This window comes from Schistocerca gregaria, chromosome 4, assembly GCF_023897955.1.
Source record: "Schistocerca gregaria isolate iqSchGreg1 chromosome 4, iqSchGreg1.2, whole genome shotgun sequence".
Lineage (NCBI taxonomy): Eukaryota > Metazoa > Arthropoda > Insecta > Orthoptera > Acrididae > Schistocerca > Schistocerca gregaria.
The window spans coordinates 266418725-266562903 of NC_064923.1; the positions used below are offsets into that span (position 1 = coordinate 266418725).

Below are 144179 nucleotides of genomic sequence, written 5' to 3' on the forward strand. Positions count from 1 at the left end.
TGACTAGCAGTCCCTCTCCAAATATACCAAGGGTATCACTGAGCCTTCACAGACTGAATTTATCTACTCAACTTTGTACAAAAACAGATCTTCCATGCCTTGTCCCTCCAGTCACCTACCACCTCCCAAGTACCCATTGTTCTGCCACAATGTGACTCAGTATCACCTAGGACTGGAGCAATTGAATAACATTCTCCACCAGGGTTTCCACCCCTCCCGCAGTGGTATTTTCACCCACTGAACCTGTGCAATATTCTTGTCCATCCCCACTCCACTCCTGCTTCCAACCTCTTGCTTCATGGCACATATTCCTGCAATAGACATAGATGCAAGACCTGTCTCACATGAGAGTTTTACAGCCTGCACTATCTGGATCCTTCCTACCAACACCAGCTTTTCTGAAATACACAGGTGGGAACTTTCCTTACAATATTTCATATGCTCCCATAATCCTCCTGGACTCATCTTTCATGAGTCTCTGCCCTTCTTTTACCTATCCCCTTCCCTGTTCCCACTGTAGCCACCTTCTATTGCCACATTGTGCCCGAGATTTCTTCCCATGCTCCACTTCTGTCCATTTATGCCCCCCCCCCCCCCCCCCTCCTCCCTCAATTGACCCGGCTGCACCCAGCCATGTTCCCACATGCAGCACTACACCTTCCCCCACTCTTACTCTACTATTCTTCACCCTTGCCACTCTACCCTCTTTCCTATCCCCCCCCCCCCCCCCTCCACAAATCATGTGCAGTTGCTATACGCAGCCAGGCCTCAGCAATCGGAGACTGTTTTTTTATTTTGTGTGTGTGTGTGTGTGTGTCAATTTTGCTGGGGGGAATGTTCATGTGTTTACAACAGACAGTTTTTCTCATCTAGTGTTCCCTCCAGTTAAGTCCAGGCTGTTTTTGCTCCTGTCATCTGCTGCTCCCAACTGAACAGTTTTTCTTCTGGTATTGTTTTAATTAGACTTTCTTCTTCAATTAATCTACAGCCTATGTCTATTTCAAATCGTGTTTGTTCATTTACTTTTTGTAACAATATTGTGAAAAGGATAGTTGCTACTTGCCATATAGTGGAGATGCTGACATGCAGATAGATACAACAAAAAAGACTGTCACAAATACAGCTTTTGGCCAGTAAGACCTTCATCAAAATTGGAAGACATACACGCACACACACACACTCACACAAATGCAGCTGATACACACAACTGCACTCTCAGGCAACTGAGGTCACATTCTGAGCAGCAGCACTAGTGCATGATGGGAGTGGAGACTGGGTGGGGGTAAGGAGGAGGCTGGTGTGGGGAGGGGGAGGGACAGTAGGGTAGGGGTGACTGACAGTGACGTGCTGTTGGGGAGTGGGCAGGGATGAGGTGGAAAGAGGGTAGGGCAGCTGTGTGCAGTCAGGAGATTAGACGGAGGGCAGCGGAGGTGGGGGGTGGATGGCAGGAAAGGAGAGAAGTAAAAAGACTGGGTGTGATGGATGACTGAGGGCTGTGTAGTGCTCAAACGGGAACAGGGAAGTGGCAGGATGGGAGAAGACAATGGCTAACGAAGGTTGAGGCCAGGAGGGTTATGGGAATGTAGAATATATTACTCGTAAAGTTCCCACCTGCGCAGTTCAGAAAAGCTGGTGTTAGTAGAAAGTATTCATATGGTACAGGCTGTGAAGCAGTCATTGAAATGAAGGATGTCATGTTTGGCAGTGTGCTCAGCAGCAGAGTGGTCCATTCGTTTCTTCGCAACAGTTTGTCGGTGGCCATTCATGTGGACAGACAGCTTGCTGATTGTCATGCCCACATAGAATGCTGCACAGTGGCTGCTGCTTGGCTTGTAGATCACATGACTGGTAGCCCTACCTTTGATGAGATAGGTGATGTGTGTGACCGGACTGTAGTAGGTGGCAGTGGGAGGAGGATGTATAGGACAGGTCCTGCATCTAGGGTTATGAGCCATGAGGTAAGGGGTTGGGAGCAGGGGTTGTGTAGGGATGGATGAGTATGTTGTGTCAGTTCAGTGGACGGTGGAATACCACTGTGGGGAGGGGTGAGAAGGATAGTGGGCAGGACATTTCTCATTCCAGGGCATGATGAGAGGTAGTCGAAACCCTGGCGGAGAATGTAATTCAGTTGCTTCACCCTGGATGGTACTGAGTTATGATCAGAATGCTTCTATGTGGCCAGACGGTGGGACTTTGTGGGTTGGTGGGAGACTGGAAAGATAAGGCATGGAAGATTTGTTTTTGTACAAGATTGGAAGGCAGTGTTCACTTTGTGGCCTTAGTTGCCCGAGACTGCAGTTGTGTGTGTGTGTGTGTGTGTGTGTGTGTGTGTGTGTGTGTGTGAGAGAGAGAGAGAGAGAGAGAGAGAGAGAGAGAGAGAGAGAGAGAGAGAGAGAGAGATGTTTATGTGAGTATGTATGTGTGCATTTCTCATTTAATTTTGAAGAAGGCCTTACTGGCTGAAAGTTATATTTGTGACAGTATTTCTGTAGGGCCTATCTGTGACTCACCATCTCCACTATACGGTGAGTAGCAACTTCCTTTTTCACAATATTGTTACATTCCATCATGGATTTTCCATTGTTTCATTTTTTTTTTTAATAATGGCTTTGGAGCACCACATCCCAACATTCTTCCTGTTTCTCTCTTCCTGGCTTTAAAACAATTTGTATTTCATTTCTATACACAGTGCTGTGCTATAAGCATGCTTTTTTTTAAACTTCATCCTTAATTGTGCATTAAACAGGAGAAAGATTACTGACTGTGCTTAGCCATGTCCAAATATTCCACTGGGAAATTTAAGACTATATCCATCTGGTGTAGTCACAAGGGTGGAAAAGGAATTAAATAATAATAATAATAATAATAATAATAATAATAAAGAAGAGCAGGAAAGTTATGAGTTAGTTTATGAATTTGGGTGCTTTTCTCATAGCCCTCCATATTTAAAGTAAAATTCCAGTGCCTCTTTACTGTGATAGATAATGTAGGAGGCATTTCGGCTATCTGGCTGAAGACTTGAGTGGTCTCTTCCAAGTAAAAGCCTAGTGTCTGACCTTACCTTTAGAATGTTCTGTCGAAGAATTAATTATTTCACTACATAAAACAAAAGAAACAAAATATTTACAGTACAAAAAAAAGGACAAAAAAACTAATATGGCAGTACATCCAGTTTACACTACTTGTACACAAATAAAACAGAAAAATGAAGAACAATATAACCAATCATTTTAAGTGCATACATAATAAAGCAGAGATCATTTACTAATTGATTTATGTCTGCAGAAAATTTGAAATTCTACAGCAACATAAAGTACAAAAACATAATTCATATTTCTTTATGAACATATAAATGTAACCAAATTTTAGTCCAATAAATTACAAACTGATATCTTTGTATCACATAACACAAAAATTCCTGTCAGTAACACACTACTGATCTCTCCAACAAATCAGTGTTGCTTCCAGTCTTTTACAAACTTAATATGAAATTCTTTATTGCAGTTACAATACTGTTTCAACATATGTAACAAAGTAAAACACAAAATGCATTACAGACTTTGGGAAATGTGAACAGAACAGAGCATAAATTGACTGGTAATATTCACACTGAAATCACATCACATTTAAATTTCACTACATCACATCACATTTAAGTTTCACTTTACTGTTTAACAGCTCAATGTGGAACTGTTTTCAGTGACTTGAAATATTGGTCCTAAAACTTATCAGTCACTCTTCCATTATCAAAAATAATCCTTCAAGTTATAAATATGACTTAGAAATCATGCCAGATTCACCATCTACACAGGAAAGTATGAAGGAATGATGCAAGTTTTTCTGCAACCGTACTGAAACATCACATAGATATACTGTCTATACATGTTCATAAACTGTACATTTAAAACTGCACGGAAAGCATGGATGACATAACAAATACTCTTCACAGACATCAAGGGAAGTTTCAAAGGTTACCACAGCAAATATGCAGCAGACTTTTCTGGTGAAACAAAAGACTATAAGTCTTCTTATTTCACTATCTTCACTCTGTCATAAAACATAACACAGCACTGAACGAAATGCAAATTAATAAACTCTCTTCATAATCACTTTCTTTCAACATTTTAAATATCAATACGAGGCCTATATTGCAGCCTCAAGGGTGGGTCGCGAAACCTCCATCTTGTCACATAAACAAATTTTAGTGTATGGTCTTTTCCCAAGAGTTCATCATTGCACAATATATCAATCTGTAAAAAAAGTAAAAACAAAATTAGAAACATGATTTCCCCACAGGAAAAGTAGAAATGATAAAAGAAATACAGTCATTGAAAATTAAAATTTTCATTAATAAAATGGTTCAGGAATGGTTCTCTCAGACAAATTAGAGAACACAGGTAGGCTTTATACGTCTGAGGATACTTTTGTAATAAGAACTTTTTTGTTACAAATTCTTTGGTTGGAGCAATATATTCCGCCGCTCAAAGATATAACGAGTGACAATAAGAACAAGCAAATTCGGTTCGAATTATGATGTGCTTCAAGTACGAAAAACTGGTTTCCAAAAATGTTATTGAAATATCACCGGGCATGAAAAGAATGTGTAACATTACACATGCAACAAAAAGGTATTTAAGGATGAATGTAACGTGAAACTCAAGACTATCGTAATTTTTTCTAACAAGACAGACACTTATCATGCACATGGACAAAAGATTACAAGGGAAAGTTAACTACCAATGAGATACAAAACATGGAGAAAAGATGACATTACAGTCTATATCCCATTACATACCAATGTTTCTGAAAAGTACAACAATTTCCAAACTTGAATACACTAAAACAACAATATGTGATTTGCAGATAATTGAAATCAAGGAGTGTGTACTACAGTGATGGCACAGAAGTCGTGCAATACCTCTTCATATTGTGTCATATTTCCTTTTGCCCACCGTAGTGCAGCAACTCGACATGGCATGGACTCAACAAATTGTTGGAAGTGCCCTGCAGAAATAGTGAGCCATGCTGTGTCTATAGCCATCCAAAGTTGTGAAAGAGTTGCCAATGTAGGATTTTGTGCGCTAACTGATCCCTTGATTATGTCCTATAAATGTTCAATGAGATTCATGTCATGTGAACTGGGTGGTCAAATCATTCGTTCAAACTGTCCAGAATGATCTTCAAACCAATCACGAAAAATTGTGGCACAGTGACATGGAACATTGTCATCTATAAAAATTCCATCTTTGTTTGGGAATATGAAGTCCATTAATGGCTGAAAATATCTCCAAGTAGCTGAACATAACCATTTCCAGTCAATGATTATTTCAGTTGGACCACACACCATTATGGAGCCACCACCAGATTGCACAGTGCCTTGTTGACAACTTGGGTCCATGTCTTCATGAGGTCTATGCCACTCTCTAACCCTACCATCAGCTCTTACCAGCTGAAATCTGGACTCATCTGACCAGGCCACAGTTTTCCAGTCATCTAGAGTCCCATCAATAAGGTCACAAGCCCAGGAGATGCTCCAGGCAATGTTGTGCTGCCAGTAAAGGTACGCATGGTGGTTGCACATTAATGCCAAATTTTGCTGTACTGCCCTAATGAGTATGTTGTGTGTTAAACACGGCACATTGAATTCTGTGGTTATTTCACGGTTGTCTGTTAACACTGACAACCCTACACAGATGCTGCTGCTGCTTCTGGTTGTTAAGTAAAGGCCTTCGATCACTGTGTTGTCCACCGTGAGAGGTGATGGCAGAAATTTGGTGTACTCTCGGCATACTCTTGACAATGTGAGTATTTGAATATTGAATTCCCTAATGATTTCCAAAATGGAATTTCCCATGTTCCTAACTCCAGCTACCATTCGATTCAAAGTCTGAATTCCCTTTGTGCAACCATAGTCACATCATATACCTTTTCACATAAATCACCTGAGAACAGATGGCAGCTCTGCCAATGGACATCCCTTTCATACCATGAGTATGAGACACTACTCTCATCTGTGTAAGTGCATATCGCTATCCAATGACTTTTGTTGCCCCACTGTGTCTATTCAATGCCTGATTAATTATTTTTGTAAAACTAAGCTACAGTTCTTCTACATGTCCAACCAATAGCTAAATGTTTAAATTTTCTCTTTAATAGATCACACTAGTGTTTAACACGTAAATGTTTCAACATACTTTTAACTGTCTTTTGTTCCCTGCTACTCACTGTTGTTGCAACTAACTCTTCATCACTGATACCAGTTTCTATTTGGAAATGTTCCAAAAGGTCAGGTCTATTTGTTGCCATTAGATGTAACGTATTTCCATCATGAAACATGTTCTAAATAGTTTTCAGAGAAAGCATTTACTAGTGTTTCACACTTGCAAAACTGTTAAAGTTCCCATAGATTGTTGGAGGTTAAAGTCTCTTCCATGTGATGATAGTACAATTCAGCAAAAAATACATAATAGTGAAGAATAACCCTAGGTTTACTGTAAAGATTTTAGCAACAGCTCAGGCCCAGTCTGGTGTTCGATAGGACTCAAGGATTAATATCCACTTATGTTACTGGCAAGGAGAGGTCTCCAGCAGTGGGACTGACATTTTGAAACTACCTATATGATGATGTAGGTTAAGGTCCCAGATATCACAACCTGCAGCTATTCAGACTGGCGGGCCCTCATTTACACGTAATCAGGAAAAAAAGAAAAAAAAAAGACAGTTTTTCATGGGGTGCTCTACAGCTTTAGAAAAGGAATGTTGTACAAACTGATTGCTTAACCTAATGGTTAAGGTATAGTCCTCACATGCAGAAAGTTACGAGTTTGAATCTTGTCTGGTGCTGTGAATTTTTTTATTTTTAAAAATACCCCTGATCATTGTTTTTATTCAATTAACTGGTTTGATTGTAATTTGTTTTATTTCTATTCTGTTGTCACATCATTTTAATCACTATATTAACTTTTTCAATTGATATAATTTTTTCTTCCACTGATTCCTTTTCCAATTGTAATCTTTGTGCATGTGAATTTAATTATACTTATTTATCTACAATAATATTCAAACATTTGAAATGCTTATCTAGTGGTTATAATTTGAAAGATGAAATAATCTATTTATATCGACTGTGAAATGTAGTTTTCATTACAAGAAGTACATTTTCTTGGTGGTAATAGTCAAACAAACATTTAAAACATAAATCCTTATTGCACTATGGACAAAATAATGCTGACGAATATTTAAATGAAAGAAGGGATTACAAATAAAACAAAATACAAACAAATGAGTAAAAGAAATATTGACTGCAATAACTGGAACGAAAATATAAAATGAGATAACAGAAGAAATTAAATCGAAGTTAATACATAAAAGTAATTAAAATCACATGATTGATAGGAAGAAAAAGAGAGCAACTGAAGAGTTAATACAATGATTAAAGGATGTGACAATGGAATATAAATCAAAAGCTTACATTTAAACCAATTGATTGAATAAAAAATAATGATTAAAGTCATTTCAATAAAAGCTTAAAAAGAAAACAATGGAAAATCAAGGATGGAATGTAACAATATTATGAAAAGGGCAGTTGCTACCCACCATATAGCAGAGAGATGCTGAGTGCAGTTAAGCAAAACAAAAAGACTGTTGGAAAGTGAGCTTCAGCCAACATGACCTTCGCTGGAAACACACACACACACACACACACACACACACACACAAATGCATGTTGTCTATTTTTGACAGAGGCCTTGTTGGCCGAAAGCTCACTTTACGACAGCCTTTTCATTGTGCCTGTCTGCAAAGCAGCATCTGGCTTAAAAATAAAAGATTTCGAAGCACCAAAAGAGATTTGAATCCACATACTTTTGCAAGTGAGAGCTGGACCTTAACCTTTACTCTACAGAAACAGTCTGTGTAACATTTTTGTTTTAAAGCTGTAGAGCATCACGTGAAATTCCAACATTCTTTTTGTCCATTAGCTGCAAACAAGGTCCCAACAGGGTGAATGGCAGCAGGGTATAATACCTTGGACCTTAACTTACATTATTGTACAGATGGTTTCAAAAAGTCTATCCCACCACTGGGGACCACTCCTTGTGAGTTCATGCTCAAACAACCTCACATGGATCATTGGCAAGTCTGTATGAAGTAAATCACTTAGTTCTGACCAATGGGTACTGGGACCACATAATTTTTTACTGCACGGAATAAGCATATTTTGGATTTATAATCTTTACCGCTTCATCTGTAGCATTGGACAATACCAGTGGGTGTGTATCCTTCTGTATTTGCAGTTTGATGCTATCTACTGTGGACTAAACATGTGGTAAATAAGTCCAGAAAAACAATGTCGCTCTCATGTCAAGTGCCGAAACATGCTGTTTTCAGATAAGTTATATTTCAGCTTTTACTTCAGTGACAGCCACATGTGTGTGATGCTGTTGTGGTAACTGCAACCTAGCAGCCTGAATTGCTGAAATGTGTCAAATCCTGAGGTTTGGGACATCACTGTAGACAACATGGATTCTCATCTCTTCAGACTGAGGACAGTCTGAGCAGCAACTGAACAGAAGAGATTTTAAAACTCAGCATACAACCCCTTCTTCATGCAACTATACATACTATACTTTAGAGGGACAACGGTCTTACAATTGTTGACTGTATGTTAATTCCACCACAAAATATTTTGTGAAGGGCAGAACCAAACACTGTGAACTGGAACTACAAGTTACATTACCTGTAGTTATGAGACACATATGTTGGAAAGTACTACCTGTTAACTGCAACAGCTATGTGTCGAGAATACCAGCATCTTAATGAGCTGAAATACACTGATGTCCAAAATTAAAGAAACAAACCACTATTCCCTCGTCCTGTGTCTAATTCATGATATAATCACATGAATTGCCAACAGATGTGTGTATGATCGTGTCCTGCATGGAAGATGACATTCCAGTCAATGGAAAACCATGCCAATGATGATTTCAGGCACCTATCAAAAGGGATAATGTTTGCCAGGTAGTCCCACATCCATAGTCGCTGTGAACACAGACGGTGCAGTATGGCGCGGAGAAGATGCCTACCATGCTCTCTGCAGTGGAGGGACATGGGAAGAATGGAAGCAGGACAGTCGCAAACTGATGTGGCCCAGTGGCTTAATGTGAATCGTTCTGTAGTTTTTTCGATGGAGTGACTGTATCCCGAAGACCAGTGTGGAGATGACCATGTGTAAAATCAGAAAGAAAGGACTGTTATTTGGCTGTAAGGACACGACAGTATCAGCTTAGTACTGTATGGCAACTGGCATCTGACCTTGCAGCATCCACTGGACATGTTGCATAGAAGCAAACAGTGTACAGAAGGCTTTGGTAGAGTGGCCTTTATTGTCGGAGACCAGCTGTATGTATACCTCTGATGCATCTTCATAGAAGGGAACATCTAGAGTGGAGCTGTCAACATGCCACCTTTCTACAGTTGGGTCCCGATTTGGTCTGGACAATGATCCTTGATGGATTCGCATCTGGAGGGAATTTGAAGCACAATTTTGGAATGCAACTCTTGTCAAAAGAGACTGATATCGAGGAGGATTTCCAATGGTGCAGGCAGTGATTTTGTTGACCACTTGATTGTGCCTCTTCATGAAACTGTATAGTTAAATTGACAATGTTCAACAGCAGTTAAACAGCACGATGGGATTTTGGGCCCTCATGTGCAGTTGTTGTGAGGTACTGTAGGCCCAGACTTCGTACTGCTGTACGATAATGATCAACCTCATAGAGCACGGGTGGTTATGTTTTCCTGGAAACACAAGATATTGCACTCATGGTATGGCCTCGTCACTCTCTCGATTTGAATCCCGTAGAGCATGTCTGTGATGCACTAGACACACGTGAGCATCCACCAACCATTCTCCAAGACTTGTAAGCAGTGCTGTAGGAAGAATGGGCATTATTGTCTCAACATGAGATTGATGACATCTTTCACAACATGCCCAGTTGTCTGTCAACCAGTTGTCCGAATGTGTGTGCATATCAGTTAAGGTGAAAAAAACGAACACTTTTGTCTATTGTTATGCATGTTGCTAAATTCTTTATATTGTTTCTACTTTACTATCACTTTTTTCTACTGTTTTGTGGTAAAATAAATGCAATCTTGCAAAATTTCTGTTTGTTGCTTTAATTTGGACACCAGCATATTCAAGTAGTACTGCAGGGTAGTCTGCTACCTCTCTTGGATAGTGACAGGCAGGATATCCAGCACGCATTTAGAGATCGATGATAGTTGTGACAAAACTGTAATCTATAAGGAGTGTTCAAATGAAAAGGCACAAAACTTATGAACAAAGAAACCTTATGAAATTGGCATATGTTATTTTGGGATAATGTGAGACATCCAATAAAGCAAATGTAGTATCATCACCTCCCCCTGAAAAGAATTCAAAGCTGCACCCCTAGCAGGCAAGGTGATGTTCATTGTCTGTTTTGATGGCCAAAGTCTGATACTCATCAAATTCCTCATGCACAGAAAAACCATTAACAGTGATGTGTAATGTGAGACACTCCACAGCCTACACAAGTCCATCAAGAGCAAATGGCCTGTGCTACTGACTGAGGGAGTGATTCTGCTCTACGATAACTTGCGTCTACACATCTCCAACATCAGACTAAGTGTAATGGTGATGTTCAGGTGGGGGAAATTTGTATCTGCCACACAAGCTCGAACATGTTGCCCTGTGAGTTCCACGTATTTATTGTACTGAAAAATCATCTCAAAGGGAAGTGCTTTAACTCAAATAACAAGCTGAAGGAAATGTGGAGGACTGGTTCCTGATACAGCAACAGGAATTCTTGCAACAGGGAATCCTTCCACTCTTGAAACAGTGGGGTAGATGCACTCAGGCCTCTGGTTATTACTTTTAAACAAAGATTTCAATTATACCAACAGTGTTGTTTCTTACTTTTTGTTTCGAACACCCCTCATATTACTTATTATGCTACGGGCTTCACCAACAGAACATGAATGCACATACTGAGCCCTCTTGAGTCATGGAAGCACATAACACTGCTAGTCTCATTCACTTCAACCCAGAACATCTCCTTAGTAACTTCGTCTTCAAAACTATCTTGACGTGGCAGTATATCTAATCTCACCATGCCCAGAGTCACGACCAACAACCGCATAGAGCTTTACTCTAGCAGAGGTGCTGCACTTCCTGTCTGCTAATTTCTGTAAGTGTTAGTGCTTAATACTACATACCGATCTTTCCAGCATGGCATCTAAGAATGGGTTCAGTCTTACCATTTATGTGGTTTCTGCTGCCCAAGTATTGATCAGAAAAATGATATAACCTTCCTGCATGGACTACACTGACTGATAGTAGCTAGGAAATATATCACTTCTACTTTTCCTTGGTTGAGGACACTAAACCACATGCATCCAATGCATCATTGATAGTGAATCTTTGTTATATTGTGTGTTAAGGAATGCCTTCATGTTTCTGCTGGGCCCTTCCAGTACAGAGTTTGTAGTTCATTTTTAGTTTTAAGTTTGGGCAGAGCTCACTAAATTCAGTGACTTAAAATGTCACAGCAACTGCCATTAAAACAGAGCCCCTCATACCTCTGTGTATGACTAACATCGTATGGCACACAGAGGCTGTCCCATAGCAGCAAAGCTTTGCAGTATATGCTCTCTCAGCTGTGCATTCAAAATCTTTAAAGTACTTTTACACTTATGCGAAAACTGTTGTAATTTAATAATGTTTTCATAATAGGCACACAAATCACCAGAATGATATAATCGAACCACGCCAAAAGCTGAAAATCTGTGTCACCAACAAAACATAGATTTTTGTTTCTAGTGAACTATAAATGGCTTAGCAAGAGTAGATTATTATACAGTAGGCAATCTTAACTTCATTACCAAAACAAATATGTATTAAATTCATCTCATCATCAGCTAAAACTCCATCAAAACATAAAACAGGTTTTATTACAATGCCATATACTGAAAATATGTGTACCACAAGCACAACAAACAGGTAGATCTCGCCATAGTAGAATCATGGGTCAGAGAGCAATCCCTACTAGGAGATATGTCAGTGTCACTTTATTTTTAGTCATTCTTCATCCCACTGGGACACTATATTCTGGTTCACAAGGAAGGCTTGTGGGTTAACAGCACAATTTTTCATAGATTCTCTTATTGGAGACATGTTATTTTCTTGGTCTTAATCTACCTGAAGGGAGGGAATACATGAGCAGTTGCCAAGATCCATATGACACCATGACTTCAGAATAGGATTTTCATTTCCTAATATTCATCTCCAGGATTTCTGTCTAAAAACATTTGTACAGTATTGTTTTCAGTTGTGCATGTGTCCCCAAGCACTGAACATGTGGTTTCATCTTAAGGTGGTGGTTAACCACATCTCCCAGCTTTCACATTTCTTGTAGGCTTTTGTGGTGTGTCCACAGTGCTGGCATTTGAAAAAATTGATTGGTTCACCACCACCACCACCACCACAATCACCTTCCTTTCAATGATTCTCATCCTGCTTGTAGTTCAGGATCTTCAGGGGAATTCTGTGACCTGGCATTCTCATGATATTTCTGAAGTTTTTCATTCAGGTTGAAGATATTTAATTATGTTCTAATATCTTCATTTCTAATCTTGTCTCTCCACTTGTAACCCTTTGTCTTCCTTAGGAACCTCATCTCTGTGGCATGACTTTTATGACTCTTGAACACGGAAGCTTTCAGCCAGAAGGCCTTCTTCTGAAAGAGGCGACACAAACAAACAACCCAAAGCATATGCGCGCGCGTACACACACACACACACACACACACACACACACACACACACACACACACACACAACGACCATTGTGTCTGGTCTGACTTCAGCTGTCGGAGGCTGTGGTCGTGTGTGTGTGTGTGTGTGTGTGTGTGTGTGTGTGTGTGTGTGTGTGTGCGGTCTTTTTGATGAAGGCCTTGTTGGCTGAATGCTCACTTTCCAACGGTCTTTCTGTTGTGTCTGTATGCGACTCAGAATCTCTGCTATATGTGAGTAGCAACTAACCTTTCCACAATACTTTTGAATTTTAAAATTTGTGGTCTATTAGACTCAATAAAATTCGATTTCAATACTAGGTTAAAAATGCAGAATTCCCTGAGATTTCCAGATACAATGTAATTCCCTGAGAATTCCAGGTTTTCCAGAAGAATCACCACCCTGATATTAAATTCTGTGTTTTTCTATGATGTTTTTAGTTACAAATGCATTGGCTGTGCATTAATGACCTCATCTAAATCAATTTTGTTCTTCAGAAATAACAGCTTCTGTGATGTTCTTCATGCAGTTATTGATTATCTTCGAGCACGATTTGTAGCCAGTGTTTAGAGGACTGATACCAAAACAGCTGAAAAAACAGATTACTTCTGATGCACACCAAGGTCTGGGATCTTGCAATTTGTCTAACATTCATTTATTATCTGTAGTAGTTTTTTATTTAGTGATAGCCCTCTGCATTTATTTATTTCATCTATTCCAGTAGCTTTTCTGTTCTTCGTGTCTTTCAGAGCCTCTTTTAACTCCTGCATAGGAACTGGATCTACAGTTTCACTGTACTTACTTTCTCTAGGGTCCTCTTCAATCTTCTAAATGTACACTGTGAGGCAGTGGTTCTTTTTCCTTGTTCAGGGCTTTCATGATTTTGTATGCACAGTGCTGTGTACCAAGCATATAGTGTTCTGAGACACCTCTGAATGAGCCGCATGACTCTTGGTGTGCTTTGTGCACTATTGGTTTCACAGTGTTCTTTTTTATTTTGTATGTTTCCCTGCTCTCTGATGTTACAGTCTGTAGAAATTTCAAATAAGCTATTTGGTTTTTGTTATTGGCTTCTTTAATATCTGTGCTCTAAACTTAGAGTCATTTTGTCCCACCTGCTTTCTTCCCTTTACCAAGTGTTTCTGAGGCTGCTTCAGTAATACAGGTCTTAATATTATTCCACTCTATATTGACATCTTTATTGACTGATAGTGAAGCAATCTTTTCTTGGAGTCCATATTGGTAAAGTTTCCTAATACTATATTCTGACAGGAGAAGTACTTTGAATAAACATGTTGTGGCTTTTTTTGGAGTTTCTTTATTTCCTTCCATTTTGATAGTAGTCTTATCTTACTGCCTAAAAGGAAATGGTTGGTTCAGTTATGGAAGGCCTCATTAGGTACATATCTACATCTACACACAACCTCTGCAAGAATCCATATGGTGCATGATTTATTTGTTTTGTTTTAGGGTGTAAAAACAACTAAGGTCATATGCGCCCATGTCAGGACAGTAGAACACAAAGAGGAAAAAGGAGTTAAAAACGATTACATGTTAAGCCAGGTACTTTGAGAAAGGTCCATAAAATACACCATAGAGACAATGGAGGTCCTGAGCCAAACATTAAATGTCCTTTGCCATACTGCTAAGACAGATAAAAAGTAAAATGGGGTCGACAGCCTGCGTATTGTTCGCTAAAACTGCCAATAACTCAGATGGCAAATGTAAATGAGAACATAAGTGGTTAAAAAAAAGGGATGCGGTGCATGGTGGAGGGTACCTTGGACCATTATTATTAGTTTCCATTATTATTAGTTTCTTTTCCTGTTCCATTTGCAAATAGACTGAGAGAAAAATGTCAATGTGGCTCCATACAATCCCTAATTTCTCTTGTCCTGACAGCCCTTAATCAAAACGTATGCAGGTAGCACTAGAATCATTCAATGGTCAGCTTCAAATGCTGGTTCTCTAAGTTTTATCAATAGCATTTTGCAAAATGAATGAACCAACCATAAACAAATCTAGTGGCTGCCTCTGTAAGTCTTCAGTGTCTTCCCTAAAGCCAACCTGGTGGGGATTCCAAACATTCAAGCAGTATTCAAGAATGGGTTGCATTAGTGTTCTATACATGGCCTCTTTTTACGGATGAACGACACTTTCTTAAAATTCTTCCAATAAACCAAAGTTGATCATTTACCTCGTTCCATTTCAAATCACTTTGCGATGTTATGCCCAGATATTTCACTGATGTCACTGTGTCAAGCAGCACACTATCAGTGCTGTATTCAAACATTTTTGGGATTGTTTCTTTCTACTCATCTGCATTAACTTACATTTTTCTACTTTTAGGATAAGTTGCCATTCACCAGACCAGCTACAGACTTTGCCTTAGTCATCTTGTATCATTGGATAGTCACTAATCTCCAGGTAAAGAAGAAAATGGAACATTAATAAGCAAGGAACAGCCCCTTTTCGTGAATTGAGGTATTTTGCAGTTCTGCTATTGCCATAAATTGTCTAAGCTGTTTAGTGTTATAGATCTGCTTCACTTCACAGAAAGTGGCAGTTTCCATTAAGTGCACACTATTTCTCAATTGCTTCACTGATTTCTGGACGTCCAACAACACACTACGTATCTTTGTTTACATAAAATGGTCCCTTTCCAGGAATAATGAAAGAGACATTTCGAGAAATACTCCGACTCTTTACAGTGTTGGAGAGATGCTTCTAGATGAAATACAAAAATTTCCGGGTGAGTTTCACTGTTACCAGATGGTACACCCACTCCACTGAAGGTGGTATGGATTTGTGAACTAAGATTAATATTGTTCCCCTGTAAAGTTGATAAATACAAGACAACTGACTGAAGTCCTGCATATTGGAGTAAACTAAATAAAATTTGTATGTGGTAGGTGAGTATAAAATTTCTTGCAAATGACTTTTTTGCCTTACTGGCCATCCATCCCTGCAGCACATAATGAGTTTTGTACCATCACTGTGATCCAGATAATTAAGCTGGGACTCCATTCTCCATGCACACAATAATCCAACACTTCATTACTGTGTGGCTCGGCGATCACTGAAACATCACCAGAATATATTGCAATAGAGGACTGATGGTGTTGAGCAACACCCAGCTTTTTGATTCTGAGTTTGTGAAATATAGATGCAGCTCTGAATAACCAAGTTCGCTAAAGTGATTACTGTTGGGTTTGACCTAGAGGCCATATATACCAACTGTGTCAGATGTGTCTGCCAGTTAATGAAGTTTTGTCATACTTTCTTTCAGGAGATTACAGATTGGGCAGTTGATCCCTACATCCTTGTAAGGTGCCTGAAGGTGAAATATGAAATCAATAGCATCTAAATGTGTTATCAGTAAAGAACAATGAATCTAAGAGGACAACAGGAAAGGGAGAAATAAAAAATATTAATTTTTCCTCATACCCTTTATCACCGATGTCTCTAATGTCTTCCATCATTATGGAAGCTACTAAACTGTATTATCTTTCATTATTGTTTTAGTGTTTAAAATCATCATTTTCCACCTTCTGTAATGCACATTCTCAATGTGCATATTACTTCTCAAATTTGCCTCTACCTGTAGCTGCCAAACTGCCTGGTTATAATCACCAGACCTATTTCACAGCTTTCACATTCAAAGAGCAATGAGAAAATTTCTCAGACTGATACTGAAAGACTTTGCAGTTTTCAGTCAGAATGGCTTTTATTGTCTGACAAGACCCTTTTTAGGTCAGAGCACACTGTTCAATGTTTTTACAGCAAGCAGTTACTGTCCCTGAAATGTAATTTTGGAAGGTCTTCAAAACACCCATCTATGGCTGCCATAAACACATACCATGGGGCTAATATATACAATATTAAGTCATGCCAGTTTAGAGTTTTTTCCAAGATGCTGAATGTACATTTATGACTCCCACAAACATCTGTGGGTTCTACAAATTTCATACTTTATATCGTAGCTGCCAGTTGCCAATAGTTGCTGACATTGGTAAAAAAATTAATCAGTACTGAAACATTTGTTATTGTCACTTGTAGAAGTCAGCTGGTGTAAGCATACTTTGTACTGCACAAAGAAGGGTGAATTCCACTTTGATGTTGTGTTTCATATGTTTGTTTGTTATGTAAATTAGCTGTAAAAGAAAGCTGAGGAAGAAACATATTTACTTATGTACTTGGATATAACGATTCTTTTTCTATTTCTCTTCTGCAGTAAACACTACTGAATTGGTTTTATCTCTCTATCCAGTTTCAATACTATCAGTAACAAAATTTGTGTGTTAAATGTAGAAAATCCAAACAATATAAATGTTTTAAAATTCAAACTGAAGATTTCTAAAAATAAGTTACAACTTCTGGCAAAACACAGATTCTTGCCAGTTTGCTGGTAATGGCTGTTACTTACAAGACCAGCATCATACATTCTAACTCTTTGCTGCCCCAAAGAAGTTTCACTTAAACAGTTCCCCAAATTTTTTTGTCCCATAAATTTATGTTGTTGTTGAAGAGGCTCCACACTACTACATCCTGTGCAAGACTCTTCATCTCTGAACAACCACTGCAACCCACATCTATTTGAACCTATTTACTAATATTGTACTTCTCCCTTGGTCTTCCTCTGCAATTTTTACCCCTCCAATATTAAACTGATGATTCCTGTATGTCTCAAAACGTGTCCTATCAACCAATCCCTTCTTTTAGTCACATTATGCCATGAATTACTTTTCTCCCCAGTTCTTAATAGTTACGTGATCTACCAACCTAGTCTTCAGCATTCTTCTGTAGCACCACATTTCACGAGCTTTTATTTTCTTCTTGTCTGTAACACTTATAATCTAATGTTCTTGTAGAATTGGAAATGCAAGGAAGTCAGAGTGTGCTAAATCTGGCATGGAGTGTCAATGATCCACTAGTTTACAATATAGATTCTTCACTTACTCTAAACTCACAGCAACTTTGAGGGTAACTGCACTGTCCATATGGAAGACGATTTTTTCCCCTTTTGAAATCCAAGCAATTTCATTGATACTTTCTTTTTATAAAATTGACTTCTAATTATTGTTCTATCGTTTGTAAAGTAAACAATAAGAAGATACCCTCCCTGAATCCAAGAAAAACTGGACATAGCCTTTCTAGCAGTTCATCTTGTTTAATTCTGCAGTTCATCTTGTTTGATTACTGTTTTATTTTTGGTTTTGAAGAACCACCTCACATACGAAATTACAAATTGGCACACAAAATAAGTTGGACTTCTTTAACAATACTCTTATTTTGGCTGGTATTCAATAAATGTAGCACCCATCTTGTTTAGAGCTTTCTGATAATGTTGTAGCCCTTTCATAGCCAATTTAATTCTTAGTTAAAGTTTAAGGACATCATTCATGTCTATCATATTCATGATGTCATACTTCTGCACTACAAAAGTATGTCCATATGGTAGTAAGAGAACAGTGGAGTGATTTATTAAGGGATTATTAATATGCGTATGTGACTCAGCCCACAACTGTAGTTTATGGGAAATGAAGATATATTGCTAAGACAAGAGAAGGTCCTTTGAAAATGGTTTGTTAGCTGTTTGTAAGCAGCACTGTATACTTCTCTTAACATTAGGCTGACCACAAGCACACAGGAAATGTCAGTCTAAAAGAAGAATGATTGCAACAGGGCAGCGCAAATACACCAAATACGTCACTAAAAAAGATTGAGCCATTGGGAACCCGATCCTAGAAAAAGTTTTCCCAATACCAGAAGCATATGGCAGCCAAACACGAAAATCCTGACATGTATTGCTTGAGGAACTTGATGGATAGACAAAGAGGTGCCAAGACACCCTAGTGTAATCTATGACTCCGCAACACAAAGCCTATTTGCTGGCGAAAGCAAACAAATGGAAGGAAAACATGGGGCAAAGAAGGGCAAGGAGGAGAACACTTTGTGAAAAAGTTTCATTCATTTGGAACTTTGGAGAGCAATTCTGCAACAAAGAGCTCTGTCTTGTTGCAGTCTTGGAGGAGTCAATATGGGTCAGTGGCTGCTGCTTAGAGATGGTAGCCTTGATAAAATCCGTCACTGCCGCCTTGTCACACCCTGTTGCTAACAGTCACATGATGAAATTCACTGCACAGTGTTGAGGACATAAAGCACGTGATCCGAGTCATCCATGGCAGATATCACCACTACCTGCTCTCTACCACAGTACTGATGGTAACCCTCTGTTTTTCTTCAGCATCACCCCACTGTCGACAAGAATGTTTAATTCCATAAAATGCGCGTCTCAAGTACTATGAGAACCTTGCTCTCTTGCTTTGTTCCAGTGGCGCAATATAAGTAGTTGCAAACTTTATATTTCATTGTCCGATACCCCACATTTCCATATCACTTTCCTGTCCTCCTCTTTCCAATTGTAGGCATACTGTAGCATGTTTGTCTGATAGTGACTACTCTGGCAACCAGACTAATGAATTAACTGAACCCTTTTGCATAAACTAATGCAATACAAATTGATTATCCTACATATTTAAGGATCACACACACAAGTAAAAATTAAGACACCTGTAGTTTCTGAAAATGATGCACTTACATCTCTGTATTTCTCTGTCCCATTCAAGACTTTCTTGGCAATAAACTTTTTGAGGTGCGTAATTGTTGCCTGTGCTGAGCATCTGATGAATCTTCGCTTCAGAGTCTTTAAGTTTGTGCTTACACACTCCAGACATACATTTACCTGAAAAGGATAAATGAGAGACTGATGTGGTTATTAGCAAATACGTTAACTATTAAAGGAAAATAAAATGGATATTGCTACAGACTGAACAGTAACAAAAGCAAACCATGGTGTCTGATTTTTTTTATAATGTTAATTAGCCGTAAGTAGTAACAAATAACAAAGTGCCATTAATCGGATAGCATACAACAGAAAATCAAACACCAGAAAATAAAAGAAAAGAAATCTGAAAATTGAGAAGAGAGATGAGAAACAGGCAATCTTATAACACATGACCAAGCTATAAAATTGAAAAACCAACACGCTTTGACAAAGGCCAATAAACAAGTCTAAATTACATATCTTCAATTTTTTTTCAGCAAATTGCTCCAGGATATGGAAGTTAAGTTCAGTGATAATATCAGCTCAGTATCGTTTGGTAATATGAAATATAGATGAGAACATGGGACAGAGGCAGTAAAATATAAATTTACAACTGTATGCAAGAACACACAAAAAGTGAAAACTGGACAATATGAGACACAATTAGGAAGAGTAATAGAAATTCTACATTTATATCCCCATAAGGGAACTTGGTTTGATTATTATTTACTTGTATGGTTCATGGTCTACCGCAAATTTAGACACCTAATGTGTTGAGTGTCATGGAAGTCTCTCTTGTAGGTGGCTAATGAGCACATATGTAGTGGTGAGTTTTGTTGTAGCATGTTTGTGTTATTGTTAAATATTATTACAGAGAATATACAGGGTGCAATGATGTTGGCACTTTAAATAGTTATCTTGAATAGTATGTCCGAATTTCAGGAGACACTGAGGAGAGGTTTAGAATTTAACAATGGCACTGGTGGGAAAAAGCTTTCACTTCTATAGACGGAAGTTCTCTAAGAAATTTTTCCAAAATTTCGTTTACATATGACTACACCCCTAGTTAGCTCACAATCAAAAGACAGCTCCTTCCTGTCTCCTTTCATCTCACTAAGCAAATGTACTGACAGCAAAAAATTGAGAGTTTTATAGTCAAACAGGTATAGAACAGGCACAGAAAATACAAAATACTTTACCTGCTCATCTTGCCGATGGTAATCAGACTCTGCATGAGCATCAGCAGGTACCTTCTCCTCTTCCAGTTCACCAGCATTTGGTGGAATGTCTTTTGGACATGCAAGACCTCTGACACGATAAAATTCTCTTTCCCTCTTTATCTCATCTGGAAGCAAAAATGAAACTGTGTCATTAACAGTTTATTAATTTTTTGAAATATTTCATGAGCACCAGAGAGCATAAGTAGTTGAACAAAAAGAAATCCATACAGAACATATTATATCTAATTTTCCACTGTAAGTATGCTAACTCAAGGCACATTCCAAGAGTATTTGGCAGAGGAAAAATTCCCCTGACACTTACCTCTATGTAAATGTACGCTGATAACAGACAGTACTGTAGCTTTTGTTCTTTAATCCTCTGAGTACCAATGGTTCCTGCTTGAAACTTTTTTTGAGGTACTGGTGGCTTTCACACGAAACAACCAACGCTAGTGCAAGACAGAGCCATTTGGTGATACAATGAGGAACTTCTACGAATGTACTGCATTGTAGTAATCACTTACAGTGTTCAATGCAACAGTCATGGAGGTGAATGTGCTATGTGATTGTATGAGATTATGGCATGTGGTTTTTTTTAATAGCAGCCATATTGAGGAGATCACTGACAGTGAAAGTAAGTGCATCTAAAGGTACTTAAAAATTTTTAAAGTTTGTGCTACTGCATTTGTGAGGGGCTTCAAAATGAAACCACGGGAGCAATAAGTACTTTTGGTGTGGATTTATTAAATTTTAGACTCATTTTTGTTTGTTTAATAAGGACTATAATTTGTTTTGGGGATTACGAGTTCATGGAAGTTTCGAGATATGGGTTTGTGCCTAGAGAAAATACAAAACTGCTTTCAAACACAAGGGTGATTTGATAAGTCTGGCACAAAAATAAGAGAAAAATGTTTGTTTCTTAGACAAATCACCTTATTTCTCAACAATCCAGCTTTTTCATCCCATCAGAAACATTGGTTCTGTCAAACTCTGCAAAATATTTGTTGACTGCACAACTGTCACTTCCTCATTTGATAAACATTTCTTTCCAGCAAGCTGAAGTTTCAAGTTAGGGAACAGGAAAAAGTCACTTGGGGGCTTAGACTGGTGAATAGGGTAGACGAGGAACCAATTCAAAGGCCAATTCATGCACTTTCACTACCGTTATCGGTGATGTGTGGGATGATGCATTATCCTGATGAAAGAGCACTTTTTTGTTTGCCCACCTTGGTCTTTTTCCAGCCAAAGCAAGTTTCAAATGATCCAACAATGAAGCATAATAGAATCCAGTTATGGTTCCACCTTTTTCCTGGTAATCTATGAGGATCATTCCTTGGGAATCCCCATCACCTTACTAGCTAATAAAATGGTCTTTGCCTTCTTCGATACACTTTTACCAGTCTTTGTTCTTTGTTCTTACTGCCATTTTGATTCTTGTGTGTAATGATGGAGAAAGGTCTCATACTGTCACAGACCAGTGCAAAAGGTCTTCCAGATTGTGATTAAACATCACCAGACATTGTGCTGAAATGTTGTGCCGGATGCGCTTTTGGTCAACTGTGAGCAATCACAGCACGCACCTAGCACACAGGTTCTTTATAGTCAATTCTCAGTGCAAGATATAATGCACTCAATTTAGATGCCTACACTCTCAGCAATCTCACAAATTTTTATGCAGTGGTCTTGCAATACAATATTAAGGATTTTGTAAATGGTTTCCTTGTATTGAACTCAACTGGACGGTCAAAGTGTGCTTCATCTTTGGTGCTTGTCCAAACATGTTTAAATTCACCTGAAAGTAAATGGTCTTTAATGATGATGCAGAGCCCATGGAAACTTCTAATTTGTGTGTCAGGCCAACCCTTCAAATAAAAATGCTTCATATCAGAACTAAACTGTTTTTGCCAGTTTCAATCGCAGTTGACAAACTGACCAATTCAGAAGGCTGTCAGTAATGAACTGCACACTGTACATTGTTGAAATTTTTTATACAAACCTTGGAATAACCCTGAAATAATCAAGATTGCCAATCACGAAGGTGCAACAAAAATGTTCCATTCTTTCATGGAAATTTATCAGATTTATCAAACTACCATATTATATCTCGTGAAATAATGGGTAGTTGAAAATTGTATGTCCCAGGGGGTCCAAAGTGTAACCACCTCCTTAAAGCAATTGACTGTTTACTTTTTGCCAATTCCTTCTAGTATTACCTGCTTACTCTATTAATAAAGGTCAATTTTGTGAATACTTTTTTTTTTAACCTTGGAATTGACACTGTCAATAAAAGAAAACGATAAACTAAAATACAGCAGTACAGAAAGAATTGTTAATATAATGTTTGATCTAAATCAACAATGCAGCATAAATAAATGACTGAAAAGCGAAAAACATGAACAAATATACAGATGGACGACATGTACATTATCTGATAAAAGGTATCCATGAGAGGACGATCGGCCAGTATAAAAGAAGGCAGGAAGTATTGTGTTGTTAGTAAAGAAGCAGTAACAATAGAATGGGTTAGTCGGGAGAGCTCAGTGACTTCAAATGTGGTCTACTCACTGGATTTCACCAAAGTAACACACCCATCAGGGACACTTCAACCCTTCTCAAACTACACAAGTTGACTATCAGTGTTAAGTGAAAATGTGAAGGAACAAACACAGCTAAACCAAGACTAGACAGATCTCATGTACCGACGAATAGGGATCGTCAATCTATGCAGATAGGGAGGGGTTGAAAAATCACATGAAATCAGCAGAAGGAAGCATTCCTGAGTTACAGAGTGATACCTGCAGTTAAGTTAGCACAATGACTGTGCACATAGGGAGTTACAAAGAATAGAGTATAAAAGCTGACCAGCTTCTCATAAGCTACATATTTGTTCAGTCAATGCTAAATGATGCTTGAGATCATGTGAGTGACACCACTGGATCGTGGGATGTCTACAATGAGTGATGAATCTCGCTACATCCTTTGGCAATCTAATGAAAGTGTTTGGGTTTGGCGAATTCCTTGAGAACATTACCTGTCATGTGTAGTGCCAACAGTGAAGTAAGGAAGAGCTGGTGTTCCGGTACAATGTTTTTCATGGTTAGAGTGTGGTCTCTCTACTGTTCTTAAGAAAGTCTACATGTTGAATGAAATGAACACATTTTACACCATTATGTAGAGTGTTCAGTAAAGCAACAGTTTGGTAACTGTGATTTTATCAGCATGACAATGCACCTTGTCATAAAGCTGCATCTGTGAAGGAAAAGTTTGTGGACAATAACAGTCCTGAAATGGACAGGCCTGGCCAGTGTCCAGATCTGAACCCAGTGAAACAACTTACGGGTGATTTAGACACTCGACTTAATTCCAGACCCTAGCATCCAATGTTTCCTTCTCTGGTTTTGGCTCTTGATGAAGAATGGGCTGCTATTCCTTCGCAGACATTAGGATACTTCACTGAAAGTGTCCCCAGCAGACTTTAAGCTGTCTTAAAGGCAAAGGGTGGACACACTCCATATTAAATACATGTCTGGATACTTTTGATCAATGTATACAGGGTGAATCAGAACTCCACCAACAAACTTTCAGAGGCTGTTCAGGGGTACCTTCTGAGTATTTTAGTATAAGGGACCCAAGGACTCAGGCAGCTCATTACAGAGTAATCGTGTAATTATGATTTATTTTATTTGTTACCACAGTTACCTCTGTTTTTGAGAAAACATCTCCACAGTATTAAACAGACCTGCAATACGTAAGCACCAATACATACAACACATGACAGTGCAACGCTACAACCCTCAGGTGATGCAAAAGAACTGTGATGTTGCCATCAGTGTGTGTACAGCTCAGTGTAGTGTTGTCATGCCACTGTACCATTGCAGTAAGTGACCCCATACATGAGTTGCATATCTGTCAACTCTTCACACTACCCACAATACTGCTTTGTATCAGTATTTACACACAACTAACATTGCCAGAAAAGAAAACCCTAAACAGAACCAAGCAGTACTGAAGGAAAACTTGAGAGTAAAAAGAGCATTACTGTCATCAACAGCAGGTATCGTAAGAAAATGGAAACAAGACACACAATGCATACCATGGACATTTGCACTGCTTCAGTGCAATACAATTACAAAACTAATTGGGGCACGAAATGGAATACCTCTGTAAAAAGTCAACAGGCCATGAGTTCATTCTACAAAAATATTCAGAAGGTACCCCTGAATAACCTATGAAAGTTTACTGGTGGCATTCTGTTCCACCCATACAGGTAAAGAAGGCAATGCACAGTAGCTATAATACAGGAAACTATTCAGCACATCCAATGTAATAACAACAATGTTTAATTTTCAGTTGTTTTCTATTGAAGATTTATTCATGTGCGATGGAAAAATCATTGTCTAGGTGTCGATTTCACTATTCTGGTATTCCTATATTTGATATGTATAATGACATTCATTTAAAGTTATTGTTATCATTTAGTCTTGAGCACAGTATAATGGGCAGCAAATGAAAATGTTCTCATCATTTGCAATACCTTTGACATTTCCCCCAGGAGATGCTGATTTCCCTGAGTTTTCTACAAACACTTGATGGAAAGTGACTCATAGCCGACATATGGCTCTGCCCTTTTCCCGTTAAGTGTTTTAAGAAAACAGCTTTACAGTGATTGATTAGATTCCTGTAGGGTGCATAAAGCTTCCCTTGAAACCAGCATTCTGTTGCTGTTATAGAGAGGTTTAAATTAGGTGTAACTAAATATTTTTGATACAGTCCAATTATGAAATGGCATAGCTTCTCCAGACTATGTTGTAGGAAGATATTCACATGTTTCATAACTCTGGCTACGACGTTCCAGGTTTGACAGATGCGTACTACTGCCGAATTTATTTATTTATTTGAAATTTGTGGTAAGGTCTTATGAGACTAAACTTCTGAGGTGATCAGTCCCTAATCTTACGCACTACTTAATCTGCCTTTCCAAATAAAACTTTTAGAATCATTTTGCTGCTAAATTTTCTAGTTTTTTTTAAAAAATTTTGTGTCAATCTTCTTCCCTATTACTTGTCAATAGTAGAAGCGATTGAAGCAGGAAGGTGAGTTTTATGCTTCTATCAACTTTGATGCCTGGTTGTCATTTCTTGTTTTCGTTCTCCCATGACTTTTTCCAACGTGTAATCAAACAATATTAGTTTAGGTGTGTGTTATCTTTTCTGTTAAACTCGCAGAACCGAGCTCTCGTGTTTTCTGCACTTCATCTGGTCGTTGCAGTTAAGCCTTGAAAATGGCGGAGTGTGCATCCGCCGAAATATCGGCAGTTGTCGAAAATTCAACCTGGCTGAATGCCCGTAAGTACTTTGAACATAGTTTATGCCAGGAGAAGCTCAAGTTACAATATTAGTGAAAGTCTGTCCCCTTGTCAAAGTTAAGTTTAGACTGTAACAATTCATTTCCAGATTTAACTCCTGAGTTAATATTCTTCAGTGTAATTCCACTGAGATCAAAGTTTTTGGGGTTCACCATCTTCCTTGACAGCAAGTACAGTCACATAGTTTTTTTGAAACCAACACTGCAATAACTAAGTTCTTGTAGCCAAACGTCTTAAGAAACACGATATATTTAAACCTGATGATTTGGACTGCCTCGTTGTCGAAATGCCCTTGATACGTTCAAATTTTTGGTCAAGTTGTTCCCGAGTTCTTGTGTGAATAATTATGGGTGTGGTCTACGGCATAGATTAAAAAGGACATGATCTTGGTCATTTCAGTGTGTAGATGAACTGACTCCTTTGTTTACATGGCAGGTATTCTCTGCAAGCATTTCCTTTGATTTCCTAAGTAGAGAATTGATGCTGTAAAAAACCTAGATCTGATAACTGAACTTTTCTCTCATGGACTGACAGCAATAGCTCTTTGCATTACAAAGTCCATGGTAAAGAGAAACAGAACAATGACTGAATTTATTTTTGTTTTGTTCATGGATGATATTAAAGACAGATCCACCACCAGACTAAAAACTTGTGCAGCAATTGGAGTTGAGATATATATACATGATGGTGCTATTAATGCTTGGGTAATATTGATGATATTCATGATAGCTGTCAACATTGTTCTGTAATTTTGAGAACTGACAGATGTGGCAGAAGAAAGTGCTAACTCACAAAAGCATTTTTGCATGCTATATGTCTGGTTATATTCAAAGAGAAGAACATAAAGATGAAATGGCTAGAAATTTATATAGCAGACAGTGCTTTCCAGCAGTATGTGTGGAACTAGCAGTTACCTGCATGTGCGACATTTGGAAACACAGCAGATATTGTGATCATACTAGTCCTTCCTAAACTGAAGGTTAGCACTTTCCTCCACAGATCCCTTTGATTACCACTCTCTGCCATGTTTCAGAAGCTCTGCAGATATCTCATTTGAAATCTGATGCTTTCTTATTTCCACCAACTATTGCACTCTTGACATCAGCACAATGTAATGGGAACTACACTTTACCAATTTGTTCTCTCAGTTATGTGGCCAGTATTCTTCATACCAAATAATAAAATAAAGATTCCTTTCACTACAAATTCCAATCGGATTTAATTATGAGTTTCCAGGAGTCTTGATCACTGATTTCAAAAACATGCCTAATAAAATTATATGAGGGATTCTCTCCATGAACAAGTAAGACAAGAGAGAGAGAGAGAGAGAGAGAGAGAGAGAGAGAGAGAGAGAGAGAGAGAGAGAGTTTCTGTCTCAGCCCACATGAGCCAGCTGTTCTCTCTCCTGGCATTACTTAATCATGATTCACACAGGGCTACTGATTTCCCATTGTGACACTCTTTTGAAAAATTGGCATACAGAAAATGCTATTTCTGTTGATTGAGTGTGTTAGATTTGTTGTGTTTCTTTTATGTCACATTTAATAAACAGCATAAAAGCAAAATAATTCTCACTATGTGTGAACTACATCAAAATCAATGTCACATGTCCAATGTGCATCCTAAATGGCATGTAACTGATGGAACTGACATAATGATGCACAACAAGTTGCATCACGTGAACTATCTGGAAGTAACAACCGCCAATAAAAAAGCAATGGGAATACAGTATTTTTTGATGAATTTAACATACTACTAAAGTCATGGGTGACTGGAATTCGGTAAAAGGAAAAGGGAGAGAAGGAAACGTAGTAGGTGAATATGGACTGGGGCAAAGAAATGAAAGAGGAAGCCGCCTGGTAGAATTTTGCACAGAGCACAACTTAATCATACTTGGTTCAAGAATCATAAAAGAAGGCTGTATACATGGAAGAAGCCTGGAGATACTAAAAGGTATCAGAGAGATTATATAAAGGTAAGACAGAGATTTAGGAACCAGGTTTTAAATTGTAAGACATTTCCAGGGGCAGATGTGGACTGTGACTACAATCTATTGGTTATGACCTGTAGATTAAAACTGAAGAAACTGCAAAAAGGTGGAAATTTAAGGAGATGGGACATGGATAAACTAAAAAAACTATAGGTTGTACAGAGTTTCAGGGAGAGCATAAGGAGCAATTGACAGGAATGGGGGAAAGAAATACAGTAGAAGAAGTATGGGTAGCTTTGAGGGATGACGTAGTGAAGGCAGCAGAGGATCAAGTAGGTAAAATGACGAGGGCTAGTAGAACTCCTTGGGTAACAGAAGATATATTGAACTTCATTGATGAGAGGAGAAAATATAAAAGTGCAGGAAATGAAGCAGGCAAAATGGAATACAACGTCTCAAAAATGAGATCGACAGGAAGTGCAAAATGGCTAAGCAGGGATGGCTAGAGGACAAATGTAAGGATGTAGAGGCTTATCTCACTAGGGGTAAGATAGATACTGCATACAGGAAAATTAAAGAGACCTTTGGAGATAAGAGAACCATTTGTATGAACATCAAGAACTCAGATGGAAACCCAGTTCTAAGCAAAGAAGAGAAAGCAGGAAGGTGGAAGGAGTATATAGAGAGTCTATACAAGGGCGATGTACTTGAGGACAATATTATGGAATTGGAAGAAGGTGTAGATAAAGATGAAATGGGAGATACGATACTGCGTGTAGAGTTTGACAGAGCACTGAAAGACATGAGTCGAAAAAAGGCCCCCGGAGTAGACAACATTCAATTGGAACTACTGACGGCCTTGGGAGAGCCAGTCCTGACAAAACTCTACCATCTGGTGAGCAAGATATATGAGACAGGCGAAATACCCTCAGACTTCAAGAAGAATATAATAATTCCAATCCCAAAGAAAGCACGTGTTGACAGATGTGAAAATTACCGAACTATCAGTTTAATAAGTCACAGCTGCAAAATACTAACGCAAATTCTTTACAGACCAATGGAAAAACTAGTAGAGGTCGACCTCGGGGAAGATCAGTTTGGATTCCGTAGAAATGTTGGAACACGTGAGGCAATACTGACCCTACGACTTATCTTAGAAGCTACACTAAGGAAGGGCAAACCTACATTTCTAGCATTTGTAGACTTAGAGAAAGCTTTTGACAATGTTGACTGGAATATGCTCTTTCAAATTCTGAAGGTGGAGGGGGTAAAATACAGTGAGCGAAAGGCTATTTACAATTTGTACAGAAACCAGATGGTAGTTATAAGAGTCGAGGGACATGAAAGGGAAGCAGTGGTTGGGAAGGGAGTTAGACAGGGTTGTAGCCTCTCACCGATGTTATTCAATCTGTATATTGAGCAAGCAGTAAAGGAAACAAAAGAAAAATTTGGAGTAGGTATTAAAATCCATGGAGAAGAAATAAAAACTTTGAGGTTCGCCGATGACATCATAATTCTGTCAGAGACAGCAAAGGACTTGGAAGAGCAGTTGAACGGAATGGATAGTGTCTTGAAAGAAGGATATGAAATGAACATCAACAAAAAAAAAAACGCGGATAATGGAATGTAGTCGAATTAAGTCGGGTGATGCTGAAGGAAAGCGTTTCTGAAGAAGAGAAATCTGTTAACATCGAGTATAGATTTAAGTGTCAGGAAGTCATTTCTGAAAGTATTTGTATGGAGTGTAGCCATGTATGGAAGTGAAACATGGACGATAAATAATTTGGACAAGAAGAGAATAGAAGCTTTTGAAATGTGGTGCTACAGAAGAATGCTGAAGATTAGATGGGTAGATCATATAACTAATGAGGAAGTATTGAATAGGATTGGGGAGAAGAGAAGTTTGTGGCACAACTTGACCAGAAGAAGGGATCGGTTTGTAGGACATGTTCTGAGGCATCAAGGGATCGCCAATTTAGTATTGGAGGGCAGCATAGAAGGTAAAAATCATAGAGGGAGACCAAGAGATGACTACACTAAGCAGATTCAGAAGGATGAGGGTTGCAGTGGGTACTGGGAGATGAAGAAGCTTGCACAGGATAGAGTAGCATGGAGAACTGCATTAAACCAGTCTCAGGATTGAAGACCAAAACAACAACAACTAAAAATGCTGAGAACTCGTTGGAATACCATGTATTACCTTTCAGTTTCTTCAGTGTTCTGAGAAACAAATTATTCCAATTGTAAGGGCCATAATATATTTACATTATGTTTGAATAGTGTAAATGCAACAGTAGAGAGAACCTGATAAAGAATATTAAGATTGTGTGATCAAGGTGTAAATTGGTATAGTATTAAGATCTATGACCCAGTTTAAAATCACTGCAATTTAGTTCTACCAATACTGAGCTTCTGGTTTATACATTCACTAGAACCAATAAATATTACTTGCAATAAATCCATGTATGTTTAAGCATGATTACACTTACTATCTTGTAAATTTGGTACGAGTTTGTACACAATGTCTTGCATCGTTCGATCAAAGCTGATATACTGCAGTGGATGAGACTGGTGAATTACTATATTGCATGTTGGACATGTGTTATTTTCTTCTAAATGCTTCACCAAACAACTTTTGCAGACTGAAACATTAAAAAATTTACAATCAGAAAATACAAACATGTTTCACATACATCAAATGTGCTACAATGACACACAGAGCTTTGTTTCACTAACTTGCTAATCACACATGGCTGCTACACTAATGGGTCAAAATCCGAAGACTGATAGTATTTATTTACTTACCTATAAGATTTTGTCGCACCTTGTAAACCAAACTACTAGGCCTTGGACACAGTACACAGAATAATATGAGAAAATTTATAAACTAAATAAATAAATCAAGAAAACACAAAAACCAGAAGAAATTCCAGAGGTTTGGAAGCATGCATTATTTCATTCTTTACACAATTGAGGAGAAAAATGAATGCCAACAACTACAGAGGAATACCACTATTACCTGTTTCATATAAGATCCTTTTTACAGCAGTACTTAATATGCTAGGTAAGCAGGTAGGCAACAAGATTGGGAAGTATTAGGGTGTACTTTGGAAGGAGAGGTCGTGTTTGGAGCAGATCCATAGTCTTAAGCCCCTAATCCAAGACAGAACAGCAAGATGGAGGCCCTATATCATTGTTTGTGTACTTCAAAAAACCATGTAACTATTGCTAGAGCATTTCTATTTCAAATTTTGGAAAGGTTTGGTGTGGATGACAAAAGAAGAAGCATAATTTGGCAAATACTAGTGTACACAAAATGCAAAATTAAAGTGTAAAAAGAGGTATCTGAATCTTTCAATGTACGAAGAAGCTTTAGATAAGGAAATATTCTATCCCCCATTTTGTTAACAGTGCTCTTGAAAAGGTGATCCAAGAAGGGATAATGGACTAAGTACAACTGGGCTGGAAAAACAAGAATCTTAAAATTTTGGTGTTTAGTTTTGCCAATAACCTTGCAATACTGTCAACAAATGTAGTAACTGCAGCAAGAAAAAAAAATCAACATTTAAAAGAATGGCAGGAAAACCAGGCCTTCAAATATGTTATAAAAATAAATGACAAATATGAAACACAGATAACGGAAAAATTATGGGAATCAACAAATTAAATATCTCATTGAGGTGGCACAGAAGAACAGCTGTCGTGTGGAAGCTAACAAACTTAGAGCAAGGAAGATGGAAACGGCTTTTCAGTTGAATACAGATACAAACAAAAAGTTATCTGTCTCCCATAGCACACATTTACAGCACTATGTTACAAAAATAAAGCCAAATGTTTATATGCAGCCGAATGCCTAGATTTGAATAATACATTAGAAAAAAATCTTGGAAAAAAAGATACAGAAAGGTGAAGAAAAATACTGAGAGTGAGTGTGTGTGTGTGTGTGTGTGTGTGTGTGTGTGTGTGTGTGTGAGAGAGAGAGAGAGAGAGAGAGAGAGAGAGAGAGAGAGAGAGAGAGAGAGAGAGAGTGTGCACAAAGTGATCAGAAGTTTGGAAATAATAGCACTGTGACCGAATGAAAAATTACTGGAAAACCCAAAAACCCGAAAGTTAAATAAAAAATAGTTATTTATGTGGTCCACAGAAGACCCAAATCAAGTGAAGAAGAAAACATGAAAAAATTATGAGAGAGTATAGATATAAAGATAAAAAACAAATTACAGAGAAAAGTTCTTAACTACTATGACAGACTTCTTTACAGAAGAGAAGGAGTGTGCCACAATGAAACCTTTCAACTTATTGTTAAATACCTGGGATTTATCACTCGATTTTTTTTTTTCAGTTCTGCCTGAAGTTTACTGAAAATGAAACCTGCTGAACAGTGCAGAAATTTCTGTTTAATCAGTCCAACTTCTGCAGCAAGACCCTTGTAACTCCACAGTGAGATGAGATGAAGATATCTACTCCTTATAAATGTTTTTGTTCTCACATAAAGAGCAATAACTATGTCCTGAACCTCAGGAAACTTTTGTTTCAAACTAGAGCACAGATACTTGGCAACAATTTTCTGTTTGTTTTCACACTCCATTTCCATAAAAAAAAACAGGAAAATTCTGTTTCAATGGTGTGAAGAATATAATTGTGGCATTTTCTACAAATAACTTCAAGGAAGCACATGGGACTGGAACCTACATTTACATAAGTATTCTGCAAATCACTTAACAGTACTTGGAGCAATGTACTTTTTAACATTAATTGCCCTTCCCCTTTTCTTGCTCCACTTGCAAATCAAGCAAATGAAAAAGACTAAGTGTGTGCCTCTGTAAATGTCTTAATCTCTTATCTTGATATTATAGTCTGCCCACACCATATGATATGAGTAAATTTTTGTATTAAATTCACTTGTAGGTTCAGCGTCGCAGAACAGTTATGTCACAAGTATACTGAGACATTGAACACAATATTTATGCCAGAGTAATTTAACGAGAAGTAGAAGTATGTAGGCTGGGCTGGTACATGGGTCAGAGCAGACAACAAGTCTCACAGGGCTCATTTATAGTGACAGAAACACCACCCAAATGTGACCCCCACCAATTCAATTAAGTGCAAAGACAGTTACAGAGTACATAATACCTTCTAGCCATGAGATTCTTAATAGTAAAAGTCAGAAGGTTCTCCCCCCTTGACCTTCAATTTACATAATATTTATCAATGTTGTTTGTTCTTTTGGACATGTCCGAAACAGACACCATGCATTCATAAAGTTTTATCTGAGAGCACAAGACACTTTTACATAGAAAATTAGAGGCAAAGAATCAGAAACACCCTGCTCAGTGGGGAGAGCCAGAAGGAAAGGTCATTCGAACAGGATCTGAGCTACTGTCGGTAACACAACCACAATGGAGGGATGGCTCATAACATAAAACAAAACTAGAGATTTAAGTGTATGACTGATACAGAGGCAACATAGGTAGGTGGATTCTTTCTGGGAGGAATCGGAGGAGTAGTACCATGCACCAATTGTACTGCATCTTAAATGTCTGGAGAGGTCTTATTTGCAACCAGAAACCATACCTGGGATCATCAAATGAAACGTTGGGCAATTAACGATTTCAATCGCCAAATCATCACTGAGCTCATTCCCTGGGATACCCACATGACTTGCAACAGAGAGAAAGACAACTGAGCAGACACTACCACTTAGGTCAGAAAGTTGTGAATAATAGCAAGTATCACATTAACAGCCTGGAAACTGCTCAATGAGTCATCGCAAATTAATACACAGTCAAGGGTCTGTTTAATATATTATGGAGGTCTGGGGGGAATCCTGGCAAAGGGCCCTGAGGTGTGTTCTAAATTGCATGGAAGGTATGTGTCAAGGTAGATGCAGGGCAGGCCATTCTAGCAACACCACTTGCTGTTGGCTGAAGCTCCCTGATGCCACAGCAATGCCATGTAACATTGTGATTTTACAGCAAATGCTTTGCATTACAGATGCTGTAGTGTAATACTTATGCATTTTATTTTTGGTTACATTCAATACAAAGTTGGAAAAATCATAACAAGTAACATGACAGATAATTACACATTAGGACTAAATAAACAATCATGAACAAGAAAAATAAAGCACTCATTTGATGAAGAAGCATATGGTAATGAGGCTTCTTCCAGATGTCTATCGCTGTTCATGAGGTGAAAATGCAGTCACTAGCTACTTACTTGTTGTGGCACATTAGCTTCATCATTCAGATATCCAGTCCTTATAAATGTTTCTGTTCTTACGTAAATAGCAATAAGTATGCCCAGAACCTCAGGAAACTTTTGTTTCAAAATAGAGTACAGATATTTGACAACAATCTTTTGTTTGTTTGCACACTCCATTTCCATAAAAAGCAGCAAATTCTGTTTCAAAGCAGAACACTTTGTTTTTCCATACTAGCATTGGACAGTAAAGACCTTCATGACATACAACTGATTTTTAGTCTGCATAGGCTTTCTTGCTTCACTTTTTTCTGCTGGAAATACCCAATCATTTATCAGTGTTTTGGTATTTAAATGCAATACAGCCTGCAATTTACACTACCGGCCATTAAAATTGCTACACCAAGAAGAAATGCAGATGATAAACGCGTATTCATTGGACAAATATATTATACTAGAACTAACATGTGATTACATTTTCACGCAATTTGAGTGCATAGATCCTGAGAAATCAGTACCCAGAACAACTACCTCTGGCCATAATAACGGCCTTGATATGCCTGGGCATTGAGTCAAAGAGAGCTTGGATTGCGTGTACAGGTACAGCTGCCCATGCAGCTTTTACACGATACCACAGTTCATCAAGAGTAGTGACTGGCTTATTGTGACGAGCCAGTTGCTCGGCCACCATTGACCAGATGTTTTCAATTGGTGGGAGATCTGGAGAATGTTCTGGCCAGGGCAGCAGTCAAACATTTTCTGTATCTAGAAAGGCCCGTACAGAACTTGCAACATGCGGTCGGGCATTATCCTGCTGAAATGTAGGGTTTTGCAGGGATCGAATGAAGGGTAGAGCCACGGGTCATAACATATCTGAAATGTAACGTCCACTGTTCAAAGTGCTGTCAATGTGAATAAGAAATGACCGAGACGTGTAACCAATGGCACCCCATACCATCACGCCTGGTGATACGCCAGTATGGCGATGGCGAATACATGCTTCAAATGTGCATTCACTGCGATGTCGCCAAACATGGATGTGACCATCATGATGCTGTAAACAGAACTCTGATTCATCCAAAAAAAAAAAAAAAAAAAATGACGTTTTGCCATTCATGCACCCAGGTTCGTCGTTGAGTACACCATCACCGGCGCTCCTGTCTGTGGTGCAGCGTCAAGGATAACCGCAGCCATGGTCTCCGAGCTGATAGTCCATGTTGCTGCAGACGTCGTCGAACTGTTCGTGCAGATGGTTGTTGTCTTGCAAACGTCCTCATCTGTTGACTTAGCGATTGAGACGTGGCTGCACGATCCGTTATAGCCATGCGGATAAGATGCCTGTCATCTCGACTGCTAGTGATACGAGGCCGTTGGGATGCAGCACGACGTTCCGTATTACCCTCCTGAAGCCACCGATTCCATGTTCTGCTAACAGTCTTTGGATCTCGACCAACGCGAGCAGCAGTGTCGCGTTACGATAAACCAAGATCGTGATAGGCTACAATCCGACCCTTATCAAAATCGGAAACGTAATGGTACGCATTTCTCCTCCTTACACGGGGCATCACAACAACATTTCACCAGTCAATGCCAGTCAACTGCTGTTTGTGTATGAGAAATCGGTTGGAAACTTTCCTCATGTCAGCATGTTGGTGTTGCCACCGTCGTCAACCTTGTGTGAATGCTCTGAAAAGCTAATCATTTGCATATAACAGCATCTTCTTCCTGTCAGTTAAATTTCGCGTCTGTAGCACGTCATCTTCATGGTGTAACAATTTTAATGGCCAGTAGTGTATTTCACCACATCTGGAAGAACATCTGAGATTACAGAGTCTTCACACACCTGTTCGTAAATTTTCTTTGAGTTTCACAGCTCCTGGCATTTCCCATACTTAAAATAATTTTGATATGTCATGAACCTGAAATGAGGGTGGGGTATGTAAACGTGTACTGCCCTCTGTCAATACACTCGCTTTCTTTTCTGCCCCCCCCCCCCCCCCAAACTCCCTGTCCCAAAGCCTCCAGATGCTGCACCTGGCAGTCTTGCTATGCCTCCATCTAGTCCCTGCACGCTCCACCAGACAGCACTCTTCTCTCCTCCCAACTTCACTCTAATATGCCTCTCCCTTCCCTACCCTCTCCACATTGCTGCATTCGTTCAATGTGACTGTTTCAATCCATTCCTAGCTGCCAGAGATAGTAGTCATGTGTGCGTGAGGTGTGCTGGCTTGTGTTATGGATGTGTGTATGTTTCCCTTTCTAAAGAAGGCTTTGGCTGAAAGCTAAATGTGTCATTTTGTCATGCCTGCTCGTAACTTGTGTCATCTTTATGGTGAGTAGCAATCTATCCTTTTACTTATATTGTCATTATTACAACACAAACATTCCGAATGAAAAAGAATGATAGGAAGAAAAATGAGAGAAAATAAAAGAAGTTAATATGATGCTTAAAATGACACAGCAAAGGATTAGAAAGGAAAGAATTATGTTTTAGACAATAAATTGAATAAAAAATAACAATTTAAGTTATTTCAATAAATATTTAAAAATAAAAATGTGAAAGGATATGAAGAAATTGACCCCCAAACCTTTAGCATGTCAGGAATATACCCTAGACAATGTGCTATGCCACCACTTTGAAGAATGTAAACATTTGTAGGCCTCTAGCTCGTCACGCAGAGTTGTCCACACATTTGCATCAAAATATTCATTCACAAAATAAGTGCTCATCTTTGGGAAAACTATGGTAAATAATGGTTGTCATCTTTCAAGCAATATTAATGCATTACATAATGGTGCAAATACAATGACCCTTGTCCATCCTGACGTGAAATGAATTATTTTCCTTGGCTGCACATAGCGGCTTCCATGCTCTACTGAATGACCATGCACCACTGTCCTCTGCATGATGTCACGGGGCGCAAGGGTGTCGGGGAATTTTTTACTCATCTATGGCCAGAACTGCCTACCTTTTTTTATATACCTTGGGCCGATGCCACTTCATGCAAAAAGAATTTGGTAAGTTGCATGATCAGGAAAACATTGGATGGCAACTGCTTAAATGAGCAAGAGTTAGTACTATTCAAACTGAAGATCCCCACGTTGGCAAGGAGACTATCTACAGGACTAGACTGGAAGGTGCCAGTGGCCAGTCTTATTCCATGATGATGGACTGGAGCCAACAATTCCTAAGCTGAAGGAGCCACTGAGCCATAAATATGGTACCATAGTCCAAACTGGTATGAGACCAGAACTTCGTAAATATGGAGGAGAGTAGTGTGATTCACACCAAAAAGGTATGTGGACAAGGAAGCAGAGAGATTTAAGCTCTCACATACAACTAGTCTTTAGCTGGCAAAAATGCTGCACCAACATCAGTTTTTTTTTTATCACAGGGGAGCCCCAAAAACAAGATTGTGCAATTACATTCAAATGTTGGGTACCCAACTGCAGTTTTGGCTCAGGATAGACTGAGGTATGGAGTCTGATATGCATAACTCACATTTTCCAGGGAGTGAACTGGAAGCCATGGAAAAGAGCCCACATGGAAGCTCCTTGGATGGCATCTTGGAACTGGCATTCAGCCAAGACTACAGACTGGGGAGTTGTACCACATGCAAAATTCAGAGACATACAGTGTGGAGGCAACCAGTATAAGACAGGAGTTTATTAGTGCATTGGTGGTGATGTGTAAGATTAATGCTTAGCATGGAGCTCTGCAGGATATTTTTCTCCTGGACCTTTGAGCAGCTGACTGGTCTTCTAACTCTAATCAATGGGATAAAAATTATGAATAATAATTGATAGGGAGCCTCAAAAGCCCTGTCATGGAGGATACGTAAGATGTGATGGCACCAAGCAGTGCTATAAGCCTTCTGCAGGTTAAAAAACACTGTAACGAGGTGTGGATGTTTAGAAAAAGGCCTAGCAGATGCTGTTTCCAATCTAACCAAATTGTCAGTTATGGATTATCCATCCTGGAAACACACTGATAGCTGGACAAAAGGTCCCGTATTCAAGAACCCAGCATCATCATCGGAGTAACATTCTTTCAAGCACTTTGCATAGCACAGTATTGAGGTTAATCAGTCACTAGCTGTCACTGGACATTGGGGTTTTGCCTGGTTTAAGTATTGGGATTATGATACTATCTGGCCCCAGTGAAGACAAGTAGATGGCATCTTTGAGTGGAATTCAGACATCAGATTATGAGTCAAACCAGGGCCTTGGGACAATCATGAGTCAAGTCAACAGCTTGAAGCAGTTCCCAGTCAGCCATCGGTACAAATATCAACATGATGAGAGAGATCTGGGGAAGTTGTTGATCTACGGTGGCCCATAAAATTATGGTGCCACACCTGGAATGAAGAGGGATAAATTTCCAAGGAGGAGATGCGCTTCTTCCAGCATTCCTTCTTACTGTGTTTAATTAAGTAGCGAACCATACATGAGACATCGCATAGTCCTTTGACAATCTTGAACATCTGTTGTAGTGTCTTTGGTCTAGCAGGGTACCAGCTGATGAAACAGGGGGAGGGGGATGTCTAGAAGGGGAAAGCAGTTCCAGAGTGGTGTGGGTGATCATACTGGAGATGCATCCATAACCTTATTGAAGCAACAATAAGAGGGACTGAGGTAACAGCAGGGATGTACAACTGCCAGGTGGCTCATTGGAAGAGCCCAACATGGTAAATGGTCGGTCTGGCAGTGACAAGGGTGTGACACGATCACTGCAAAGTAGCCACTGTTGTAAAGATCATCGTGGAGTGACCATTGTAGTGAAGCTACAAGATTGAGAGAAGAGACTTAAAGATTGATAGCCAAAAAGGTGCCTTGGGTGGCACTGAAGTGAATACTAATATTGTCATTGAGGAGAGACACTTCAAGATCGGAAAGAAGCTGGTCAATCAGAAAGCCCCTACTGGACAAAGTGGTATTAAGGTGGACATCTCAAGATAAGCAAGTGCTCTGGTGGGAGGTACATAAATGTTACAAATGTTCATTTGTAACTGCACTGCTATTGGTTACAACATGTTATGGAACGTAGTCCTCTCACTGAAGACACCTGTGTGAACCAACAAACAGACCGCTCCAGATACTCTCATGGGGCCAGTATGGTTCTGACAATGTACAGTAACCACAAAGCATTGAGAAATGTTCATAAGTGAATTGAGCTTCTTGGAGAACACCACATATCACAGAACTAAAGTAAATTAGCTGTTTTAGTTCCATCAGGTGGCTAATATTCACTGCAGTACCATAGGACCATCATATTAACGATGTCCTGGTTAGGTCTGACGAAGCCGAAAGGACAGGTCATGCCCCAGGATCACTAACTGTCACCTGAGGGGGTGGAACACCATATATGAACATTGGTCCAGAATCCAACAGTGTGGGGGACCTGGCACCTCCAGAACCACCAGAATAGTTTTCTCAGGAGGTTTCTTCTTCTTCTTCTTCTTCATCTCCTCCTCCTCCTATTTTGTAATGTATGAAAGTCGAGATTCTTGGACTTATCCCCTGTGTGTTTAGAAATGGAAGACGAGATGGCAGCCATGGCTCCTTCAGTCACTGGCTGGTGTCTGGCTTCTGATCTGTGAAATTCTGGGGAGAGGGGTCCCAAGAGGGAGCATTGTCTCTGGTATATGTTGGAGGATGAAGTTGCTTCTTTGGCAGGGTTGTAAAGATGGTTCTGCAAGAACCACAAGAGGGGTGAAAAAGTTGGGGTAAGCAGGGTGATAGCTGGAACTTTTGGATAGCCGGTCATCATGTCAACTGGTTGCATGCATTCTTATTGTTTTCCTTGCCTCAGTATATCACAGGCGGTCAGTCAATTTAAAATCTTGTATTTTCCTTAAAAATAATAATAATAATAATAATAATAATAATAATAATATTGGGCAATCAAGTGAATGTGGAAGATGGTGTTCCATACAATTTACACAAAAACGAGGTCATTCAACTTTTGGGGGACAAAGACTGTTCATGTCCAGAGCATTCTTTAATCTATACTTATCCCTGAGGTAGTTATAAAGAACTGTCACTTCAAGACACAAACCTAGAATCAGAAGCCATGGCAGCCAGACCATTTGTAGATTTGCCTTGCTTTCAAACACTTGAGGTGATTAATACAAGTATGAAAAGGACGGAGAAGGAGAATCAGATTTCTGAGTATGTAGTTTTAATTGTTTTTCTGGGTGGACATTTCCTTCAGAAGTTACGATGAAAGTGTCTGTACCTATTTGGTTATATTTTAAACCTTTTGGTCTGCATTGGACAAAATGTATGCCTTGCTGTTCTAGATTAGCTCGCAGCTCCTCGTCTGTCTGGAATGTAAGATCTCTATGAAAGACAAATACTTGCACCGTATTCAAAAGTTGTATGTTTAGTAATAGTAACTGGTATGTCACCCAGCATTCCACATATCTGAAATTCTTAAGACTGCACAGTGAAGAAAGCTTTGATCAAAAATGATCCATTTTCTAATTTTCTCAATGAGTCCTCTCCTCCAAGTTTATCTCCTATCTGTTCTGCAAAAAAGTTTTGTAACTGTAAAAAGTATCTCCATCTGTTCTAGGCTTGTGTCTCATCCTATGTGGTAACCATGGTATAGAAAGCAGTTGGACTGCAACTATCGACATCGAAATAACTATACCTATATGTTGAGACAGCCAGATCAGTATGATGAATTTCTTGAGTGAAATGTCCACCCTGATGTCACCTACTCTAATCAATAGGCTCTCTCCACCTGTTGCGCCCACCTGAGCAAAGGTCACCTGGTATGATGGCTGTTGCTGGGATCTTGAAGCCCCAGGAAAACGGGCTTCTACTCCTTGGCATGTATGGGGAGCTATCAGCTCAGGCAACTGGAGAGTGAACTGTTTGTTGTCAGGGGGCTCTTCCAAAAGGGTACATAACAACCCCAAAACATTGGACTGGCTATCACATTTGGCTTTTTAGTCCTTATATCAGTATACATAGTTACTGTGGCAAGTTCGGGTTCTGTAAGATGTCACAAGATCATCATCTGTAGAGCCACACTGTGATGTTGGTGCATGATCCTCAGGGTCTGTGATTGCTCATATTTATGTGTGCTCTACCACTTGCCCGCGAAAGGCAAAGGTCCCCGAGTTCGAGTCTCGGTCCGGCACACAGTTTTAATCTGCCAGGAAGTTCCGCATCATCACACACTCTGCTGCAGAGTGAAAATCTCATTCTGGAAACATCCCCCAGGCTGTGGCTAAGCCATTTCTCGACAATATCCTTTCTTTCAGGATTGCTAGTTCTGCAAGGTTCGCAGGAGAGCTTCTGTAAAGTTTGGAAGGTAGGAGATGAGGTACTGGCAGAAGTAAAGCTGTGAGGACGGGGCGTGAGTCATGCTTGGGTAACTCAGTTGGTAGAGCACTTGCCCGCGAAAGGCAAAGGTCCCGAGTTCGAGTCTCGGTCCAGCACACAGTTTTAATCTGCCAGGAAGTTTTATATCAGCGCACACTCTGCTGCAGAATGAAAATCTCATTGTCATTACAGAATTGTTTTTCCTCCAGTAGAGTAGATTTTTATCATAATTACAGCAAGCAGCCATTCATCCCTCATGATATCCTTGTCTCTGATGAACACTTGCCATCCAGGAAAATGTATTGGGTTTTCTTTTTTAAAAAGTTTTTGAGCCATTCACATATGCTCAGATCTGTACTCACAGTTGGCAGTATGATAATGTGTCAATACTTTCTGGAAATCTAGGAATATGGAATATTCCTGTGCACTTTATCAATGGTTCACAGGTTATTGTGCAAGAAAAGGACAAATGAGCTCGGCACAAGTGATGATTTTTCTCATAACATCACACCCAAAGGCTTTGAAACTCACAACCCAACAGTATCTTCCAACTTGATCTAGACCTTGGGCTACACTACACATCAGTCTGTCAACCCAACGTACATTCCATAAAATGATACAAAAACAAAATAAATAGTATCAGTGTTCTGTTAGATCTCTAATTCAGCATGTATAACATCACATACCACATCATTACAGTACAGGTCACAGCCAACATCTTGGTCAGTAGTTGCAACCAATCTACAGCTATTGATACTGGATGCATATTTGGCATGATTGATGATCAAATTACTGTCTAATCATTCACGTATAAGTGGGATTTCCTTAACTACTAAGCCAAATGTCAAGGCTGTTTCTTTAAAGACGACACTAACAATTTCCTTCAACAACTTTCTCTAAATCATTAGGGCCTATATAATGTTAAGGTGTAACTAAAATATTTCTTAAACATCGATATTTAAAATTTTAGATATTGGAATCTTAAGAACTAACTTAAAGTTAGTATCAGTATTTCATTAGCATATTGTACTCACAGGTATGTAAGCATTCCGTAACTGTTGTTGCATCTATCAAATAACCACGGCAGATCTTGCATGTAATGTGGCTGTTAAGAGTTTTTAACTTTATACGCCTCTCCATTGTCATGACTGCAAAAGAAAACCATATATAAATTACAAAATAGAATGTAAATAGCAGTAGGCTACATCAATATCAAAATGACAGAAAAGCCATATTCCCTAGTAGCATAACCACATATGATACTGTATGTACATATAAATAAATTTAAAAAATTACAAATTTTTGATACCAATAGATGTTACTCACTATGAGAAAAAAAAAATGACAAAAAGAAAACAACTAAGAGGCAGTGAAATCCATACCATAACAAACCCACATTTTATAAATCCGATTAATGTTTATGTCTATTTTTAGTAAACTCATAATGAAACCCACTGCTTGGAAAAAATTCAACCTTATAACCCAAATAACGGTAGTACGTGCCTGAAAGAACAGGCGTTGTTTTGGAACCATCTGCTCAGTAGAAGGAAAATATAATTTTTTTAAAAAATTAATGTTCTACTTTTAATTTGGTGTAACAAGTTGACTATGAAGCATAATATGGCACATTGCTCTCCTCACTAACAGACACGCACTTTGCTAAAATGAGTTTCAGAAATAACTTGTCCATGATGATGTTAGCTAAATTTTTCTTTTTTCTAATGCTGAAGAAAAGCATGTCATCTTTCTCTCCACAGGTACAGAACCCAACAGTCTGTCTTAATAACCTGTTTCTTCAATCTTGTCTATGTGGCAGACAGGACAGGCATCAATAATGGTGTAGCACTAAAAGGACTTCTGCACTCTAAAAATAAGTTTATGGAGGAAGAAATTTCTCATGTAAGAGTATGAAGGTGCTCAATAGCAATATATCTCTGTGTTCTTAAAACACATTTTTGAAATTCATCATCACTGATAGAGTAGCTAATCAGACCGTATAGCCTTTCCTTAAAAATAAAGAAGCAAAGAGCACAGAAAGAAGTCTCTGTAATTTCCTGCAAAGTGCTGAGTTGTATATACATATCTTGATGTGGATTCAGTATGCTGCCAAGATAATTTGCATTAAACTACCAATTACCAGGGTCCGATTCCACCCTTTTGTTTGACTCATGACGTAAGGGTGTTGTGGTGTGTGACGTAATTACAGCGTGGAGTTTATGAGTTGGTTGTGTTTGTAGACGTTGGCTTGTTGTGTTTGATGGCGTCCTCTCCCTCCCTCCTCTCTCTCTCTCTCTCTCTCTCTCTCTCTCTCTCTCTCTCTCTCTCTCTCTCTCTCTCTGTGTGTGTGTGTGTGTGTGTGTGTGTGTGTGTGTGTGTGTTTGGGATGGCCGCCCTACTTTGCAGCGCCTACATTTATTGGTGGTAAGTAATTGGTTTTTGGGGTCTATAGTTTTTAACATTAATTCAATACAGGTGACCATATCTTTCAACATATTCACCATCTACTTTTATAAAACTTTTTATATGCATCTTACGGACTGGAAAATATAAGTTCACAAGACAGTTATCTAATAGAAAGCCACAAAAATATAACCCACCTTTATCACAACTTGGGAATTTAGCTCAACTACGCTTAAGTATGTTCCACTGCGACAATATTATTTCTTAATCTTCAATTGCTCAAAATTAAATGGGCAAGTTACTTATATAACAAAGATGATTATAAAAAGAACTGAAGAGAAAGAGAAAAAAAGAATTATCAGAAAGGACCAATGGGTGAGATACCCTATTAGGAGTCCTGTCACCATCTTTCTATCACAATACAGACAAGATAAGAATGTGTGTCAGACGGAGATCTTTGAACAAATGTTTGGCTTTCTCATGTAGAAGTATTTTCTGAGGGTTATTTCTGGGTTCAAGGCTTCACTTTACAAATATTTTTATTTCAATAGCCAGATTGGTGCATAAGAGAAATTTTTCTGGAATTACAACAGCAACACAGGTGAAAGGCATAGGAAAAACTACCTACACTGATAATTTCTTGAACTATAGTATGAAACAACTTACCTTAAGTGTGTATGAGATTACACAGTGGTCATTCCAGTAGAGTGGTTATTTATGTACATAGAAAGAATCAGCACTGAAATGGCACACATTTCGAACAGTTGACGGGACTGTATCCTTATTCATCCACTGCAGTGGCCTCCATAGGTCTATAGCATTGTTAAATGAAATGCACTGGTGATTCTTATACAGCATTTGCTGCAATAAAATCACATAATGGTCACAGCACTAAGGGAACAAGCTACACGATGAAAGCAATGTACTGTATTATTTTCATGTATATATCACACTGGTTCACGCAATGAACGAAACTTTTATGAGAATCATGATGAGACTCCTTCTTCATAATCATTCGAAAACAACTGTCCAATCCGTTCTGAATTAACACAGAGAAGCATCACAGTACACAATAGCCGCATATTTCCTCAACCATACCACCGTCATGGGAGGACAATTGTATAATCCTGGAAAAAACGTAAAGCGTTGCACTAATAGGTGTTGGTGGTGTCAACAGCGATTACTAATCAAAACGCCGCTTGCACTCCTAAATAATGTTCACTACAGTTCCTTTAAACCTCAGTTATACAACACAAACATCATAGTTTACAAAGTAATATCTTTGATCCCGTATTGTCACCATCAACATTTTGATAAGTATCATCTATGGAAACACCAATGTTCAAATAGTATAGTACATTAATGGAAGGTAGACCTCGTTCATTACAAAATAATAATCTCTGGAAATGAAGGAAATCGGTGACCAGAGATATTTGACATTCAATTTCGAATTTGTTGATATTGTGAAGTGAGAACGAAGAGTGAGGGAAAGATCTTACGTACGTATTGAATGTATGTCTCTATAAAACGAAAGCATTTTATTGTGAACGTAGCCCGGCGGTTTGAGATATTCTGCAGGTACAAAAGCGATTTAAGGTAATTAGTAATGCGGGAACGTACCATTGCCGGTTAAAGTGTAATAATGTGACTTTATTTAGTTGTTAAACGAATTTTGAGTGTGCTAACAGTTTTTATCTTTTATTTATTATTTGTCAGTTGTGTCTCAGCTGCAAAGACCTATTTTGAAAGTTTCTGTGCAAAAACACTTGTGGTTGAACGTTTAATATACGTATTTCTTCTTAGTTCATGTATTTTTTTCTAAGGAAAAATGACAGAATCCCGAACGGAATTCAAACTGAAGACCCCTCCAGAAGACGCCATTTCTTCAGTCAAGTTTGGACCAAATTCAGCCCAGTTTTTACTCGTATCGTCATGGGATTCAACAGTCCGTCTTTACGACGTTATAACCAATACTATGAGGTTGAAATATTCACATGACAATGCCGTACTCGATGTTTGCTTTCAGGTGAGACAGAGTCAATAGTATACTGTACATCTTACAGTGCATACTCCTTTACAATTGTTGAAACTTGTTTTGATTCTTGCTACAATAATGGGGTTAAATGTTTTTGTTCACAATTATTTACTACAGGGGGAAACATTTGGCATGTACAACCAGCTGTTGTGTAACATTTATACATTTTTTAGCAGCAAAACATGTATGATTGAGATTGGTCCAACATCATATACAAGTAATCTGGGTGTAGGACTACAGTAATTTTTGTACGTAGATAAAGGTAACCAGCTATGGCCATACACTTCTCATGTAAATTCTTTGTAGTAAAATTATATGGTAGTGAGTGATGCTACACAGATGGTGCATTGTTGGCCCTGGCTTTTACTATAAACTATTACCAGGAAGTACTACATTTTCTTCTTCTCGAGAGCAATGCGATGTAATGAGCATAGTTTCTCATGACTAGATCCTAAACATGTTTTGTGCTTCAAACCAGGTAGGCCTACTTATAAATATAACTGTAGTTTCAAGTAGTAGTCTGCAGTAGACTAAGAACAGTGTAAAACCTATATCTACATACATACTCTGCAAGCCATCACAGGGCATATGACAGATATACCTTGCACCATTATTAGTTATTTCCTATCTGTTCCGCTCACAAATGGTGTGAGAATAAAATATATGCCTCTGCATAACTCGAAAAATATCTTATCTTCATAGTCCTTATAGGCTCATATTGTTTCGCAACAGTATTAATGCTGTATTCAAATGTTATGGGGATTTTTGTTTTGTTAGTAGTTTTGATGTTGTTTAACTTGAGCTAAATATAAAGCTGGAGCTGTATTATATTTGCATAATACGCATGAAAATACTCGCTGGAGACGTGTTGGTTATTTATAGGTTTTGGAATTTACCTTGCAGTTTTAGTTTTCACACTGAAAAGTACATTAAACATGGAATAGCATGTTTAAATACGGCAGTGACCTAAATGTTAGACTATGCTACAGGTCAGTCCTTCACCACGGCCTTTATTTGGCTTTCACATTTATTGGCTTAGCCAACTTGCATCCAGATTATCATGTTTCAACCTAACCTAAACCTCGGGCTACACTACAGATCATCAACCACCACTTATTCTACTACAGAGAAACAGGTATGGTAGGTTGCCACATTGTTCACGGTTACCATTGCAGTATTGGTTCATGTAGTATTGGCAAATGCTACATAGTGTTCCCTAGCAGTTTCCTTACTTTATGTATGAGATACATGCTTAATATCTATCAAAATACTCTTGGGGATTTGTGTATCGTCTAATCCAGCTTTTCTGAATTTACCATGCCGCTTTAGTTTTTAAAACGAAAGCTGTTAAATTTGGTGTGATTGTAGACATCAGGCTACAGTACTAGTCTGTCCAACCTTTATTTCATGTTCACTGAACCTAGACCTCAAGCTAAGCCACAGAGCAATCTTGTCACCAAAATAAAGATTTCTGATGGAGCTACTATCATACATTAGCTAATTATTGTGTGACCACTTAAGTTAGAAGTAACCAGAGACGAAACACCAACAGGCCAAAATATTCAAACTTTAAGGGCTGATTGTTCAAGAAATGTTGACACTGTTGAAATACTTTCTATCAGTTTGAGAACCCTCTGTAATCTTTTCCTTAACAGTAAGTAGCTATCTAGGAACTACTACATTTTTGGAACTTTATGGACATAAACTGCACTCAGTGTGTTTTGATGTTGTGTTCCTTGAATAAATGTAAGGCTGGAGCTGCCTATATATTAGTTGCACCAACTAACAAGTGCATATTAATCTCTCATTTGCAGGTGACCTCATCAGCTTGTGTTATGGGCTTATGACAAATATCATTATCTGAACTCACCCCCGAATTGTCTGTTGCTTTAGAGAAGTAGGTTACTGCCCAAGATAGGCCAATACACAGGAATGGTACAACCATCTACTGCACCTTGGGGATGATAAATGCATCATTTCACTGCTCCACCTCCCCTATAAGTCATGAAATTTGAAGCTGCTCATGTTAAAATATAGCGATTATTGGTTTATAATGAATATGAGATTAAATTTTCGTTGTTGAACACTTACAATAACTGTTAGATGACAGAGTTTGGCTGCAGTGAGTGTTTGTTATCGGTAAACATCAGTACACTTTGTGTCAACTGTCTTATGTTTACGTCTGCTGCCAACACTAGTAATCTAACAGCTGTAGTACGTAGAACTCGTGTTGTGTGTCAACTGAAAAGTAAACAGTATAACGAGTGTGTTTGAACACAAACAACTCTGATATGCTTTCATATAAGCTTGTTACTTCCGTGTGCAATTTATACCGTAGCTGATTATCATCAGTGTGCATGCATGTCTCAAGTGGCTTCATTGTACAGAAGACAGATAATATTGCCCCTTTTATTTCCTTCCTCAGAATGGGGACAAAATCCTCCTTCATGCTTTCTCCGCATCTCACAATTCAGTGGTGAAAGCTTAACTTATCATTGACTACTTAGACTTCTGTCAATATCTTCGGAGTGGAACTGTGGTGTCTGAGACCAGTAAAACTTGAAATAAAAGAAACATGACTTAAACGTGATGATGATTACCAAAAATTTGAACACTTTTAATGCTTTACACTTTAGAGTGACTCAAGAGTTCAAGTTGTAGTGATGGAACAACAATATAACTCTAGACAACAGCAAGGGGAGGTAAAAGGGTGTACTTGGCTTCTGAAATCTGGAATACAGAGCTTTTATGCGTACATTCAGTTAATAACTTCAATTGTCTGTGATGTAATATGATTTTTGTGTCCCCTATTCAATTTAGTTCTTATAACACATCATGCCCCTCATGGACCTTGCCGTTGGTGTGGAGGCTTGCGTGCCTCAGCAATACAGATGGTCATACCATAGGTGCAATCACAACGGAGGGGTATCTGTTGAGAGGCCAAACAAACATGTGGTTCCTGAAGAGCGGCAGCAGCCTTTTCAGTAGTTGCAGGGGCAACAGTCTGGATGATTGACTGATCTGGCCTTGCAACATTAACCAAAACGGCCTTGCTGTGCTGGTACTGCGAACGGCTGAAAGCAAAGGGAAACTACAGCCTCAATTTTTCCCGAGGACATGCAGCTCTACTGTATGATTAAATGATGATGGCATCCTCTTGGATAAAATATTCCGGAGGTAAAATAGTCCCCCATTCGGATCTCCGGGCGGGGACTACTCAGGAGGACGTCGTTATCAGAAGGAAGAAAACTGGCGTTTTACGGATTGGAGCGTGGAATGTCAGATCCCTTAATCGGGCAGGTAGGTTAGAAAATTTAAAAAGGGAAATTGATAGGTTGATGTTAGATATAGTGGGAATTAGTGAAGTTCGGTGGCAGGAGGAACAAGACTTTTGGTCAGGTGAATACAGGGTTATAAATACAAAATCAAATAGGGGTAATACAGGAGTAGGTTTAATAATGAATAAAAAAAATAGGAGTGCGGGTAAGCTACTACAAACAGCATAGTGAACGCATTATTGTGGCCAAGATGGACACAAAGCCCATGCCTACTACAGTAGTACAAGTTTATATGCCAACTAGCTCTACAGATGATGAAGAAATTGATGAAATGTATGATGAGATAAAACAAATTATTCAGGTAGTGAAGGGAGACGAAAATTTAATAGTCATGGGTGACTGGAATTCGTCAGTAGGAAAAGGGAGAGAAGGAAACATAGTAGGTGATTATGGATTGGGGCTAAGAAATGAAAGAGGAAGCCGTCTGGTAGAATTTTGCACAGAGCATAACTTAATCATAGCTAACACTTGGTTCAAGAATCATAAAAGAAGGTTGTGTACATGGAAGAATCCTGGAGATACTAAAAGGTATCAGATAGATTATATAATGGTAAGACAGAGATTTAGGAATCAGGTCTTAAATTGTAAGACATTTCCAGGGGCAGATGTGGACTCTGACCACAATCTATTGGTTATGACCTGTAGGTTAAAACTGAAGAAACTGCAAAAAGGTGGGAATTTAAGGACATGGGATCTGGATATGCTGAAAGAACCAGAGGTTGTACAGAGTTTCAAGGAGAGCATAAGGGAACAATTGACAGGAATGGGGGAAAGAAACACAGTAGAAGAAGAATGGGTAGCTCTGAGGGATGAAAGTAGTGAAGGCAGCAGAGGATAAAGTAGGTAAAAAGACGAGGGCTGCTATAAATCCTTGGGTAACAGAAGAAATATTGAATTTAATTGATGAAAGGAGAAAATATAAAAATGCAGTAAATGAAGCAGGCAAAAAGGAATACAAACGTCTCAAAAATGAGATTGACAGGAAGTGCAAAAGGGCTAAGCAGGGATGGCTAGAGGACAAATGTAAGGATGTAGAGGCTTATCTCACTAGGGATAAGATAGATACTGCCTACAGGAAAATTAAAGAGACCTTTGGAGATAAGAGAACCATTTGTATGAATATCAAGAGCTCAGATGGCAACCCAGTTCTAAGCAAAGAAGGGAAGGCAGAAAGGTGGAAGGAGTATATAGATGGTTTATACAAGGGCGATGTACTTGAGGACAATATTATGGAAATAGGAGAGGATGTAGATGAAGACGAAATGGGAGATACGATACTGCGTGAAGAGTTTGACAGAGCAGTGAAAGACCTAAGTCGAAACAAGGCCCCCAGAGTAGACAACATTCCATTAGAGCTACTGACGGCCTTGGGAGAGCCAGTCCTGACAAAACTCTACCATCTGGTGAGCAAGATGTATGAGACAGGCAAAATACCCTCAGCCTTCAAGAAGAATTTAATAATTCCAATCCCAAAGAAAGCAGGTTCTGACAGATGTGAAAATTACCGAACTATCAGTTTAATAAGTCACAGCTGCAAAATACTAACGCGAATTCTTGACAGACGAATGGAAAAAGTAGTAGAAGCCGACGTCGGGGAAGATCACTTTGGATTCCATAGAAATATTGGAACACGTGAGGCAATACTGACCATACGACTTACCTTAGAAGCTAGATTAAGGAAAGGCAAACCTACGTTTCTAGCATTTGTAGACTTAGAGAAATCTTTTGAAATGTTGACTGGAATACTCTTTTTCAAATTCTGAAGGTGGCAGGAGTAAAATACAGGGAGCGAAAGGCTATTTACAATTTGTACAGAAACGAGATGGCAGTCATAAGAGTCGAGGGGCATGAAAGGGAAGCAGTGCTTGGGAAAGGAGTGAGACAGGGTTGTAGCCTCTCCCCGATGTTATTCAATCTGTATATTGAGCAAGCAGTAAAGGAAACAAAAGAAAAATTTGGAGTAGGTATTAAAATTCATGGAGAAGAAGTAAAAACTTTGAGGTTCGCCGATGACATTGTAATTCTGTCAGAGACGGCAAAGGACTTGGAAGAGCAGTTGAACGGAATGGATAGTGTCTTGAAAGAAGGATATGAAATGAACATCAACAAAAGAAAACCGCGGATAATGGACTGTAGTCGAATTAAGTCGGGTGATGCTGAGGGAATTAGATTAGGAAATGAGACACTTAAAGTAGTAAAGGAGTTTTGCTATTTGGGGAGCAAAATAACTGATGATGGTCGAAGTAGAGGTGATATAAAATGTAGACTGGCAATGGCAAGAAAAGCGTTTATGAAGAAGAGAAATTTGTTAACATCGAAGGTTAAATAGTGAATAGTCCATGGAACTTCAAAAACATTTCATCACACTGATTAGCAAGAAGGGCGTGCAGCGTGTAGCTTGACTGAGATTGCATTGTTTTTTCAGTTCACCTGAGGTGGTATTTCACAGAAAGATTTTTTTTTATTTATATTTTGGTAGAGTGAAATGTTATTAAATTAGTCATGTTAGTCCTGTTAACCTTACATGACAAGTTAGGCAATCAGGTCATTGCGTGTGCAAATTCAACCACTTGTGTGCACTAAAACACAGTAATGCATAGGCATCCTTGGATCCGTGAATTATCGCTTGTTCAAATGCTCATTACCAATTAGTGTATCTTTTTATTGAGGTCATAAAGTTAAGCTAGATTAGCAAAGCTTTCTGACCGTTTCTGACCATCCTGTATAAACCACAAGCAGTATTGTTTCTAATGTCCTTCCAGAAGGAAACCTGTTGGTGGGAGGTGGTGGGAGTGGGTGGCTGGGGACACTTCAAGAGTGGAAATGTGACTGATGCCCACAGGGCCTGCTGTGTAGACGGTGAGGGATTTGGGGGGGGGGGGGGGGGGCAGAAAGAACCTACCCTACAGTTTGGTGTAACTAAATTTATAATTTATATCTAAAAGCAAAGACTATGTGACTTACCAAACGAAAGCGCTGGCATGTCAATAGACACACAAACAAACACAAACATACACACAAAATTCAAGCTTTCGCAAGACTTACCTTGGGGGGAAAAAAAGGACAGGCACACACACACACACACACACACACACACACACACATCCATCCGCACATACATTTGTAAAGGCCTTTACAAATGTCTGCTTGTGTCTGCGGATATATAATAAAACAGAAAGAAACTTCCACATGGGAAAAATATATTAAAAACAAAGATTCCAAGACTTACCAAGCGGGAAAGCGCCGGCAGACAGGCACATGAACAAAACACACAAACATACACACAGAATTACGAGCTTTCGCAACTGGCAGTTGCTTCGTCAGGAAGGAAGGAAGGAAGGAGAGGGAAAAATGAAAGGATGTGGGTTTTAAGGGAGAGGGTAAGGAGTCATTCCAATCCCGGGAGCGGAAAGACTTCCCTTAGGGGAAAAAAAGGACAGGTGTACACTCGCGCGCGCGCGCGCCCACACACACACACACACACACACACACACACACACACACACACACACACACACACACAAGCAGACATATTTAAAGGCTTGCCTTTAAATATGTCTGCTTGTGTCTGTGTCTGTGCGGATGGATGTGTGTGTGTGTGTGTGTGTGTGTGTGTGTGTGTGTGTGTGTGTGTGTGTGTGTGTGTGTGTGTGGGTGTGCGCGTGCGCGCAGCGCGCGCGCTGCGCTGCGCGCGCGCGTGCGCGCGCGAGAGAGTGTACACCTGTCCTTTTTTTCCCCTAAGGGAAGTCTTTCCGCTCCTGGGATTGGAATGACTCCTTACCCTCTCCCTTAAAACCCACATCCTTTCGTCTTTCCCTCTCCTTCCCTCTTTCCTGACGAATCAACGGTTGGTTGCAAAAGCTCGAATTTTGTGTGTATGTTTGTGTGTCTATCGACGTGCCAGCACTTTCGTATGGTAAGTCATATCATCTTTGTTTTTAGATATATTTTTCCCATGTGGATTGTTTCCCTCTGTCATATATAAATTTATAATTTTGTTTTTGATGCATATTTCATTTTGGTGGTGGTTCCAAAGGGCTGCCAGCACTCTTCCTGATTTATCACACTCGTGAATTATGCCTTAAAACACATACTTTTGAGAGTATTTTCAAATTATGTTCATCCAGAACACAGCAAAATTGATAACATGATGGAGGAAGCTAAACTCTGTTGAATATGTGGAAATCACACAAATGCAGTCTGGTGGACTTGTTAATGTGTCATAAGCCAATAGCAGTACAGCTTGTTCAGTGGAATGTTATGAGGGAAATATCCCTGATAACCTTTGCAGCTCACGCTGCAGTCTGACCACTTGCTGTGATTGAAACGACCCAAGGGAGTAACAAGGTTTTGTGAAAGCACATTACAGCTATGTTCGTGTTCACATCTGGTACTTATTTGTAGATATGAAATGAAATTAATGCCACAGGTCAAGATCATCAAGGCTAGCACAATGCCATTTAGTGCTAGCTCGTGTAGATTGGCAAGTGCCACCGAACTTTCAAATTCTGTCAACACATTCTGAGCAGTACTGGGGGCATTGCCTGGAGAGAGATTCAAGAAGCTTTATAGTAGAGTCACAACACGTGAATGCAGTGGCTCCTAGAGAACAAAGTAAGAAACTGCAAGGTTACTTATACATGTTGCTTCGATTGTTGGCACATGAGCGTGAAAGAAAAAGAAATGGTATATTACATGTCCACTACTTTCATGTAGGTAGGGAACCTTTGCGATAAAAAAAGGGAGGAGTTATGTGTGAGCAGAGGTAAGGCAATTGTGCTGTTTCATTTAAACACAAAAAGTTGCAAACTGGAAATGTAAGTCACTGAAATCTAACTCATCACAGCCCTATCACATGCTTCAGTTTACCCAGCATAGCTAATCAGTCAGTGAAAAACATAATCTGCTGATTGCCATAGTAATACCCTCAGATCTAATAGTTACGTTTTGTAATGAATATAAAATTTTGATGATAAGCTTTTTTTTTAATCTTCTGGATTATTAACAAAGTCAGTTTTTAATTTTTTAATACTTCGTTCTGTGAAATTTCTCAAATTTCAGATTATGCATTAGAAAACACTTGTTCTACAAAAATCACCTTACTTAGACTACTTTCATTATTTTACTTTAATGCTCAGTGTTTTATGATTATTTTAGCCCAGCAGTACCGCAGCATTTCAACAGTGAACATTTCACATGATTTATTGCCTCATTTTAGGAACCGTTATGGAGACAGCAGCTCAAAAAAGACATCAGTCATCAGTTAAATCACTTTTTCAAAGTAAAGTGGAAAACTGGGTAATACTGAACAATGGACTACAACCCATGGGTTTTGAAAACACCACAAGTTATCATAGATGATTCGTTGCAAAGATATAGACAAATGTTGACAAACAAAGCAATGTAGTATGGAGAATACAAATTACATATACAGGGTGTACATGAAGACCAGGAATACTTTCAATTACTTATTGTACAGACAACTCTGGAAGTTTTTTTAAATAAACATTTGATATGCGAAACATGAGTGACCCAGCAGACGTCAATACGGTGATAGAGTTCTTGCCATACCTGTCCCAATGTGGCATTGTCAACTGGGGCAGTCGCTTCCCTGTTCTCTCCGGGAGCTCTGCTACGTCACGGGGTAGAAGCGGTACATACACTGAATCTTTAATGTGTCCGTACAGAAAAAGTCCCACAGTGAGATCTGGTGATCGGGGAGGTCATTTCGTGGAACAGCTGTCCCTTTCTGTAGCATGGCCGCCATGTTTGTGGCTAGCGCTGACTATCCGCAAATTACCAAACTACGCTGTGGCGGTATACATGGGGGGGGGGGGGGGGGGGGAAGAAAAAAAACCTCAGTGTTTCTCTTCAAAATGACATATGTATGATATCTGTACAATGTTTGGTTCTTAATGTTGTATATATCACATTTTTCACAGTACAAAGTGCTAGTATAGTGTTCTGCAGTTTATATATAATGTCTGCTTGTGTGTGTGTGTGTTTTATTCATTGTGCCTATCTACCGGCGCTTTCCCTATATATATGGGTCAGCTGAAGCATAGGATACGAGTGCTAGGGAAGGAAAAAAAAAAAAAAAACCATGTGTAACATTGGCATGGAATACTTCAGTTGACTTAGACAGGTTGCATCCTGTACTTCTGTTGACCTATATAGTATACTGGTACTAAGGCGAAAAAAGCGACATACCTGAAATTTGTATTCTGTACTTCAGTTGACCTACACAGTGCAGTATACAAATCAGTTGCAGAGGAAACAACAATTGGAACAACTCACAATCAGACAAAGGTATAATTTGAAATGTGTACACAAATGATTTATAATTACCACAAGCAACAAAAGCATACACAATATCTACCTCAATAACACATTTATTAATTTTTTATTTACAGTTATGATACTTTGCCACAGAACATTCCTGATTTATTTTCAATGGCTCAGAAATAAACAAATTAATATTTATGACTAAAATTTGACATCATTGGTCAAAGCCGATGAATTGGATCTCATTCTTCAATTGACCCGAAAACTGTTAATCACCTTAGAGAAAGTAGTGAAGATACATCAGATATACAGGAAGCTCCGTGTCTCAAGCTGATGTAGTCAGTCCAGAAAATAGTGAAGATTGTGTTGATATTTCTCCATTTCAACTCCTTCGGTAAAAAAAGAATTGACTTTTATTCACATGTTGACAGAAGTAACTTGAGTGATGCTGACTGATTTGAAATATCAAGCAACATATGGGTAACTATGAGGTGCAAGGAAGCATTTAAAGTGGACTGTCACATAATGTGCAGTTTGTAGGTGCTTAATACTCTTTTAAGTTTTGGAGCAATGTACATCAACATAATAGATCATCACAATTTCTCAACAGCAGTGATTTTATTTACATTCACTTGTATGAGAATTTCAGTAAATGCAATTTGTATTTCAATTCTAAATGTTGAAATGTTAGGACATTCCAGGTGCTATTATGTTGGGATTGTGATCTGTATGACTGTCTTGTACTCAAACAGAACTAACACATCCACTCCTGAAGAAAAAAATTATCCACACTCTTGGGTTTGTTTAACAAAATTCAGTATCATTTCTTCATTACTTCGAGCAATACATAAGAAAAGTGCTTTTGCTATTCTACTTTTAGTTTTACAACATCTTAATTTGGTAGATTCTTCTATTAATGTATATATCCTAACATCAGAAATGACAGATACAGCACAAGATCATAACATGTTTTGCCATTGTACTTATGGTAAAACTGCCTGGAGACGGCTTCGATAATGCCTGTGATTCGATGTTAACTCCTTGCCGATATAGTCAATGGCGCACGATGATCTAGTTGTAGTGTACTGCAATGGGATCAAGGTATAACAGAACTTGGAGCAGAAGATAGAGCCCACAATATTAACAAGGTCACAGCCAGACACAATGTGGTGTTCATAGAACTACATGATCAGCCCCTGTATCATGTGTGCTGGAACCAGCCCACTACGCATCACCCCAGCTAACAAGAGGATGTCAGAAGAGGTGCTGCTTCCACAATCAACTTTCCCATACACCAGAAGGTGGGGGCATCACGTGTCTACGGCAATGTGATTGGCAGATCTGCTGTCTTGGACATCGCCCCCACTCCAGTCATTTTGACATCAATCCGGAAAATGGCTCTGCCCTAGCGTATGCCAGTCTTTGGTGTGTCTGTGATGCTGTCTCCACCAGGCCACGAACCAACAATCACTGCCTGATAGCCCAGCCATGGAGCCCGGATTCGGTCTATCTACTGCATCTCCATCTAGACTCCTGCCACTTCCAACCACCACTTAGCGGTGGTGGCAGGGTCACCGCTGCTCTTGGTGAGGAATTCCTGTGTTAGCTTGTCCACACACGCATGCTCTAGTTTGAAGACATCTCCCATCATCCACAGCAGTTGTCAATAGTCTTCTGTCAATTGACTGGCTGCATTCATCCACCCACCTCCAGCAGAGCTACTCACCCACACCTTATAACACACCCACAATACTCGTGTCGCAAGACTTACTGGAGCTGGAAACGGTCATCCAACAGAGATTAGAATGGAATGAAATGAAGCAGCTGTGGCAGTAGCCCAAGTTTTCAAATAAGTGCTGAGTTTGTCTTTTTTTTCTCCTGTAAAGGTGTGTATTTTCCTTCATTTTCTATTCTGGTATATTACACACTAGGGGTGGTAGTGCTGAACAAAATGCCTGTCAGTATCAGTGAGAAAGTAACAATCAAAGGGGCAAATCAACATTTGTTGATGAGGTAGTGAAGATTTAGAGTTGATAATGAAGCTTTGAGCGGGTAAGTAAATCGTTTGACAGATAAAAGAAAGGAAGGACCACCTTAAAGCATGTCTCCATCTGCCCTTGATGCTAACACTGCCTCATCTGTGGGCCCATTTTCAGGTAAATCTGGGGAAGATGTATGTGTTTTTACGCAGGACTGATGAACAGTTGTTAAGTGTAGCTTATTTAAAATTGGTAGGAGGTGCTAGAACAAATGTAATGGGAAACACCTTGAGGTGTTATCGTGAACAACTTTATGGTGTAGCTTAGAAGCTTGGAAAATTATTGGAGGCTTTTGTGGGCTACATCAGAATAATCAATGTTAATTTGTATGGAGTGGTGCTCATGTCAGTATGCCATTTTCTAGGAGATCGAAAAGCACGCATTTGATACATGTTTGCAGGGTCTGCCTTTCAAAACGTCGCAAAAAGTGCACATGGTGTTCCTGTAGACCTTGGTCGGAGCAATGGTGTCTCAGTGACTTTGAGATTGATTCTGTGACTAGACCAAAGGAGAAGTGGGTAGTGTTAAATGCAGAGATTGTATTTTACAGGTGTGGGTCTCCGGGCTATGTTCAGCCGTTTTGCAGCAAGCCACAATGTCAGATGTACAAGCAAGCAGGCAGGCCACTCTCTTCAGAAATGTCTGCAGATGCATAATTGTAATCAAAGTAACACTTACACCCCTGCGTTAAACAGAACAGGAGTTGGTGTGACCACTGCAACATTCCCAGTAACTTCTACTACAGCACACCCTGTTGGAAAATCATTGGTTGACATCTGTCTATTCAGCTACATAAAGAGAAGTTCGTGCAAGTTGTTGGATAAAGGATCATGGGTATCTGTGGCTAGCCAGTATTCAATGAATTTGAACACACCATGCTGTGCATTAAGTGGTGTGGCTGTTCATAATGTGCATTCTCTCAGTTCCAAATTGTTGAGTTTCCAATTGAGAAGGAGATACTTCAGAGTATGGATGGAAGTTCTTCCTACTGTGGGCTATAGTTGTGACATCGTTCTGGGTCAGGACATCCTGATTAAACATCATGCCAAAGTTGATCTACAACAGTGCACGGTACAGCTGGATGATACATGTTCCATCCTGGTTTTACTGCTGGAAGAATGGAGCATACACCCAAGATGTCAGGTAAGCCATTTAAACTATGTACATGGTCTGTTAGACTGAACTTGCAAGATATGATACTGAAAAGGGGAGGAAAGCTGAACTGCCAATTAATACTGCATGTGTGATTGATAACGAGGAACTGGATTGGGCCCAATGTTTACTACAACGTAGTTTATCCTTTGTACAGGAGATTTATGATACCTAATTAATGCCTGTCAGTATTGCTAATTCTGATTCAGAAGTGGTGAGTTATCAAAAGGTACACTCATAGATAACTTAGAAGTATTAGAAAATGAAATGGAAATTGGTTTCTGTTTAGAATACAAGAAGCCAGGACAGTCTGTTGATTTAACTGCACTAAGGGAAAAGGTGTCACATCTGTAAGACTGTAATAGAGTAGATATGGAGAAATTGTTGGAGGAATATGCAGGATTATTTAACCCGCCTGGACCATTGCCAGCTATACCTGTGGTGCTACACAGAATTCACACTGGGAATGAGCTACCTTTTTACAAGAAACTGTATAGAGTCCCATATTGCTCACAAACTGTGATGGAGGAATTTATCAATCAACAACTTTGGCATGGAATTATGGAAGAAAGTACTTGGTCATGATCAGCACTGGTAGTAATTGTGCCAACAAAGCCCTCGGATGGGAAAAGCACTTTAGGTTCTACTGCAATAACAGATTTCTAAATGAGCAAATTTCAATGATGCCCAGTGAATAGAGCTACAGGGGCAGAGATTGCTGAAAATAAATGGTACACAATGCAACACATCAGGCCGTCCTTTCTGGTTATTTGCAACCATGACCAGAACCACAACCGTAAACACCGACTACTCATTATTTTACCTACCGGACACACAATTAGAAATTTTGCCTGAGGAAAAGCTGCCTTACCTAAACACCTCATTAAGCCCAACCCTTCTGACTGCCTTAGACCAGATGATAGCAGCACAACATGGTTGGGTAACAATCATATCAGCCACTTGCAAAATAGCGATTGTACTAAGTATTGTGTACTGCACCTCAGCCATTGAGTTGGCCAAATCTCACCTTTACCTCCCTTTAACCTTGGGTCCATATTAGTCAATGTTATGAGAGACCCACACATAGTGAGTGAAACAAAGTAGTAGAAGCAAAACTAGGGATCTAGAGGCTTGGGAGTGAGCCAAGTGCTAGCATGATCAATAAGAAAAAGAAGTGTAAATAGTGCTAAAGGTAAACTGACGCTTGGAGTAAAAGTGGAAATGTGAGAGGCTTGTAATTATAAATAAACCAGTGACAGTGTTTCATCCAGAATCTTGGATGGATTAGTATCCATAGGAGGGAGGAATAGCAACGGGATAACAGAACTTGGAGAAGACTGAGCCTGTAATGTTAACAGCACCACAGCAGGTACTGGTCATTAGACTGCATGATCAGCTCCTGTGTCATGGATGCTGGAATGAGCCTGCCAGACATCACCCCTGCTAACACATCATCATAAGAGGTGCAGCTTCTGCAGTCGATGCACCCACATGCCAGGGGCATTACGTGATACGACAACCTATCTAACTGAACTGCCAGTGAAGCTGTGCCTTAGTCCTTGTGCATCGCCATTGATCCAGACATTGCGACGTGACTCCGGAACGTGGCTCTCCAATAGCTGTCATTACTGAGAACCCAGATATAAGCTCCAGGTCCAGTCCATCTCATGGTTCATCACAGCTGCACCCTTTGATGATGCACAGCTTGCACCAAGCACTGACACATCTATGACGCTGCCTCTTCCAAGCCGCAAATTGATGACCGCTGCTTGAGAGCACAGCCCTGGCACCTGGATTCCGTCTAGCAGCTGCATCTCTATCTGGCTTCCTGCTGTCACCTTGCAGTGGTAACAGGGTCACCCGCTACTGTCCATGAGGAAGCCTGCCTTGCCATGTCCATGCTGGTGCACTTGAATCCAAGGCTAATTCCCTGTCGTCCTCAGTCTGTACACTGAACTATGATCGAGGTTGTCTGTAAAGTGTAATGTTAGCTGATTGGCTGCATTTATCGTTCATTCCTCCATCCACCTCCAGCAGCAAGCCGTTCGCCCACACCATGCATGTCGTCATTACATTACCAGTACCGACTAATATGGTGCTGTGGGTAAGGCACTGGACTCATATCTAGGAGAATGGTAATTCAGATCACCATCTGGCCATCTAGATTTAGTTTTACTCGTTATGACCTATGGTAAATACTTGGCTGGTTCTGTTGACTATTGACAGATGAATTCTTCTTCATCCTTCTTGAATTCGATCTCCATCCCTCCCTTCCCCCCTCCCCCTCCCACTTTCTCAAAACTTAACTGCTAACTGGATGATAAAACTTCTATTAGTCTATCACAAAGTTATTTTTTGAATGCAGTGTGAGATGATTATAAGATACTGCATGCAATTGAAGTTTTAAATACAGTCTGTAGTTACCATTGTTCAAAAATTGCCACTTTTTTTAATTTTAATTTTTATTTTTTTTATGCTGACTGTTTATGCACCAATGAAACTTACAGGCAGTGCAATCGGTTACAATCATCAAGTTTCTAGGTTTGTGTCTTCTAACACTGTTGTGCCCACAGACTAATACTCTTGATAATAATGAGAAGAATAGAAATTGAAGTTTTTATAATGTTTCTGTCTGAAGTAGCTGACATAAACATATGCAATTAATGATGGATGAGAACAGTGACTATGCATAGGCAGCGCCTTTGTTGACTGTACCAATAAAGAGTAGTTAGAAAATTATACTCGTCTTGAATTATTGATCTCATAGTTAATGGCTCCGCTCGTCCTTTTAGTTAAACAGGATATATTCTCTGAAGGGGTTGAGGTTTTGACATGTTTTACAAAGAAAATATTGTCTCCAATAGCGATGATTCTGTGTAATGCATTTCTGTAGCAATTATTTTGATAATCAGTTTCAGTCCACTTTCATAATGTAACAGTACAAACTTATAAATTAAGCACTTTTCTGAATTTCATCATAATCAAAATCTAAACAGTCTTGAATAAACATTTTCCATATATCGTCGAATCTTTATAAATGCATATTACATAGTTACATTGGAGACAAGTCCCTGACTTCACTCCGCCATGTCCATGCTCTAAGAACCTTTCTCACAGATTTCCTCTCTCCAACACTTCCAGAAAAAGCAAAGTTAACAAGGCTGTAATATTTCGATTGTACAGAGTTTCATGGATGTCAATGCAATTGGACTGTACTTTATGTAGAAAATATTTGAAATACAAACATGTTTCATAAAGAGTGAATGACTGTGTGTCGTGCTATATATAATGGATTTTTCGAATAATTCGTGCATTACCAAAAATAAGTTTACTTCCTGATAACTGGCAAAACTAACAAATCTCATTTCATAGGATAATTAGTGTTGTTAGAGACAATATAAAGAAATGGATTTTAAAAATATAATAGAAGAAAAAATACAATAAATGAAATTTTGATTGACAATTACTAAATATCACAACAGTTCCAAAAACTTCCTTTTAGAACATAAGATATGCACATTTCAAAAAAGTAGTAGTATGGAAAGGTGCATTTGACACAGTTGTTTTGTTATAGACTGCGGAACAGATGACACAGCTGTTTCAGTTGCCTGAGTTATTTAAGGTTGAACAACCACATATACATATTCATGGGTAAAACACATGCCAGCCTCCAAATTTCTTGGAAGATTTACATGGAACCATTTCACAAGGGAAAAAGATTGTTCTCAAAAACTCAGCCAATTCTTGCATATTCTTCAATTATCTGTTATTCATACTATCAGTGTATACTAGTCTCATTATTGTTGTATTAATATATGGGCCTGCGCATTGAGCGTTAAGTCAACTTCACTAGCCGGGAAAGTGATGTGAGATACAGTAATGAGGTAACAAGGACTTTCTTAACTACATCAGACAATATGTTATTTTGGGAACATATCCGTTTTACACAATTTCAGATGAGGTAATGATGTGCCTTTATCTGTTTGAGAGGTTGACGCAAGTGCATGAGGATTTTTCACAAACGATCAAAGTGACATGGGAATTTCTCCCTAATGTAATGGAGAGGTCCATGCCATACAATTTGGAAGCGAGTGTATTCTGTTTCCAATCATATGGTGGATGTCATCTGATCATCTGAATAGAGAAGTTCTAAGTTTTTCATAATATCTTTTTCTTTGTATCCACTCATTGGATGGTGAGGAGTTGGTGAATCTCTGCTTAGTGGTAAATATTTTGCTTATTTGTATGCCGTGTTCTTTGGCAAGTCTTAAAGAAAGTGTCTGGAATCATTAAATTAAGCTGTGTACAAAACTGTATCTCGCGACTTTGTCTTTCATTTCTTCCCCAAAGGCCGTATTCTGCTATTCCTCCTCCTCCTCCTCCTCCTCCTCCTCCTCCTCCTCTTCCTTTTCATACTACTGAATTCCAGTCCCCCATCACTTTGAAATTTTTGTCTCCCTTAATTTTCTGAATAATTTATTTTTTAACTATCTCAATAATTTATTTTATCTCATCATAAATTCTTTCAGTCTCAAACAATGGAAACTCCAGGTAGGAATATCAATAATGTTGGAAAAGATGGATTGCACACGAGCAAGCATGCAGGTGTGCTTCTGCAACTTAATGTGTCCTGTTTACAGTAAGTAGCAATCTATCTTTTCCTACATTGTTGATACTCTTTCAGTCTGTTCATCTGCGGTACAAGTAGGCATATTAACTCATACTACTGTGGTGGGTGTTGGCTTTGTCATCTATGGTGGGTATGAAATGTGTTCACTGGGCTGTTCATAGTAGCTTCCCAGCATTCTTATTTCCTTATTCAGTATTAGACCTATTCCTGCATTATCCACATTTGAATTTGTACTTTTAAACGTTTACTCAAAGGTCCTTTGCTTCCCGTCACAATGCCTCACTAATTCCCAGTGTTTCTAACTTTGACCTGTCCATTTCTCTTTTTGAATTCTCTAACCTACTACTTACTCCATTAAGTGAGTAATATTCCGTGCTCCAACCTGTAGAATGCCAGTTTTGTTTTCCCTGATGAAGGCATCATATTGAGAAGCCCTTGCCCAGAGATCCGAATGGAGGAATATTTTACCTCCGAAATATTCTACCCAAGAAGATACCATTGTATTGAATCATACAATAGAGGTGCATGCCCTCAGGCAAAATAATGACTGTTTTCAGTTGTTTGCAGTCACAACATAGCAAGGCCATGTTGGCTTATGTTACAAAGCCAAATCAGTCAATCACCAAGATTGAAGAGACTGCTATCCCTCATTAGGTACTATAGGTACTAACAATTTGCATTTTTCCACACTGTGAGATCTGTCAATGTATACTATGTCATTTTTATCATGCCAGCTCTTTCCTTGAACCAAGCATTGCAACATTCTTAAGCCAAGTATTGCAACGTCATCAATTTAATCAATACTCTAGAGAATTTACTTTTCAGGAGGAAATACCTCCAGTTTTGCAAGTCGGACAACAAAATTTGTGAGTGTGTATCCAATACAATTATGCTGTAACATTTCTGTAGTAAAGGACATGCTGTTAATTACATCTAATACATGAAACTGATTGAAATATATGTTTTTATTGAATTACAGGATGCAGTTCATTCATATAGTGGTGGTTTGGATAACACTTTAAAGATGTATGACTTCAACAGTAATACAGGTAAACATCATAACTTTGCTTTCAAATTCATAGTTGTAATATTTGCTTTTTTGTGTGTATATGATGCCCATTATACTTGATTAGTTTTAGTTAATACCGCACAGTGAACTGATTTCTTGTTGTTTCCACAGAAGAAAAATCTTAAAAAACATTACTGTGTGGTGACTTGTGCAGTAAATTTTTAGGTATACCTGTTTAGTTTGTAAAGTTGATCAACTCAACAGTGTACCTTGTGTCAGGCATATGAACATTCATTTTGTCCTTATTGATGAGAGATTCCTGTTAGTGTGATTTTCTCATGAAAGTTTGTATTCTTTTCTTTGTGTCTTAGCTTTCTGGTACGTACACAGCTATTGCTCCTGAGTTTGTTGCTTGATGACATGGTACTATACTATATGCTGGGTACAGCTTGGGTGCAGTGTTATGCTGTGAATTACATACAAAGAATTTTGCTTTGTAATTTTATTTATGTATTTTGTTAGTCATCTAGGCACTCCAGCGAGCTTACAATCATAACAACAGTTCTCAATTTTTTGTTTATACCATATGTTTATCGATGTGCTGTGTTGAGCATGGCATTCATCTTACCGTTTGGCACCACTTGTTTGTCTTAGCTGTTTTTGCACCCGAAAACAAAACAAAACAAAAAACTGGTTGTTTCTCATATCAGAAAGTCCCAAACTTTGCTACAGCTGTGCCAAAGATGTATTGCTTTTCCATGTCTGCCACTGATATACCCATTTCCTGTAGGTATTTCATTCAAGTGATTAAATGATGCTTCAGTGCCTGTCTGCAGTTGTCATTCTGCCACACTTTTCTCTCTCTTCTTGTTCCCTGCTGTTTCATTGCAGGCTATACCAAACAACATTTTATATTTTTGAAGTCATTCTCTAGTGATAGAGCTCTCTTTGAATTCATTTACTTTTACTGTCTTCCTGTCAAATTGGGACAAACCTGTTGTGTTGCTCTTTCTGTTAAGAGCTGTGAGTCTGAACTTTACTACTGAAAGTAGGGGTTGTAGTTTATATTTATCGCCATTTTAACTTTGACATTATCTCCGGACTGTTCTTAAAGGCAAATCAGTATGCTCTACGTGGAATCTTCCTCCTGTTGTTTTGGTTAATCATCAAGCCGTTTGCTTCCTGGACAGGTGCACTTAATTCAACAAGTTGTTTTCCACTTCTGTTGGTTTTGCTATGTACCAGTTAGCACCCTATTCTGTATTTTGGTTCCTGTCCAACTTGTACATTAAAGTTACCAAGTAAGATCTTCACATTTCAAGATGTTCGCCGTTCTGTTATACATCATATTCCAGTATTGCTCTGTTGTTCAAAGTCCTTCTAATTATTTTGTTTGTTGGTGCATGGACCTTAGTAAAAGTATCTTTTTTGTTTGAAGTGCATATTGTTGGTAAACAGTCTCTCACTTATGGGGTCAAAGTTCAGACAGACTTAAGGATTTTGTTACTGACAACGTGAAGTGTGCTGAGAACTGCAGTTTTAATCATCGTTCTCCTTTTTACTTTGCTCTTAAAGAAACCATATTCACCTGATTAAAAGATTTCTTCCCATGTGAAGCAAATTTCTTGAAATCTATTACTAGAAATTTATTGTGGTGGAGAGCTTTAGTCAGTTGTTTCATCTTGCCAGCATGCATTAATGAGTTTGTGTTTAAAGTTGCCAAGAAAGTCTGTGGCATTGGTTTAAATTTGTGAGACTCTTAAGGATTTGCTAGGTGCTGCAATTCATCTTCAGCATAATGTCTTGTCCTCCTCCCTAATCTATTGCATAGCTTGAGTTTGCTTTGAAGTAATTACTCACTTGTAACACAACCAGAACTGTCAGTCCTATAGGGCCTATACTTTGGCGTCCATTTTGGAGCTTCGTGATAACTCCCCCCCCTCCTTTACCTGGGCTTACGGCCTGCAGCAACTCGGCGAGTTACACAGTCCATACAGCAGTACTTCTTATTATTTATGAATGAAAATGTAAATTGATGAAAGGCTTTAGTCATGTAAACTAAAGCAACTCAAATATTTTCAGTGTTGTACTGTACAACAACAATACAGATTTATTCAAAATTGTATGTTTTATCATCCTCTTTGATGTAACTGAACTTGGTCAGCTATTATTTGTGGACAGACATGATGTGGCTTGGGAGTCATTTGTCTCAAAGTATGTAAGCATGGTGTTCTCAACAGAGGAAAGAGAATTCAAACTATTAATACTCGCTGTATTTCCAGCTGAGCTGGAGAATGATTTCTCATTCACAAAACTGTGAAATTTCGGGTGTAACCTGTGTCTTACTTAAGAAGGAAACGGCCTTGTGCTAAGAAAATCAGAGTGAATTGTTTACTGGAGTTGGACTAGTTGGACTTGAAATCAGTGCCTTACCTTTTGAGGGTAATGTTATTACTGATTGAGCCAATCCTAAATTAATATCATAGCATTCTGTTGTTACATCTACTACTTTCCAAACTTCACGTAAGCTCTTCTGCATAAATTGCTGGGCTAGATCTCATAGAAGAAAGGCTGTGAAGGTGGTTTTTGATTTGTGTTTGGATTGCTCAGTCAGTGAGAGCATTGCTTGTGAAAAGGAAGAGCTGGGTTAAAGACCTGGTATAATACACGGTCTTAATCTGTCAAGAAGTTTCCCTGCACTTCACAGTGCTGCAGTGTGAAAGATTCATTCTGTAACTTTATGCTGCAATTCGTAGGTCAATGAACTATGCACTACTTGTAATATTCACCAGGAGATTTATACATTCATTTGTCAACCTCAATATTGTCTGTCATGTATATTTTACGGAAATTTGCATGCAGAGGTTTGTAGCTAGCATCTTCTATAATGTTGGATAACAAAGTGTCATTTATGTGAAAATCGGTTAAGTTTCCATCTTTCCACTCGGTTCAGCTTGTGCATTAGTTGTAGATTTAAGAATAAATATTTTTAGAGCTGTTTGTTATCCATTGAGAGTTGGTTGAGTCACATCCCTGTAGTCTTATACTATTATTTGCACGAATGTTTTTTTTATTTCCTTGAACACCATGTTTCATGCTTCAAATATCAGAACAACTGACAATTCTTTTTCCTGCCAGAGAGAGAGAGAGAGAGAGAGAGAGAGAGAGAGAGAGAGAGAGAGAGAGAGAGAGAGAGAGAGAGAGTGAGAGTTGCCTGGAGTTGTGGTGTTCCGCTTTCATTGAAAGGGGGGGAGGGGGGGGGGGGGAATCTAGGATATGAATGTTACAAAGGAAATTTTACATACAAAAGTGAAAAAAGCCTATCTGCCTCCAGGGTTTGCAGTGTTGTTTACTGTTGCATCATAAAAGTTAATAGAGGTAAGGAACTCTTGTACCCAAACATTGTCAGCGGAAGCTAGAACTAGCACTAGTACTTGCTAGTACTCCTGCCAGCAAAAACTTGAGGTAAATTTAGTCATGCATATTTTGCAATCTGCAAATGATCAAAGCAGCAGTAAGCTGAAGACCAGTACAAATTCCACACAGGTATATGTGGGAAATCAAGAAAAAGTTTCTCAAGCAGATAATCTTCCAGTTTCAAACCAGATACAAAGAACTGAAAAAGTCACAGGGCCAAAAGACCCAAGCTCATTCCATCAGATAATGCTAGCGTGCTTCTGACTGCTGTGTCTGATTATTCTCCATCAATTGTGTCTATGGAAGAAAAAATCCTATTTATCCGTCTGTATAGGAGATTGCCCCATCACAAGTAGCTTCTTGTTCTGGTGCTGAGACCGGTGCTGGCATAGACATTTTGGCAAGTCTTACTTTAATGTGGTGCATTCTATATTCTCACAAGAGCACATCTGTATTGTGGTAAAACTTTTACAATTTTCAATTTTGTGTTTTGTGTCAACCTAAGTTTTTATGCTAGAGGTTTTAGTGTGTTTCAGAGGGTCTTCCTCATCCTGTCTTAGTTCAGAGACAGGCCAATCACTTTTTGCTGCTGTCTTGTTTTGTGTTTATCATTGTTTCATTTCTCTTCTGAACGAAGAGAAAGACAAAGGGCTCTTTTTTTAAGTTGGTTTCTTTTAACCAGACTCACCTGAAAACAGTAATATACCAGCACTAAAGACATAGTTATCCTGTGTCCTCCTCAACATATCAGTATCATCTTCCCTGTCCCACTTGCTAGCAGATAATTTTATTATTTGTGAGGTAGAAAGTGAAAAGAGACCTTGTGTTGAAAATGTTGGATTTTGAGTTGTAATTTTTATGTTCAGTGTTAGATTCCAACAATGAGAAAGAAAGGTCAGTCTGTGAATTTGAGTGAGTTATGATAGGTGGAGTATTTGTGATGGAAAAAGTGTTTTGAGATAAGGCATTTTAAAGTTTCACTTTATTGCCATTGTTTAATTGGACATATTAAATAAACAAATCCTGCTTGTATATTAGCCTTGAAATGTTATTTGCTAAATGGTACAGATTTTTTTAAAGTGATCATTACATATTGTGTGGTTAACTCATTCACACCTTCAGCACATTGTAGTATACATAAATTTAAAATCGAGCAAATTGGCCCCAGTCAGAGAAGAATTAATTAACCCCACACTGTCTCCTTTTGGAAATGTATTTGTGTTTTCATTCTGTGTTATGGCCAATGGCAAATTAGCAATATATATTAGTATTTATAACTATAATATAAAAAGAGACCGCATGTCTTGCTTGGCATTACTTTAAGTACAAAATGTTCTTTTTTACGAAAAACTATTCTGAGCCCTCTAAGTTTGTTTAAAACTTTAGAGATACTATTTTGTATAAAGCATCCAGAGGTCTGTTTCGCAAAGACTGAGATAGAATGCTTTTAATGATTTTATTGACTCATGTTAGTTTCAAACAACTTTCAAATTGATTCAGACATGTACAGAATGAAGCAAATTATTATAATAAAAAAAGGAAATAAAGATTTTAGACCTTTGAATGTTTTTGCTTGTACTGAAAATGTTAATTCTCTGACAAGAGGTCCGTCCCTTTTCATTTTTTGTGTAGCATAAATAGCTCTATCTATACTCCTAAAGTTCTTTTGCTTCAGTCAATAAATTTTATACTTTAAAGGATCATTTTAATGTTCTTGTTTTTCATATATTAATAGCATCAGACTATGATTTAGTAACAGGCTTCTCAGTATATATAAAACTTACTTTTTAAAACTTAATGATGCATGTTTTAATTCATTAATGAAAAAAAGTGTTTGAGACAATTTGCTATGTTACATGATTGTTGTTTAGAAACCATTGTGGGAACCCATGACAATGCAATAAGAGCTGTAGAATATTCACCAGAAGTGAATGCAATACTCACAGGAAGCTGGGATGCTTCTGCTAAATTGTGGGATCCAAGAAGTGCACGCTGTGTAGGTACTTACACGCAACCAGACAAGGTAAGCACTTCTGCTCATAAAGTTAATGAAATTTCTCTCTACACATGACATAAGTTGTGTTTCCATCTAGGCTTGAAGTACAGCTCCAATTGCAGGAAGCTCTCAGAGTAGTGTAGTTGGATGTCATGGTTTAATTTAGCATTGCCACCAAAGTTTAGTCATGTATGTTCACTGGTACAGTGCATGCAGATCATCATTTTTTTACTGAGTTGAGTGTCTTCTAAAAAAAGGTGTATGCTTCTAAGCACTCTGTTCGTAAGTGTTTTTATTATTATTTTTTATGCACTATTGTTTGAAATAAAAGGAGAGAATGGAAAAGGCTGTAGTGCTTAGTCTGATAAGTGACTGCAACTCGGTTGTCAGAATAATAGTTAGGAATTACTATTTAATTATATCTCAAAAATATTAGCACACACTTTGATATAATTAATGGATCAGGTAAAGTACTTCATATTTGTATTATTTAAGAGGAAAGATCATTGTAAACACATGTAATTCCAGCCGTGTGCATATCAGCACAGTGTTAAATAATTACTGAAGTGAGGAACAGGAGCTTGTAATATTCTGTAGTTTTCAAACGTGAGAGAAATACTACAATTAGAAGTATATGTTTTTGTTATTTCAGTGTCATTTCATGTGGTTGCAAGGTTAAGCTGTACATCATAATTTTCTGCACTCAAAACCTGGCTAAATAAATGTGAACCTTTAATAACAGAACATGAGTGTGTTCTATGGCAATTAATGACTGATCTGTCCGACCAATATAAAATTAAGTACATACATTCAACAGTGCAAATTTCTTCAACATTTTGCAAGTATCAGTGTGGTATGGGAAATATTGTATATCCTTTGATATCAGCCACCTGCCTCCATTGCTAAGGCCACTAATGCACGCCTGTGTGGTGATGATCAGTCTTCTCACCATTGTCCTGGATTGTATTCCAAACCTCTCCACAGTATTTCATGAAGTGATGGCATGTGACACTATTGATTGGGATCCGTCTGACAGGTGGGGTCTTTAATCTTGGTGGCCTCCTTGGGTGCTATTTGAGTAGGCTGTGCAAGTGCATCCTGTATTGCAGCAAAGATCCATGGCTGCTGTTGTTTTCTGCTTGAGGTGAATGACTTAAGGGAGGTGAAAGGAGGAATCCATGACAATCAACAACATGGGGACTAAGATAGTGAATTACTTAAGTGTGTGAGCAAGTCCTGATGCAAAGCTCAAGGAATCCGGCATTGGTAAACCAAAACTACAACCTTGTCATCTCCAATGCTCAGTTAGAGCTATTGTCATTTATTGAACACAAGTTATATAGGAACAAATTAAAATTGTCTGTTAGTCCACAGACAGCAACAGTTCTGGATAGTGAACCACAATAGGAATTAACATGGGATAGTTTCTGATGATGAAGGTGGATAAAGTCCACGCACTATGTAATCAAACAACTTACATTTAATAATGAAAGTTCCATTAAACCTAATAGGGGTGGGAACCATAATTATGTAAGTTAGTGTATTATGCACACAGTAAACAGTTGCAGTGGTCAGTTTCTGCAGGTAGAGGAGACTTGTATAATAGCATCAGATGGGAGAGTATAGCGTTACAGATCAGTGGTTTGGTTATGGGTTACAATATGTTCCACTCCGCTGACGATTCATTGCCTGGTTTATATGTATGCTAACTTTTATCTTATAATTACTTCGTACTTTGCAGTCACAGTTCTCCAAATTATTTTGTGTAGTGGACCTGCTATGCAGTGCTACGAGACCCTGCCATGACACTTCAGCTTTTGCAGTGGGGCAGGTGCCGAAAGAGAGCTCTAATATGTTAGTTCCACTAAATGACGTAGTCATTTTTGTGACAACTCCTGTTTTATAAATGCCTTTACAATAGTGGGTGAACAGATCTCTCTTAATCTGTAACTTGAACTAGATCACAACATGAATTACTGTACTGATTTGACATTTCAGAGGAGACTGACAGAATGACAGTTATCATTTATGATCTTCAGTTGTTTGGCATTGACATTATTGCTCCATGGCTTCCAGTGCACCACCAAGTTGTAACGCCAAATCGTAAGCAGGCCTCCAAGACAGGTGGGGATGTATTTGCCATCACACATTGTTGGTATGCTGAGCTGCCATCTTTTACATTCATGCGCATATTTGTATTTCAATCCACACTGTTCTTTTATTCTTGAAATAACTGTAGGTTTCCCTTTCATTTCAATAATAATAGTAATAACAGTTACATTGCAGACCCATACACATTCCCTGATACACTTACATATGGAATAACTTATATGAAACCTAAAGATCAAGCAGACACAGCAAACCCAGCTAAATACCGCCCCATAACATGCCTACCAACAATATACAAAATATTAATTTCAGTCATTACACAGAAATTAATGAAACATACGACACAGAACAAAATTAAAAATGAAGAACAAAAAGGCTGTTGCAAAGGAGCACGAGGATGTAAAGAGCAACTGATAATAGATGCAGAGGTGACATATCAAGCTAAAACTAAACGAAGGTCGCTCCACTACGCATACATTGATTACCGAAAAGCTTTTGATAGTGTAACCCACTCATGGTTACTACAAATATTGAAAATATACAAAGTAGATCCTAAATTGATACAGTTCCTAAACATAGTAATGAAAAATTGGAAAACCACACTTAATATCCAAACAAATTCAAATAATATCACATCACAGCCAATACAGATTAAGCGTGGAATATACCAAGGAGACTCATTAAGTCCTTTCTGGTTCTGCCTTGCTATGAACCCACTATCCAACATGCTAAATAATACAAATTATGGATACAATATTACTGGAACATACCCACACAAAATCACACATTTGCTATACATGGATGATCTAAAACTACTGGCAGCAATAAATCAACAACTCAACCAATTACTCAAGATAATAGAAGTATTTAGCAATGATATAAAGATGGCTTTTGGAACTGACAAATGTAAGAAAAATAGCATAGTCAAGGGAAAACACACTAAACAAGAAGATTACATAGTGAATAACCACAGCGACTGCATAGAAACGATGGAAAAAACAGATGCCTATAAATATCTAGGATACAGACAAAAAATAGGAATAGATAATACAAATATTAAAGAAGAACTAAAAGAAAAATATAGACAAAGACTAACAAAAATACTGAAAATGGAATTGACAGCAAGAAACAAAACAAAAGCTATAAATATATTAAAAACAAAGATTCTAAGACTTACCAAGCGGGAAAGCGCCGGCAGACAGGCACAATGAACAAACCACACAAACACACACACACACAGAATTACTAGCTTTCGCAACCGATGGTTGCTTCTTCAGGAAGGAGAGGGAAAGACGAAAGGATGTGGGAAGAAGCAACCATCGGTTGCGAAAGCTAGTAATTCTGTGTGTGTGTTTGTGTGTTTTGTTCATTGTGCCTGTCTGCCGGCGCTTTCCCGCTTGGTAAGTCTTAGAATCTTTGTTTTTAATATATTTTTTCCCATGTGGAAGTTTCTTTCTATTTTATTTACAAAAGCTATAAATACTTATGCTATACCAATATTGACCTACTCATTTGGAGTAGTGAAATGGAGTAACACAGACCTAGAAGCAGTCAATACACTTACATGATCACAATGCCATAAATATAGAATACATCACATACATTCAGCAACAGAAAGATTCACATTAAGCAGAAAGGAAGGGGATTTATCGACATAAAAAACCTACATTGTGGACAGGTAGACAATTTAAGAAAATTCTTTCTAGAACGAGCAGAAACTAGCAAAATACACAAAGCAATCACTCATATAAATACATCGGCTACACCACTGCAATTTCATAACCACTTCTACAACCCTTTAAATCACATAACATCAACAGATACAAAGAAAGTAAATTGGAAAAAGAAAACACTACATGGCAAGCACCCGTATCATCTAACACAGCCACACATCGATCAAGACGCATCCAACACATGGCTAAGGAAAGGCAATATATACAGTGAGACGGAAGGATTCATGATTGCAATACAGGATCAAACAATAAACACCAGATATTACAGCAAGCATATTATTAAAGATCCCAATACCACAACAGATAAATGCAGACTTTGCAAACAACAAATAGAAACAGTAGATCACATCACAAGCGGATGTACAATACTAGCAAATACAGAATACCCCAGAAGACATGACAATGTAGCAAAAGTAATACATCAACAGCTTGCCTTACAACATAAACTTATAAAACAACACATTCCCACATACAAGTATGCACCACAAAATGTACTGGAGAATGATGAATACAAGTTGTACTGGAACAGAACCATTATAACAGATAAAACAACACCACATAACAAACCTGACATCATACTCACCAATGAAAAGAAGAAATTAACACAACTAATCGAAATATCCATACCCAATACAACAAATATACAAAAGAAAACAGGAGAAAAAAATTGAAAAATACATCCAACTGGCTGAGGAAGTCAAGGATATGTGGCATCAGGATAAAGTTGACATTATACCAATTATACTATCAACTACAGGAGTCATACCACACAATATCCACCAGTACATCAATGCAATACAGTTACATCCAAACTTATATATACAACTACAGAAATGCGTAATTATTGATACATGTTCAATTACCCGAAAGTTCCTAAATGCAATATAACATATACCGTACAGTTAAAAGGAAGTCACGATTGATCAAGATCCGCGTCACTTTCTACTTCTGACCAGACATAACGTCTGAGATAAGAAAGAAATAATAATAATAATAATAATAATAACCACTTAAAGTACCTTAAACCAAAGTCAATTTTTACCTTTTTTTTTACTTTTTTTTTTTTAAGTCCTTTATGCAATGCAGCTTGTTCGATAAAAGATACTTACCCTGAACACACTGTTTAAAATATAGGAATTTTAATCATACTTTTGCTCATTACCTTCTATAACCTAGTAAGTACCTTTCTCATTTCACATTTTATTACCCTATTTGTATGGGATTTCTATGAGCGATCATAGCATTTCACAGAGAATATGAAAAATACTTGTAGTCGAACAGTTTGATGAGGCTATATCGTGGTTACTCAATTGTGACTGCTTTTCCTTTCCTTTTCAGTTATTGGTTGCAACAGCTTAAGTCTCTCAAATATATGGAGATTAAAAGAAAAGTTTAGGTCCATCCGTACCATAAGAAGTTACATGCTGACATTTTGATCCACAATCCTCTCAACAAATAACAAATTTCAGATTTGTGATTAGTCAAACATTTGCAGAAAAGTGAATGCAAAGAATCATCAATACCTGGTGTATTAACCTTCAGCTATTTTGGAGCAAACTTCAATAGTATGACTAACAGTCACTGTACAGCTTCTAACCTCTGTAAAAGCTGCACTTATGCCTTCTTCTATGGGCAGGTACTGTTAAATACCTTTTAGACCTTTTATTGGAAGTGTCCCTTTTTTTATTCATTGTTAAAAATTGGTCAGGTGCGATTAGGACTTGCACACTACGAATATAGTTTTGTACATTGACAGTTCATCCATTCCAGGAATTGAAAATCTCAAAGGTTTATGTCTTTTATCGAGATTGATGAAGAGACACTGCAGGCAATGTCGTTCTGTTATCAATGTTAGCAAAGGTACTCACATTGGTTGTCTGCTGTCATAGCCCATTAACACCAAATTTTGCCACTATGTCCTAACAACATTTGTCCCACATTGATTTCTGTGGTTATTTCACGCAGTGTTGCTTGTCTGTTAGCACTGACAACTCTTAAGCAAACGCCGCTACTCTCGGTAGTTAAGTGAAGGCCGATGGCTACTGCATTGTTCCTGTTGAGAGCTGATGCCTGAACTGTGGTATTCTTAGCAGTCTCTTGACACTGTGGACTGCAGAATACTGTATTCCCTAGCAATTTTCGAAGTGGAATGTCTCATATTTCTAGGTCCAACTACTATTCCCTTTTCAAAGTCTGTTAATTCCCATTGTGCAGCCATAATCAAGTTTGAAATGAATGACTTCAGTAAAAAAGACAGTTCCACCATTGCACTGCCCTTTTATACTTTGTGTACATGATACTGTCTTCATTTGTATATGTGCCTATTACTATCCCATTACTTCTGTCACCTCAGTGTAAATGATGTATTATCACCAATTTGCCATTTTACAGTATTTCATTCCTTTTCTACATGATCAGTTTGACTAGTTAATCTATCTTGAACCTCTAGTTGCCATTTGAGCAGATTGTGAGTCAATGTTTTCCTCACAAAAGTTAGTTTTCTCTTGACAGCCCTGTTCAGCAGTACCTCAGTGACAGTCTGATCCATCACTTTCCTTAGCCCTGCTTCGAATTTTTCAGTAATTCAATCACCCTTTCCCTTTAGAAATTCCTCTATTTTGCTTTCAAGCTCAGCACACCGATTTTCTAAGCACAACACTGTGAGCTTCAGGCAGTTTCACTCCAGTTGCAATATGTCAAAACAATTTTGGGACAGATTTTTTACGTGTTCAGAGAGGCCCTTAATGGTTTCCTGGAAACCTAAAATTTTGGTTTTTGTGTGATCCAAATCAGATCTTAACACTTCTGTTAAGTTGTTAGCCTCTTCTGCTTTCAGCTGTTCAGTTTGATTCGAAACTTGTTCACTGACTTTCTCAATTTGTTGTTTCAAAGTAGGATAAACATTAGACATAGTGTCTTGTTAATAATTCATATAGGATAGGTTACTATTAATGACTTATTGTTGTTGTTTTGAAAAGTCAATGGACATGCTTTCTAATTTTTACAAAATCAGTGAAAGAGAATTTTGCACTGTAATAACAGATTCATTTGTGAGTGCTGATGTTACGTTATGTACTCCAATAATGGAGCTAGAGATAATTGAATCTGGATAAATTACTGGATTCAAATTCATAGTATTAAAACTTGAGCATTAGAATTAGAGGTAATACTATTGGATACTGTACATGCATCTGTTTCAGCTAGTAATATAATACTACTCACCACAGGTGAGCCAGCAGTTGTGTTCAAGCTGGCAGACTTGCTATTAACAGTTTGAATATTCACATTTACAGTATTTAGTCTGTGCCATTTTCAGCAATTGCTGGTGAGTTGCAACTGTAATAAGGGACAATAACTTTCCAAAACCTTATCAGTTTCACATAATACAACTGAAAATATTTCAGAGGTTATGTCTGCTGCTCGTTAATGTGTGTAGCAAAAAGTATCTTGGGTAACAGATACTGATACACTAACCTGTGGCATGTGCTTAACTACAGTTGTACGCCATCATGCAGAATTTCTACAGATTGTAACTTTAAATACAAAAAATCTAAAAGATCTGACTAACTAAGGGAAAAAAGAGGTCGTAGTGCGTGGGAAATTTATTACAACTGAAGTGGATCTACTTATTTTAAAAGCATTGAGTGATTTTGATTTCTTTACCTGTTGCTGTATATAGCAACAATTGTTATGCTAGTAAATTTGTAACTCTTTGATATTCAATTCTTTTCCATTCAGACTTCCTTACATTTTAGAGAGTTGAGTGCTTGCGTGTAACAGAAAAGAACAAAAATATTACAGCATATACATCATAAAAATAAAGTCCTGTTACAGCCATAACGTAACTCTCCCTCTCCAACTGAGAAGAAGAGTTACATTGCTGAAGGAAATTATTTGAGGAAGAAGATGTGTCAACTCGTATTTCGTTGCCAAGATAACAGGATCACAATGTTTAATTCACGACTGTGTTAATATTAATCATTAGAAGTGTGCAATAGTAGTACAAGAACAAGTTTATATGCCAACTAGCTCTGCCGATGACGAAGAAATGTATGATGAGATAAAAGAAATTATTCAGACAATCAAGGGAGATTAAAATTTAATAGTCATGGGTGATTGGAATTCATAAGTAGGAAAAGGGAGAGAAGGATATATAGTAGGTGAATATGGATTGGGGATAAGAAATGAAAGAGGAAGAATTGTGCACAGAGCATAACTTAATCATAGCTAACACTTGGTTCAAGAAACATGAAAGAAGGTTGTATACATGGAAGAAGCCTGGAGATACTTACTGGTTTCAGATAGTGGTAAGACAGAGATTTAGGAATCAGGTTTTAAATTGTAAGACATTTCCAGGGGCAGATGTGAACTATGACCACAATCTATTGGTTATGAACTGTAGATTAAAACTGAAGAAAGTGCAAAAGGTGGGAATTTAGGGAGATGGAACCTGGATAAACCGAAAGAACCAGAGGTTGTACAGTGTTTCAGGGAGAGCATAAGGGAACAATTGACAGGAATGGGGGAAAGAAATACAGTAGAAGAAGAATGGGTCGCTTTGAGAGATGAAGTAGTGAAGGCAGCAGAGGATCAAGTAGGTAAACAGAAGAGGGCTAGTAGAAATCCTTGGGTAACAGAAGAAATATTGAATTTAATTGATGAAAGGAGAAAATATAAAAATGCAGTAAATGAAGAAGGCAAAAAGGAATACGAACGTCTAAAAAATGAGATTGACAGGAAGTGCAAAATGGCTAAGCAGGGATGGCTAGAGGACAAATGTAAGGATGTAGAGGCTTATGTCACTAGGGGTAAGATAGATACTGCCTACAGGAAAATTAGAGAGACATTTGGAGAAAAGAAAACCGCTTGTATGAATATCAAGAGCTCATATGGAAACCCAGTTCTAAGCAAAGAAGGGAAAGTAGAAAGGTGGGAGTATATAGGTGGTCTATACAAGAGCGATGTTCTTGAGGACAATATTATGGAAATGGAAGAGGATGTAGATGAAGATGAAATGGGAGATATGATACTGCGTGAAGAGTTTGACAGAGCACTGAAAGACCTAAATCGAAACGAGGCCCCAGGAGTAGAAAACATTCCATTAGAACTACTGACAACCTTGGGAGAGCCAGCCCCGACAAAACTCTACCATCTGGTGAGTAAGATGTATGAGACAGGCAAAATACCCTCAGACTTCAAGAAGAATATAATAATTCGAATCCCAAAGAAATCATGTGTTGACAGATGTGAAAATTATCGAACTATCAGTTTAACAAGTCATGGCTGCAAAATACTAACGCAAATTCTTTACAGACTAATGGAAAAACTGGTAGTAGCCAACATCGGGGAAGATCAGTTTGGATTCCGTAGAAATACTGGAACATGTGAGGCAATACTGACCCTACGACGTATCTTAGAAATTACATTAAGAAAAGGCAAACCTATGTTTCTAGCATTTGTAGACTTAGAGAAAGCTTTTGACAATGCTGACTGGAATACTTTCTTTCAAATTCTGAAGTTGGCAGGGGTTGAATACAGGGAGCAAATGGCTATCTACAATTTGTACAGAAACCAGATGGCAGTTATGAGAGTCGAGGGGCATGAAACGGAAGCATGGTTGGGAGGGGAGTGAGACAGGTTTGTAGCCTATCCCCGATGTTATTCAATCTGTATATTGAGCAAGCATTAAAGGAAACAAAAGAAAAATTCGGAGTAGGAATTAAAACCCTGGAGACTAAATAAAAATTTTGAGGTTTGCCGATGACATTGTAATTCTGTTCGAGACAGCAAAGGACTTGGAAGAGCAGTTGAACGGAATGGATAGTGTCTTGAAAGAAGGATATGAAATGAACATCAACAAAAGAAAACTGCGGATAATGGAATGTAGTCGAATTAAGTCGGGTGATGCTGAGGGAATTAGATTAAGAAATGAGACACTTAAAGTAGTAAAGGTGTTTTGCTATTTGGGGAGCAATGTAACTGATGATGGTCGAAGTAGAGAGGATATAAAATGTAGACTGGCAATGGCAAGAAAAGCCTTTCTGAAGAAGAGAAATTTGTTAACATTGAATATAGATTTAAATGTCAGGAAGTCGTTTCTGAAAGTATTTGTATGGAGTGTAGCCAAGTCTGGAAGTGAAACATGCACAATAAATAGTATGTACAAGAAGAGAATAGAAGCTTTTGAAATATGGTGCTACAGAAGAATGCTGAAGATTAGATGGGTAGATCACAAACTAATGAGGTGGTATTGAATAGAATTGGGGAGAAGAGTAATTTGTGGCACAACTTGACTAAAAGAAAGGATCGGTTGGTAGGACATGTTCTGAGGCCTCAAGGGATGACCAATTTAGTATTGGAGGGCAGCGTGTAGGGTAAAAATCGTAGTGGGAGACCAAGAGATGAATACACTAAGCAGATTCAGAATGATGTAGGTTGCAGTAGGTACTGGGAGGTGAAGCAGCTTGCACAGGATAGAATAGCATGGAAAGCTGCATCAAACCAGCCTCGGGACTGAAGACGACAACAACAACAATGAATCATTTAATGTATCATTACAACATCCCTGGTACCATCAAAGACTGGTAATTATGTACATTAACAATATAATAAAAGGATAGTTCCTACTCACCGTATAGCGGATATGCTGAGTCACAGACATGCACAACAAAAAGATTGTCACACAGTTAGCTTTCGACCATCAAGGCCTTGTCAAAATTACACACACACACACACACACACACACACACACACACACACACACACACACACCACAGTGGCAGTCAGCTGGTGTCAGACTGCGAGGAGCAGGCCATTAAGGGTGAGGGGACCAGGTGGGGGTAAAGAGAAGGCTGTGGAGTGGAGGGGGAGGGATAGCAGAGTAGGGGTGGGGGATGGTAAAGTGTTGCTGGGAGCATACAGGGTTGAATGCAGAGTGGGGTAGCTATTCACAGTCTGCACAATAGCAGGGGGGGGGGGGGGGGGGGGGTAGTGTGAAAGGAGAGAAGTAAAAAGACTGGTGTGTTGGTGGAATAGAGGGCTGTGTAGTTCTGGAATGGGAACAGGGAAGGGCCTAGATGGGTAAGGACAGTGAGTGGCAAAGATTGATACCCGGAGTATTATGGGAATGTAGGGTATATTTCAGGGAGAGTTCCTGCCTGTCCAATTCCGAAAAGCTGGTGTTGGTAGGAAGGATCCAGATGGCACAGGCTGTGAAGTGAAGCAGACATTGAAATGAAGCAAGTCTTGTTGAGCAGTGCGCTCAGCATTAGGATTGTCCAGTTGTTTCTTGGCCACAGTTTGTCAGTGGACATTCACATGGAGACACAGCTTGTTGGTTGTCATCCCCATGTAGAATGCAGCACAGTGGTTGCAGCTTAGCTTGTAGATCACCTGACTGGTTTCGCATTTAGCCCCACCTTTGATGGGATAGACTGTGATGTTTGTGACAGAACTGGAGTAGGTGGTGGTGGTGGTGGAAGGATGTATGGATCAGGTCTTGCAGTTGCAGGAATATGAGCCATGAGGCACAAGGTAGGGAACAGAGGTTGTGTAGGGATATTGTTTAGGTTCGGTGGGAAGCAGAATACCACTCTGGGAGGAGTAGGAAGGATAGTGGGCAGAACATTTCTTATATCAGAACATGACAGGAGGTAGTTGAAACCCTGGTGGAGAATGTAGTTCAGTAGCTCCAGTCCTGGATGGTTCTGAGTCATGAGGGTAATGCTCCTCTTTGGCTAGATGGTTGGACTTTGGGTGGTGTTGGGTAACTAGAGATATGTTTTTGTACAATGTTGCGATCTGTAACGGCCTCAGTGAAACCCTTGGTATATTTTGAGAGGGACCGCTCATCACTCCAGATGCGATGGCCACAGGTGGCTAAGCTGTGCGGAAGGGGCTTCCTACTATTCAAAGGGTAGCACCTGTTAAACTGGAGGTATTGTTGATGGTTGGTAGGTTTGATATGGACAGAGGTACTATTCAGGTATAGCTGTCTTTGAGGTGGAGGTCAACTTTGAGGAAGATGGCTTGACGGATTGAGTAGGATCAGGTGAAGTGAATGGGAGAGAAGGTGTCAAGGTTCTGGAGGAGTGTGGATAGGGTGTCCTCTCCCTCAATCCAGATCATGTTTAGGAAGGATTTCCCTAGCTGGCCCATGAATAGGTTGGCATAAGATGGTACCACATGGCTGCCCATAGCCATACATCAGACATGTGTAGGTAATGCCTTGAAAGAAGAGTCTCTACTCAAATCTTTAGGCCCACCCCAGAACCTCTCCTGGAGTCCCTCTCTCTCCTCAACCCTACCATTCCCCACACTCCCACCTTCTCCGTATTTCCTGCATAAACCCAACCACCCAGGACGCCTCATTGTGGCCAATTACTGTGCCCCCACGTGGAGAATTCCTGATCTCGTAGAGCACACCTTCAGCGTGTTACCTGAATCCTATCCTCCTACCATTTCCTCCCCTGACTCTCCACAGTTCCTATCCCTTTATCACACAGTGCCCTGCTTGTCACTATTGATGCCTCCCCGCATAAAACTAACATCCCTAATGTCCATTGCCTTGAACACTACCTTTCCCAAGGCTTGACAGATTCCAAACCAACCACCTCCTTCCTAGTCACCATGACCAACTACATCCTCACCCACAATTACTTCTCCTTTGAAGGCATTACCTACAAACAAATCCAAGATACGCTATGGGCACCCATGTGGCACCATCTTATACCAACCTATTCATGGGCCATCTAGGGAAATCCTTCCTAAACACCCAGAATCCCAAACCCTTCGCCTGCTTCAGATTCATTGATGACATCTTCGTGATCTAGATCAAGGGGTAGGACACCCTATCCACATTCCTCCAGAGCCACGACACCTTTCTCCCCCATTCACTTCATCTTGTCCTACTCAACCCATCAAGCCACTTTCCTCGAAGTTGACCTCCACTTCAAAGATGGTTTTATCAGTACTTCTGTCCATATCAAACCTACCAATCACCAGCAATACCTCCACTTTGACAGCATCACTCATCCCATACCAAGTATTCCCTTCCACACAGCCTACCCACCTGTGGCAGTCGCATCTGGAGTGATGAGCGGTCCCTCTTGAAATATACTGAAGGTCTCACTGAGGCCATTACAGATTGTACCTGCCCTCCCAACCTCGTACAAAAGCAGATCTCCCATGCCTTATCTTTCTAGTTACCCAAAACCTCCCAAAGTCCCACCGTCCAGCCATAGAGCAGCATTCCTCTCATGACTCGGTACCACTGGAACAACTGAATTACATTCTCTGCTAGAGTTTAGACTACGTCTCATCGTGCCCTGAAGTGAGAAATGTCCATAAAGATCACCTATCCAATCAAAGACAGGCCTACCTGTCAAATCAGTCATGTCAGCTAAGCTGCAACTAGTGTGCTGCATTTTAAGTGGGCATGACAACCAACAAGCTGTCTGTCTGCATGAATGGCCACCAACAAACTATGACCAAGGAACAACTAGACCATCCTGTTGCTGAGCATGCTGCCCAACATGACTGCCTTCATTCCAATGACTGCTTTACAGCCTGTGCTATCTGGATCCTTCCCACCAACATGAGCTTTTCTGAATTGCACAGGTGGGAACTCCCTCTCTCTCTACATTCCCAAAACCCACCTGATCTCAGCCTTCAGTAGTTATTGTTCTTACTCATCCAGCTCCCTTCCTGTTCCCATTCCAGCAGAACACAGCCCTCTGTTCCACCAATGCACCCAGTCTTTTACTTTCTCTCCTTTTCCATTAACCTCTCGCCCGCTGCCCTCTCCCTCTGTCCAACCTTCTGACTGCACCTAGCTGCCCCAGTCTCCACCTCGTCCCTGCATGCTCTCAGTAGCACTTTACCATCCCCCATCCCTACTCTGCTATTCCTCCTCCCCACACCGGCCTTCTCCTTAACCCCGCCCGGTTGCCTCTCCCGTAATGTCTTGCTGGATGTAGTCTGGCTCCAGCTGCCAGAGACTGTGGTCGTGTGTGTGTGTGTGTGTGTGTGTGTGTGTGTGTGTGTGTGTGTGTGTGTGTGGTCGTGTGTGTGTGTGTGTGTGTGTGTGTGTGGTCGTGTGTGTGCGTGCGTGCGCGGGCACGTGCGCCAGTTGTGTGTGCATGAGTGTGTGGGGGTGTGTGTAGGTTGCCCAACTCAGTATCTCACTTATATGGTAAGTAGCAACTATCCTTTTCATTATATTGTTACATTTTGTCTTGGTATTTCCATTGTTTAATTAGTACATTAGATACACGGCAAACTCTCTTACTATTTTAAAATGTGGCTGCTGCTGCTGGAATTGATTGTAGAAAGCCTGTTAGGGCATTCCCTGGAGGTAAATCAGACTGAAGTTTTAAGTTGTCTAGTAGAGTTGCGTTCTTAGTTTGATAAGTTGATATAGCATTACACACAATAGCTCAGTTTATGAGATCTACATTTGAGCTCTGGTCTGCCAATTGCAATCTGCTGTGATGGTTCACAGCACAGTCCAGTGTGTAGTGAATGTTCCAGTTTGTACTTCTCAAGGCTATTGTAGTGCTTTCCAAATTTTCTCCCTCCTCCCCCCTCCTCACACACACCTTGTACCCGCTGCTAAATTAGGAAGTTAGGTCGACTCTTAAAAACTTGAGTTAGTAGCTCCACCCCGTTCTCTCCCCCTCTCCTCTCTATCCCCCCTCTCTCCCCTCTCTATCTCTTTTCTTCCCCTCTCTCCCCACTCTATCTCTCTCCTTCCTCTCTCTATCCCCACTCCCTGCACTACCTTAGTTTAACTGTGGCTGCAGTAAACTCACATGAGTGATCTATATACAACTAACAGTTCAGAAAGTTTATATGACCTATGACCTTGTTACGTCAGTCACTAGCAGTCTTGTTGAATATTTTTATTCCATTTTCTGCTTCCTACTCAAATATTGTGTGATGAAGCAAAGTGATGCAGCAAAACATACTCAGATATTTGTATAAGGGATTTTGGATCAAAATCTAGTGTGACTGTACTGGATTTTTTGTGATTTCTGTAAATGATTTGCATTGGAAAATCAGTGGAATTGTTTAGTAAGTGAAGCCACAGTTATTTCCTTAATTCATGAGGATGGATAATTACCCTACTTTTGGTTGGAGTCAAGTGTTATCAACAGTGAAACAGTAACACAAATGGATAAACAAATTGAATTTGGGAAAGAAAGTATCAGAGATATACATGAAGTAAATTAAGGAAACTAGGAAAAAATGGTGGAATTCAAATGTAAATGTTACTGAATACAAGGTCTCTTAACACTGATATGATGGTCTGTTTCTAACATTTTAACAGCTGATTAAATGTGATTACATGCTCCTAACCCCTCCCCCCCCCCCCCCCCCCCCCTCCACCTCCTCCCAACTCCACCTTCTCCCCCTTCCCAACCTGACTCTTTGAAAGACAGGCGCCTTGTTTTAACTAAACATTACTTTTATTTAAGAGGGTACGTTAGTGTCTAATTTGATGTTGCAGCAGTTCAGGCAACTGCTGTGACCTGACACTTTCTGGGAAGTACATCTTGTCTCTCAGTGACGACGCAGAAACACTTCTCTCTCGTACAGAAAATATTCCTGAATAATTCAGATACTGTACTTCAGAGATGTTGAATATTTGAATTGTCATTTTATTTATTAACTCTAAGCTTCAGTTTGTTTTTCTACAGTGCATTAACATTGCACCCTCTGTTGTGTTCCAGGTATTTACAATGAGCTTGTGTGGTGAAAAATTTGTTGTTGGAACAGCAGGACGAAAAGTGTATGTTTGGGACTTGCGTAATATGGGTTATGTACATCAGAGAAGAGAATCAAGTTTAAAATACCAGACAAGATGCATTCGATGCTTCCCAAACAAACAGGTATGTGTTAAATATATAAGAAAGTATATATGACACTGGATAATTGGATGGATTACACCACACACACACACACACACACACACACACACACACACATTTTTCAATTTTTATATGGAAAGATTTATCGGGCCATCCTTATTATCATTGGAGTAGAATCTTCAAATTCTCGATTTGTGCCATCTCCGTCTTGCACAGTGTTTATAGTACAGGAATAATGTGCACCCTGTTTTATGGCCTGTCTTCCCTGTTACTTGCATTTTTATTAGATTGCCACCATGATTTTTGTACTTATTTTCTCATTTAATCATCATACTCTGGTTCATTCCTGAGTGTTAGACAACTAGCTCTGTGTATGGAGTAGTATTCTGTTAATTTGTGAGTAGAATTAAAATTTTTTATTTGTTTGCAATATTATAAGATAGTAATTTGTACTCAGTTTGTGTGAGAAGCTGCAATTAGTTCATGGAAACCACTTCTGGCTCTAAAAATCTTTCTGTGGTGCCTATATTTATATCTGGTATTTGCATAATATTTACTATTTGTGTGTGTGTGTGTGTGTGTGTGTGTGTGTGTGTGTGTGTGTGTGTGTGTACCCTGTATCTGTTTGTAAGTGTATTACCCCTTAGTGTTGACAATAACATGAAAGACTTTCAAGTAGATTGAAAGGTTTTAGGACTTCAGCTTTTTCAATGAGGTCTTACTTACAGGGCAATTGTAGAAAGCCAAAAATACATAGTGAAAACAGCTTATTTATAGGTATTGTAGTTTGAAGAAAAACATCCAACTTTATTCTTTGTGTGCCACCATTAAACATCACATGTCTTTCACTTGGGAGTCTCCATTTACAGTTTTATTTTTACCGGCAAATGCCGTTTGTTACTGATGTCAGATTACCTATAGATCTGACAGTTACTTATTAATGTGCTCTCTCAATATAGTTCTTGGTCTTGTCCGTTAACTGTAATTAGAAACTGTTGAAGGATCCTCACATCACTGATGCAAACCTTCATCTTTTCTAAATTATCATTCCAAAATACACTGACAATAACTATTTCTAGGATTTGGACCAACTCATTTCATTGCACTGTTCCATAGGACTTCTGCGTAAGTTTTGTGATACCATATATAGACTTGGCTTAAAGTTGTCTTCTAAATTGTTAATAAATTTGCAGTGGTTACTGCAGATGTTAAGATTTTCTTGCTTTATAACATATCAGTCTGTTAACTATCTCACTCACTGGCATTGTCTCCACTTCTTGGCCATGTCCTTCCGTCTGAGACCCATAATATTTTTGATAGGCTTATTACTGATGATTTTACGTTAGCTACAAAAACATATATGCTCTTGCTAACAGAAATGTAACTGCTTATCATACGATATGGCTCTAATGAACTACATTTACCCAACTGTCAGATGAGGTTTTTTTCCAACTTTGTGCCTCAGAAAATACAGGATCATCTTAAATTCACAGATTGTTGCTGAGGTCTGTGTTTTTAATTTGTTTAATAGATTAATATAGGGATCATCTTACATTTGGGTCATTCTGTGTCAATTCAACATAGCTCTCCACCTGACCATCTTAGATTTTTTTCAAATTTGGTGCATACAATGATACAGACGAGAGATGGAAAACTACCAGTTTGCTGAGGTTTGTGACAATTATGAAAGTTGCAGTTCTGCGAAATTTGGAAATACTGTGAAATTTGCATGTGTCTGCCTCACACCAAAACCTCCACATGTCAGATACTCAGATTACTATCAAACGTTGTATGTAGATAGAGTATCAACCAAAATGCTGATTTAGTTCATGCTGTGTGTCGTCCAGTAGAACATGTATAAACAGTAATTAAAAGGAACACTAGAACTATGGAGCACAGGAAAGGCATATCTGTGATTCATAGTTTTTTAGATGTTGTGGGTGAACGGTAGAACATTAGGTCATTGTACCAAAGATCCCTCATTCAGGCACCACTGAAGACAATTTGTTTTAACTGTTTATCGTGAAACTATTGTATGGGAGAACATTTTCATGACATGTAAAAGGACTTTCCGGAATCATAGTAATGCCCTTTTGGCTCTCTCTTTTCGCTTCATTATCTGAGAGAAGCAAACCTGTAGAGGCACATTTGTATAAATGTGCATGGAGTTCTGTTGGACATATGTAACAGAACATGTTCTGTTGGACATATGTAACAGAACATACACCACTCATGATGAAGCAGCTAGTGCATTTCTAATTCCACAGAATAAGTATAAACAGTCAGAACACTAGAATAACGAAACAATTGCATCACACACATGGAAGTATTAATAGTCCCATATAACACTTTCACACATAATGCATTTAAAAAAAAAAAAAAAAAAAAAAAAAAAAAAAAAAAAAAAAAAAAAAAAACAGTTGTCATCATTAGGGTATGAACCCAGGACCCTTGGTACAATGATCTAACGCTCTACTAACTTCCCCACAGAAGCTGTACGTATTAGTTGCTCACAGTAGTGATTTTCTTGTACTTCTAATTAATGTTTATGCCCGTTCTACTGGATCACAGCACATAGTACAAACTAAATTGGAGGTTTGGTTGATACTTGATTGACATACAATGTTTGGTAGCTATCTGAGTGTCTGACATCTGGAGGTTTGGGTGTCAGCATAAATGATTATAATTCAGATTCTGATATAGTAATGAAATTTGTCTAATTGAAAAGCTAATGAGTAGAGCTTTACATTGAAATGCAACACAGTGGGTTTCTAAGAATTTTCACATTTATCTTCATTTTTGATCTTGAATATCTCAGAACATTACACCTTCAGCTTTTTTGGAAAAAAAATTATTTTATTGCCCCAATATGCCAGTATAAATGTGGTAAATATCAATATGGCACACCAAAGGCATCATGACCAAAAATTTATTTCGTCTACATAACTACATGCAGTAAGCAACTATGTATCCATGGGTGGTCCCCTCCCCCCTCCCCTTCCCCCAGAACAGCAGCAATAGCAGTCACTATTATTCTGACAAATTGGTGAAAGTATCTTGCTGTGTACAGCCAATCAGAGAGACTTTTTTTTCAGCTAGACATTGTTAACTTGTTTCATGGCTGTAACTTATTTACTTAAACTATGCACTGTACGTTGCTGTGTAGTATTCAGCACTAGGGGGGGGGGGGGGGGGGGAGTAAAGAAAAAGATCATTTCAGGTCAAAGTTTTAGTGCTGGGATCCATTTAGAGAATAAGCTCATGCAAGTGTACAGAAGAATTAGAGGAATGTTCAGGAGTGGATGGTAAAAAAAAGGGTCCTAATATATTGTTAGGTGGAAAAATTGGAGCAGATGTAGAAAGGAAAAACCACAAAGCTCATTAACCCCTGCAGGTGTTGCCTCAGCTGTACTAAGTACTTTGTGTAGATTCTTCAAATGGCCTTCAAATATGACTAAATATTCACACTGTCCCCATTTGGCAAAGATATCATGTAGAGGTATCAGTAAATTAACAGAAAGTTGAAGGGTAAACTGTCAATTAATTTATATACCTCATTCCGCCTCCACAGATCTTGGTGTCTGTTGGTCCTTTGAGCTGGTGCAATAAGGATGTACGTAATTTCGCTCTCCGTGTTATTTTAATTAAAGGTTGTAATATGTGGAAATCACAAGTTTTCATTCTACTGTCAAGCTATGTCCTAATTTCCTTCTCCCAGTGCGACAAGGACTTCCATTTTTAAATGGATGTTTCAAAGAAGAAATAAAAACGGAGAGAACAGCCGCCACAGCCATGCCAGCATTGTTGTACATTGTTGGGAAGATGAGGTAGATATTAAAACATAAATCAAAATTCAAAGGAATCAACATTGAATTAATGTTCCAGAACTGCCACTATGTTTCACACGTGTATCCATGCCTACGCATGTTTCTCGGCATATAAATTCTGGTGCAGCTAAACGATATTTACTTCAGCTCTGAATAATTCACATTATCTGTCTCCCGAACCATTGTAACTTTCAGAGAATATGTTAAGTGAAGACGAAATAGCATTGGACCTGGCACTGGGTTCTTTAAACACTAACCGTGGGCTTTTAGGTGAATCTCCAGTGGAGAAAAATAGGAAAATGTACCCAAAGCCTGTGTTGGAACATACGTGACACAACTGAAGAAAGAAGAATGTGAAAAATGGAGATAGATAAATTGTAGCCAGTCCGAAATGTTTTGCTACGCAGAATATATGTGTGACAAAAGACAAATTTTAATGGTACTTCCAAAGAGCTGGATTGTAAGGAAAATTATGAAATAATTTTCCACTCCAGATTACAGTGGTATGAAGAGCAAAACGATTTTAGCTGAACATGGTTTATTAGTGACACCAAATCCAAAGTCAGTTAAGACGATGTGAGAAACTGTTCAACACATACATGATTTTCACTGTGATCGTAATTTGAGCCTTGAGATGCCAGGAAGAAAAGATTTTGTTTCTGTAGGGAGAAAAAGAAAAGAAAAATGGAACTAAGAGTACATAAGCAAGAACAGCTAGGGTTGCACAGTCTTAAGAAATTGCTTGTATATTTCAAAGATACGTACCCAGATGTAAATATTGGATTCTCAAAATTTTGTGAGTTGAGGCCAAAACACCGTGTCCTTGTGTATATCAGTGGGACCCATGCTGTTTGTTCATGTGTCTCTCACCAAAATTTTAAGTTAATAGTTGAAGGGTATAAATTGAGAGCTAACAAAGTGTGAAGAATGCATATTACGATCATATAAACAGTGTGCACTATTTGTTATATGCAAGCCTGCACTTCCAGCGTGTTTCTTAGGTGGATGTTCCTATTGTACAAGTTTGGTAGAACTGATGGATTAGCTGTTTGAACTGTTTAGTTTGAACTGCATTGACGAAATTACAAACAAATGTTGGTTAACTACAGGTAGGTTAGTTCTTGAGACGATTTGTTTGTAGCTTGCTTCAGATACGCATATAATAATTAAATATGCCAAGTATCATATGTGGGAATATGTGCCTTCAGCATAATACTTCATCAATTCCTTAAAATGTCACATTCAAACTCCAAAGCACATTTACCACTTTCCTGATGAAAATGTTGCCCAGTACAGAAATAGAAACCAGGAAGACTTCAAATGCCAGTTTTTTGCTTTGGCACATGGTAAAGGACCTTGTGTTGTGGTTGCAGGCACTGTAAAGAGATTAGCTATACTTACAAGCCTCAAGTGACCTCATGAAAACCATATTTTGACACAACAGTTGTTTCAGTGTTGCAAATAAATATTCCTTCATGTGTCTTCAACTATACATCAGTTTCCAGTTATGACTAAGACGTTACCAATCTGAAGCAATATTTCAAGAATACAAGTAGGATTCTATTTAACTGTAAGTTCCATTGCATAATACCTATTAATAAAGGTATAATAAAAACAGACACGCATTCTTCTTCTGTAGTGAACAGAGTGGAGTCAGTGATTGATATGTGGAAACAAATGCTGTTAACAGACAGGCATGAATTTGTTGTCAGTATGTATGACAGTCATTGGTGGGTTGCATATGTCTTACAAAGTTATGAAGGAACAAATGAAGTACAGGCCAGCTTCTTGCATCCGTGTGGACCATCTCCATCATTTGTGTTTCTTTCCACAGCAGACTCTTGTGTTTTCAGAAGTTGTGACATTCACACAAGACTAGATCCAGTGACACTACTAGAAGGACATACTCTTTCCCTGCATTGATCTGTTGAACATTAACAATTTAATTGGAGACTTGTAAAACAAGGTGTAACCACATTGTATTGCCTTTTCACTGAAGCTACACTGTAAATGGTTCATAATACCACTACAGTAATATAAACGTTATTTTTGTACAACATTACTTATGCATTGTATTTTTTAATCATTTCTGTTTCATATTTATTTGCTACATTCTGCATTTTGATATTGTACTGATTCTGACGAAATAATGTTTTGAGCATGATGCCTTTGATGTGCCATCTTGATATTTGTCATGTTTATGGTAGCATATTGGAGCAGTAAATCTTTTTTTTTATAAAAAGGAATAAAGTGGGATGTTTTGAGATATTAGAGGTCAAAGGTTAAGGTCAATGATTTTGAGTTTGAAAGTTCTTAGAAACCCATCGTGCTGCATCTCAGTGTAAAGATCTACTCATTAGCTGTTCAGTGTCAGAAGTTTCGTTGCTGTATCTGGATTAGGTGTCCCTCTCTTGCCCTTTCTAAGTACCTCTTTCCCCTCCTAATAGCCCTCTCTTTTCCTGCTTTTTACTCCCATTTTACTTGAAAATCTTTCTGCTGTCATCCATTCCACCATTATATTTGTACTGCTCTTTTTTACACTTGTATTTGTGTTATTTTTTTAAATATTAGATCTACTTTCCTTTATGATGAACACTGAAGACACCATTCATGTAACTACCATTTGAGACTATACATAAGACCTTACTACATCTTTCTCCCTCTATCACTTTTCCCCCCATCTTGTGGTTGCTAACCACTGACCACTTGAGAGGAACCCTTTTCTTAATTGCTGTGAAATCTGATTCATATCTGATATTCCATTATTGTTTTCTTTCTATACTACATCATATTTGTCACCTCCACCAAGCACGTAGCACTTCTCCTGGTTTCACTCTTCCTGTGCCTTTGTTTGTGGCCATTTCTTTATATTTCTGTAGTTATCAATGGAAAAATGTTCAGTTCTGTAAACATATGTAGGACTGGAATGAGATTCTCACTCTGCAGCGGAGTGTGCGCCGATATGAAACTTCCTGGCAGATTAAAACTGTGTGCCTGACTGAGACTCGAACTCGGGAACTTTGCCTTTCACGGGCAAGTGCTCTACCATCTGAGCTACCAAAGCACGACTCACGCCCGGTACTCACAGCTTTACTTCTGCCAGTATCTCGTCTCCTACCTTCCAAACTTTACAGAAGCTCTTCTGCGAACCTTGCAGAACTAGCACTCCTGAAAGAAAGGATACTGTGGAGACATGGCTTAGCCAAGAAAGGATACTGTGGAGACATGGCTTTGCCACAGCCTGGGGGATGTTTCCAGAATGAGATTCTCACTCTGCAGCGGAGTGCTTGTTCTGCAAGGTTCGCAGAAGAGCTTCTGTAAAGTTTGGAAGGTACGAGACAAGATACTGGCAGAAGTAAAGCTGTGAGTACCGTGCGTGAGTCGTGCTTCGGTAGCTCAGATGGTAGAGCACTTGCCTGCGAAAGGCAAAGGTCCCGAGTTTGAGTCTCGATCGGGCACACAGTTTTAATGTGCCAGGAAGTTTCATATGTAGGACTGTTTAGTCGGGATAGTCATGACCGTGTTTGAATATGTTTTGACAAATAGAGATTTTCACTAAACAGTTATAATTATCTATACTATCATAACAAATTTAACTTGAAAGACGGTCAGAAGAAACACACTCACAATTTTTATGTTTGCTCAAAACTGTGAAAAATGTGCTTCTTTTATGGGTGTCAAGATGAAATTGTGATGGTTACCAATGTAATTTTGGCATCAAGTCAAATTTGCCATAATCTCATTTAATGCTGTCCTTTGTAGTTTTCTCTCAACATACTGACTTGAGGCACCATTACACCAAACCAGCTTCCACTCTGTATTATGTTAGCAATTTTGTGGTGGAAGTGTAATACATAAGTGGGGTATCCTGACCCTGTGTGTATGAAGGCCTGCCGGACGATATGGAAATTGGTGACAGCCACTAGGTGTCTTAGCAACATCTGCAGGCGCTGCTGACACCGCCGTAAGTGCTGCTGCCTAGACATGCCCTCTGTGCCGGCGTATCGACACCCATGGTTTCCCTTTAAAGCCGGCAACATAGTGATCCTGCAATAAGTTGTAGTTTTTCTGCACTACAGTATTGATCCTGCTACACATCTCTGTCTTGGTTCTGAATTGACTACATCTTTATTTTCAATCCTGGTTTGCTCACTGGCCTTGTTGTTCTGTCGTGCCATCTCCATTGTCTGTTCTTTTGTCACGTTGTCCACCTGTTGCTCTTTGGTGGCGTGCTGTCGACTCTTTTGGCCAGTTGCCAATCGTCTACTTGTTCCAGAGTCATTCCCAGATGTGTCTGATTCCAGTCTCTCTAAGTGGTGTTTAGTTAAAATGATAATTGTGTTTCTTGACACTGAACTCGTGGAACAGCAAGAGCAACAGCTACCCCAACAGCAATTTAAGCAACAGCAGTTCCAACTTCTATCAAATTGGTTACAGGTTCAAGGTTCCCAACCAATTTAGGTTGTGCTCAGTTCCCAGCCAGAGTGCCTCCTGCCCTGTTTCCGCCACTTAACGATGCAGAGAAGGATTGGGTCATGTATTTCTAGTGGCTGAAATGGCACTTTCCTGCTTTTCAGGTTTTGGATGATGCTCTCCAATGGTTGCTCTTCCTTTCTGAGGCTCCCCCTGAAACAGAGATGCAGTGCCCTGTTTCTGCCAAGAGTGACCTTTTTCTGTCTCTTTATGGGCAGCTGTTTAGCAAGAACTCGATCGCCTCTAGGAAGCTTGGGTAACTGAACCTGTCAAAACTAGTCATTGGGCCACACCAGTAGTATGGTCAAGAAACCCAGTGGTTCCATCTGGTTATGTGGAGATTTCAAATTGACAATCAATGGCCAGGCACCAACCCAATCCTGTGTCCGAAAGACCTTCACACGAAGCTTGTGGAGGTGAATATTTTTTCAAGATAGACCTTGCTGACACACATTTGCAGATCCTTCTGTATGAGAAATCACTGTGCATTGTGGTCATTGGCACCCCCTTCGCATTATGCAAATATAGACACTTGCCCTTTGAGAACCCTTCTGCTCTGGCGATTTTCCAGAGGTACCTGGAACAGTTAGACATGTCTGTTTCCGCCTTGTGCTAACTACATTGATGACTTCAATGCCACAGGCGCTACACATCGGAACAACATTGCAGCCTCTGTCCTTCTTTACTACATTGTGTGATTCGGGGATCTAGTGCCACGTATGCAGAAGTCAGCATTTTGAGGAGTAAGTGAAATAGCTTGGCCACTTGCTCAACAAAGATGAGATCCATCCCACTGACTACAATGTTTCTACCATTGACACTCTACCCCACTCCCAAAACTTACAGGAGCTTTCTGGGGAAGGTGAATTATTGTCCAAAGTTCCTTCCACAAATGGCCCACATCCATTCAGTCATTTGCAAAAGAAGGGCATTCAGTACAGGTGGACAGGTAGGTGTCTGTGAGTGTGCTTTCACACAGTTGAAGGGACTGTTGCACTAAGCAACTTTCCTTATGGCCTCTACTCCATCGTGTCTACAGGTTTGGCTGCAGGAGCCTCTTCACAAGGCATTGTTGCAATACTGGTGCATAAGAACGAGGATAGTACTGAGCAATTGATGTGCTATTCATCATAGATGCTGACACCTGCTTGAAAAAAGATTTGTAGATTGAAAACAAAACTTTGTTGATCACCTTTGACTTTAAGAAATTCCATGTTTACCTATTAGGGACCATTTTACCCACATTATGAACCACAAACCGCTAATAGCTCCCTTTGGGCCCCACTCTTGGCATCCAGAGTGGGCTGCATGACGCCAGTGTTGGGCGCTCTTCCTCAACTTCCACATTTATGACATTAATTACAAGCCCACAGCACAGAATGCAAATGCAGATGCCCTTTCTTGTCTGCCCTCGAGGCCCGACCCAGCATTTGACCGAAAGGAAATTCCCTATTTCCACAATGATGAGGAATGACAGCACACATCTGATGGTATTCCTATTACAGGCAACATGCCTGCTGGCTGCAAAGTTGTGAAGGCCATGGTGTGTGACTGTTTCGCTTGTGCCTGGCACAAGGCTGCTCCAACCAAGTCTTATGCCGCCAGCTGCCCACCCTCTCCCAAGCTCGACCACCTGAGGGACAGCATTCATCTGGACTTTGCTGGCCCCTTTATGGGATGTATGTGGCTCATTCTTATGGACAAGTGTTGTGACTATTCATATATGCTCAGCTTGGAGCCCACCACCACTGGCACTGATTCCATCCTGATCCTAGCAATCTAAGGGCTTCCCTTCACTATCATCTCAGACACTGGACTCCAATTCACAGCAGCAGCATCCAAACTGAAATTCACAGCAGCAGCATCCAAACTGATCTGCGTCTCCAATGGCATCAAGTCTGCCGTTTCAAACCTTCTCTGATGGTGAAGTGGAGGGTATGGTGCGTATGTTTAAGCAAGAAATGTTGAAAGCGGTAGGTACTTCCACCAGCACGGCTTTGCTCACTCTGTTTCTGCCCATGGCTGTGACCCCGCAGAGATTTTTGGTGGGTGACAGCCACATGCTCTCCTCCAATTCCTGTCCCCGAAGCTGGAAATGACACACAGAGTGCTTACTGCCCGACAGCTGTGTATGCATGCTCGTATTGGGTGAGACCCTTGTGGATGCTTGTCGCCTTCAGTGGACAGCACCGTACGATTATGGACACTATGAGATGTGAGTGCTGGCATACAAACCAGCTACGTCTGCTCCTACTGACTGTTCTGCCAGTATGTAAATTGATTACAGCCATTAGGCGGTGCAGACATGTCTGCAGGTGCTGCTGTTGCCACTGTGAGTGCAACCACATGGATATGCCTGCTGTGCTTATCTGTTGGCACCCATGGCTTACCTCTAAAACCAGCAGCGCAGTGGCTCTCTCTGACATCAGTTGTGATTTCTCTGTGCTATAATGTTCATTCTACATGTTAGTTTTCAATCTTGGTTTGCTTGTTGGACTTGTTATTCTGCCTTGTGATCTCTGTTGTCTCTCTATCTCTCGTGTTCTCCATCTCTTTAGTGCTTAGCTAGTCAGCCAGTTTCTGCTGGTTGTCGAGTTGTTCCCAATTTGGTCTGATTCTGCTGATTATAATATTATCAATCAGCCTGTTGCTGGTAAAATAAGATCAGATGTAGGTTCTGAATATTGGTAGACAGTCATCACTAGATCTCGGAGTTGTTCGTGCCTATTGCCACAAGTAAGTTATGAAGTGGCAGTGAAGGAACGATCGGGAGAATGTACGTGATATTGAAGCACAAGCTGTCATTGAATCATTTTAATAGGCAGCTGTTGGAACATCTCCTTTCTCCCTCTTCCCTTTTGCTAATACCATCATCAGCTTTCTGCTCCAAAAGCAATGTTTACTTCTTGTCATCGATCTGTCCATTTCATCCATGCTTGGTATGTGGTGTCTAAATTGTGTTCATCTACATAGAGATTCCTTGCCAGCGAGGGCTTTCCCATTGACAGAGTCCAGCTGTCCATATTAAGATTTTCTGTAATTTCCCTAAATCTCATAAGGTAAATTCCGGCATAGTTTCTTTGAAAATAGCACATACCATTTACTTCTCTAGTTCCAGCTTTTGCTCTGTCACTAATGACCTTGTCATCAACAGGATCTTATATCTCCTTTCTTACCTTCCTTTCCTCCCATAGATAGAGTATAAACAGTTTTCAGGAATGAGCTGATAATTCTGTACCAAAGAAGTATCATAGATAAGATGCGCCATTGTAAAGGTATAGCAGTGTAGATGAATTTTAGGCAACAGTTTTTATTTTGTTTTATTTTTTAAGGCTTGTATCTTCTAATAGAAGGTAAGAATGAAAGACGTGGCAAAGATTGGTGATGTGTGTTTAGCAGTACGCTCAGAGCAGGGTCCTTACATTCACACTATTATTAGAGAGTGTGTTTTTTGGAGCTGATCTAATGAATTCAAGATATCATTGTGATGTTCTTTGAAATGGGTGTATGTAGGATATAAATGTTAATGTTTGAATTAATGCTGTGGCCTAGAATCTAGTATATGAGATTTGCCCCATCAGATAATTTTACTTACTAACATGAAGGAATAATATCCTACATATTCTCAGGTTATTACTTTGAACAATGGTGGAACTTGCCCAGAAAATTTGGTATTGCCTGACAGACTTTTCTGTTGCTTTGCAGGGTTATGTCCTGAGCAGCATTGAAGGTAGAGTGGCAGTCGAGTATCTTGATACTAGCCCAGAAGTACAAAAGAAAAAATATGCTTTCAAGTGCCATCGGATTAAGGAAGGCGGAATTGAAAACATTTATCCTGTCAATGCCATAAGGTAAGTTTTACACATGCACTAGCACTTATAAAACCTCTACAAGTTAGAAGACCACTGAACCATTAATCTCTATAAATGACAGTGACTTCCATGAAATGTACGGAAACACTTAGTTTATCAATATAATTTGTGTTACTCTGTGCATGGTACAATGCTTGAGGGAACAGAAATTAATTCTGTGAGTAGTGTTGAACTCTGAAGGGAGTGTAGTGCTTTTTCAGGATGTCAAAGGTAAAAATTGGTGCTTTCATTCTGTGATAACTGTAAGAAATTTTGAGTGTATCTCTGCATGGAATTTTTTTTAATTATATTATATTCCTTTTCCTGTGTTCCTGCTTTTCTTAAACATACTGAAACAACATATGTGGCAACTGCAGTGAGTTAATTGGCATTTGAATTTGACATATTTAGGGTAAAGGTGTAGCTTTGATTACTTTCAGTCACGTGATTGTGGATCACATTTATGTTAAGAGTGAGTGGGTGGTTGATGTGTTGAGCAAGATGTGATCAGTTCACGAACTTATGACAAGTAAAATTTAGCTTTAGGATAGGCAATTGATCTCTGATATTTCTTACATGGATGGTAATTTTATATTTGTGCCTCTTGAACTTAAAGCTTCAGCTTGGAACTAGCTTATATCCTTTCTTTATAAGTCCCCAAGAGGTTCTCATGTTGTTGTGTTACTGCCTGGCCTACAATAATGGGGACAATGGAGAGATACACTTCAACGTAGTCTCAATCTTGTAACTGTCATGAAATTCTTTCACTCTTGTTACGTTGCTTATTTGTGACACTTTAACTATTCAAGCTTTGAGTTGCACCTTGGGTGGATTAACATTTCCACTTGTCACAAATGATAACTAGGTTTAATACCTCTAATGATTGGCATCATTAATTGTCAACAAATGTGTGCAGACATTGAAATAGATTGGAAGAATGATTTTAAATAATTTCAGGCAAGGGCTACAGTACTACCTCAGAATTGCTTGATGACTGTTTATATTTCACAGGATGAAAAGAAAATTTTGTGTCTTAGATGAGTTTGGTTTTCATGTCAAGTCAGAGGAAGAGCCAAATTTGAGAAATAAAGAAGAAAGATAGGAAACTGTTTCGAAGTGCAACTTGATGCATTCATGCCATTATGACACCTGTGTGTGAGGAGACAAACAATATTGATCCACTAGCAACTTTTTTTCCTCCTGAATTGATCACTTCTGCTTTAACTCACTATGGAAGTGCTTCAATAACCCATTGTATTAAGAGCTAGTTACTGTTTTACACTTTTCCAAACCTCTTGATTTTAATGGCAAGTTCCTAAGAATACTTTTCCCGCCAGTTTAACAGATTTAACTGTTTCGGTGCACAGTCACCTATGTCACCCTCTTTTAAATTACTTGTGCTTCTAGGAATAATGATAACATGATTCATCTACAGTCACAGAATGATACCAGGAGTCTTTTAGATAATGCGTCAACTTCCTTGATCACAAATAGTGTTCCTCAAGAAATTTTAGTGTCAAGCATGTAGTGGTCTTTCCTGGAGCTATACCTAGGAGAAAGCAACATATTGGTTGACCCTACTTAGAGTTCAACAGTTAACAAATCCTTGTGCAAAACCCCTCTCTTGCAGCATCTGCCACTGGAGTTGGCTTAGCATTTCATTGACACTTTTGTGCTTACTAAATGATTATGTAAGAAAATGCACTGCTCTTCTGTGGATGGTCTCTTCTTTCTCCATAAATTCTGTCTGGCATGGGTGCCACACTGAGAAACAGTATTCAAGTATTGTTGGAAGGAGGATTTAGTGTGTTACCTCTCTCATGGGTAAACTATACTTCTTGAGGATTCTTCCAGTGAATCTCGGTCTACAATCTGCTTTACCTGCATTTAATTTTTTGCAGCAATTCCAATTTTAAATCACTTCATACATATACTGACAATATTATGAAAGGGATAGATGCTACTCACAGTGAAGTGGAGATGTTGAGTCACAGATAGGCACCACAAAAAGACTGCTAGACAAGTAAGCTTTTGGCCTTAAGGGCACACACAACTCTCGTACATACATATGACCATTGTCTGCTGAGGCCAGTTTGTGTTTGAATTAGTGTGTGTGTGTGTATGTGTGTGTGTGTGTGTGTGTGTAATTCAGAACGAGGCCTAATGGCTAAAAATTAATTGTCTAATGGTCTTTTTGGACACACTACGATGAGTAACAATCTGTACTTTTTCATAATATTGTGATTATTCCATAATTGATTTTCCATTGTTTTTTCATTTACTCCTAGATATTTTTTGGAGGTGGCTGCTTCCAGTGATTCTTCTGCAGTTATGTAATTGTGCAATAACAAGGCTTCTTCCTATTTATCCACAATCTGTTATATTTGTTTATGTTGAGGGTCTGTTCTTAATCCCTGCAGAATCAATCTTCTGCAGGTCATCTTGCATTTCATTGCAATTTTGTAGATTGCGACTTCTCTGGATATACAGCATCATCCACAAAGTACCTCAGGGGAACTTCCAACATTATCCATTTGCTCATTTATGTATATTGTGATATGTAATGCTCCTATAACAGTCCCTGAGGTAAGTCCAAAGTTACTTTTATGTCTAAAGAATTGTCCCTGTTGAGAATGACATGCCATGTTCTGTTTCCTAGAATCTCTTCAGTCCAATCACACAGCTGTTCTGATATTCCATGCGCTCTTATTTTGTTCAGAATTGGGTTACAAACAGTCTTGCGCTCCCCTCCCCTAAAAAAAAAAAAAAAAAAAAAAAAAAAAAAAAAAAAAAAAAAAAAAAAACCCTAAGAACACTTTGCTCTTCAGGTGCCCTTGGGTGCACTGTGAGGAGCAAGTGTGGTGGCACTACACTTAATACTGTAATACTTTGACCTTCTTATTTCTCTCTTGCACCTTTCTCTTCATCTTTCCTCCTGTTTCTCCTCATATCAGGAGGATCCGTCTGCCTTAGCTTGGCTGTTGACTTGCCTCCCCCCTCTCTTGTTTCCATCCTCCTTCCCCCAATCATTCTATTTTATCTCTCTGAATAAGGGACAATAGTTCTGAAAGATGCAGTGCTGTGACATATTTTTATTTAGTGGTAGAAATGGGAGGTATGCCTCCTGCCAGCTTAGTCTTTGTCTGTCAAATTTTAACAATTTTATGAATGGAGTAAACTAGGTATTGTTAAAGTGCATCACTGTCACATTCTGTAGTTACTTACTATATATTAGATTATACTTGGGTAATTTCCAAAGTGTTCTACCCATATGCTAATATAATCTTTCTCACAAAATCTGTAATTTGATACAATTTTACTAGAATAAATATGCTTCATAGACATTTAAAAGTATTTCACTATTAAACTTATACTGCATTTTTCCCAGTTTTCATAACGGCTACAACACGTTTGCGACTGGTGGATCCGACTGCTATGTTAACATATGGGATGGATTCAACAAGAAACGTTTGTGCCAGTTTCACAGATACTCTGCTCCGATATCATCATTGTGTTTCAGCAATGATGGTAAGTAAATCTCAAACTATAATTTAATTATAAGACTATAAGAATGTTGTACCCTAAGTTAAAATCTTGAAAAACTGTTTTGAAAATCTGTGGCAACTATCTTAATTCATAGCTGTGAATACACAATTGTATGTCCTCCACAAATTAAAATGTAGGCTACAAAACAAACTAGTACCTGAAGCTGTGTAGTTGATATCCTCCTCACTGAATGTTGTGGGCTACTTTTAATTCTTATGTTGTTGTTTAACTGAATACCAGTGAGCAGTTTATTGACACACACCTAAAATTTGCCTATAATAAACTAAGTATCCTTATGTGCTCTCTCAGGTTTTCTCAGTATGATTGATTAATAGTGAATTTCTGGGTGTTTAGCTAAATTAGTTTCCATTTCTTGCACAGTATTTCGATGACCAACCCAGCTGTCTTCTTCAGGTGCTATGATTTCTGCTACTAATATGTACTCATGCCTGGGCTCCAACCAGACTGTGAGCTGTTATTGGTCTCACACTGCTATGTATAGCAGAGTTTGATTTATGATGTCCAATGTGCCCTTTGATAATCTTTTGTTTTATAGAATAGGCACTGATATTCCATGAAACGCAAATTCCATCAGCATTTTCCAACTCTGATGGGTGTGACAGTCGGCAAGATTTTAATAAATTGAGTGCCAGATCCTGCAGTGTTGTTTAAATTAAAACATGTATTCCTGTTTATTATGTTTCCTTAAATCTTCGTTTCAATACTCCCCTTAATTATACTGCCCCAGAAATGTGGCATTCCCACTATGATACTGGTATCATCATATTTCATTTCATGATTATATTTGAGGCAGTGTTTGGGGACAGCTGATATGCTTGGTTGTTGTAATTAAATGTGTCACTGATGCCCTGTGCCCAATGAAGATATGCCACATTTGCATAGAATGTGATACCTGACTTTTGGAGACATGAACTGTCTTTAACATCCAAAGTATACTTTTTATCTTAGTTGAAGACAGCAAAATACTCTGGATGACATGTGTCTGTAGGATTCCACCTATCTTCCTGAGTATTGGGTCAGTATAAGGAAGATAAGTGATTTTTGGCTTCTCTTCCTCAGTCTGTCTCCACCTCTCTCTTAGACATTCTTGACTTTGATTGTATCACCCTTTCAATTTGATGAGCTGAGAATCCATTCCTTCAGAACACCAGCCGTAAGTGCTAAATTCTCCAACAAGGCTCTGCATATCTGAAATTGTCAGAGCTCTATGGACAAGAGTATTTTTTGTGACAAGTGATAATGGCTCGAGGCATGGAGATAGAGGTTAGTTTATGTACTGTGACCTAGGGAGCCATCCAGTTTTCTCTTGACTAACAAGGTGAGGAAAGGTAATTGACACTCCTTTCAAGTTTTATTGTGTGTTAAATATTTTGATATATATAAAATTTAAATGTTCCAGGGAGTCGCGAAGCATTTCCCCTCCAAGTGGCTGTGCCACATACCAATAGAAAAATCTTTTTAACTTGGTGGGTTCTAGTGCCTTTGCTTCAGTGTTTGATATACAGGTTTGCTACGACAAGTGGTAACGGATTATCTGTAGCCATACCATTGGTTTGTTTATAATATTTACTATTGAACAGAAATGAGTTGGTCAGGATGTGCCTAAAAAGTTCTGTGAAACAACTGATGAACTTTTCCACAATGAATTCCAATGGAACTCTGATAGAGATGGAGACTACACTGAAACTAACAATAATGTCTGTATCCTGGAGCTGCAGTCGACTGAGGTGATGAAAGTAATCAGTGGAGTTGTGTATGTGGAGAAGTGTGAAAGTCCATTTGCAACTCCGACAACTGTTTACATTGCCTCAGTCAAATGCAGCTCCAGGATACAACTATTAAGCCCAGTTTTGATATAATCTCCCTCTTTACGAGAGTCCCTTTTCCTGATTCTTCGGAACTCATTGTGGAAAAGTTTGACGATTTCACGTAACTTTTTGGGCGCATTCTGACATCAACTTATTTCCTGTTTAATGGAAAATACTAGGAACAAACCGAAGGTGTGATGATTAGTAGTCCATCACCACCTGTCCTGGGGAACCTGTACGTGGAACACTTTGAAGCAGAGGCACTAGAATATGCAAAGTTGAAACCCTTATGTTTTATTGGTACTTGGATGCCACATTTGTAGTATAGCCACATGGAGCAGAAAAGCTTCAAGAGTTCCTGGAACATGTAGACTCTATCCATTGAAATATAAAATACGTAATGGAACTTGAAAAGAGGACCAACTTCCTGTCCTCAATGTGTCGGTTGAGAGACCGAATGGATCCCTGGGTCACAGTGCATATTGATAACCTACACACATGAAACTCTATCTGCACAGCACGAGCCATCACCATCCGGCACAAAAAGATACTCTGGTCCATAGAACTCAAAACACTTTCAGATGAGGAGAATCTTGCCGGATAATTACAACACTAGTTATCAGGAGAAAGAAAACTGGCGTTCTACGGATCGGAGCGTGGAATGTCAGATCCCTTAATCGGGCAGGTAGGTTAGAAAATTTAAAAAGGGAAATGGATAGGTTAAAGTTAGATATAGTGGGAATTAGTGAAGTTCGGTGGCAGGAGGAACAAGACGTCTGGTCAGGTGACTACAGGGTTATAAACACAAAATCACATAGGGGTAATGCAGGAGTAGGTTTAATAATGAATAGGAAAATAGGAATGCAGGTAAGCTACTACAAACAGCATAGTGAACGCATTATTGTGGCCAAGATAGATACGAAGCCCACCCCTACTACAGTAGTACAAGTTTATATGCCAACTAGCTCTGCAGATGATGAAGAAATTGAAGAAATGTGCGATGAAATAAAAGAAATTATTCAGATAGTGAAGGGAGACGAAAATTTAATAGTAATGGGTGACTGGAATTCGAGTGTAGGAAAAGGGAGAGAAGGAAACATAGTAGGTGAATATGGATTGGGGCTAAGAAATGAAAGAGGAAGCCGCCTAGTAGAATTTTGCACAGAGCACAACTTAATCATAGCTAACACTTGGTTTAAGAATCATGAAAGAAGGTTGTATACGTGGAAGAACCCTGGAGATACTAAAAGCTATCAGATAGATTATATAATAGTAAGACAGAGATTTAGGAACCAGGTTTTAAGTTGTAAGACATTTCCAGGGGCAGATGTGGACTCTGACCACAATCTATTGGTTATGACCTGTAGATTGAAACTGAAGAAACTGCAAAAATGTGGGAAATTAAGGAGATGGGACCTGGATAAACTGAAAGAACCAGAGGTTGTACAGAGTTTCAGGGAGAGCATAAGGGAACAATTGACAGGAATAGGGGAAAGAAATACAGTAGAAGAAGAATGGGTAGCTCTGAGGGATGTAGTAGTGAAGGCAGCAGAGGATAAAGTAGGTACAAAGACGAGGGCTGCTAGAAATCCTTAGGTAACAGAAGAAATATTGAATTTAATTGATGAAAGGAGAAAATATAAAAATGCAGTAAATGAAGCAGGCAAAAAGGAATACAAACGTCTCAAAAATGAGATCGACAGGAAGTGCAAAATGGCTAAACAGGGATGGCTAGAGGACAAATGTAAGGATGTAGAAGCTTATCTCACTAGGTGTAAGATAGATACTGCCTACAGGAAAATTAAAGAGACCTTTGGAGAGAAGAGAACCACGTGTATGAATATCAAGAGCTCAGGTGGCAGCCCAGTTCTAAGCAAAGAAGGGAAGGCAGAAAGGTGGAAGGAATATATAGAAGGTTTATACAAGGGCAATGTACTTGAGGACAATATTATGGAAATGGAAGAGGATGTAGATGAAGACGAAATGGGAGATACGATACTGCGTGAAGAGTTTGACAGAGCACTGAAAAACCTGAGTCGAAACAAGGCCCCCGGAGTAGACAACATTCCATTAGAACTACTGACGGCCTTGGGACAACCAGTCCTGACAAACCTCTACCAGCTGGTGAGCAAGATGTATGAGACAGGCGAAGTACCCTCAGACTTGAAGAAGAATATAATAATTCCAATCCCAAAGAAAGCAGGTTCTGACAGATGTGAAAATTACCGAACTATCAGTTTAATAAGCCACGGCTGCAAAATACTAACACGAATTCTTTACAGACAAATGGAAAAACTGGTAGATGCAGACCTCGGGGAAGATCAGTTTGGATTCCGTCGAAATGTTGGAACACGTGAGGCAATACTGACCTTACGACTTATCTTAGAAGAAAGATTAAGAAAAGGCAAACCTACGTTTCTAGCATTTGTAGTCTTAGAGAAAGCTTTTGACAATGTTGACTGGAATACTCTTTTTCAAATTCTAAAGGTGGCAGGGGTAAAATACAGGGAGCGAAAGGCTATTTATAATTTGTACAGAAACCAGATGGCAGTTATGAGAGTCGAGGGACATGAAAGGGAAGCAGTGGTTGGGAAAGGAGTGAGACAGGGTTGTAGCCTCTCCCCGATGTTATTCAATCTGTATATGGAGCAAGCAGTAAAGGAAACAAAAGAAAAATTTGGAGTAGGTATTAAAATTCATGGAGACGAAGTAAAAACTTTGAGGTTCGCCGATGACATTGTAATTCTGTCAGAGACGGCAAAGGACTTGGAAGAGCAGTTGAACGGAATGGACAGTGTCTTGAAAGGAGGATGTAAGATGAACATTAACAAAAGCAAAACGAGGATAATGGAATGTAGTCAAATCGGGTGATGCTGAGGGAACTAGATTAGGAAATGAGACACTTAAAGTAGTAAAGGAGTTTTGCTATTTAGGAAGTAAAATAACTGATGATGGTCGAAGTAGAGAGGATATAAAATGTAGACTGGCAATGGCAAGGAAAGCGTTTCTGAAGAAGAGAAATTTGTTAACATCGAATATAGATTTATGTATCAGGAAGTCGTTTCTGAAAGTATTTGTTTGGAGTGTAGCCATGTATGGAAGTGAAACATGGACGATAACTAGTTTGGACAAGAAGAGAATAGAAGCTTTCGAAATGTGGTGCTACAGAAGAATACTGAAGATAAGGTGGATAGAGCACGTAACTAATGAGGAGGTATTGAATAGGATTGGGGAGAAGAGAAGTTTGTGGCACAACTTGACTAGAAGAAGGGATCGGTTGGTAGGACATGTTCTGAGGCATCAAGGGATCACAAATTTAGCATTGGAGGGCAGCGTGGAGGGTAAAAATCGTAGAGGGAGACCGAGAGATGAGTACACTAAGCAGATTCAGAAGGATGTAGGTTGCAGTAGGTACTGGGAGATGAAGCAGCTTGCACAGGATAGAGTAGTATGGAGAGCTGCATCAAACCAGTCTCAGGACTGAAGAAAAAAAACAAGAAGTTAAAATTGAATGGGTGATGCAATCAAGATCAAGAATGCCTGAGGGAGAGAGTTGACAGGCTGAGAAAGAGAAGCCAAAAACATCTTACCTGCGTTATACTGGCCCAGTATCTGGAAAGATTGGTAGATTCCTATGGACATGCCATCCAGTGTATTTTACTCCCTTCCACTAAGATAAAAAGTATACTTTGGAATGTTAAAGACGATCTGTCTCCAAAGTTGGATGCATATCACATTCTGTGCGAATGTGACGTCTCCATTGGGCACAGGACAGATAAGGAGTAACTTTCCAAAACACAATTAGTCCACAAATAAAAATTTTACAGGAGAAGCAAAGAATGAATATTAGGCTAAGTTGTGGAGTAAATTAGGATTTTTGTTGAGTATTTTTTAAGCTTCAAGAAGTTAGAAGAATGGAATGAGTTACACAAATCTCACTCCATATTTAAAGGCAGTGTTGGCAACTGAATTTTTGAAGTCTATGAACTTTTCTCATTTCGCATCAGCCAGATGGACATAATGTGTTTTGAAACAAATTTACGTAATAAAAAACCATTGAATGGTTACTTACTATAATTGTTAACAAATTGTCTTTTGTAGCAAATTTACAAATGTTGTATTCTCTAATCACTCTCTCAGAATTAAAATTAAGCATGCCATTTTCAAACATTGTTAAAGTGTACAGCCATAATTTTCATCAAACATGCGAATTACAATATACGCTGTTTTACTCAAAATCATCTAAAACTTTTAAGCAGTTAAATCAAAATTATTAATAATTCTTTTCACAACTTAGTTCATTTATTATATTAAAATAATTGTAAAATTCATTTTACAAGAGATTGAAAAGAAAATCATGTTTTGGACATCACTATCAAAAACGTTCCCAAGTTTTTAATTAAAAAATAATGTTCAAAATTTACTGGGTATTATTCTTTCAAACTTCAAAGCATTTGATATCCTGGTTCCTCCTCCAGGCAATCATATTGTACATCTTCAGTTTTGTCTTCCAGATTGTGCATCAGCCAATCTCCCTGAAGTACATCAACATAAAATTTTAAGGAATCAGCGTCCTTCCAACTTTTACCAAATCGTTGTTTCAGAAGCACAAATAAATCCTCCTTTCGTCTGATTTTATTGGATGTACCAAACTGAGAATATTTGGGGGATGGATGTGATTTGTTGCTACACCTCTTTTTAGCAGGGTCACATAATTTTTTGATGTATCATCCAAACCATACGAGGACTCCATCCTAAAAACAACACAGATTCTTTTTCCCTTCAATTTCTTTTTTAGTATAACCCATTTCATGTCTCTTACCCCACTGGCTTTCTCAAATTTTGGCAGAGGTCCTTGGAATTCAGAACAACTGTCTATACCTAGTCGTCAAACATTCCCAATTTTCTGATAAATCCTGTGATATTGTTCAGGAGTGAGTATTTCAGATAGCTTCCGAAGACTTTGTTCCACAGTACCAAAAGGTCGATCTGCAGGTAAGTAGGAGCGACCATGCACTGGAAATGTAATGCGTATCTCCTTTACTGAGTCTGGAGATTTTTTTTAACAGCCACTAGTAGAGAGAATGAATCACATGGGTTTTCCTGTTTTATCCAGTGTAGCCATTGCAAAATGGTCTTATTGTTGAAGTATTTTCTTCATATCTGCACTTAGTCAGAGCATCTATTAGGGCTGAGGCTACTTTGTTTGAACCTCCACCAGCCTGGTCTTCAGTCCAGCAGTAAACAGGAGACTTATTGTCAGTATTTGTAATACAAAGAGCATAATATGACAGTTTATGTGTGTAATAAGCTTCACCAATAGTGAGTTTTGGCAGGGGTTGTTCTTGCTGCAAATCAAAGCATAAAGACAAGCTATTTGGCATGTCCTCTTTCATATATTTTTTTAATCTGCTTAGCTCTCATTTTGTGAGCAGCAAGTTCAGCTTGCGCCCTTTGTCTCTTAACCAAAACTTTACTTAGTTTTATTTCATGTTTTATTCTACAGCAGTAACTACAAATGTCTACTGCAGGATCACCAAACTCCACATTAAATCTTTTTGAGAATATATTTCTGAAGAAGCACTTTTTTACTTTTAGGGAATCAGGGACACTTTCATTATACATTTTAAAAAGTTTTGTGATATTTAAGTCGAAGATAGATAGTCTCTTCTACTTTTTTGTCTGCTACAGTGACTTTTTCTAGCCTTTGAATTTGCGATAAATTGTATCACACTATCTTCCTTTGCAAAGTTTTGTTTTGTTCTGTGATCCACTTCTCTTTTTTCATAAATGACGTTTCCAGCAACTACCAAGGAAGCAGTGCTGTTAAGTCAAATTGTTTCTATTCCAAACAGAGCTCTAAAAATCTTGGAACACATCGGAACTTGCAAGCTGTCTACTCTCACTTGAAACTTTGTAGTTTGAGTCTTCAGTTTCCCATTCTCTTTCCGAGGATGTCATCGTTTCGGACTGGAGGAAACCATAAATTAAGACAGAACCCTGTCCCGCTGTAGTTTAAGTGTGTGTAGACTTTGAGCCTTTTTCTGATTAGATGGTTCAGCAGTTGAATCTTCCTCTTTATGCCCATGAATAGGCTCAAACTCCAGTATTTCAGGTCCCTTGTCATGGTATCTGGAAGAGTTGAATAGTACACATTTAAGAGGATTCCTATCCAGAAATTAAAATTAAACAAGTAGTTAGTATGTATAGTAAAATCAATTTAGTAGACAATCTTACAAAAATTATCTTTCAAAACATCTTACCTCTCTATCTGCTCAATCTTCCTTTTTGTACACCCTTCTGCCACTTCCTAGATCCAGAGGAGTGGTCCCCTACACGTACAACTCCTTCCACATCAGTCACATTTTTCATGAACAAGATACCAACGATCCAATCTGTTTCATGTGACAATGCAATGGCTACAATAATAAGTGGTATGGGTATACAACTGATACGTTGTAGAAATGAAGGATGGATGTTCATGAAAAATACGACTGATGTGGAAGGAGTTGTACGTGTAGGGGACCACTCCTCTGGATCTAGGAAGCGCAGAAGGGTGTTGCAAAAAGGAAGATTGAGCAGATAGAGAGGTAAGATGTTTTGAAAGACAATTTTTGTGAGATTGTCTACTAAATTGATTTTACTACACATACTAACTATTTATTTAATTTTAATTTCTGGATAGGAATCCACTTGAACGTGTACTATTTAACTCTTTAGAGTGCACACGCATGTGCACATGCGCGCACGCCTCGTGTACATGTGTGTCTATTGTTGACGAAGGTCTTAATGGCCAAAAGCTATAATTGTGAGAGCCCTTTTTGGTGTGCCTGTCTGTGACTCAGCATCTCCACTATATAGTGAGTAACAACTTTCCTCCTGATTTTGTAGATACATTCTAGTGAAGTTTTAAAACACATTGTGTCTTGGTGCCACAGCTTTTGTCTTACTGAAAAAACCTTCGTTAACAATCAGCAGTAGATGGACTTGTTGCGATTCGAACCAATTTCACTGATGGACTTTTTGCACTTTGAACGGAAAGTCAAATTTTGCACCTGATTTAAATGGTTAAAATATCATTTTAAGTTAAAACAACACCTTAGCTCAGTGTAGCACACCTTTGTAGAGTAGAAATTTGCTTCAGATAATTTTTGACTGTGAGTGGCCTTATTGCGTTTTGAAATGTCACTCCTCAGATGAAAGGAACATCAGTGACCCACTTGACTAAAACAACCAAGCATATCAGCTGTTGCCAAGCACTGCCTCAAATATAATCATGAAATGGAATACACTGTTACCAGTAGTGTGGTGTGAGTGCCAAGTTTCTGTTGAAATAAATGTGTCGGGAAACATAATAAACAAGAATAATAATTTCAATGTAAATAAGACTGTGTGTCTGGCATGTGATTTATTAAAATCTTGCCGGCCATAACATCTATCAGAGTTGGGAGATGTTGATGGAATTTGCATTTTATGGGATATCAGTGCTTGCTTTGTATAACAAAAGAGCATCAAAGGATGCAATGGATGTCAGGTATCAAACTTGGCTGTAACTGATGGTGTAAGATCAACAGTAGCTCACATAATAGCAGAATTTGTAGCACCTGAAGAAGACGGCTGAGTTGGTGGTTGACTTATTGTGCAGAAAATGGAAACAACTACTCTGTAGAACACCTGGAAGTTCACTATTAAATATTCTTATCCTTTTTAAATAAGATTTTCTAGAAACTATGAAAGTTATTCACTGCTTTGTCTAGTGTGTGGGATATCTTGTTAGGAGCTGCAGTCATTTGCACACACACATGAATTTGAGGGCTTGCCTATGTTTCAAATGACCGCTTTTTGAAACACCATGCAGTAAAACCTGTATTGGGTGCACCATGGAAATTGTTGTAAATAATATTATGTAGACATAATTCAAATTTGGGTGTATTATGAATGACTGTCTTTCCTTTTGCAATAGGGAGATAGGATAGTCTTGTTCCCTGACAAATAGCTATTTAAATAAAACACCTTTTAATAAGCAAATAAGTCATCAGCAAATGGGAGGGTGGGTGTGGGCCACGTGTGTGTTTGTGTTTGTTCATATATTGCAAAAATTGCCCTCTTCATTGCCACACCTAAGTTCAGGTAGTGTAATTAGTTAAGAACAAATGAAAACAAACTATTAAATGTAACAGTCTGTTTCAGAAGCCAACCCATCCGTCTGGTTTAAGATAAAAAGCAACAAATGCATTATTTTTTTGTTAAAGGTGATTCACTATTAAGCAATCACTAATGTAGTTTTAATGTTATGAGTCCAAAAGTGCGTGAGTATTTGTTCAACAATTAGTAAAAAATAAAAAGCAAGAATAATTTCAGGGGAACAAAAGACCGATTGAACAGTTTTTCAAATTGGTCCAATATCTGATGGTGATTGTACAACATGATAATTGATCCACTTTTTGTGTTGGAAAGGGCACTTGTTTTTGTGTGTTATATCCTATTATACTTACTCAAAAATACCATGGTACATTTGACATTATTTTTAGTGTCTGTAAAAAACATTAATGATGAATATTTTGTTTTCTTTCAATAATGTTATTACTGGGAACCTCCTCCCCCCCCCCCCCCCCCTCTCTCTCTCTCTCTCTCTCTCTCTCTCTCTCTCTCTCTCTCTCTCTCTCTCTCCCCCCCCTCTCCCCCTCTCTATCTATCCACATTTTTATCCCCGCTCAACATATATTCACTTTGTCAGCCTTCTCTAACTGTATTACTTTCCTTTTTCTCTGCCGCTCTCACAAGCCAGTGTTGCTCTTTCTCTCCTTGTTCATTCTTTGTCATATTCCCCTTCATTCTCTTTGATCCACCCAGTCATCTTCTCACTTTCAAAGCTGTAAATAGTGAAATAATTTGCTCTTTAGTTGAATCTATTGTATATATTAATTAATATCGTAATTGAAAATTTAGAAGTTTTCCACCAATAGGCTGTCGAGATATTGATGTTTTACTAATTAGAAAATGTAACAAGCTACTGTCTTCACTTAGCAACATAACCATTGTTTCTTTTACAGGAACTGTGTTAGCCATTGCCTGTTCATATATATATGAGCAAGAGATGTCACCTGAAAATATGCCAGAGGACAGTGTATTCATTCGTTACGTGACAGATCAGGAAACGAAACCAAAATGAACATAAATTATAAATTGTACAAATGAAATATTGAAATTCTGAATTTAATTTATGCAGGGTAGAATTTTAAACTGTCATTGAAATATCATCATATTATTGTGAAAGAGTGAAATTTATTTTTTTAAATGTTGCTGAAACTGTTACTGTCTGTGGCACTTGTGGAGTGATGATCGATATTTAACTCAGATCTACATAAAAAGCTACTTCAGTTTATGTTTTCTAGAACATAAGCGCTATGGCAAACAAATAACCAAATAGTACAATTGAAACATGGATTTTAAATGCCATTCTTGTAAATGTCTATCCTTTTGTATTATTCTTTTTTTTATTAAAACTCAAGTGAGAATGAATAATTTAATTGATTTTATATTTGCCCACTTGTGTTGTTGTTTTTGTTGTTTTTGCATTGAAAATTACACGATTGATTGAGTTAAAGTGTGAATGCCAACTTGTTTTATCATTCCTCTTCTTTGTACAAAAAAACTATTTTCTACTACTCATGCATTAGGAGGTGAATGTAGATGGGTTTGATTTTTAACATTTACCTGTTCAGTTTCAGTACTACTAACTTGAGAATTAGATTGAAAGTTGTAGACGTGATTTACTATTTGTGCAGCAAAAAAACTGATGATGAAAGACATAGAAAGAATATCAATTTTAGACTGGCAATTTTTGCAAGAAAAGCTTTCTCGAATCGGTAATACGTGTTAATATGAAATATAAATTTAAGTGTTAGAAAGTCTTCGCTAAAATTGTTTGGGGTGAATGTGTAATATGGGGGATAAACAGCAGAGGGGGCATTTCATAGTTTGTTCTTGTGTCTTGTCAGGTACCTTTTAATTTAGAGTTTAAAATATACTGCCAGAAGTCCACCCAGCTAGCCACGCAGTCTAATGCGCTACTTCCCGAGCGGGAAGGCGTGCCGGTCCCCGGCACAAATCCGCCCAGTGGATTAGTATTGAGGTCCAGTGTGCCGGCCAGCCTGTGGATGGTTTTTAATGTTGTTTTCCATCTACCTCGGCGAATGCGGGCTGGTTTCCCTTATTTCGCTTCAGTTACAGTATGCCGGCAATTGCTGCGCACACACGTTGTCTCCATGTACACATACACCATAATTACTGTGCCACACTAACATTTGGGGAATCCACTGGCTGGGGGCTGAACTGCACAACCACCCTGGGTTTGGTGGGGTGAATGGACTGTAACTGATGTGGGGTTGTGAACGGCTGAGGGCTACAGCGAGGACAAAGCCTCTCCGTCGTTTCTAGGTTTCCAGTTCAATACACAATACCACCAGAACACTACAAAAGAAGAGTAAAGGCTTATTTGTTCTATGGGGCAACCCCTTGAAGATGCCTGTACTTTGCAAAAAGGTGTCGGAGTAAAGTCCAATATTACTTTATAAGGCTACTCTCAGAAGCAGACATTAAATATCAAACAAGGCAAAGATATACTTAAAACGAACTACACACACATTCTATCCAGAACACTCAACAGCAGAAATCCCCCTCCCCTTCCTTCCTTGTCTCAGTTCAAGTGAAACTGTTGCTATGTAAATATCATCAGCCAACACATATCGTTGTGGGACATCTGGCACACAAAGATGGCCTTCTCTGCTTCAGTTTATGTTTCCTTGTAAATTTCTTATTGATGTTGAAGTCCTGACCAGTATAAAGTTTCACAGTGTTTTGTGTTAAAACAGATTAGAACCCAAGTATCTAATTAATTAATTTACAGAAATTTGTCTCCTTAGTGTCACCATCTGCATTTGCCATAACAACTAAGAAGCCATGTAGGCCTATATTAGACTCAGAATTGATATTTCCGTGCATACAATGATACTCATGTGTGGTGATGTCGTTTATAAATCTTGAATTTCAACTGGTGCAGATCTGAGGTATTACACTCCACTTCACACAGTGCAAGGATAATGTTCCAGGCACTTTCTGCACATCTTCCCACTGTTCTTCAAGCCCAACTGAAAGTTGGAAAACTTCTCTTTTAGGAACATACAAAAGGTATGGTCTTCTCACAACCCTTGATTCAATTTCTGTAAATGTTGGTGCACTAGTAACATACTCTTTCCCAACCTCAATCATACCATGCTCTTGACATCATCTCCAATTCCATCAACTGCGCCTTTTTATGAGCTGTTGCAAATAAACTCCAGCCAGCCTTAGTTCTTGATTCTCCTGCATGGTGCAGAAGGTTCTCAAAAATGAATCTATTTTTGAACTGAGATGCTATTCCATCAGTCCAATAATCAAAGAATGTAATTTTGTGGTCCAATCAGTGGATTTGGTGAAAATTGCCTTATGAAAGGCAACAACAGCATATACTAGTTATGGTTTCTAGACTCAGATACAGCGTCCTATGAAGCTGCCATTAGGATCACGATAGTACATCACAGCTGTGAATAATGTGACAGTTGAGATCCACAGTGACTTGCATTGTTTCCTATTGAAACTTGATGACATAATTCCATGAGAAGTCAGAATGCTGAGTTATTTCACTATCTTTCAAATTTGTCTTAAGATTGTGAAGTTCTCTTAACACTGTTGTCGCTGTGTAGAGATAAGTCTTTCAACTTTTTAAAGAGGGCATATGCTGCTGCAGTGATTATGAATTGAGCCATCTTGGTTACAGCATTTTTCCACAGACCCACTGGAAGAAGATAAATGTCTTCACCAACATCAACTTCAGAAAGAAATCTGTCAGTATATTTTTTTCATCTACATCTACGTCATCCACCACAAGCCACCTAATGGTCCGTGGCGGAGGGTACTTTCGGTTCCACTATCTGATCCCTCCAACGCTGCTCCACTCGCGAATAGTGCATGGGAAGAATGATTGTTGGTAAGCATCTGTATTGGCTCTGATTTCTTGAATTTTCTCTTCATGGTCAATATGCAAGATGTATGTGGGGGAGAAGTAATATGTAGTCTGACTACTCCTGAAAAGTACTGTCCCGAAATTTCGTTAGTAAATCTCTGTAATGCACAACACCTCTCTTGTAATGTCTGCCAGTGGAGTTTCTTTAGTGTCTCCTTAACACTCTATCACCAGTTAAACGGTCCTGTGATGACTTGCACTGCTCTTTGTTGGATCTTCTCTATCTCCTGTATCAGTCCTACGTGATAGGGATCCTAGATAGATGAACAGTACTTAAGAATCGGCCGAACAAGTGCCTTATAAGCCACTTCTTTCGTAAATGAGTTACATTTCCTTAAGATTCTACCAATGAATCTGAGTCTGGTGTCTGCTTTTTCCATTATCTGTTTCATATGGTCATTGCACTTGAAGTCACTCTGGATAGTTACGCCTGGATATTTTACGGCAGATGCTGTCTCCAGCTGTTTGTCATCAATAGTGTAGCTGTACAATAGTGGATTTCTTTTCCTATGTATGTGCAATATGTTACATTTATTTATGTTCAGGGTCAACTGCCAGGGTCTGCACCATTCATCAATTCTCTGCAGGTCGTTCTGAAAATTCTTACTGTCTTCTGGTGTTGCTAATTTGATATAAACAACTACATCATCTGCAAATAGCCTTAAAAAGCATCTGACACTTTCTACTAGATCATTTATATATATTGTTAACAGCAACAGTCCTATCAGCCCATCTTGTGGTACTCTGGATATTGCCTTTACATCTGTCAATTAAGTTCTGTTAATTCTCAATTTGTACAGGTGATATTATTAGTCATGGAAACTGTTTCAGCAACCATTGTATGGGATTTTAAGGAAATACTGATATGTTGTGAGAACGTTTATTCACAAGTCACTGCACATTCTCATGATATATGCACATGCATAATATTTCTGTGTTGTATATGTACTTGAGGGGGTTGATAAGACCAAATCTTCCTAAGGCCTGCATTTATATATGGATATGCCCACGTAAAAAATTTGTAAGTTCCTTCTATGAGCATGTTGAGGTAACTTTTCTGGATTTGACATTTTTTTTTTGCTGGGAGAAGGCATGCTAATATTATCAAAGACATATGAAGCATTAATCACATCACACCCCCCATTAACCATGGACCTTGCCGTTGGTGGGGAGGCTTGCGTGTGTCTGTGATACAGATAGCCGTACCGTAGGTGCAACCACAACGGAGGGGTATCTGTTGAGAGGCCAGACAAACGTGTGGTTCCTGAAGAGGGCAGGGGGCAGCAGCCTTTTCAGTAGTTGCAAGGGCAACAGTCTGGATGATTGACTGATCTGGCCTTGTAACAATAACCAAAACGGCCTTGCTGTGCTGGTACTGTGAACTGCTGAAAGCAAGGGGAAACTACCGCCATAACTTTTCCCGAGGGCATGCAGCTTTGCTGTAAGATTAAATGATAATGGTTTCCTCTTGGGTAAAATATTCCGGAGGTAAAATAGTCCCCCATTCGGATCTCCAGGCGGGGACTACTCAAGAGGATGTCGTTATCAGGAGAAAGAAAACTGGTGTTCTACGGATCGGAGCGTGAAATGTCAAATCCCTTAATCAGGCAGGTAGGTTAGAAAATTTAAAAAGGGAAATGGATAGGTTAAAGTTAGATATAGTGGGCATTAGTGAAGTTCGGTGGCAGGAGGAACAAGACTTTTGGTCAGGTGACTACAGGCTTATAAACACAAAATCAAATAGGGGCAATGCAGGAGTAGATTTAATAATGAGTAGGAAAATAGGAATGCGGGTAAGCTACTACAAACAGTATAGTGAACGCATTATTGTGGCCAAGATAGAAACAAAGCCCACACCTACCACAGTAGTACAAGTTTATATGCCAACTAGCTCTGCAGGTGATGAGGAAATTGAAGAAATGTATGATGAAATAAAAGAAATTATTCAGATAGTGAAGGGAGGTGAAAATTTAATGGTCATGGGTGACTGGAATTCGAGTGTAGGAAAAGGGAGAGAAGGAAACGTAGTAGGTGGATATGGATTGGTGCTAAGAAATGAAAGAGGAAGCCGCTTGGTAGAATTTTGCACAGAGCACAACTTAATCATAGCTAACACTTGGTTTAAGAATCATGAAAGAAGGTTGTATACATGGAAGAACCCTGGAGATACTAAAAGGTATCAGATAGATTATATAATGGTAAGACAGAGATTTAGGAACCAGGTTTTAAATTGTAAGACATTTCCAGGGGCAGATGGGGACTCTGACCACAATATATTGGTTATGACCTGTAGATTAAAACTTAAGAAACTGCAAAAAGGTGGGAATTTAAGGAGATGGGACCTGGATAAACTGAAAGAAGCAGAGGTTGTACAGAGTTTCAGGGAGAGCATAAGAGAACAATTGACAGGAATGGGGGAAAGAAATACAGTAGAAGAAGAATGGGTAGCTTTGAGGGACGAAGTAGTGAAGGCAGAGGATCAAGTAGGTAAAAAGACGAGGGCTGCTAGAAATCCTTGGGTAACAGAAGAAATATTGAATTTAATTGATGAAAGGAGAAACTATAAAAATGCAATAACTGAAGCAGGCCAAAAGGAATACAAACGTCTCAAAAATGAGATTGACAGAAAGTGCAAAATGGCTAAGCAGGGATGGCTAGAGGACAAATGTAAGGATGTAGAGGCTTATCTCACTAGGGATAAGATAGATACTGCCTACAGGAAAATTAAAGAGACCTTTGGAGATAAGAGAACCACTTGTATGAACATCAAGAACTCAGATGGAAACCCAGTTCTAAGCAATGAAGGGAAAGCAGAAAGGTGGAAGGAGTATATAGAGGGCCTATACATGGGCGATGTACTTGAGAACAATATTATGGAAATGGAAGAGGATGTAGATGAAGATGAAATGGGAGATATGATACTGCGTGAAGAGTTTGACAGAGCAGTGAAAGACCTGAGTCGAAACAAGGCTCTCGGAGTAGACAACATTCCAGTGAAACTACTGACGGCCTTGGGAGAGCCAGTCCTGACAAAACTCTACCATATGGTGAGCAAGATGTATGAAACAGGCGAAATACCCTCAGACTTCAAGGAGAATATAATAATTCCAATCCCAAAGAAAGCAGGTGTTGACAGATGTGAAAATTACCGAACAATCAGTTTAATAAGCCACAGCTGCAAAATACTAACACGAATTCTTTACAGACGAATGGAAAAACTAGTAGAAGCCGACCTCAGGGAAGATCAGTTTGGATGCTGTAGAAATGTTGGAACACGTGAGGCAATACTGACCCTACGACTTATCTTAGAAGCTAGATTAAGGAAATGCAAACCTATGTTCCTAGCATTTGTAGACGTAGAGAAAGCTTTTGACAATGTTGACTGGAGTACTCTCTTTCAAATTCTGAAGGTGGCAGGAGTAATATACAGGGAGCGAAAGGCTATTTACAATTTTTACAGAACCCAGATGGCAGTTATGAGAGTCGAGGGACATGAAAGGGAAGCAGTGGTTGGGAAGGGAGTGAGACAGGGTTGTAGCCTCTCACCGATGTTATTCAATCTGTATATTGTGCAAGCAGTAAAGGAAACAAAAGAAACATTTGGAGTAGGTATTAAAATCCATGGAGAAGAAATAAAAACTTTGAGGTTTGCCGATGACATTGTAATTCTGTCAGAGACAGCAAAGGACTTGGAAGAGCAGTTGAATGGAATGGACAGTGTCTTGAGAGGAGTACATAAGATGAACATCAACAAAAGCAAAACACGGATAATGGAATGTAGTCGAATTAAGTTGGGTGATGCTGAGGGAATTAGATTAGGAAATGAGACACTTAAAGTAGTAAAGGAGTTTTCCTATTTGGGGAACAAAATAACTGATGATGGTCGAAGTAGAGAGGATATAAAATGTAGACTGGCAATGGCAAGGAAGGCGTTTCTGAAGAAGAGAAATTTGTTAACATCGAGTATAGACTTAAGTCAGGAAGTTGTTTCTGAAAGTATTTGTATGGAGTGTAGCCATGTATGGAAGTGAAACATGGACGATAAATAGTTTGGACAAGTAGAGAATAGAAGCTTTCGAAATGTGGTGCTACAGAAGAATGCTGAAGATTAGATGGGTAGATCGCATAACTAATGAAGATGTATTGAATAGGATTGGGGAGAAGAGAAGTTTGTGGCACAACTTGATCAGAAGAAGCGATCTGTTGGGAGGACATGTTCATCAAGGGATCACCAATTTAGTATTGGAGGGCAGCGTGGAGGGTAAAAATCGTATAGGGAGACCTGCTTTTCCCCATCATTGAAGTGAGATTTTATGAACATTTGTTTTGTTGCAAGTTTTTAAGTATTTCTCACTCTTGCTGACAAGATTTCCTTTTTGCTTCTCTTTCGTATTGCATTTCCTTTTCAGTCAATGTTGCAGTACTTTTCTGCTGTTGGTGATACGCTCTGCCCCTCCCTTACTGTTTCTTTTCTTTTTCCCCCCTTCACCTGCTAGCTTTTTTTTTTTCCAATTTTGCTATCTTACTTTCCCAAGTGTCTGAGACATGCCCTTGAGATGTAGCCAATACTGGAAGAAGACACTGTTTTGGGATAAGAGAAAAACTTGTCACTTTCCTAACAAAATGAGAGATACATAATACTACACCTCTTTCTTCAGAAAGAAGCATAATACCAAGGAACAAAGAAGAAACCTTTTTTGTCTCAGATGTGACAGTATGAGATTCTGATGCGTTTTTTCCCCTGAATTCATATAATATACTGGCTCTCCCCCAACACGCCAGGATTAGATTAGATTAGATTAGATTAATAATTGTTCCATAGATCATGAATACGACACTTTGTAATGATGTGGAACGTGTCAGGTTAATAAAAGATGTCTGTACCAGATATTGCATTACACAAAATATTGCATGACGCTAATGTTTAAGCTAAGTTTTTTTCCCCCTTAATTTATATCTAAAAATTCAGCCTGTGAGTAGGAGGAGTTGTCATCTAGAAATTCTTTTAATTTATTTTTAAATGTTGGTTGGCTATCTGTCAGGCTTTTGATGCTGTTTGGTAGGTGACCAAAGACTTTTGTGGCAGCATAATTTACCCCTTTCTGAGCCAAAGGCAGATTTAACCCTGCATAGTGAAGATCATCCTTTCTCCTGGTGTTATGGCTATGCACACTGCTATTACTTTTGAACTGGGTAGGATTATTAACAACAAATTTCATAAGTGAATATATATACTGTGAGGTTACTGTGAAGATCCCTAGATCCTTAAATAGATGTCTGCAGGATGACCGTGGGTGGGCTCCAGCAATTATTCTGATTACACGTTTTTGAGCAATGAATACTTTTCTACTCAACGATAGGCATAGTAAGCTAATTTACTAAGATTCTTGTCACCAAAATTTGCAATAACCCTAATAGCATACGTAGCTGAACTCAGACGTTTCAGCAGACCATCAATGTGTTGCTTCCAGTTTAACCTCTCATCAATGGCCACACCTAAAAATTTTTGAGGAACAGCCATTTATAATTTCAAACCTTCCAATATTTTATACATTCTTACAACACAATATCCAAACATTCTGACTCGCTTAGAAAATAATAAATGACGAGTTTTTGCTATATTTCACCTGTGGAGGATCCCTCTTGATTGTCAAACAGCAATCAGCCACCTTATTAGGATTACATTTGTAGTGATATTTCTTTTCTTTTAGCTGAAATCCCGTGATGAGAGTGTTCTCTATGCTCATCGCTCATTAAGCGCAAATTTTCCAGGAAGAAATCTAGGTGTAAGTGCACTAACTATACCTACAAGAACAAACCACAATTCAGAGTTTTGTAAGATCATTGATAATATCACAGTAATTAACCAACTTTTGAATCCTGCCCCCCCCCCCCCCCCCCAAAAAAAAAAACTGTAACTTTTTTGGAATGTTTGGGAAACTGCTTCTGAAGTGGATTCAGTAGTTCCTCACACTATTGATCATGCATTCATGATTGTATGTGTGGAACCACAAATAATTAAAAGCAAAATGTGCACCTCCCCCCCCCCCCACCCCCCCCCCCCCCACACACACACACACACACACACACACACACACACACACACACACATCCACACCCCACACCCCCAGAATGACCCCAGGAAATGTTTTGTAAATAAAAGCGAAACATGTCTGGTGCATAATACTCTCAAATTAATTGCAAAAAGCTTAACATGAAAACCAATAATAATTGATTCCATATTTAATTTTTCTTCACTTATTTTAGGAAATGTCTGTTCTAACCCTTTGACTACTACAGATGTTCTCACTGCATTCTGTGCTGAGTGTGTCTTTGTTGTGCCCTTATACTGCTGCACGGAGACACTTTCGTTTGGCCACTGAATGTGTGCTTGTTTAACTGCACAGTCAGGCTTGTCTCTGCTGAATATTCCTGGAATACTGGGTGTGACGACTTTGTCTGCTGCTCTGTGTTTTGCCACCCCCCGATACAAAATAAATATGGTTATTCTGACAATTGAAGTTTTCACTTTAAAGCCTCTCCAGAAATGAATTACTGCATAGGCAAAGAAACAGGTGTGTCAGTATTGTCCCATTAGTAAGAAATTATGTATTTTCTGAAGTTTATAGTAGGAACTTAAAGTTCTATGACAAAAGCAACTTGTCATTTTCAATTCACCTTAGTAACGTAGTGTTCTTTCAAGATGACTCTCCCATAATACCTGCTGCCCTCCACATATCCATTGCTGTAATAACTAAAGGAAAGGTTTAGTCTATTATTGATATCTCTGTAATACATTGGCAGTCACTGAGAACCACAGTAATAACTTCTTTGCCCCGTGTTTGTTGATTCCATTTCATGAGACTGTAGGGCATCTATCACATACGTCAAATATAGAGTAAAGATGTGTGTGATCAGGATTAGCTGCCCTCTGTAATAAAAAAACTGAGTTAATGGGTTGGTAGAGCTCTTTCTTGCGTAAGGCAAAGGTCCCAAGTTCAAGTCTCAGTCCGGCACACAGTTTTAATCTGCCAGGAAGTTTCATACCAGCACACACTGCGCTGCAGAGTGACAATCTCATTCTGGAAACATTAAGGTTGTCTTTTGCACAGGAAGGGGTGCACAATGTTGCAACTAAAATTTTTGATCAGTTGCCCAAGGATATGCCTGACAGCAAAGCAAAATTTGAAAACAAACTGACAAAATGATCCATGGAACATGAAACTAACTTAACTTAATAGTATTTGTATACTTCCAAATGGTGGTCTCCAGATAACTGAATTCTTATATGAGTTCAATGAAATGCACCCAAAAGTTTAGGAAATTTTGTAGTACAAAAGAAGTGTGATTTAGTATTTTCAATTTCATATTCACTCACTGGAAGTTTTATGTACTTTTTTGTCAATCTTGCAATAGCCCTTCATAATGTTCTTACTATTTGAGAAACAATTTCTGTGCAAACTCCTAGGAAATCAACAAGTGCAATTAGCATTCTTCCTAGTGTAAAATTGTAAGATTGGAAGTAGTTGAATGATCAGTGATACAGCATTGTTCCTGAAATGGAAATGCAATTCACGATGTTAGATTCATCAAGTATTCATTATCATTTTTAAGAAATATTATACAAGGTGTACAACTTTATTTCTGTCCCCCCCCCCCCCCCCCATACATTTGAGGCTTTAATGAAACAAATAGGTTACACATGTATCATTCAGAGTATTTTCCATCGCTGGCCACTACTTTCTCCCATCTTTCAGGCAGTGTATGAATCCCGCATCAGAAAAGTTGTTCATCTTTTGAAGCGACCCACGAATCGATCCAATTTGTGACTTCTTCATGAGATCAGAAGTGTTGGTCAGCCAGGCGATGTACCATCGATCTAAACAGGTGATAGCCAGAGGGAGCAATGTCTGGAGAATACGGCGGTTGGGGTAGGACTTCCCATTTTAATGTTTCCAAGCATGTTTTGGCCTCTTTTTGCAAAGTGGGTTCGAGCGTTGTTGTTCTGCAAAATCTTTTTATCGTGCCTTTCACTGTATTGCGGTCGTTTGTCTTTTAATCCTCTGCTCAAAAGCATTAATCACCCATTCGATAATGAGCACCTGTGATTGTTTCACTTGGTTTTAACACCTCATGGTACACGATGCCGAGCTGGTCACCAAACGCAGAGCATAATCTTGGAGCCGTGAATATTCGGTTTGGCCTTCGATATGTAAGCATGGCCAGGATATCCCCATGATTTTTTGCATTTATGGTTATCGTAATGAACCCATTTTTCATCCCCAGTCACAATACGATGCAGAAATCCCTTCTGTTTTTGCCTCTGAAGCAACTGTTCACAACACACACAAACACCGTTCAACGTGTCTTGGTTTTGGCTCACACTGGACCCAAGTTCCTTCTTTCTGAATCATGCCCATAGCCTTAAGACGTTTTGAAATGGCTTGCTGTGTCACTCCCACTAATCATGTCAATTCTTCTTGAGTTTGATGTGAGTCTTCACTCAGCAATGCCTCTAATTCTGCATCTTCGAAAACATTCTCTCTTCCACCACTATGCCGGTCTACGATGTTAAAATCACCTTCTTGAAGCGTTCAAACCACTCACGACACATTCTTTCACTAATGGCGTCCTTACCATATGTACTTGAGAGCACGTGATGAGACTCAGCCGCTGTTTTCTTCATATTGAAACAAAACAGTAACACCTCCTGCAAATGACAAGAATTAGGCTTGTAAACTGACATTTTCAATCAAGAACAACTTTATGATGCAAACACAAATAGACTAAAGTTTAAATGATATTATGTTGACATCTGCAGTCTGTTTCCTTCGACTGCTACTTACCATTGTCGCCACCTATCAGCAAACGGCAGAGGCAAAGTTGTACACCTTGTAGAAAATCCAAAAAGAACAATTAAAACTGTAATGATCCAAAAAGTTACTTTTGTTTTCTGCTAGATTTGATCACATATAAGACCAAGGTGTAAGTAGGCTGTTGGTTTTGTTATGTGGAATTGCTTAAGGAATTATTTATTTTCTACAGTTTCATAATAGTTTGTTCTTTTCTTCAGTACTTTAGGTCTACTTGTATGTATCAGAATTTGACCACCATTGATATCTTCAAAATCACTTTCAAAGAAATGAATGTAATTCCTTTTGACCATTTGCCACATAACCTTAAAATATGTTTTCATTAAGAGTATACTGTAAGACAATACTATGGTAAAGATCACTGCTCATTATGAAATAGTTTATGGACAGATGTTTTTTAAATGGACACTGTAAAATCAGACTGTCATTGAAGTTGCTGTAAATAGTTGGTGGCCGAACGGTTCTAAGCGTTTTAGTCCACAACCGCGCGACTGCTACGGTCGCAGGTTCAAATCCTGCCTTGGGAATGGATGTGTGTGATGCCCTTAGGTTAGTTAGGTTTAAGTAGTTCTAGGGTCTGATGACCTCATATGTTAAGTCCCATAGTGCTTAGAGCCATTTGAACCATTTTAAACTGTTCCCTATACACATCTCTGTACACAGTTTAACATATTAAATGTTCGGATAATAAGTTGCAGTCTCTTTAATCTCAGAATAGATTATCAACGCAGCTAGCCACTATCTCTGTGTAATGTCTTGTCTGTATAGACGTGTATCTGTTGTCTTTAAGATCCCTTCACCTTCACACCTAAGTCTATACAGTAAAGTAAGGCCCTCCCAGTTCTTGGCTGATCCGTGATAAGACAGGCGAAAAATTAGACTAATGGAGGATTATTAGTATTATCTCTATTTTCATTCGCACTCTCTCTCTCTTTCTCTTCTTTATCTATGTACAGTTTTTAATATAAGATTTCATTATGTGATATAGTGATAAAGGGATTCCGCCAAATAGAATCTTTGGTGGAGTCCTTCGCCTTGGTAATCAGCGGCTGGCTTGCTGTAAGAGATCTTTACATTTATTATTACTGTTAAACACTGCAGTCAGTTGGGAGAATCAATCGTTTGGACAATTTGTTCCTTTTACGGAAGATTGCGAATTCCAGATGTGTATGAAGCCTTTTTCGACGATTTAACACAGACTGAGTGATTGCAGGCTCTCTTCGACACAACTGAAACTTCTCCACTAATTACAGGGCCAACGTGATCAACAAATGGGTCAGAAAAAACTCATTCGTTCATTCACTCCAGAACAAAGAAGTCACAAACCTTATTTATGGAGGAAATCGTGTATTAAATCCATCTCGATTACATGTCCAGATCTCCGGTGATTCCACGCCTTAATTATTTTCCTTTTACAATCTCTTTTTCTTCAAAACAAACTGCTAGCGGCACGAATGTAAATTTGTTCACTTTAGCAGGAAGAAAAGCAGAATATGTATCTCTCAGAAACACGTCAATCCCTCAACAGATACTCCAGAAGCTGTAGAGGGGCTGGCCAGTACCTCAGCTCAGTACAGCCGATAGAAACACAAAAAACAACCGAAAATTTAAGCTCCTAGCTTTCGGAATAAATGTTCCTTCATCAGGGAGGAGAGAGGGGAAAGAAAGGGAAGAAGGGAAAGTGGATTTAGTTACTCACAACCCAGGTTATGAAGCAACAGGGAAAGGATAACAGGGAAGGTAGCAAGGATGGAGGCATGGTTGTCAGAGGGAGGCTATCTTTGACTCCAGAAGCTGTCCTAGTTACGTATTTACTCGAATCTAAGCCCACTTTTTTTCCAGTTTTTGTGATCCAAAAAACAGCATGCGACTTAGAATTGAGTGCAAAGCAAGCGGAAGTTCAGAAAAATGTTGGTGGGTGCTGCCACAACTAACTTCTGCCATCGAATATATTTAGCGTACACACCCATGCTTTGCAGGCACAAAGATAAATACTGGTGCCAAAACCTCTGCGTCAGTAATTAAATTAAAAAAAAAAAAAAAAAAGGTGGAAGATGAGCTTTTTTTCTCCGCCCCGAGTTTTGACCACTGCATTTTCATACATTATCCAACGATGTAAGTACAAATTCTGTATTGTCCATCTTCGAATGTAGCAGCATTTCAATGTACTATGAAAATCCGACTGGCAAGACTGTTTGGGATGTTTGTCAATATGACCAACTCTACGTTCTGAATTTTTTCCTACCTGTGAGAAGAGATGGTTGCTAATAGGAACTTTTATGAATTGTGAATCACATGCAGTATTCTCTTCACCATAAGAATAATACGAATATTAACATTTTGCCATGTATTGTTTTGTGTTTGCTGCTATCTCATTTCAATCCTGTCCGACTAATAAACTACGAAACTGGAGTGAGACAACAGCAAATGCGGAAGAATATACATATCATGTCATGTTTATATTCGTATTATTCTTATGCCTAATAGTGATACAGTCAGAAACGAAGCACGGCAATTAACTAGATTTTTAAATCTAAGATGACTCTAATTTCTGTGCAGAATGTAATGTACTAGAGAGGCGCCTGCAAAGATTTTCAAAGGGAGAAAAATTTTTGCTAAACTCTCGTTCAGAACGTCTTCTATCATACGCAGTTTATTATTTGGTTCTTGTTGATCATTATTGAAGAAAGCAGCAGTGTAAGTAACAACAAATAGCAGTCTCTTGCCATTGTTTCGCTAATGAGATGATTCCTCTCTCTTCTTTTTTAAATTGTAAGGGGCGGTAGCGCGCACAAAAGCAAGCCATGCCGCGAGCGGTGACAGGCCATAAACATGCACTATCAGAATGTGACAAACAATGCATGACACAGTACAGTAACGCGTTTTCAGTTTAGAGTAACGTAAACATCTATAACAAAGAAAATGGCGCTTATCAGATCAAAGAAAAATAAGCAATCAATTCAAACCAGATGAAGCACGTGAAAAAGGAAGGGTACCCGTATAAATATGGGCGGAGCGCCTGATGCTAGCAATGGCTACCTGGTAAAGCTTAATTGCTAAGCTTACCACTCGAACCAAACTACTGTAGCTGTATCGTCATTCATTCGACCTAAATTGTGTCTCATATTACAAATGGACCAACTTTGTTTTGATTTGGAGATGTGGCCTAAAACTTTCCTCTCCCCTTGAATTTCAAGTCTCAAATTTCAGGTGCGGCTTATATTTGGGAAATTTTTTTTCCTTGATTTTGAGTCACATTTTTCTGGTGCGGCTTAGATTCGAGTAAATACGGTACCACTCTAACAACCATCGAGAATGCATATATGCCTCTCTGTTATTTCAAAGAATAAACGCATTAGAAAATACTTTGGCGTCGACGAGCTGTCGCCGCATATATTAAGAAAATCAGATCAGGCAACTTTTCCAACATGAATGAATGTGGATGGTTTGATTGAAAATGATTAATTGGTGTGTAGTAGAGCATATTTGCTGTGGGGACATTACAACAGTCTGCAATTATACAGAAAAAATAGAAATTTTCATATTTTTTTTCAAACTGATGTGTCAGTTTATTCTTAGTATTAGTAAAATAGTGGTAATGTATGGCAGTTACTACTCACAATTGTATGTTGCTATGCAAATATCAACCACTCCAATTGTTGGCTGTCCACTTCAGTGATGAGAATATGTCTACTGTGTTTGATGACATCAGACATCGAGATGACTATATTGCCCTTAGGCTGGATGTTTGCCACAATTTTGCCTCACCCTCACCCCTTCTTTGCTTGAGCATATCTTGTAGCAGCCACAATCTGCTGTACAATAAAATGAAATACCTCTTAAATTTATTATAAAGAAATCTATAGCATGTAGTTTTCAATTAAAATTGTCCATTAATGTTTAAGTGATAGTGGTATTGTGTGTTTTTTGCTTTTGAGCGAGGATACATCCATATATTATTTATGAGAATGATCACTGACTTACTCCCTTAAGGAACTCAATTGTCATTTAAAGAAGCCCCCATCACAACTTCCACAATTGTACCAAAAGGAAAATTCAGTTCAGAAAATCATAAAATTATTGTTTTTCCTTGTCCCGGATCTCCCTCATCCTGGAATTTCGCTAGTCAAAACTGCCTGTATTTCAGCTTCAATCTCAGCCACTGTTTCAATTTTGAATAAAAATCATATTTTCAGCATAACGAGTCCCTCGTTCTGCCAGTGGTTTTGCCAAAAAGGTCAGGGGAGCATAAATAGTTTCAGGGTACCCTCATGCCCTCAAGGTGGGAAACTGCCGCTAACAGGCAGGACAATCAGCAGTGATCAATGGCGTGAGGCTGCAGAAGGCAACAGAAAATGTCGTAACCCAGCACTAGAAGTCGGGCACCAGCCAACGTCTCCGACATTGGCATTGTTGCACAACTCGCACATACAATAAAACAGTCTCTCCACCTCAACACCACACCAAAGCAACCTCCAATGGTGGCTGAGCAGGCAACCCCTAGCTCTACCTGTGACATGCCATCTACGTATGCAATCACTGCCTGTCAATTGCCCGCAGTCTCCTTTTCCTCAGTGTGCTATTTACTATGCTAGCTAAAATTATGCAGTACCTGTCTCACCACAAGGCTACACCATACATTGTATCCATAGTAAACTACAGTGCTAAAAAAAAAAAAAAAAAAAGTTAGTATATGCTTCTAGAGTTCTCCAAACCACTCAAGGTTTATTGTTGCTACAACTTGTTACATTGCATATAGAGTACATGTAAAGATTACATGTACAGATCAATAGCACAAGTGGTTCTGTGGTACCAGGTATCGACCTATGTTGAAACACCCATGGTAGTATGCGATGTAGCCTCCTCGGATGGCAACACAGGTGCAGACTCTGGCATCCAGTTGATCATACAGACAGAGAATACTATCCTAGGATACATTATGCCACACCTGCTCCACCGGGTCATGCAGTTCTTTGAGAGTTGTAGGTCGATCAGTCACATGAACCACTTTTTGTCCCATCATATCCCACACATGCTTGATTGGAGACAAGTCTGGAGATCCTGGTGACAGAGAAGTTGCTGCACATCTCCCAGAGCACGTTATGCTTCACAGGGAATGTGTGGACGAGCATTATGCTATTGGAACAACACATAACCTTCCTGTTACAAGAATGGCAAAAGAATGGGTCTAACACCATACTGCACATACTGAGTGCTGGTTAGTATTCCCTCCAGAAACACCAAAGGTGAATGATAGTTGTAACTTGTGTCACCCCAGACCATAAGGCAAGGGCTGAAGACAAATGGCCTGCCACTTCATCTTCCAAATGATCGGACGGCACCAATCGAGCCGTGCACATCGATGCTGTGGCATGAGTGGAAGATGGGCTAGAGGTGTGCATGCCCATAGTCCCACTGCTAATAAATGGTTTGCAACAGTTCATGTAGACACATCTAGGCTCACACAACGTAACTGGCAATGATCCTGTGCATCTTTTATGTTTGTTATCCAACCATGGACCCTGTGCGACAAGGGTGTCTCAAAAGAAGCCATGCTACAGCAGTTTCTGCAGGAGCATTTAGAGGGACAGATACACCAGGAAGCCTTTTTGTCTGTTATACTCTTCCAGCCATGGGCTAAAAATCTGCCACCATCCCCACCTTATGAGACAGCCGTGATAAAATCACTGTCGTAGATCTCACCCAGTACATACCAGCTTTTGTGTAATTTGACACCTTTCACAAAACTGGCACACCTGCCATTTGATAAAATGTATGATCTGTTAACTACCTGCTTTCACCAACACTGTCATGTCTTTGCATTCTGTGTCAAATTTTATCAGTGCTGTAAAGAGCCAAATCAGTCAGCCTGTGCGTGGGTGGCTGAACTGCAAAGACACAGTGGAAAATGCTGTTTCATGATTTCAGTAAATATGGAATTACTGTATATGCAGAGGTGATGATTAGAGATGTGATCATTTAAGTGACTTTGGATAAGGAGGTACATCAGAAAGCTCTACAATTTGACAATCCTACATTGAAGGATGTTTTAAAATGAACCAAATCCTTCAAAGTTTTCCAAGCTATGGGCTTTTCATTAAAATTTGAACATGGGGTAGTGGCCATTGTGTCAGAGTTGGGAGAGAGATTCAATTTTGCTGGTACAGGAAATGCAGCAACGGTAGTGTGCAAACACTGCTGCACTCTAGTTCTGTCTCATAAACAATGAAAGAAGTCTCAAACCGCTGACTGGTCCTCATCTCCGTCATGCCTGGGCTATTTACGAACATATGTCAGAGAAGACTGCCCCAACAGGTGGGTAGAGCCTTAGGCATGCCAGAAGGAAGGACAACTTGCATCTTTCTGCCGCACTCTGGACAGAAAACACTCACCTTGACAGGATCTAGTGGACATTAATGTGATTTCATCAGTCTCTCACATCACAGTGGTGTCACCTATGAAACTGCTTGCCATGTTCACTGTGTGCAATAAACATGCCCAGCTACAGTTTGATACTGGTGCCTGTGCACCCTTCTTAAACTTTCCAATGTATCTCCAGTTAGGAGCATTGCAACTTCAGCTTGTCACTTGGTGGAATATAACAAAAAATCCATACAAAGGATAACTCACAATCATGTTGACATACAAAAATGTTGTAAGGCACTCCACCTTCCTTTTGGCTCACAACACAGACATGTAGAATGTATTCCGCCTTAGATGCTTTTTCTGGTTTCAGATTTGTCATCCATCACTTGGTCCACTTGGTCTCAGAACAAGTGCCATTCTGGCAATTCGAAACCCTCAGTAAGGAATACCCTGACATTTTCTCTTCATCGTGCACATTAAAGAAATTGGTTCACCCACACTTCTTCTGTGTATGACACATGCCCCTTGCACTGTGGAATGCTGTCAAGAATGAGCTATATAGATTGACAGCCTTGGATGTAATTAAACCTGTGTCTGCAAGTGAATGGCCAACACTGTGAAAAAAACCACCGGGAAAACAGTGTCTGTGGACACTTTAGTGTTACGGTCAATTTCCAGTCAGAGGCCAAAATTTATCCCTTTCTGAAAACAGGTCATCTTTTCTCTGCTCTTATGGGAGGCCAGTATTTAAGAAGGCCGATCTCACCAAAACTAACTTATAACTACTCCTGGATGAGGAATCACTGAAAGTCCTAGTAGTAAACACGCCGCATGGGTTATATTGTTTCAAACAGTTGGTTTTTGGGTGGCCAGTGTGCCAGTGATCTTTCAAAGGTTCCTCAAGCAACTGCTGCAGGATGTTCTATGTTGCATAAATTATCTAGACAAAACTGTGGTGACAGGGGCCACAATGGAAGAACACATAGGAAACTTGTGGCAGCTGTTCCACACCATCCAGTCTACAGGCCGAAAATGCAATCACAATTTTTTTTTTTTTTTTTTTAACCTTAGTGGAATACCTAGGTGGTTGTTGTTGTTGTGGTCTTCAGTCCTGAGACTGGTTAGATGCAGCTCTTCATGCTACTCTATCCTGTGCAAGCTTCATCATCTCCCAGTACGTACTGCAACCTACATCCTTCTGAATCTGCTTAGTGTATTCATCTCTTGGTCTCCCTCAACGATTTTTACCCTCCACACTGCCCTCCAATATTAAACTGGTGATCCCTTGATGCCTCAGAACATGTACTACCAACCGATCCCTTCTTCTAGTCAAGTTGTGCCACAAACTTCTCTTCTCCCCAATCCTATTCAATACTTCCTCATTAGTTATGCGATCTACCCATCTAATCTTCAGCATTCTTCTGTAGCACCACATTTCGAAAGCTTCTATTCTCTACTTGTCCAAACTATTTATCGTCCATGTTTCACTTCCATACATGGCTACACTCCATACAAATACTTTCAGAAACAACTTCCTGACACTTAAGTCTATACTCGATGTTAACAAATTTCTCTTCTTCAGAAACGCCTTCCTTGCCATTGCCAGTCTACATTTTATATCCTCTCTACTTCGACCATCATCAGTTATTTTGTTCCCCAAATAGGAAAACTCCTTTACTACTTTAAGTGTCTCATTTCCTAATCTAATTCCCTCAGCATCACCCAACTTAATTCGACTACATTCCATTATCCGTGTTTTGCTTTTGTTGATGTTCATCTTATGTACTCCTCTCAAGACACTGTCCATTCCATTCAACTGCTCTTCCAAGTCCTTTGCTGTCTCTGACAGAATTACAATGTCATCGGCAAACCTCAAAGTTTTTATTTCTTCTCCATGGATTTTAATACCTACTCCAAATGTTTCTTTTGTTTCCTTTACTGCTTGCACAATATACAGATTGAATAACATCGGTGAGAGGCTACAACCCTGTCTCACTCCCTTCCCAACCACTGCTTCCCTTTCATGTCCCTCGACTCTCATAACTGCCATCTGGGTTCTGTAAAAATTGTAAATAGCCTTTCGCTCCCTGTATATTACTCCTGCCACCTTCAGAATTTGAAAGAGAGTACTCCAGTCAACATTGTCAAAAGCTTTCTCTACGTCTACAAATGCTAGGAACATAGGTTTGCATTTCCTTAATCTAGCTTCTAAGATAAGTCGTAGGGTCAGTATTGCCTCACGTGTTCCAACATTTCTACAGCATCCAAACTGATCTTCCCTGAGGTCGGCTTCTACTAGTTTTTCCATTCGTCTGTAAAGAATTCGTGTTAGTATTTTGCAGCTGTGGCTTATTAAACTGATTGTTCGGTAATTTTCACATCTGTCAACACCTGCTTTCTTTGGGATTGGAATTATTATATTCTCCTTGAAGTCTGAGGGTATTTCGCCTGTTTCATACATCTTGCTCACCATATGGTAGAGTTTTGTCAGGACTGGCTCTCCCAAGGCCGTCAGTAGTTTCACTGGAATGTTGTCTACTCCGAGAGCCTTGTTTCGACTCAGGTCTTTCACTGCTCTGTCAAACTCTTCACGCAGTATCATATCTCCCATTTCATCTTCATCTACATCCTCTTCCATTTCCATAATATTGTTCTCAAGTACATCGCCCATGTATAGGCCCTCTATATACTCCTTCCACCTTTCTGCTTTCTTTTCTTTGCTTAGAACTGGGTTTCCATCTGAGTTCTTGATGTTCATACAAGTGGTTCTCTTATCTCCAAAGGTCTCTTTAATTTTCCTGTAGGCAGTATCTATCTTACCCCTAGTGAGATAAGCCTTACATTTGTACTCTAGCCATCCCTGCTTAGCCATTTTGCACTTCCTGTCGATCTCATTTTTGAGACGTTTGTATTCCTTTTGGCCTGCTTCAGTTATTGCATTTTTATAGTTTCTCCTTTCATCAATTAAATTCAATATTTCTTCTGTTACCCAAGGATTTCTAGCAGCCCTCGTCTTTTTACCTACTTGATCCTCTGCCTTCACTACTTCGTCCCTCAAAGCTACCCATTCTTCTTCTACTGTATTTCTTTCCCCCATTCCTGTCAATTGTTCTCTTATGCTCTCCCTGAAACTCTTTACGACCTCTGGTTCTTTCAGTTTATTCAGGTCCCATCTCCTTAAATTCTCACCTTTTTGCAGTTTCTTCAGTTTTAATCTACAGGTCATAACCAATATATTGTGATCAGAGTCCACATCTGCCCCTGGAAATGTCTTACAATTTAAAACTTGGTTCCTAAATCTCCCACTAACTGATACCTTCTAGTATCTCCAGGCTTCTTCCATGTATACAACCTTCTTTTATGATTCTTGAACCAAGTGTTAGCTATGATTAGGTTATGCTCTGTGCAAAATTCTACCAGGCGGCTTCCTCTTTTATTTCTTAGCCCCAATCCATATCCACCTACTACGTTTCCTTCTCTCCCTTTTCCTACACTCGAATTCCAGTCACCCATGACTATTAAATTTTCGTCTCCCTTCACTATCTGAATAATTTCTTTTATTTCATCATACATTTCTTCAATTTCTTCGTTACCTGCAGAGCTAGTTGGCATATAAACTTGTACTACTGTGGTAGGCGTGGGCTTCTTACCTATCTTAGCCACAATAATGCGTTCACTACACTGTTTGTAGTAGCTTACCCGCATTCATATTTTCCTATTCATTATTAAAGCTACTCCTGCATTGCCCGTATTTGATTTTGTGTTTATAAGCCTGTAGTCACCTGACCAAAAGTCTTGTTCCTCCTGCCACCGAATTTCACTAATTCCCACTATATCTAACTTTAACCTATCCATTTCCCCTTTAAATTTTCCAACCTACCTGCCCGATTAAGGGATCTGACATTCTATGCTCCGATCTGTAGAACACCAGTTTTCTTTCTCCTGATAACGACATCCTCTTGAGTAGTCCCCACCCGGAGATCCGAATGGGGGACTATTTTACCTCTGGAATCATCATTTAACCATACATACCTAGGACACATCACATTTCACAGAGGTATTAAGCCCACACAGAAGCTGATTGAAACCATTATCGTGCTTCCTCACCCCACGAATTTAAAGGAGTTCCAGTCCTTCTAGGGAAAAGTAATGTACTGTGGAAAATTTATCACAGGTATGGCATCAACTGGACATCTGCTCAACAATCTGTGGAAGAAGGGCATTACTTTCGTAGGGTCGAAGGAATGTGAACATGTGTTTACATCCTGAAGCAGGTCCTTTTAGCAGCACTACGTCCTTCCACATTTCAACTGAGCAAACAGCTAGTGGTGGTAGTGGACATCTCTGAATGGGGCCTGGGGGCCATCCTTGCACATAGAGACGCGGATGACTCTTTAACATCTGACTGCATTTGTGTCGAAGCAGCTCAATGCTGCACAGAAGAGGCCTTCACAATCATATTTGTGCCAAAGAAATTACCTGCATTCCTATGTGGAACAGAGTTTCACCTCAATACTGATCATAAACCATTGATCTTCCTCTACAGTCTTGCAGCGAAGCTAACAGAGACTACACACCGATTCCAGTGCTGGGCACTCTTCCTCGGCAGGTCCAATTACGAAATTCACTTCCAAAATACCACTCAACATGCCAACATGGATGCTCTGTCCTCTGTCCTGATGGGCACAAATCGTAAGTGGTACCAAAATGAGACCTCGTGCTTCCAGTTGGATGAAGCAGCTCAACAAGTGATGGACTCTTTTTCCCATCATGGGGCCTGTGTGGCTGGGGTCATGGTGAAGGACACAAAATTACAACAGGTACAGCAGTACATGTAACAGGGCTGGCTGGACTGCATTAGCAGTTTAGATTCCAAACTGTTGCTACATTATTTTCACCTCAACCACCAGTTAATCCCTGTACATGGACTTATCTTACTAACCACTGATCAGCTGCTGCTGGAACCTCTGCACCCAGCAATCTTATGACTGTTGCACCAAGATCACTGGGGCATCTCAAACACTTAAGTGCTCACCTGTTGCCATGTGTACTGGCAAGGCATAGACCATCCGTTCAAATATTTTGACCACAACTGTCAACAGTGTGAACAACAGTAAGCAGCCCCCCTCCAAATTTTTTCACCCTGGCAGATTGTTCTCACTGTGTACTCCAACTTGCTGTACATGATAAGCTGTCAGTCCATGAGTGTGAAAGCTACAATTGCAGTGCTCAACAGAATTTTTGCTGTTGAAAGAATTCCTCTCACCCTGGTGTCGGACAATTTACCACAATCTTGCTCCCAGGTTTTCGATGAGTTCTGCCACAGAAATGGCATTCAACATCTGCAGTCTACACCTTTCCACCTCCAGTCTAATGGAGAAACCAAAAGATTTATGCAAACTCTTGCAACATAGATGGAGAAATATGAGACCAAAGTTCCTACAGATGAGGCACTAACACTTTTTTTTTTTTTAATTCCTAGAGGTTCATACCGACAGGGGAGAGAACCTGCCTCCAAGGAGATTCACCACTTGGTCCTGATTATTCAGTATACCACTGACATTTGATATATCCAGGGGAGCAGACAAACATGGTTGCAGATTACCTTACCAAAGTGAATGCCATCACTTCTCCTTTGGACATGGATGAGCTGGCGAAGTGACAGGCAGACAGTGTTTAAGTTCAAAATTTGTGACAGGATCCTAACTTAGCACTGACCTTGATGACCTGACATGATCCCAGCTCTCCACAGACTATGTTATTTGATGTCCCTAAGGACACCTTCGCTTCTCATCCTGGCCCTCCTCGGACTGACAGTTTTCTCAGCTGTCCATGATCTCTTGCACCCAGGTATTAATGCTACAACATGCCTCATCGTGGAGCATTTTGTTTGGTCTGGGATGAAAAACAAATGCTGCACATGGACACATGCTTGCATTTTGTGTCAGTGAAATGAGGTTGAACATCACATGCAACGATCACTGGACAAATTTGAGACAATTAAGGGGCACCGTGGACATATGCACTTTAACATATTGGGCCCCCTTCCCCCATCTGAGGGATGAGATGAGGCTGTACGACTTTTTGACATACTGGCCGATTCAGTTGCACACACTTGAATCTCCACATGGAGTGCACAGTTCGGGTGTCCTTTGTATATTACCACCAACCAGAGACGATGGTTTGAGGTCTTCCTCTTTGCTAAATTACGTGCACTGTGTGGTGCTGACAAGTTCCACACAACTGTGTATCACCTGCAGAGCAAAGGGCTTGCAGAACATTGGCATCACACACTCAAAACTGCTCAAATGTGCCTTGGTGGTTCCTGGTTGGAGGCCCTGGCATGGGTCTTACTTAGCATGCACTCTGCCCAAAAAAGATTACTTGAAATTTCTTTTGCAGATATCCTTTATGGCGAGCCCGTAGCGCTACTGGCTGAGTATGTGGAAGACTCTGGGCTCCAATGCTGGGGCTAGTTTCCTGCTGTAGTCGACTGCATCCGCTCGCATATTATGAACATATGCCTTCCAGCCTCACAGCCAGATGCCCTGCCACAGCTGTTTATACATAACAAACTTGGTCACTGCAAATTCGTCATGTTACATGGTGATGCAGTTCAGGCGGCAGTTCGGCCACCACACTCAGGCCCACATAGGACACTCAGCTGTGTGTGTCACACCATTGACATCTTACTCAATAGGAAATGTCAAATGGGTCTATCAACAGGTAAAACAGACAACAGGCCCTCCTTGGCTACTTTCACTGACTCAGAAGTGACTGCTACAATACCTCTGCCTCATGTGACGATGACTCCGCCCGGTGTAACACCTCCCAGTGTGCGCTGCAACATCGTCTCTTCATGTGACACTTCCCCTCCGGAAGGTGTAGTTAGGATACATGAGTGTTCCTTGCCTTCTTGCCCCCACCCTCCCCGCTCCAGTGCTGCTGTGTTCAGCGTCAATGTCTCCTACTTTCACATCAAGGACCTTTTTATAAAACTCCATGATGGCAAGGTCTTTGTGTTTTCTGCATTGTTGCCCACACACAAAGACTTTTCCACTATCCATGTCTTTTTGCTTTGCTCATTTAAAATGCAAGTCAATGCTGATCAGTACAGCTACACTGCGAGAATTGCCAGAGATGGTCACCTCTCTATTACTGTTCCACTGTTTGCCTCTTCACAAGACATTGGGCACGCGACAGAGACATCTTTTCCTGTGTGGGCCAACACCTATGACCACCCTTAGCTTTCAAACGTTCTTTTTTTTATATAGTTATAGGTTTGAAGTCAATCTAAAATAGTTTCAATAGTCCTTGGAGTGTTTATATCTGCAAGTTTATTAATTGATTTAGTAATTACTGAATTAATGTGAATTACTGGTGTTTGCAGACTAGTGCAGTCTTCTGGCAACTTGTTTTGTGAGGTTCTCTAATTCGTGTTTCATCTCATTAAAGCTTGACAAGATTTTCCTTAGTTGCAATGCCTGTCACAGGTATTGTATCAACTATCTCCTTAATTTAGACCCCAGCTCTTCTCTCAATTTCTCCAACTCTAGTTCCAACAGCTTCTGATCTAGTGTTCTGTACTTAGTTCCTGTCCCTGGACTGTCATTTCTTAAATTAATTTACCGTTGGGTGAATAAGTTACAGCAATATCTGTCTCCACACACTGTATCAATGTGTTACACATTTGTAATTTTCACACTAGGCATAGAATGGTCAACAGGCACATAAGCAAGGCTGAAAATATAGCTGGGGCTTTGAAAAATTTCTTTATTCGAGATCTAACTACGAGGGTCATTCAATAATTAAAGAGACAAAATTGGTGTGGAGAAGAAAGCATTTATTTTTACAAAACAATATTTTGCTACTTTTCAATATAATCCCCTTAGAACAGGTATGCACTTGTTCCAATGGGCTACAATCTTTTTTATTCTGACTGCAAAGAACTCTGTATCTTGATGTTTGAACCAATTTCCCACAAACTTTTTCACTTTCCTATTGTCCTGGAACCTCTTTCACATAATGCATCCTTCAGTGGACCAAACAAATGGAAATCACTAGTTGCTAAATCAGGACTGTAAAGGGGATGAGGTAGTACTTCCCAGCCCATTATGTCGATGGTTTCAAGGGTGAGTTGAGCAATATGAGGACATGTGTTGTCTTGCTGGAGAATCACACCTCTCCTATGAGATCCATGACGTCTCTCATGGCTAGCTTCACCTTGTTTAAAACCAAATCCGAGTAGTACTAGCTGTTCATCTTATAGTGCTCTTCACAAAAAACTGGACCTTAAGCATCCTAAAACACCATCAACATGACTTTTCCTGCTAATGCTTGGGTTCTGAATTTTTTCTAGACAGATGAGCTGATGTGTTTCCTCTCCATGCTTTATCTTTTTTATTCTGGCTCATAATAGTGAACCCAAGTTTCATCACAAGTTAAAATTTTGTTGAGAAAGTGCTCACCTTCTCTTTCATAACGTTCCTTTAGCTCTGTGCACACTCTCAACCTTGTTTGCTTATGTTGCTGCGTCAAGTCCTTATGCACCCACCCTGCATGTGTTTTGTGGTACTTCAGCTTGTTACAGATAATGTTATGAACTGCACCCGTACTAACTTCAACGTTATCAACTACCGTTTCCAGTCACACAGCAGTTGGCACGAATAATGTCATCAATTTGACTTTCAAGTGAGGGAGTTGAAACTGCAACTGGTCGGCCAGAACAGTGTTCGTCAATCACTGAGTCGTAACCATTTTTGAATTGCTCTACCCACTTGTAAAAATTCATACAACTTTCACAATAAACTTTACACATTCTACAGTATATATTCACTGATTATATAACAGGACATTGTTCAACTGATGTGGACGTTTCAAGTGGACTCGCCATCTTGAAATGTATTTTTGAGGTTATAAGCAAAACAATGTTGATACATCAGGTGATCAGGGCTCATCCCAGAGATGCCAACTTAAAGCCATAAAAGTACCAAACTTGCCCTACTAACAGGTTTTTCCCCAGACCAATTTGTCTCTTTAATTATTGAATGACCCTTTTAACACACACACACACACACACACACACACACACACACACACACACACACACACACACACACACACACACTCTCTGTGTTATCCTGGCTGACTACATTGTCTTGGCACTGCAGCTCAACTTAGGAGGAGGGTTGGGTTGTTTCAACTGGAGTGAGTGAGAGGAGAAAGAGGCATGGCTGTTGATGGATGGAGGGAGAGGCAGCTGGGGTGAGAAGGGAGAGGCAGCAAGGGAATGCTTTAAGAATGAGACACTGGTGAACTTGTGTTGGTGCAGGCATGTGTACTTACAGGTGGCACAGAGTAGAGGACCGGATTGAGAAGGTTAGACAGAAGAAGGAAGAAAGGGAGACTGGCAGTGTACAAGGGAGGTTACGATAGTAAAGTGACAAGAACTGCATGGGTATATAAATACCCCATTCTCATTAAATTATATGTCTAGATAAAAGAGTGATCAAAGTTTTCAAACACCACCTGTAGATGTAAGTAATTGAGCTGTTGCACTTCGAAATACAATTTCAAGCTAGAGATATTGACAGATACATGTTTGGCAACTAGAGTACAAAGTGTAATACGCTTTCTGCATTTTTTAAAAAAAAGTGTGTCTCCAGCAACAATTCTTCGTCATTTAGTGGAAATTTATGGAGTAAGTGTAATGTTATGAATGCAGGTGTGGTTTTAGTGCCAAGAATTTGATAAAGGCAGAAATATGTATAAGATGAGCCAAGCATATCTATCTCAGATGTCAAATTGTGTGCCATATCGCAGGATTAATTGTTGCATTCATGTGTGGCAGGTTGCTCACAAATTCAGTATATATGAATTAATATATGAATTTTTTTTTTTTTCTTATGGGCACGCTTTTGTAATACCGTATTTTGCCGCTAGGAGCGCATACAGCGGACATTGTGGAGTGAGTAAGCCGACAGCAAAACCGAAGTCCGCATCATGTAGGAAGCCAGCCCTATTTTCAGCCGTTCTGCACATCCCCCTCCATTAACCGCTGTCAGTCAATAAGATTCATTCCCTTTTGGAACGGCTAGTCGCGATTTTCAGCTAGACGGAGAGAATCTCTCTCCTGCATGCTTCACGTTGCCGTACTTCGCGAAAACCGATTTATTTATTCAACTATCGGTGTTTTCTTTTCCCTTGTAGTAATATGGCTGCGAATGTGTATCCGTAAATGTTTTAGTATGATTTAAAAAAACGCAATAAACGTGCAGGCGAAGGAATTATTTAATGCATTTACAACTTTTCCAAACATGGGACTCCTACTGTTGACAGTTGACACAACAACGGACTTCAGAAGCATGTGATGTCAGCGAGAGAAATGGAAAGAGAATTGTAAACGAAAGCGTCAGAGCTATGGAAACATTAGGAAAAACTTGGTTTTGCGACTCCTGGAAAAATCGATTGCGTTTCAATCCCGCGTCCGGCCATCCTGATTTAGGTTTTCCGTGATTTCCCTAAATCGCTCCTGGCAAATGCCGGGATGGTTTCTTTCAACGGGCACGGCCGACTTCCTTCCCCGTCCTTCCCTAATCCGATGAGACCGATGACCTCGCTGTCTGGTCTCCTTCCCCAAAACAACCCAACCCGACTCGATTAGGTCTCCTGGAAAAATCAAAATCGCAAGAACTCTAAAACAAATGGATGGTTTTGACAACTGCTTTTTAAAGCGCTCCTATGATCTGTGAATATCCAACACCACAAAAACTTGTTATAATTATGCACGAGAAAATTGGCTTCAAACGTAGCGTAGTGTAAAGAAATTTAAAGGATACTGCTTTCAGATATGTGACGAAGAATTTTTAATTGAAAGAAGAGACATAGGTGCAGCACGGACCACATCCCGTATAAAGATGCACGACGGGAGGAGGTAGTTCAACAGCGTATTACCTTGATCAAATACGGGTGAATCAGAATCATTTCATGAAGACCTCTGGAAAATGAGTGATGATATTGGCGGTTATAAAGTTCCCATAGGAATAGGTTCTCGGATAATCATTCTGCATGCTGGCTCTTCTTCTGGTTTTTTTCCTGAGAGGAAACTTATATTTAGTGAAAAAGGTGACTACCATTCGGTAATGAAAGCTGTCAGCTTCGTGAAGCGATTCACTGAGTGATTGCCATACCTTGCTTCGAAGTCGGTCATTGTAACTACCATACCAGTTATCACACAGAGAAAAAACGAAGTACAAATGCCTGGAAAGCTAGTATTAAAAATGAAAATGTTTTCCACAGTACAAACCAGACTCGTGCCGAACTCCTGCAGATCGTTAATTTATGTTAAGTCACGCGACAGACGCAAAAACTTGACTTTTTTTCACACGAATGTGGTCACAGGGTTCTGCGTTTACATACATATCACTGTTCGTATAATCCCATTAATTTGGACACAGGTTAAAGGGTATATGGGAGAAAAAAAACCAACAAGACATTTAAGATAACAGCCACTGAATCGCTTGTACATGAAGCTATAGACTGTGAGCCCCCTTCAGAGTGGGCATAGTCTGTGCCAATGTACGAGGGGGTACCCAAAAGAAACCGAAACTCTGCCACCTCCCCCCCCCCCCCCCCCCAAATCCCCATAAAGGCATAAGAGAACCTGTATCAGCAAGGAAAGTTATGGGCACAGTCGTCAGAGACTTGCGTGGATTGCTGCTGGTTGATTTCCTATCCATGGGTAAGCCGTGCTCATAGAAAAAACTTTGGATCTAAAAGCAGCTATGTAATTACAGTGATAAGCCGCAACATCAGGACATTCACGTTAGTGGTACTGTTTTTTTGGGTGCATCTTTGGAATACAATTCTGCATATTACGAGGTGAAGAAGTCTGCATTTTTATCGCAAACACAGCGATTCCACATGGCATTTATTCAACAAGTGTGTATATATCTCTAAGCACAGGTCAAGCGGTTCCTGTAAATTGATAGGCTGAGATTTGTGAGTGGAGGACTGGCACCTGATAGCATCTCAGAGTGTTCCACCAGGTTCAGAGTGGGTGAATTTGGTGGGTAAGACTTCAATATGAGCTCACTACTGTAGCACGATCCTGGCCTTGCAACATGGACAGTTATAATGTTGGAAGAAGCCACCGACATTTGAGAATAAATTGAGCACTTAGGAATGCAGGTGGTCCGCAGTGCTATTTACATGGTCTACAGCCGTGTCACAGTGCCTTCGATTACTACCCTAGGACCCATGGAAGTCCATGTCAATGTCTCCCACAGCATAATATTGTCTCCACCAGCGTGCTTCCCTGGTGCAGTGAATGTTTCGAGCAGCCATTCGCCTGGATGATATCGTATTCAGATTGAACCATCTACCTGGTGTAACAGAACCATGATTCATCCACAAAGTGATACGTTTTCATTGACACATGTTCCAGTCTCAATGATCCCATGCCCACTGCAATTACAACTGACAATGTCCTTTGGTCAAATCGGGAAGAAATTGGTATCGTCTGTTGCGGATCCTTGTGTTCGTCAAAGTGCGCTGAACTTGTGCCTACACCAGAGGAATTTTTCGTCATCAGACTTGCCATAGATCATCACCTATGCTACTTTGCAGCCCTCCTACTTCAACGTTATGTGTTTAGGCGCTGACGTCCAACAGCTTTGACATCTACTTGTGGATTCACCATCTTTCAACCACTTTCTATTGATGCTCAAGACAGCCAAACGAGCTGCTTTGCCATTGCCAAGCTGCTCGTTCCCGGGCAATGGTCAAAAACAATCTGGCTTAAATCAAAGTCTCTTACGTCAGTGAATTAAACCATCTGTGGGTCGTATTGTGCTAGAATGATTCCCCATGTGTCTCTGTTCTGCTTGTACATTTTCTTGCCGCATTACGTATCCGCAATCCCACCAGGTGGCCTTCAGTTTCACAGTGGACATTGGTAAAAAAGTTTTGTCTCATTTGTGTAGGTATGTATTTGATGTTCAGTGGAGGGCTACAGGAAGGGAGAGGTAGTCGAAACCCTTACCCCGAAACGATTACCTCTCTTTGTACCCTGAAATGAGAAATGTCCTGCCCGCTATCCTTCCCACCCCTCCTACCGTGGTATTGGTTCAAATGGCTCTGAGCACTAAGGGACTTAACATCTGTGGTCATCAGTCCCCTAGAACTTAGAACTACTTAAACCTAACTACCCTAAGGATAGCACACACATCCATGCCCAAGGCAGGATTCGAACCTGCGACTGTAGCGGTCACACGGTTCCAGACTGAAGCGCCTAGAACCGCATGGCCACACCAGCCAGCCTGTGGTATTCCGCCATCCACAGAACCTACACAATATACTCGTCCATCCTTACACAACCCCTGCTCCCAATCCCTTTCCTCGTGGCTCATACCCCTGTAATAGACCTAGATGCAAGACCTGTCCCATACATCCTCCTACCACCACCTACTCCAGTCCGGTCACTAAGATCACCTATCCCATCAAAGGCAGGGCTACCTGTGAAACCAGTCATGTGATTTACAAACTAAGCTGCAACCTCTGTGCTGCATTCTATGTAGGCATGACAACCAACAACCTGTCTGTCCATATGAATGGCCACTGACAAACTGTGGCCAAGAAACAAGTGGACCACCCTGTTGCTGAATATGCTGCCAAACATAATATTCCTCATCTTAATGACTGCTTCACAACCTGTGCCATATGGATCCTTCCCACCAACACCAGCTTTTCTGAATTACGCAGGTGGGAACTTTCCCTGCAATACATCCTACGTTTCTGTAACCCTCCTGGCCTCAACCTTCGTTAGTCACTGTTGTCACCCATTCAGCC

The 144179-nt window shown here is 39.3% G+C and overlaps 2 protein-coding genes across 3 annotated transcripts; one reads left to right on the plus strand and one right to left on the minus strand.

Annotated features, from left to right (window-relative positions):
- Nucleotides 1–3206: 3206 nt before the first annotated feature.
- Nucleotides 3207–45164, minus strand: LOC126266968 (polycomb group RING finger protein 3). Its single transcript, XM_049971697.1, has 6 exons — nucleotides 44556–45164; nucleotides 42524–42637; nucleotides 30443–30595; nucleotides 20638–20783; nucleotides 19433–19576; nucleotides 3207–4250 (listed from the first exon to the last, which is right to left on the minus strand). Exons 2-6 carry the CDS (start codon nucleotides 42633–42635, stop codon nucleotides 4125–4127), a joined length of 681 nt encoding a protein of 226 aa, XP_049827654.1. The 5' UTR covers nucleotides 42636–42637; nucleotides 44556–45164; the 3' UTR covers nucleotides 3207–4124.
- A 174-nt stretch (nucleotides 45165–45338) lies between these two features.
- On the plus strand, nucleotides 45339–112553 carry LOC126266967 (mitotic checkpoint protein BUB3). Of its 2 annotated transcripts, none has more exons than XM_049971694.1 (8): nucleotides 45339–45467; nucleotides 45713–45915; nucleotides 64348–64417; nucleotides 69666–69817; nucleotides 85365–85523; nucleotides 97508–97653; nucleotides 101042–101181; nucleotides 112082–112553. In XM_049971694.1, the coding sequence occupies exons 2-8, from the start codon at nucleotides 45718–45720 to the stop codon at nucleotides 112198–112200; spliced, it is 984 nt and encodes a 327-aa protein (XP_049827651.1). In that variant the 5' UTR covers nucleotides 45339–45467; nucleotides 45713–45717; the 3' UTR covers nucleotides 112201–112553. The 2 variants fall into 2 exon arrangements, with proteins under 2 accessions (XP_049827651.1, XP_049827652.1); XM_049971695.1 differs by having other exon boundaries at nucleotides 45397–45485.
- The last annotated feature ends 31626 nt before the right edge of the window (nucleotides 112554–144179 follow it).

What these genes read in the sequence shown, in the direction of transcription:
- LOC126266967 (XM_049971694.1), top strand. Translation starts at nt 45,718, where the DNA reads ATGACAGAATCCCGAACGGAATTCAAACTGAAGACCCCTCCAGAAGAC. An exon ending in GATGCTTCCCAAACAAACAG is followed by an intron (nt 85,524 to 97,507) that starts GTATGTGTTAAA and finishes GTTGCTTTGCAG; the next exon opens with GGTTATGTCCTGAGCAGCAT. An exon ending in TATCCTGTCAATGCCATAAG is followed by an intron (nt 97,654 to 101,041) that starts GTAAGTTTTACA and finishes CATTTTTCCCAG; the next exon opens with TTTTCATAACGGCTACAACA.
- LOC126266968 (XM_049971697.1), bottom strand. Translation starts at nt 42,635, where the DNA reads ATGACAATGGAGAGGCGTATAAAGTTAAAAACTCTTAACAGCCACATT. An exon ending in TACGGAATGCTTACATACCT is followed by an intron (nt 30,596 to 42,523) that starts GTGAGTACAATA and finishes TTAATGTTTCAG; the next exon opens with TCTGCAAAAGTTGTTTGGTG. An exon ending in CGTACCAAATTTACAAGATA is followed by an intron (nt 20,784 to 30,442) that starts GTAAGTGTAATC and finishes TTTTGCTTCCAG; the next exon opens with ATGAGATAAAGAGGGAAAGA.